Source organism: Amblyomma maculatum, chromosome 5 (genome assembly GCF_055883805.1).
Source record: "Amblyomma maculatum isolate TAMU_Amacu chromosome 5, ASM5588380v1, whole genome shotgun sequence".
In the NCBI taxonomy this organism is placed as follows: domain Eukaryota; kingdom Metazoa; phylum Arthropoda; class Arachnida; order Ixodida; family Ixodidae; genus Amblyomma; species Amblyomma maculatum.
The window spans coordinates 32,948,623-33,092,801 of NC_139348.1; the positions used below are offsets into that span (position 1 = coordinate 32,948,623).

Below are 144,179 nucleotides of genomic sequence, written 5' to 3' on the forward strand. Positions count from 1 at the left end.
TCGGTGAGAGCCAGAAGCCATAAACAGCAAGCTGCACAAGAAAGCAGAATGGAGAGCTTAGCGACCGCATGGTAGCCGCTCTCCCATGCCCACACTCTCTCTTTGACTCTCCTTTGCCTTGGCAAGCTTACTGAGGTCGTGTGTCTTGTCTGTTTTGCGCTACAATATCGCTATATTCATGCACCAACAAGCCCAAAAAGCTACGCTTTTGAACACACATGATGATAAAAAAAGGTACTGAAGAGGGCCGCCGAGCCCTATTCATAAAACGGGGCTCGGCCGTAGCTTCAGTACCGCCTTCAATATACGGACACTGAGCATCTCTTCTAGCAGCTGCGCAAGGAGGCTATAGTTACCCAATCCACTGGACAAATTACGGGTCACAAAGGCTCATATATCATGCATTACTACCTTCATATTCCCTATGAACGAATGATCGTTACTAGACAGTTACCACACAGCCTTATATGCTAATATGCCTTTCCCCCTGCGCTAACCTTTCCCACACGTGAAGTAAGGATTTTTCAATGAAGTTCAATAATTACGCAAGCATTGTCCGTAGTAGCCGTGCATGTACCTTCTTCAGCGAGGAAAATTGAGTTAACGAGTAGTCCTGACTTCCTTTCTTTGCTGTTACCGGCGCTGCTAGTGTTTCTTGGAGAAAAAATCGGAAGTAAAGAACGTAAGGTATATTGGCATTTATAATAGTGTTCACTAAAACAATGCTTTGTAATCGCGATTTACATGAAAACACATAATGCTAAAGTCTCCGAATAGTGGTTCTGATAATGAGTGCCAAGGCGTCGGTGTTATAATTATTCATGCCTTGTCTGAGGAGTAATGAGTGGTGCGAGGTACGATGAGTAAGTGAAGCTCCATGAGTGGATAAAGTATGTATGATGACAATGAAATATACTTAAATAGACATAACGAAATGTAACAACACTAAATTACTTTCACGCTTTAATTATTGTGGCTCATGCAAGGGCTAATTTCTTACAGAGTGTTCCTATATGAGTAACCCAATGCGAGATTCATCTAAGGTTATTACTTATAAATTTATGCCTTCTCAAGAAGTAATCCTCCGACCTGGAGTACGCACATGTTTAAGCCCCCGTCTCGCTAGAGGCGAAAACTATACATTTAGCTTTCTGTGTTAAATAAAAGCTTATAGTGATTCTAAACCACTGGATTGTAGTCTGCAGTACATTATTTTCGATTACCTAAGCTGTATTTAAGGACTTGTGCGTTGTATAAAAGCTGAGTCTTCGGCGTAAAAGACTAGATGTGAGCTCCGTAGGAACCTGAGGTAGTCGCCTATAATTAATGAACACATTTGGGGCCGAGAAAAGGCCCTGCAGCAACACAATTGTAACTATTCTTAGTGTGGACTGATAACCAGAATTTTGTACATATTGAGCACGATTTGTTAGTTACTCAATATGTACCAATTGCGACGACACTCGCATTGTAGCGACTAAGTTCCTGTAACCCCGGTCTTGTGTGCGGCAAGTGTGCAACAACAATGCAAGAACTTTAATGGATTTAGTAACATTAACAGCAGAAGTGGGGTAGCACAATGAATGAAGAATTTGCTTTCTCACATGTTGAGAATCTTAGGTGTGTCAACAAATGTTTTTTTTTTTTTTTTTTTTCAATACGGAAGAGTCCAGACGCGCTTACAGAAGACGGATCGCCGTTTCAAAGCACATTCTCTTAATGCTAGTGAAGGTACTCCTTTTACATTTATAACTGTTTTTCTTTTCTGCATGTCCAGGCCACGAAGACATGATGCACGCCTGTACCAGTGAAAGTCGGCCAGCAGACGAATGAAAGAAGCCCTAATAAGTTGCATGTGCAGGCTACCGAGAAGCGCGGAAGACGGAGATGAACACAATAAAATGAGGAACTAACTTGTGCCTGTTCTTGTTATTCTCCAAGCAGCAGGAGGGAGATAAGGCGTCAAAAGGCTGCCGAAGGGAAATATGGTGCAAGACGGTCAGGTTGAAAACTAGTTGGGAGAGCACAGCGGTGCTCCCTGTTGCGTCGGCTAGGGCCCAGTGTAACCTGGTTACACTCGTCACCACCAAATGAGAAAGGGCTAGGGTGTGTGGGGGGGAGATGATGGCCCATGGCGTGGGACATTCAGAATGCAAGGTGCCGAGGACGGTTTTTGACACCACGGAAATAGTAAATAACCAAGCTTCTTTTGGGACTTCAAACGGCGGAGACAAATCTGGGCCAGTGACTTTAAAATGCTTCTGTTCTTGTTTGCTTCCTTTCAAGCCGCGGTGTACGCTTTCAGTTTCGGGCATTGGGGCACTATAACACCGGCAAAGTGCAAGTACTTACTCTATGCAATACGCATATGATTCATCGTGACCTTACATGCGGGAAGCGAGCTTTTTCTTCGCGACCTCGGTCCGAACGCTCGGGACGGCGAAGTATTGGCGGAACTACTTTTTGAAGATGGGCCAGTTAGTGGTGTGGGGTTCGCCATTTATGAACCGGTTGCTGACGACCTCAAAGGGGTAGAAAGAAGCGCTGAGGAATTTAAAGCACTGTCCTACCGGTTGTAGGCACTGAAGCGTTCATAGATGTCGAGCAAGTAATCCACGTCTTCATCACGATGACCAGCGAACAGAGGTGAGTCGCGTTGTCATGTGGGCACACTGCACAGTCGGAGGGGGCGGTGTAGCCAAGGTAGAGGGTCCGGCCGGTTTGGGGCTGCTCTATGTTGACGTGACAATCTTGACAGGTCCCAAACGGCGACTGGAACGTAGCTCCAGCGAGAGGCAGAGCGCAAGGCAGCAAGGGGATTGAGTTTATCATCCACTACTTGTGAAAGAAGACCGGATTGAGACGGCCAGGTCAAAACGGCAAGAAAAGGTATGCTGTGCCTGTCGTTTATTTGTATGGCGAACTGAGGCGCGTGCCACCAGCGGCGCCGCGGGATGACACAAGTACATCGTAGTATGGATGTACGAAGGGCAGGGGTACATGGAAGAACATGAACAGGCCACCAGGGTAGAGATGCGAAGAGATACCGCGATAATGAAGCATAGGGCATCATGGAGGTACAACAGATATGACGTACTTAAAGGTATTTCGTAAGTAATATTGGTACCAGGGCTTAAATTTGGGAACACGGTTTTGTGCTGAAAGGGAGAAGTCCAATCGGGGATAGAAATGAATCATAGACCTGTGCGAAGATTAGCACTTGCATCCCACGTCAAAACTACAAACGAAGCGGTACAGGCAGATATTGGCTGGGCGTCTTTCGAAGCACGAGAGGCTACGAGCAAAATATTGTACAAAGAACGCCTCAAGAAAATGGACGACAGTAGGTGGGCCGTTAAAATGGTTTAATTCTTAAACCTAAGTGGAACTGCTCACGGCGGAGGAAAAGGACAGTAACCAACAAGTATGTAGTGAGGCAGGACGAAGAAATAACAACATTAAACGACAGGTAAACAACTCACAGGCTAAAAAGTGGAACAATTCACTGGAGAAGAAGCCGACCCTAGATATATATAGAAATGGAAAATTCGCACTACGAAGGAAACCTTCTATGATAACTTAAGAGGCAGCGGCCTTTTTTTTGAAGCTAGATGAGGGTATCCTTAAAGTCGAAGCTAAAGAAGGAAGTTCAATCAAGAAGACGAAACTAGTGCTATGTGCGGTAGATGCTCGGGAACTATTCAACTCCTTATACTGAAGTGTAGCTGTATCCATCCAGATGTCGAAGTGGACATAGTCACTCTAGACGAGTCCCTGGGTTTAGAGGTAACAAAGGAATCGTGAACGAATAGGCGGTAGAGGTAAACAAGAGACGTTTCGAAAATTGGTGGATACATAGCAGGAAGAGGACACATAGAAGCTAAATCGAAATTAAACACGGGTATTTAAAGATAGCCCGGGACTCAAAGGATAAGTGGTTAAAGTTGACAGATTATTTAAGTCAAAAACATTAGAAAGAAATTTTGGTCATGGTTAATGAATATCTCCGCCCCGTTTCAAATGGGACGCTTCTAACATCCATCCACCCACCCACCCACCTATCCAACCCTCCATCCATGTATCCATCCATTTGTCCATCCATCTATCCATCTATCCATCCATCCATCCGTCCGTCTGTCTTCCTTCCTTTCTTTCTTCCTTCCTTCCTTCTATCCATCCATCCATCCATCCTTCCGTCTGTCCATCCGTCTGTCCGTCCGTCCGTCCGTCCGTCCGTCCGTCCGTCCGTCCGTCCATCCATCCATCCATCCATCCATCCATCCATCCATCCATCCATCCATCCATCCATCCATCCATCCATCCATCCATCCATCCATCCATCCATCCATCATCCATCTGTCGTATAGTATGTACAAGTGAATGAGGAAAATCCATGGCAGACTCAGAATATGATAAGTAATGTTTGTGGTAAACGCATAAAAGCGCCTGTGTACTGTGCACGGACAGTACACCTCAAAGCACCCAAGGTAGTCGAAATTATCCGCGGCCATTCACTAGGGCGGCACTATGGGACGTTAAACCCATAAACCGAAACCCAATCCCAGTCCCGTGTGCAGCGGCCGATTGCGGAGGATATGAGTCACGGCGATGCAGAGAGGCACCATATAGGCTCATAGGCTGCGGTGAGTATTTGCAGTCGCGAAGCCTTGTATAGCGCGTCTGAGGAGGCGTTTGCTCAAAGCCTCATCTCATGTCGCAGGGCTTTACCAGAGCATCACAGGCTCCTGGGCGAGCTTGTGAACCAGTTCATTGCCTCTGATTTCAGCAGGGCCAACGACACACCTAACTATTACTATAGCGGGGGAAAGGTTTGAAGACTTCGATTGAGGTCGTCGCCTAGGTATGCGGAAAGCTGTATTGCTTTGAAGGGAGCCATGACATCCGTGGTGTTCCTTTATATTGAGTATGCTTTTGTGGGGGATAGGGATTGCGGTGATGATTGTGCAAAACGATGGTGCTAGCGATAGCAGATGGGCTCTACAGGTCATAGGTGTGCAACTGAGATGAAACGATGCGAGATAGCATGCGCCGCAGCACCGAGTCCTTGTGGTTCGAGACCGCGGCGCCAGTGTACGTCATCGTCTGATTATAGTAAACCGCAGTGAAATATAAAAGCGATCACTTTCCATGAAACCAAGTACATCAAACCCCCATACGCACGTCATTTTTCACATTAGCCTTCCACGTCACTAAGCCGCCTCTTTCAGTTCGCGCAACTGGCGTGGTGCGAGACACAAGGAAATATGTAGACATTTGTCGAATGCTTTGCTAACAACGTGTCTACCGCTGTTCAAAAAATGTGCCTGCGTGGTGTAGAGATAGCGCGCTCACTTACCGATGCAAGAGTTACCACTTTAGTCTAGTTGGCCCTCTCATTACTCGGATACTAGACCGTGTGACCAAATACGTTAAGGTGAATTCCCCAGAGGGGCTTGGCTTCATACACTCTACAGCCTATCCGCATTCAGCGTGACCCTCGTTATTTTCTCGTCAAATGTGAAATGTAGCGTTATTGCGTCAATACCTTCAGCCACCTGAGGATCTTTACGCATGCTGACATCAGTGCACACGAGCTCCGTCTGCGGCTTGCTTCCACGTTTGCAAAAGGGAAGCGAATGTGCTTGTCTCTGCTTGTATGGGAAAATAATTTGAAGGTGCTTGTGATTAAAACGTCACAGGGTCTAGATACAACGCGTTACGGGGAAGCCGACTCGCTGTTTGAATGTGTGAACATTAGAGGCTTCATTCGTGAGAGAGAAGCAAAACTGACCGTAGTCTGAAGCCGCCAAGGAGCGACGAACTAAAAAGAAATGAAACTAAATTAAAAATGCAGACGGCATTGGAGTATGATTTGCGTTGGGAACAGAGCTGGCATCCCACTAAACCGCTTCGGGAGGAAGAAAGGAAAACCTTCACGCGAAGACCCGCCTTAAAAATGAAGGCGGTAATAAAGGTATCTCTTGAAAGCATGACTGCTAATCGTAGGACCCAAGTTTTATCAAGGGCACAGTGGCCGCGTTTCGATAGAGAGGCAAAGCGGCCATGTATTGTGTAATGTCAGTGTAGGTTGAAAAGCCCAGGTGGTAGAAATTATTCGATGCGTTCCACTAACATTTAGTGTACTTTTTTGTTGTGTTACGTCATTGAGCATTTCATTTTTGCTGTTGTGTTTTGTTGCTTATTATTAATTTGTGGCCGTTGTACTTATTTGTAATATTTGTACTTACCTATTTTCTGTATGCTCACCCTGCGAAAATCCCTTCCTGGGATTGCAGTATTAATAAATAAATAAATAACATGTCCCTTACAGCATGATTGCTTTGGCAGGTTAAACAGCATCAACCAAAAACCGCAATCTTTACCCACAGACGTACGCTGGTTGCAATGGGTACCGGGCGACAAGTTGAACGGCCGCTTAATAGAGGCACGCTCGTGTACGTTGAATAGCCGCGCACACTACGCACCAAACTTTGCGTCGCTAGTCACGTGGTTTATCAAAAGCAAAAAGCATATTAAGGAAATCAAACTTTGCAAGAAAGCATGTGTGGCGACGCAAGCAGCGGGAACGAGCTTGCTCACGCTTTACTGACGAATCGACCCATTTGATCACCTGTAACGTTTGGTTGCATAGTATGCGAGTGTGAAGTCGAGGATTTGTTTCGCAGATCTGATATAGTCCAATAACTGGCTGACGTATCATTGGACACTGAATTCTTACCTTATGGCAGAAAGGATGAATGAATGTCGGAAGAAGAAAACACGAGGAGCAGAAGACGGCAGGTTAATTAACTATCAAAAGAAACCGTTTTGCTACTCCACCCCAGGAAAAATGAATCTCAAGAGTGTCATGTTTGTGCTCTATCGATGCAGCAAAGGCGTACGCGGTACTGTTAACTTTGTTTATTAACCAGTTAAGAGAGTGCGACCAGAGTCGGCCGAGGCGAAAGCCGAACTGGCCGGGGGTGGTGGTGGTGACTATGATGAGGGGGAAGGGATACAGGACACGTCTATTGCCGGCCTTACTGAGCGGCGGCACTCTTGGTATCCAGGGGAATGGGTTAGCGACATGTGGAAGGGGGGGGGGGGTGGAGGACGCGCGAGCAAACGTCCGCCTGAGTCCAAGGGGCCGAAGCACGTAACCACAGCGACGAGGTCTACAAAACACCCGCTGCCCCGCGGATAACACATCACAATCGCAACCACGTCCGGCAAGGCCGAGCCCAGTGCAGGGTCGGCCTAGTTGCGAGCTGCATGCTGCTCGACAAGCGTCCTTGTTCGTTGAAAGATCTAAAACGCCGGGAGGACTGCGGAGGAACCGCAGTATGATGTCACGTCGGTGAGACCGGGTGGCAGTTGGGAGTGACCGCTGGGAGGCCGCTGCCTTGGCGGCGGAGCGGCGGGTAGGGCTTAGGAACCATCTGGGGAGATGGCACACCGAGGACCGTGAGCGGGGAGCCCACGTACGGGACACTGTCTCTTGGATAAATCCTGGAGGCAGCGGAAGGAACCGCAGTGGTGCCGCCGCCGAGGCACAGGCGCGGCGGAGGATGCTGGAGGAACCGCCGGGAGGGCGGCGCGTCGAGGCCCGAGAGCACGAGCGAACTGGCCTGCCGAAGAACGGAGGGAACGCACGTCCGCAGATTGGACTTGCATCCCCGAACAAGAGGAGTGTGAGGGAGCCCGCCGTGGGAGGCGTCCTGCTGGGCGCAGATGGAGGCGAGCTCTCGCGGCGACGCGCGGAGTGGGGTGCAAGGGTATGTCCAATAACGCGCACTGCTCTAGTGTCACCCATTAATAACTAGAAGGTAGATGCGCTCTTAACGGTGCGTACACTCCCAGACACCCTTGGAGTGAGGGGGGGTAGCCGTTCCGGTCGCAAAGGACCTGCCCTCGACCTGCGTGGCAAGCTCAGCCGGAATTCAACTACCTTGTAGTGACAGAAGGTGGTGGTCGTTTGGTGCCCAGCGGTCGCCGGTTCAAGCCAGAGTAAGGTTCGGAGTCAGAAGTAACAAACGAAACAAACTTTATACACAGCAAGAGACGATACAGAGGAACACTAAAATTGCACAGACGAGAGGTTCACAGATAAACAAATGCTAAGCATGCAATTACAGAGGTATTCAATAACATAGAGGCTTTTACGACACAGATGAAACACGAGAGAGTTACATAAACAAACACCAAATTGTTCACCGGGCACTGTTGCAGTCCAACGCCTCAAGAGTCACGATGTGGCCGCCATACAAGATGAGCGCCGCTCTCTTGCAGGTCCGTGGGCTTGCCAGCAGCGGGTGATCCCCGGGAGTCCAGCCGAAGTACTAGCGAACACGTCGCAAACGCTGGCTGAATGACTGACTCCACAAGCGGCGCGGTCTCTTTAAATAGGGCGCGCCGTGGCTGTCTGTTAACACGCGCCAACCAAAGCTAGCGCGCACACACTGCCTTCTCCTCCCATCGAGCCGCGCGGCCGCGCGTCGTCATTGGCCACGACCCGTAGAAAATTCTAGAGATCTCTGGCGTATTCTTGTCTGATGAGTCACCGTCAGTCCCGGGCAATGGGAAAGAGGATGACGGCGACGCGTACAAAGTTACGCGCTCTCTCGCGCGGGGAAGGAGGCTTTTTCTCGAACTTTGTGGAATTATCTATGCGGCGCCGCGGAGGCCTCGCGCCGCGTCGGCTTGATAAAATTGTGCGCCGATTTCGTGACATCTAGTCACTGAACGGACGAGGACACAGCACTCCAAATACACTTCCTTCCCCATAAAGGCACCTCCTGTGGTCATTCACTCAGGATGAAAGCCTCTCCCTCCTGAATGACATAGCGCTCCCCACGCGGGTCGGATTCAACGTCCAACACAACACCAGCCGAAACCTCACACTTAGCAAACACATCCGTGACAGCCGATGGATCAATACAAACCACTCACTTGGCAGTGACCATTAGATAATTTCCACAGAGCTCAATATTACCCCACTAAAACGGCGAGGAGATCAGATAGTGAACTGCGACAAATTCCGCCAGATTCGGAGCCTAGCCCCGGACACCATCACAAACCTCTCTGAATGGATTAAAACTGTCAACCGCGTGGCCGCCCATGCTACTTCCACCATTCCAGAGCCTGAGGACACGTCGAGTGCTGATAGCACACACCAGCCTGCAACGGCGTTGGCTATGTCAAAAGCGCAATTGGCTCCTCAAATGACGTATCGCTGATCTCATACGCGAGATTGAAGCGCATGCTTGCGACCTAGCCTATCAACAATGGGGACACGCCTGTGAAAGCATGAGTGGAAAGTTAGGCCTCAACAACACTCAGTCCCTCCTTAAGCATCTCCTGGACCCGGGTCACACCAAGGCTACCCAAAGCAAAAATGTCACACGCATCCTCCCCATCTCAGATGACGCACCTCTCCAACACCTTAATGGTCAATATCTAACCACGACACCGCCCTCACCTCTTCCTACGTATACGGGGAACCCTAACCCAGACCTCGACGCGGATATCTCCCTAGTGGAGGTTCGCGCAGCCATGCACAAACTCCAAACCACCTCAGCCCCCGGCGCTGACAGAGTCACTAATAGGACGCTCCGCAATCTGGACAGCTCGTCTGTAGAGGCTCTTGCAGACCTGTTCAATCAGTGCTGGCGAACGGGAACCCTCCCCTCGCAGTGAACTCATGCCTGCATAACTTTCATCCCCAAGCCAGGCAAGCCTCCTTACGCCTTTCGCTTACGTCTTGCCTCGGGAAGCTCTTTGAGCACGTTAGCCTTGCTCGTCTCCAGGAACACATGGACGATAACCTCCTCTCTCCCAATGGTAGGATTCCCAGCCCACCTCTCCACTCAAGATACGCTCCAGCTCTCAGAAGACACCCTGTACACCCGCAACACGAAGCGGACGCGCGCGGGGCTCGACCTCCACCTGGAAAAGGCATTCGACAATGTACACCATTCGGCAATTTCGGACGCTCTGTTATCCCTACATGCCGGCCATCGTATTCATCAGTACATCGCTGCCTTTCTTTGTGAGCACAAAGCTGAAATCACATTTGGCTTCCTCTGTTCCCCTGTTTTCACCTTTGGAAACCGAGGTACCCCTCAAGGATCTGTGCTCTCTCTGCTTCTGTTTAATATTACTCTCATCCCCATGAAAAGGCTCTGTCAGCTATTCCAGCCCTCTCGCGCTCACTATATGCTGATGACATCACCTTATGGACCTCCACAGGTAATGTGGAAACCATTCAAGAGACGCTGCCAGCTGGCGTAGACGTATGGTTCTCTCATGCTCATAAGGTCGGTCTTGCATGCTCACCTACCAAATCTGAACTTTTGGTCCTTCACCCGAATCGCGGAAGGATAGACAAAGCTCCCCTGCCTAGCATCGAGGTCCCCATTGGTGCCGTCCGCATCACGGACGTGAAGAGAGTTTGCATGATGGGGATAATTCTCCGGAACAATGGCAAGAACACTGCCATGATAACCAAGCTCACTGTTACCGTACAGCAAACAGTCCGCCTGATTAGACGAATCGTTAATAAGCACCATTGCATGTGGGAACACGACCTCGGTCGTCTGATCCAGGCTGAGTCGAGTAGTCGATTCATTACCCTATCTCTTCCTCTCTCGAGTAGAGGAGAACAAGGTCAACTGCCTTATCCGTCAGGCGTACAATACAGCCCTCACTCTTCCCCGCCACACGTCGAATGAGCGCCTTCCTAAAATGGGTATACACAATACCCTCGTCGAACTCACCGAGGCTCATCGATCTGCCCAACTTGATAGGCTCTCATCCACGCTAGCTGGCCGTCACATTCTTGATGTTATTGGCCTACATCCCCTGGATATTACTCCCACACCTTCTCCTTCCCACGCCACACACGAAACTTTCCCACCATTCACCCCCTCCTCAAGAAAATGCACCCCGGACATCACGCGGCTCGTCGTGCTGCTAGGGCTGCTACCCTACACAAACACTATGGCACACAGCCAAAGACCGTCTACGTTGATGCTGCCTGTTACACCTCTTCTTCCGCCTTTGCCTTCGTGGTAGTGTCAAACTCCTCCACCCCTTTTACAGCAGGTACTCTCATCGCTTCCACTTTCGCGGAAGCGGAGGAGGCGGCAGTAGCTTTAGCAACCGCTACTACATCGGCAACCATCATATTCACTGATTCGAAGACAGCGGTACGAAACTTTGCGAAAGGCCGTATCTCCGAACCAGCGTTCCGGCTTCTTAGCCAGTCTCTGGGTTCCGGCTCACACCGGCCACCCACGTAACGAGGCGGCTCATTCTTTAGCTCGAGATTTCGTCAGCCGAGCAGGAGCCGCCGACACCTGGGGAGATGCTCGAGATCGTATGGTCACTTACCATGAGATCACTTTGCTCTACTGTGAACAATGTCTTGTCTATCTCCCTCCACAAAAGCCCCTCACTAAATTGCAGCAGTTAACGTGGCGCCAGCTACTATCCCGCACCTTCCTCTCCCCTACCTACTTAGCCCTTGTTCACCCGGGGCTGTTCACGCCGGTATACACCCCCTGTGGTACTCCCAAAGCGAATTTTGTTCACATTCTTTATTCTTGCTCTGAGCATCTTCCACCTGCCGAATGGTAATTCACAGACCGCGAGCGATGGGAGGCTGCGGTGTCCAGTACTGACCCTGCTGCGTATTGTCAAACCATAGCCCGTAGGCGCACTGGAGCAGACGACGCTCTCAGTGAGCTTAACGGCGATTATTGCTGAAAGGGCTCTCTGTACGCAACCTAAAGGTAACATACACTCACTGTAAATGGCTATTGTTGCTGAAAGATGTCTCTGAACGCGACCTAAAGGTAAAATGCACTCAATGAAGGCAGGAAATAATTATGGTGAAGGTAATTGTTTAGCGTAACCGTTCTCATACCAATTGCTACTGAAATGTGTCAGTGAACGCAACCTAAAGGTAACATACACTCACTGAAGGGAGGAAATAAATACGGTAAAAAAAAAATCTGAAAAAAAAAATTACAACGCAGGAGTCGAACAGATGTTTCAGTGGCATCAGTGCATAAGTGGGTGGTGTCAATACAGTGTGCCATAAAATGTTTTTGTTTGTTTATTGCGTGGTCTTGACACGAGAACAAAATAAAAAAAATCACTCAAATGTTATATACATATGCTATTTACACATGACGCACTAAAATTGACGCATACACAACAAAGGCTCTAGCCTTGAGTGCCACTCGGGAGGTTCTGCTGCAGCTTTCTGGATTGCCAAATACCTGTCCACGCTTTCCCGAAAATAAATTCTGGCAGGCCGTGCATCTTTATCGCAAAGGTAACCCGCCAATCTTCAGCGCCATCAGTGGAGGCCCATGAGCATAATTAAATAAAATGGCACCCCATCCTCACTTTCTACGTATAAATACCGAATGGTTTGCGGGTCTAGCGGAAAATATTTCATTAGCGTTCATTGCAATACGTCCCAAAAAGATAATCCTTCCCAAAATTGTAAAAAAACATGATCTATGGCTTCTGGCTTCCTGCATATTAAACAGTGTGATCCCCAGGGTATGAATAATCCCTTTGTCTCAAAAAATGTTTTCACTGGCAAGGTTCCGGTGTACAATTTAAAAAAGAATGTTTTTGCTCCTAGCGTCACCTGCATTCTTTTTACCCTTTTTAAAGCATTTGCACCTGGGCAGCGTACAAGGCCCTGTTCAAAGGCACAGGGAACATAATGTCACACAATGCACGATACAATTTCTTTCGTTTTACTGTAGACAATAATTACTTGAAAACCGCGCTGAAAGGAACCGAACACTTGCTACGACTTCTCTATAAAAGCCCTTAATCCCTGCGGAAAAATCTTCCGTTGAAACAACGTACTCCGGTAGCAGCCGCCTCTGTCTGACTTGGCATACGGTGCGTAAGAACAGGTCGGTCGTGTCTCTAAAAAAACATAAGACGTCTGACCAGCTGTCGGAAAAACAGGTGGCCCAATCCTAGCCCACCATCTTTTACTCGTCTGAACAAGTTAGTCCGGCTGCAGCGCTCCCATTCAGATGCCCAAACAAATACAGCGAAATACCTGTGCAGTTTCTGAATATTTAACTGCAACACCTGAATAGCATACCGGAGATTACTGATAAAGAATAAATTGCAAACTGTGGCCCTTGCAAAAATAGATAGGTCGGCCCCTCTCCATGTTTCAGCTTTGTCCTTTATCTCTTTAGCCTGCCCTCTCCAGTACTGTTCACTGTCACGGTAAGCCATAAGCGGAACTCCAAAGTACCTATCTAGTGTCGTCGTCCAAGGCGCACTGGCAAACCGTTCAGGCGTAGATGGCCACCTTCCATGTCAAAGTCCGTTTCGACCAGTTAACTCCACTACCGGTGACGCGACTGAATTCGCGCAAACACTTCACAGCTTGGCATATGCCCCCGTCATCATCGGTAGAAACAGCGACGTCGTCTGCATACGCGAACTGATTTACTTCGGCTGCTTGTACATTGAATCCCTGAATGCTATTATTCTTGAGTATTTTCAAACAAAGGGTCTCTATATAGATTCATAATAAAAGAGGGCTGAGGGTACAGCCCTGGCGTACGGAACGCTGTACACTGATGGGGTCCCCTAAATATTTATTAACAATCAATCTCGTCGTGCAGCCCCGGTACGCCAAAGCCACGCCCTCACGGACAACAGAACCGACATTCACATGATCTAAAATAGCAAGCAACAGTTCGTGAGCGACACAGTCAAATGCCTTTGCTAAGTAAGTCTGGAGAAAGGCCACCCGATCATTACTGTCATCAAACTGTTCTAGTACACTGCGCGCTTTATGGATATTGGTGAAAATGGAGCGCCCTTAGATCCCACACTTCTGGTGAGGCCCAACTATACATGTCTCTAATCATGGTCTACAACCATCGCCCTAGAACCTTCATAAAAAGTTTGTACTCCACGTTTGTGAGCGCTATTGGCCGGTATGCAGTAACCAGTCTTAACTTACTTATCTCATTTGTTTTCGGATTGCGCACAGTGTGGGACGACCCATATGACGGAGGAAGAGCCTTTTCTTTGAAGGCTTCGTTAAATATTAAAGTTAGGACAGGGGCTATTTCGTGTTTAAGTGCTTTATAAAAAGAGTGGCAATGTTCGGGGGGGACGGGGAAGGAGGGTGAAAAGCAGTGCAGTTGTGCAGCTTAACTGGGGAGAAAGCTTCTTGTAGGGCGATTAAAGCGTGGAGGTTTGGAGGGAGGGATGTTCTGGAGGTGGAGCTGCGGCGCGTTCCGCTTTCCGCAGAAACCACGGCCGTTCGACAGCCAGAAATTACGGCGGGAATGATGTCGGGCCATCACAAGGCCTAGGTACCCTCCTGCTGCAGGGGGATTGGAGATGAGGAGGGGCGGAGAAGAAATGACATTAGGGTCATCTGGGCAAGTCATCGGTCAAGTCAAGGGTCATCGGGCCTCAATTTTGGCTACGCGTTCGTTAATTTGTTTTATCCATTTTTGCGTGTCGATACGCAGGGTAGCAATTGCGGCCTTGAAGCATTGCTCATGGGCATCAAGAAATGAAGCTTTGTGGCGCATGACGGCCTCCACTTCCGGGGTGGATGCGATGATAATGTTAGCTAGTCCCTTTGTAACGGGTGCGGGCTCGTTGGTGTAGCGCCTCTTTTGTGGAGGGTTGCGGGAAGGGGAGATAGCGTGCGAGGAAGCATTCGAGGAGATGGATATGGAGGCGAGAGTAGGCTGCGGGAGGGTTTGAGTGAAAGGTGGTGGGGGGCATTGATGGGAAGGTTGGGGAGTTGGGAGTGCCCTAACAAACCTGCAGCTGCTGTTTCAGCAGAGCTATCTCCCTTTCCGCGCAACGCCTAGAGCTTAGAGGTCTTCTTTTTCAGGGTCGGGGGTGGGAGGTCGTAAAGGCCGGCTCACCTGGCAAGACGTCGATGGGCTGTCTTGGCTCGGCAGAGGAGGAAAAGAGACGGAGTGGTGGCGGCTGGCGGACTGTGCATCACAGGAAGCAGATCGGCGGCGGGGGCGGGAAAGCCGGGAACCCTTGAGGATGGGCCCGGCAGGAGGAGCTAGGGGGGGGGGGTCTGCTGTTTGGAGGTAGCCGGTGGTGACGACGGGTCGTTCCGGTTGAACCGGAGCCTACAAATGCGCGAACCTGTGATATGGGCCTCCTTGCACAGGATGCAGCAGGTGACGCAAGTGGGGGGCTCGACTGCCTTGCGGGCCTGACCGCAGCGGCGGCAAAGATCAGACTTCGGCTTTGTGCTTACGTCCGCGCGGTGGTAAGGAGCCCAGCAGCTCGTGCAATCCTCGGCGTTCGGACAGAACGGGTGGCAGCGGCAGGTCGTGCAGTGTAACACAATGGTGCTGGGAAGGGTGGTGGTGTCGACGAAGGTAGTGAGAATACATTTCTTGTGCCCCATCTGGCGCGCGTCGGCGATGGCGTAGGGGGTGTTCAGATTCATGGAGTGCAGATCGTGGATGATCTCGTCCAGCGTTTTGGAGTCCACAGCGTTGTATATAATGCCGCGGAGGGTGTTGTCGGGTGCGATGATGTAGGAACGCAGGGGTAAGAGCAGTCTCCAATACGCAGTTCAGAGATCCGGAGATAGAGACCAGCGCGCGGCTCAGATGGGGTGCTGACTGTCAGGGAGTTGTTGTACGGGTTTATCCGCACACGGTCGGCGGTACGTGTGATGGTGTAATCGATGCTGGGCGTGACCTCTGTGTGACGTCACGCCCAAGAGCTGGGCGACCATCTCGCGCCGTCTGCGAGTAGTGGCGGTGCCACCACCGGCGGCCTAACTCCCGCGCTGTCCGCCAGGAGCGCAACAGGTGTTGTGACGTCACGCCGAAGAGCTGGGCGACCATCTCGCGCCGTCTGCGAGTAGTGGCGGTGCCTCCGCCGGCGCTTTAATATCTGCTTCAACGATGCCATCTACCACTAGAGAAGCTCGTCGCAATGAGCGTAAGAGGCAGCAGCGAGCTACAGAGACGGAGGAACAGCGTATCCATGTCCTATCCAGAGTGAATCATTTTATAACCACCACATTCTAACTATAACAAGCATATTCATAAGCACCACCATCAGCCGAACATTAGCTGAGCCTGGGCGTAGCCATGTGTATTGCTTTCGCAATCTACCGGGCTTAACCAAGCTAACTAAGCATCTGCCAATTTTTCAGCACCCGCTTCCACTAGCAGGCTCAGGTGTATAACGTTTTTACATATACTCGCACTCCTGTGCGCTTTTTGCTAAAAAAATGTAAAAACAACTGCTGTTTGCTGGCATGCCCCGGAATGCGCCCCTGCCATCTGCAATGCCACACGTGAACGCGCGCTAAGGAAAGCCACCCGACAGGAGTGATGCTGTAATAATAATAATAATAATAATTGGTTCACAGGAAGGGAAAGGCGCAGTAACTGTCACACTTGATTTGTGGACACCCGAACCGCCCTAAGGGAACCGTCAAACTCTCACTTTGAAGAGAAAGTGTGATAGATACTACGCCTTTGCTTTCATGTAAACCAATTCTAGTTATATGTAGCACTGCAACCAATGCCAGCAAGGGGCTAACAATGGGAGGCAAATTATAGAATAGGAAGGGTAGGCTTTCGCCATTCTCTTCTTAAGAGACATCTAAGAGACCCTCTAATTGTTTTTTTAAGACGAAAGCCTTTAATGGCTCATACTGTCGTGGACAAAGTGTGTCCCGCTTTTGCGGCGGCTGTCGCGTGTCGTTCCTTGGCGCACGTTCCAGTGTGGGATTGCAGATTGCAGGAGCGCTAGACAAGATGTGACTTCTGGAGGAAAGGCGCAGTATGTCCCACTTTCTCCAAGTGTGCGTTTGGATGGTACGCCATCGCTCCTGTCACATGGCGTTCCTTGGCGCGCGTTCAAGTGTGGGACTGGAGATGGCAGGAACGCTAGACAAGATTTGGCTACACCATAACCGCTTCGGACACTGCAGCAACGGCCCGAAGCGACTTGCCCCAAGATGGCGAGCGCAGCGGCGCCGCACGTGCCAAAGGGTGTCATCGCCCTGCACGGCACGGCGGCGTTGGCATCGAGGCGCCCTAGGCAGCCTACCACTTGTTAGACCACAGTGCAGCTAGGGCTATTCCTGGCCCTACAGGGCTGGACGGTAGGAGAACGCCGCTTGCTGCAGGGGCTAGCTAGCCACCGAATTTTTGTTTTATGCCGTCATTGCACCTGCCAGCGGTGGTGGACGACGGCGCTGTTGCGGCGCGCATCTTTCTCTCCCTCTCCTTCTCTTTCTTCTCTATTTTCTCTCTTCTGACCGCACGAGACAGCGGAGATGGCCCCGCCGTAGTGGTGCAGTGGTAAGACGCCCGACTACTGTGCCGGAGTAACCGGGTTCGAATCCGACCTCGGCGGCTGCGTTTAGATGGGGGCGAAACGATGAGGCGTCCGTGTGTTGTGCAATGTCAGCGCACGTTAAATATCCCCAGGTGATCGAAATTACTCCGTAGCCCTCCACTACGGCTCCCCTTTCTCTCTTTCTACTTTCACCTCCCCCTTCCTTCCTTCCCTTACGGCGCAGTTGAGGTGTCCACAGAAAACAAGTGAGACAATTACTGCGCCTTTCCCTTCCTATAAATCAATCAGGCAGCGGAGGTGGCTCAGCTACCGAGCCAGTAGCAGGCCCGTGCATTTTCTTTTCCTTCTTCCTACAGCCACAACAACAACAACAGCGCACTTAGTAGGGGAAGCGCAAAACGCCCGGCGTGGCTACCAGCCACGCTTTGCTAAGAGCCGACTTGATAGCCCATCTTGTTGTTGTTGTTATTATTGTTGTTAGGAATTTTATTTTCCACCGATGTAGGAGGCCCCCTACTCCCCGCTCCCGGCACGCAGGCCTATGGGACGGAGGCCGAGACCTCCGCGACTAAAGACAGGCGAAACGACAGTGTTTCTTCGCGGCTTCAGCCGCCAGACGGATAGCTTGCTGTTGGTTGGCGGGGGACTCGCTCCGCAGTAGCAGTTCCCAGGCTTCTCTACTATTTATGTTTGCCTTGGCGCCAGGAGAATCAAGGCATTGCCAGATTATATGATCCAGAGTACCCCTTTCTCCGAAGGTTTCGCATTTATCGTCCGCCTTTTCCTCCATTTGCGTGTGGAAAAGCCAAACGGGACTTGAATTCCCAACTTGCAGGCGCTGTCAAGCGACGGCCTCTTTGTTAGTTAGCGTTCGGTCCGGTGGTGGCAGGGACCTTCTGCTAAATCTGTAGTGTTCTAAAATTTCCTTATAAGTTTGCAGCCTCTCGTCCATCCCATCGCAATCAGGCGGCTCTACGGGTGCCCGGAAGTAGAGAGCTCGGGCTAGCTTGTGCGCCGCCTCGTTGCCGGGGACGGACTCGTGCGCGGGGGTCCAAATAATTCGAATCCTTCTTTCAAGTTTTCCTTTCTCTAAAATTTTGGCTGCCTCCGTCGAGACCCTCCCTTTTCCAAAGTTCCAGACAGCTGTTTTGCTGTCACTGATAACTATGCTGGCTTCCGTTCCAACGCAAGCGAGCGCTATTGCAACTTCTTCAGCAGTGTCTACATTTCGGCTTCTAACGGACGCGGCGGCGGCGGGTACGCCGCGGCCGTTGACGACCGCCCCCAATTTCCCGCTAGCCGCGTCCACGTAGGCGACCACCCCAGGCTTCATTTTCCTCGCTTTCTTTTCGAGCGTCTCGGCCCTCTTTTGTCTCCTCTCCTTATTGTACGTAGGGTGTATGTTTTTAGGTAGGGGTGGCACTATTATATATTCGCGACACTTTCGTGGAATGTCCACTTTGTGGCTTGTTCCTCTATCTAACTGCAGTCCCACCCAGCCAAGGATGGTTCTGGACATGTACAGGCAACGATGGGGACATAGAAGAAAATCTTCAAAGGCAATCGACATTGTTGAAGAATATGCGGAATGGGCAGGGCTGAAATGTTCACCAAGCAAATCGGAACTTCTGGTAATCCGAGGAACACAACGCAATATCAACGCTGAAGGCATTTTGGTGAAATTAAATGACACACCGATAACCAGAGTAGACAAAATCAGGGTCTTGGGACTAATAATCCAAGACAATGGAAAGAACACAGAAATAATAAATCGACTTAAGTCAACAATTAACATGACAACCAGGTTGATAAGCCGAATAGCCAACAAAAGACGCGGGGTCAAAGAGAAAGATTTGTGCTGAATTGTTCAGGCTTTTGTGACAAGCAGATTAGTGTACACCATCCCGTACCTCAAACTAGGGGTGGCAGAAAAGAACGAAATTGAAACGCTCATAAGGCATGCATATAAAGCAGCACTGGGGCTACCCCACTGCACCCCTACGAAAGACAACAATAACACCATGGAACTATGCGAGGCACATATAATAACACAGCTAAAGAGGCTCGCCACCACATACACGGGATGGAAAATCTTGGGTAAATTAGGACTACAAGATAGAATCCCGGAAAGAAGTGCACAAGTAAAATTGCCGACTGAAGTAAGGAACGCACTTACTATTAAACCGCTACCAAAAAGCATGCACCCTGCTTTTCATGAAGGCCGGAGAAAAGCAAGAGCAAAGGCCCTTGAGGTCAAGTTAGAAGGCTCTGAATACACTGTTTATGTAGACGCGACGGAATACAATGAGGGCAGCTCTTTTGCTATCGTGGGCGTAAACAAATCGAATAAAACATTAACGGCAGGTTCAATAAAACAGAACTACTCAGGGACAGCGGAGGAGGCGGCTATCGCCATGGTGATGGTCAGCACCAAAGCGGTTATCCTAATTATCGACTCCAAATCTGCAATAAACAATTTTGCGAGGGGCATGCCCAGTCGGAAAAAACTACACAACAGTTTCTGATGTTACGACAGAATTTCTGTGCGGTTTTTGACAGGAAACCTGTTTTGACAACAGAACATCGTGTAGTAACATCATAAATTTCTGTAGTTTCAACAGAAAACTGCGACAGAACTATACAACAGAAATATACTACAGAAAATCTACAGAACTACAGAAAAATGTGATGGTTACGACAGAGCTACAGGATATTTTGTCGTAATTTTGACACAGTTCTGTAGTTTTTTTCGACTGGGTGATCTCCAAAGAGACAGCGAATTTTAAGATATAAAGACTGGAACCAAAAAGAGGTGGAATTGATATGGGTGCCGGCACACTCGGGGAACAAAGGAAACGAGTTGGCTCACAGTATAGCTCGAGGTTATGTCAGCCGAGCAGTGAGCCAGGTTGATTCCCCCAATTTCTCGAGAGATGCACTAATATCATTTCATGACTGCACTAATAACTTTAAACTAGAAAGGCGGATATATCCTCCACCAGACTAGAAACTAGACAAAAGGCAGGAAGTAATCTGGCGTCGGCTCCAGACGCGTGCCTTCTTCAGCCCTTCTAAATTAGCGCACATGTGCCCAGCACAATACAATACAAATTGTAAACACTGCGGCGAAATAGCAAGATATGATCACATATTATGAAGCTGCAAAAAAGCGCCGCCACCTGCGGACCTACTACCAGTCCCTTCTTTTGAGCGGTGGGAGGCTATACTGGCCAGCTCACACCCGTTAACGCAAGTTTGGGCTACTGAGTGGGCTCAAAAGGTCGCCGAGAGCAACGGACTTGAGGCCATCTAAGTGTAGCGCCCACAAATCGCTCATTGCTGACAATAAATGTTTTCCAATCCAATCTGCCGTAGTGGTTCTGCTCAACCTTTCTAGTTGCGCCATGCGCACAGCCTCCGCTAGTTCCGTCTAATTGTCGTGAACCCCCACTTCGAAAAGGCGTTCAGTCGAGGTCGAGATGGGTAGTCCCAGAGCCCTCTTCGCGCATCGTCTGATGAGTGCGTCTATTGTCTGCTTTTCGTCTGATCTGATGTTTAGGAATGGTGTGGCGTAACATATGCTGCTATAGTGATGTAAGCCTTCATTAGTTTCAGGAGGCTTCGTTCTTTAAGGTCACGATCCTTGTGTGCGATCCTCCTGAACAGACCCGTGACTTGCGTGGCGTACGCATTCAGTTTCTTTATCGTTGTATCGTTGTACCCATCTGCTTGTAGAAACAGCCCCAGGATCCTAATTTGTTCGACTTTTGGCACTGTTTGGCCGTCTACTGTTATATGCTGATGTTTATCTGGCGTTTGCACCTGAGCGCCTTTGGGTTGTAGATAAGCAGTTCCGATTTTTGTGGAGAGCACGAGAGGTCCCTTTCGGCCGCGTAGGACACCACGGTGTCCGCCGCCGCTTGCAAGCGCTCCTCGATGCTCGCGTCACTCCCCTGGGTAACCCACAGGTTGACGTCGTCCGCGTACATGCTGAATTTCAAGTTTTCCACTTTCCTCAGTTCTGCCGGGAGGTTTCGCATGGCAACATTAAAGAGGAACGGGGACAGCACCGAACCCTGTGGCGTACCCCTGCTTCCTAGCTTGACGATGGAGAATTCAAAGTCCTGAAACTATCTTTACGTTCTACCCGGCAGGAAGTTTTTTACGTAGTCGTACGCTTTCTTTCCGACCCCCAATTCTGGGAGGCCAGAAAGAATTGCCGCGTGTTTTACGTCATCGAACGCCTTTGTCAGGTCTAGACCTCATGGTACACTCGCGCCCCTGGTTTCGCTTTCTATCATCTCGTGTCTCAAGCGGAGCATTACGTCCTGTGTGCACAGGCCGGGCCGCAACCCAACCATTTCGTGCGGCCACATGTCGTTAAGCTCCATGAAACGCGTTAGTCGCGTTTGGACTACAAGCTCCATCAATTTCCCTATATAGGATGTTAGAGAGATTGGTCCTAAGTTCTCTAGTTTCCTTAGGGATTTCCTGTATTACATACAAGGAAGTCCTAATTACACTGTTAATTCTGCAGGTAACTTCGTTACCTGGGAAAAGGCACGTGTTGGCACCTTTTTTGCAGGATTTGGCATGGAGCTATTCCGTCTGCATCCATGATTATATTCCTATTTTCTGCGCATAATTCTTGGCTCCCGGATAGGCTTTGTGCAGAATTTTATAGTATGTGTTACGCATTATCATCCTCGCTGATTACTTCTCAGTTTTAGACTCGCTTGAAACTTCACAAAATCCTTTTTGAGTCGTTTCTTTCGGTTGTTTCATGCACATTGATAGAGGTCAGTTTTTTGTGTGCCCCTGTACGTGCTGGAATTCATTCCAACGGAGTGGCTAATGAAGGTTGGCTCTTATTAGGGAGTTTTAGAATAGGGGAACCCAAGGCTTGGGGCCCCCAAGAAAATAGCGTGCCGTGGCGCAACGTTCGAGCCGACCGGCGAGTTTTAGAATTGGGTTTTACCGACGCAGCGGAGCGGGGCTTGCGTTTGTCGATTGCAGCGCCCAGACGGTAAACCGTGAAAAGCATATAAATATATAAAAACCAACAATGCTATTTTATTAAAACGAAACTGCTGTCATTGTACAAAGCTATCCTAAAAATACCAGTTATATAAACTCTTTTCTTCAGACAAGACGACATCGGCCAATATTTACCAATCCAGGCTGAGCCGGGAAACCTCATTTGAACCTTCCGCGCTTTCCGACGCCTGGTCCCCATGGCAACCAAACGAGGCGAACTCGCTAAGCCTTGCGGCTCGGTAAATCCGGATGCAATCAGAAAATATGGAGCGTTTTATCGCTTAAATTTGGTTGTGCGGGCATCATGAGACTAGCACAAGCTTCGTTGGCCTCTCGTTTGTCGTGAACGAGTGGCTGGCATCATGGAGCGGGAACGACGAAAGTGTGCCGAGGCGAGCGGCCGCCGCCTGGCCGGACGCCGCCATGTTCCCCGGGTCCACGCTATTTCGCCGAGATAGGGTGACCGTCGTCCGCTGACCCAAAAACTCAAAGCACGCTTGGGTTCTGCGCATGCGCACTCGCGCCTCGCTATTACCCTATCCCCCTAACCGATAGGGTCCCCCTATTCTAAAGCTCCCTATTTTATCTCGTCCCTAACTTCAGTCTAGCGATATCCAGGTTTCTGCAGTTCCAGCACATATCAGCCAGGCTACGTGATCCCTTCCTAAATAGCACAGATTATCAGCACTTAGCATGTAATTGGAACGTCCGCTCATGTAGAACAAGTCTTAACGACGCTGTTGCGATTAAGGATTCCTAGTTTAAATTTATACTATGATGATGTAGGGGGACATCAACAAGCTTTTGTGACATATTCGGGGAAGGCGCAACTAAACATCATTTTCTCCAGTCCAGTCAGAAGCTCGCACTTCCGGTCCCTCCTTACTTCCTTTCTATGCTAGCGCCAAGGGATACTCATTAGGTTGGATATGCGGTATTCCCCATGATTACATAACTGCAACTGGTAGGTTATTTGAATTGCTGTTCTAAAATTGTTGGAGATATTGCTTTTTGTCACGCGCCTCGGGACATTAAACACAATAAACTATCTTTTAACCAAAATGTTATGTTTGTTATTTTGCTTTAATTACTGTTCTGTCATTTTTCATTGATAAATGTTTCTAAACACTCGCTTGGCGCTAAAGTTTTGTTTGTAAATCCCTGTAGAAATTTTATTGTATGTGCCACAACACCTTGGTCGACCCCCCAATGCGGGCATGTGCCATGCCTTCAAACGCTAAGAAGAAGAAGAAGAAGAACGATACGGGTGGGCTGGGACAGCAGCAGTTAAGAGCAGTCATGGCTTGGGTCCGGGTCATCGCCGCCATTTGCGTTGTCTTCGCTGGGTGGTACGTGGTGGAGAATAGGCCTGGAACGCTGCCTCGCATTACTTTCTTCGCCCAATTGTTCAGCTTTTCCGCGCCGTCGGGGGCCAAACGGTCCATTGAAAGGATGATATCGTCCGAAAGCGATTCAAAGTCAATGAGGACAAAGGTGAAGTCTTCAGAGCAAGGCAAGACTGCTCACCACAACACCACTCAAGCCCAGGCGATTAAAAGCAAAGGGCTGGATGACAACTTAAGCTCTACCGCCTTGACCAGTAAGCACGTGAAAGTCATTCTGTTCCGCATGATTCGTTTATTTTCAACCGTATATACTATTATTGTCCACTCGAAGAGTAAACTGCGCTGCTTGGTGGTTTGCCTGCAGAAGTAAGCAGTTAATCACTGCGAAAAAAGCAGCACACATTAGCTGCTTTCTTTTTCAGGCAATTGTTTATTTCCAATATGTTCGGCCAGGGTGTTTTCTTTTTGTCCTAATCTAGTGTTCTGACTAATTTACTGCTAGTGGCGAAATACTTCAACCGCAGGAAACGGGGGGGGGGGGGGGGAAGCTGTTGTAATATGTTTGTCACCAAAGTGTTCGCGCCGGGTTTTGTCTCAGTATGATGGTTTTACTCCTTTACAGGTAATGACGAAATAACTCGACTGGGAGGAGGGGGCGAGGGGAGGAGGGCAGACGTGGTCGGTAAGTATTCACAACGGGTTCGATGCTTTCTGAAGAGCACGAAATGTGGTTACCACTTATTCATTTTCCAGCAGACCTGTTCTCGCACGTGAAGAGCCTGTTGGAGTACGCCCGGGGAGCTGCGAATGACATGACATTTCGCCGTTTCAACAAAACCAGTAGTGCAGCCCTGGAGCACATCGCGCATTTCTGGGAGTTGGACTATACTGGGACGTGGCTGGTGGTGCTGACGCCAGCCCTGCTTACTATTGTTATGGTCAAGTAAGCATTGCTCAAACTTTCTTGTATGAATGTATTGCAGGACTTGAATTGTGGAGCCAGAAAAAAAGACCTTACGTAGGATAAGGTCGTGAAATGCTGCGAATTTGATGGCAGTGGATTATGTATGTCATGTGCGATAGAAAATTGCGTTGGATGGTATCTGTAGGTCTGGTGGCACCTGTTAAATGCGTTCAGTCTGGAAGGATGCGGTCGGCATTATGACCTACTGTGGTTCATTGTAAGTCTGCTAACAACTTAGGACACATCGCTAGCGCATATTGATGTTACAAAAATTATGTATTTCTTTAGAATCTACTCAACTGTTCAGATTTTCAAATATATGCGAAATCTATCAACAGAACCTGGAGCATAAATTCTAGATATTTCTATAGAAATTCAACCAAGCCCCGAAAACACGAACTGCCCACAACGCAATTGCCCTCATTTAGTGAATACCGCCCAAGGTAAATTCTTTAATTCCACCGGGCACATTTTCTTCGTTAGTAGCTACCACGCGATGGTGAGTGAGTAAATGTATTGAAATTTCACACATTCACCTTAGTATGGAGAAACTACGTATAAAACGACGCTTCTTCAAATATCAGAGCTTCCTTCTTACCGTCAACTATATTTCAAGACGCTTTCCTCACATACTTAAAAAATCCTAAAATGCTGCCAAGCACTGAACAACAAATAATTAGCACCATGGAAAAGAATAGAGGCAAGGACGGTTTATAACAGGCGTTATTAAAGGCTAACAGACCTTGGAAATCCTCTGCTATAAATCCAGCTCGTGTTTGTTTTCAAGATTTCATTATTTTTCCGGAGGCTCAACTTGTAATATTTTCTTTTTCATAATACCTTGTTTTTTAATTTCTTTACGCGTCGCCTTGGTAACTATTTAGCAAACAGAAGAGGAAGTAAGCATAACTTTTCCACTGACAAATGCGTCTAGGAAAACCAGTGATTTATCAAGTATGCTTGTTATTTCTCATTCAAGATGTCCTATGCCTGCTAGATTATCTTGAGACGTAATACCATTGCCTTTGTTTGTAACGAACATTCAAAAACCATCGTCTTAGAGTAGGATTAAAAAGATGCGTATAGCTCAATTTGTATTTTTTAATCCCCTGATGTGCATCATTTTCAATAAAATATTGATAGGTTCTAAAGATGTCCCTACGTGCGAATTTACGGAAGCCAAATGCGATCCTATATGTCATGTCGAAATTGATTGCAGTGCCTAATAGTAATTTGTAATCAGAGCTCTTGGATCATACTAGTTGCGAAACTTCGCTTCAAAAAGTGACCAGCGTTTTTACGCATTTTTCGGTGTCTATGAATTGTCGCGTCATCTGGAAGTGGTCAATACAAGTTTTTTGCTAAGTCCTCCATTACATTTTGGAAATCAAATTTTGCTCTCTTCTTTTCCATCGTAATTAACTATATGACTGTTATCGTAATAATTTTTGCCGCTGCAAATATTTAACTAATTTTATTTTCCATGGTAGTTGTGCATTTCTCAACAATCAAAATGTTTGGAATTTGGACGCAGTTTTCTTTAATGGCACTTGATATACAAAATGCATTTGACAACGTGAGCAATGACCACATTCTGTCTACCTTTGCCACAACTAACTGCGGGCTACGCATCGCTACGTTGAGGCATTCCTAACCAAACGCACGGCTCATATCATACTCGAGTCCTACACCTCCCTGATCATCTATTTACCCAACCGAGGCACACCGCAGGACCGCAGGGCTCAGTCCTCTCACCCATCCTCTTTAACATCGCCCAAACTCCTCTAGCCCGGATACTAGAAACTGTACCTGACCTTCAGCACGCAATATACGCAGACGACATCACACTATGGACTACTAAGGGTTGCCCTGGCCAAGTTGAGCATACTCTGCAACTCGCTACAGATGCCATCCACACATATACGCAGGCTATAGGTCTTGTGTGTGCACCGCAGAAATCTGAGCTCCTAGTCATCAAGCCTTCCCCACGTGCCCCAACCATCTACGTACTTCTTGACAACGCTCCGATTCCCAAAGTACCACGGCTGCGACTGCTGGGTCTCCACATTCAACAGGACACTAGAGCCACCTACACCATACACCTCCTGCAGCGCCAAATCAACCAGATCACACATCTCATTCGTCGCATTTCAAGCCGCAATCATGGCCTCAAGGAAAAAGACACTTTAAGACTCGTAGACGCCCTTATCGTTAGTCGACTAGCTTACAATCTCCCCTACCATCACATCACCAAAACCAAACTAAAAAAACTTAACGTCCTACACTGCTATGCCGTTAAAGCTGCCCTCCATTTACTTCATCATACCAGTACGATTCGGCTCCTTCAATTAGGCATTCATAACAATTTTGAGGAAATCATGGAAGCCTACCTCTCCAGCCAACAACGTCGACTCCGCACAACATATACAGGCACTCGTCGCTTGCGCTCAATGGGCTACAATACCCCTGATCCCTCACCTCGTACTCATATAGCCATCCCTCCGCATCTGAGGAGCCTCCTCGAGCTCAAACCCCTCCCACGAAATATGGATCCCGAATGCCACAAAGGCCGTCGCGCAGCCCATGCCTCATATTTTTCCAATCGGTACTCTACACGCCAGGACATCATCTACACGGATGCTTCACACAATCCGGGCATTCCTCACATCCGCACTGCTGTATTCACGGATATTCGCCGCTCAACATTCAATGCCGCTTCCATCCACTGCACTAATCAAAACTAATCTATAAACTTGAACTAATTGGTCTTCCTAAATTTGTAGTCACGTGGGTTTCGTCATATCTCACCAACCATGTACAGTTTGTTAACATTGATGGTTATCACTCAAATCCATTACCAGTTACTTCAGGCGTTCCACAAGGAAGTGTACTAGGGCCGTTGCTATTTCTCATTTTATAAATGATATCGTTACTGTCATATCTGAACCAGTCCAAATCAGGCTCTTTGCTGATGATTGCATTTTGTTCAATGAAATAAATAGCCCTAAAGATGAAATTCTCCTCAACTCTAACCTCCAGAAAATTCACACATGGTGCAGTAGTTGGGATATGCAGCTTAACGTCGCAAAATCTGTTTTTATGAACATAACCAACAAAACACTAGTACATTCATTTCCATACACCCTCCCATCGCATCCCCTTGTAGAAGTTACTGAATATAAATACCTTGGTGTTACCATAACTAACAATCTAAGTTGGAACAGTCATATTGCCAATACATGCTCATCCTCCTACAGAAAACTTGGCCTTCTTCGCCACAAACTTAAAAATGTCCCTTCCAAGGTAAAGCAGTTAGCATACTACAGCCTCATTAGACCCAAAGTAGAGTATGTTTGTACAGTCTGGGATCCTTACACCAAGAAGAATAATATTGTGGCATTGGAGGCTATCCAGCGGAAAGCCGTACGCTTCATGTTTTCAAAGTACCGCACATCTGACTCTCCCTCCATTTTAATGAATGAGAACTCCATCCCACAATTGCAAATACGAAGAAAAATTCAGAGACTAAAGTATCTATTTTTGCTAAGAAACAACAAACTTGCTATGAGCCCTGAACCTTACCTTACGCCCCTTACAACACGTCCAACAAGACATCATCATGCACAGTCTGTAACTCCGTATCAAGCCAAAATCAATTCATTTAAGTATTCTTTTTTCCCTCGTACTGTTGAAGAATGGAACAAGCTGCCTTCTGATGTAATAATGTCTATTGAATCTATTGATAAATTGGTGGCGTTTTAACCATAGCCGTGTTTCATATTGGTGTATATTTTCTTGTTAGTGTTGAACATGTCTTATCGTAATTTGCTTGTCACTTGTGTTTAGTATGTTACTTTTGATGAATTCATATTTTATTGCATTGTATTCTTTTCGCCCCTCCTGCTAGGGCCCAGCTATGGCCTGCAGTATTTGGTAAATAAAATAAATAAATAAACTAGCATCGCCGAGATTTTATGCGGACCTACAATGCCTTTTAGACCGCATCCCATCATCAGACGCCGTTTTTCTCATAGGAGACTGGAATGCTAAGGTCGGGAGTGAAGAAATATATTGAATTATAGGCAAGTTCGGTCTTGGCGAGCCAAATGAAGCTGGGCAGAGGCTAGTAGAGTTTTGTCAAGAAAACAACCTGACCACAGCGAATACTCAGTTTCAACAGCACAAGAGGCGCCTGTACACATGGACTTCACCGGACGGTCTGTACAGGAATCAGATCGATTATATTCTTTGCCGGCAGAGATGGAGAAGTGCTATACAAGCAGTAAAAACAAGGCCTGGGGCCGATTGTGGCACCGATCATCAGCTTCTTGTTTCCAAAATTGAGCTTCGATTGAGGAAAACGCAGAAAACTAGAAGGCCTTTCAGGTATGATCTGGATCAAATTTCATCAGAATATGCTGTGGAAGTGAGGAATCGATTTCAAGAATTAGATCTAGAAGACAGAGAGCCCGAAGAGGTGCGGACTGATGTTCGCGATATAATACAAGAAGTTGCTACTAAGGCAGTTCCCAAGCAAACGAAATGCAAGAAAGCAAACTGGTTATCTGAAGAGGCTTTGCAAATAGCTGAGGAAAGGAGAATGGCAAAAGTTATGGGGGAAAGAGAAAGATACAAGGTTCTCAATGCGGATTTTCAGAAAATAGCAAGAAGAGATAAGAATGCTTTCCTGAACATACAGTGCCAAGCAGTTGAGGACAACAGCCAATTAAGGAACACAAGAGCTCTGTATAAGACAATCAAAGATATCAAAGGAAGCTTCTGTGCTAAGCTGGGCGTGATAAAGGACAAACGAGGCAAGGACATCACTGAAGCCTCAGAGATTTTTTTATTTTATTTAATTGGTACCCTCAAGGTAAAACATTACAGAGGGGAGTGGGGATTACAACAAAACATTTGGCACACATAAAAACGTACAGCATGTAATGAAATAGTGAGAAAAACAAACAAACAAATAAGCAGAATATGGTCATACATAAACATCAGTACATTATAGCATATACGTAAAACATTTTTGTGCTAGGCATCATTGCGCAACATTGGACACAGATAACTGGAACAATGGTAACCGCTCAATTGTGGCCACTGACGAAGGAAGGTGGTTCCAGTCCACAGATGTGCGAGGTATAAACGAGTCAGAAAATGCTTCGGTGTTGCATGAAATTAGGCCGACTTTGTGTGCATGATCAAGGCGTGAAGTTATGTATGTGGGTGGTACGAGCAATTCATCATGTAGTATATCGTGATAAAATATTTTGTGAAAGAGGTACAGTCGCGCAAGTCTGCGGCGCGTTGCTAGAAGTGGTAAACCTAGGTTTGATTTCATGGCGGTCACGCTAGCGGTGCGATGAAAGTTCGATAAAATGAAACGTGCTGATTTGTTTTGAACTGATTCTATCTGATTTGTAAGAACTTCAACGCCTGGGTCCCGTATAGCCGATGCATATTCTACTTGCGAACGAATTATGGTTTTGTAAAGCACTAGCTTCGTGTTAGTAGGGGCTGAATGGAAGTTACGCTTGAGATACCCGAGCATGCGATTAGCTTTGTTGACGATGCATTCTATGTGCGTTTTCCAAGAAAGGGTGGAAGTGATGTGAATGCCGAGTTACCTGTATGACTGGACAGATTCTAATTGGTTACCGCCTAGATGGTACGGAGATAAGTTAGTGGGTGCAAGGGACACGCGCATGAATTTACATTTTTTACGTTTAATGTCATATGCCATTTACTGCACCATAGGTTAATATTGTCAATGTCAGCCTGTAAAGCGCGTGTGTCAGTATCAGATGTTATTTCACGGAAAAGAACGCAATCATCAGCAAATAGATGGATGGATGAGGAAACACAGTCGGGAAGGTCATTAATATAGATTAGAAAAAGTAAAGGCCCAAGTACGGTACCTTGAGGAACACCGGAGATAGCTGGATGCAGGGGAGAGTTAACATCGTTTGCGGAGACGAACTGTTGGCGAGAGGTTAGAAAGCACTCGAGCCATTTTAGAACATCAGTATCGAGTCCTATGATGCGTAATTTTAAGAGTAGTAGCTGGTGACATACTTTATCAAATGCTTTAGCAAAATCTAAAAATATACAATCGGCAATGGAGCGGTGCTCGAGGATGACATGTAACTTGTGGGTGAACGAAAGAAGCTGCGTTTCGCATGAGTAGGTCTTGCGAAAGCCATGTTGAGCCTGGTGAAGAAATGAGTTAGATTCCAGAAATGTGATAATTTGAGAGAAGAGAATGTGTTCTAATATTTTACTAGGTACACTGGTGATCGATATAGGCCTGTAGTTATGAGGAGAATGCTTGGATCCAGATTTGTGCACTGGGACCACCTTCCCTATCTTCCAGTCTGACGGTAATTCGCAACTTTCCAATGACTGCTGGAATATTTTAGCTAAAATAATTGATGAATACATTTTGGTACTTTTCAAAAACTTTGTGTTAATGTTATCGATGCCGGCCGCTGAAAATACTTTAAGGTTGTCAATAATTTTAGCAACACCGTCAGAGTGGACCACCACGGGATACATTGGCAAATATTTGTAACCGCGAAAGATAGGAAGCTCAACGACAGAAGAAGTAGAAAAGCAATTTGAAAACACATCATTTAGGACACTCGCGCATGTATTATCAGGTACTGGTTCATCATCAAAGTCTGTTAATGTAATACGCGCAGTTTCCTTGGGGTTAATATACTTCCAAAATTTTTTGGGATTCTGCAGTAGTGTAGTAGGTAGTGTGTTCTCTGCAGAATATTTTTTATCTCTCCTTACAGCGGAAATATATTCATCGTTTGCTTTATGATACAATTCCCAGCGGGTTTGATTAGGAGATTATTTCGCCATACGATAAAAGAGTTTTTTTTTCTGTTTGAAAGTCGTCTTATGTGCGAGTTATACCATGGCGCATCCGGGTTATATGATATGGTTCGAGCAGGAATAAAGGGATTAGTAAGCTCTTTAACCTTGGATTTGAATAAATCCCAGTTTGCCTCAACAAAGCGCTCTTGAAAAGTATCTAAGAATGATGTTAAGAAAGAATGCAAGGGCGTATTCATTTGGTCGAAATCAGCCCGCTTATAGTTGCGCAATAGTTTTGTCGTCTTGTGTTTTTTTTGCACTGGGATAGTGATGCTAAAGTTTAATACAACGTGATCACTCAATTTTGGCAAGTAGGTGAGCTGAGAGCACAGTTCGGGACATGTGCACAAAATCAGGCCTAATATGTTAGCTGTTGTTTGTGTGATCCGGGTGGGTTTAGTAACAATCTGGGTAAAGCTGAATGATGAACACAAATCAAGAAATTCGCGACACGTTCGGGAGGAAGAATGTGCAGTTGAGGTCCACTCGATGCCAGGGTAATTGAAATCACCCAGTAAGAACATGGGGGCAGAGGGATATCGTGATATAATGGTGTTAATACTGTCGTGAAGTTCATTGATAAATGCCGGTGACGCATTGGGGGAGCGGTAGCAAACGCCTATTATAATCTGACTGTGAGCCAGGTTCATAGACACCCAAACGACTTCTATGTTTGTCGTAATATTGAGCGCGAACGATTCCAAATGTTTTTTGATAGCTATGAGAACACCTCCGCCCTGCCTTTCCTCTCTATCAAATCCGTAAAAATGAAATTGGTTAGCTGAGTCGAGGATTTCGCTGTCTCTGATCTTCCCACGCAGCCATGTTTCAGTCAACACAACAATATCAGCGGAGCATGAATCGATAAGAGAGGAAAGTTCTGTGCGCTTTTTGACAATGCTTCTAATGTTAGTGAATACGACCGATGCATGCGTCGATTGTTGCGTGTGGCCACATCCCCTCTGGATTCCCTAATCAGATGATACTTCGGTAGTTAGTGCAGGGCCTGACAGTGTCGAATTAATAATCTGAAGTTGCGGACTGGTAGAGACGACTTCGTAAATGTTGTCAGCAACAGGATCATACATGTAGCATTTGTTGGAAATGAAAAGCTTGTTGTACCTGAGTCGGTAACGCGGGGATGCTGGCTGTAGTTTAGCGAAGCCGGTTAGTTTTTTCCGAGCAAGACGAGTGGCTGGTGAAAAGTCTTCTGTCGCACTAATATTCTTTTCTTTTAGTTTTGAGGCGGACTGAAAAAATTTTTCTTTAGTTTTATAACTAGCGAATTTAACTATGACAGGACGACAGCGCGAGAGTGAATACTGACCTAATCTATGAGCTCGGTCGATATCAGTCGATGACAAATAGGGATCAACACAGGTTGCCAGCAACTTTGTCTTTAGTTTCCGCCCACGTTTATATGCCGTCTGGTATTCCATGCAAGATTATGTTATCACGCCGGCTCCTGTCTTCAAGCTCATCGATACGAGCCTGCAACAACTTTGTTTGCGAAGTTCGTCGATAGAACGGGTCGAGTCCTGTTTATGGCTTTCAAGCGTTTGCAACCTGGGCCCGCTTGCACAAAACAATCTTAAGACTGTCTTAGCTAAGTCCAGACTTAACTGGAGTCTAAAGAATAGGCCACTAGCATGGCCGCTTAAGACTGGAGTCAAGACTGGGCTTCAGTCCTGACCTGAATAAGTCGCTTGTATGATTACGACTCTAGTGCTGTCTTGGTTAAGACACAAGGACGCCAGGTGTCTAAGTAGAGAAATTAGGGAAACACAGGGATGCGATGGCACTGTCCCTGCTGTAAGATGTACACATTCCGTCAATTTTGCGTTGTGTAAAATCCGTGTCATTGCTTTTTGTGGCTTAAGATTGTGTTACGAGGAAAAATGCCCCAAGTGATTGCTGAGGCCGTTCTGAGAAGCCACTCTGGTGAACATGAACCCAAAGCGTTCGACGTTCGGAACACGAGCCGTCTTAAATAAGCTTGGTCTTTCTAAAGACACCATTTAAGTCTGGACTTAGCTCGGATTTTATCGTGCAAGCCGGCCCTGGTTTCCACACCCTGCTGCCTATATTTGCAAGTGAGGCTTCAATGTTGTGTTGCCCAAGCCGCATTTCACCCATGCCCTTTTTTATTACCTCGTTACTAGCCTGAACTGTGGTAGTCTGAAATTGCAGATCGCGAAGTAGGCGTAGAATTTCGAGGTTGTGATCCGTTTGCGTTAATGGTGTTTCAGTGGCGGCTCTGTCGACTGTCTCGTCTTGCTCTGTCGAACGTGTGGGGTTCGACTGTTCATTTTGAGCGGTATGAGAGCGGGTTTCGGGACCGGGAGGACCAGGATTTTCTTCCACATCTCCCGCCCGCAACAAAAGTACACCATTCTGGAAACACTCGTTTACAATGCATACTAAAACCCGTGGGCACGGGAACAGCAGTAAAAAACGATTATCGCTCCTTTTTGCGTACAAGGAAATGCAATTACTCACCTGAAGCACGAAGAAAGGTGGCTTGTCAGCCGATGCGTACGCCATGCTGCACCCGTGCCCACTGGAGTGGCTCCGATGCTGCCGGACATTTATAGCTGGCGCTACTGTTGAGAGATAAAGAAGAGGTGGCAGGAATACACACAAGAACTGTACAAGAAGGACCCGAATGTACAAACCCAACATAAGACGGTTGTGATTACTGATATCGAGCCGGGCATCCTGAAGAGTGAAGTTGAATGGGCCTTAGCCAGCCTTGCTAAGAACAAAGCTAGCGGAATTGATGGCATTCCAGCTGAGTTGCTTCAAAACCTCAACCATGACGCTGTTAACATTCTGCATACATTATGTCAGAAGATTTGGACAACCCTGCAGTGGCCACAGGATTGGAGAAGGTCAGTTTACATCCCTATTCCAAAGAAAGGCAGTGCCAAAGATTGTTCCAACTACCGCACGATCGCGCTTATTTCGCATGCTAGCAAGGTGATGTTGAAAATCCTCCAAGGTAGGCTGCAGCAGTATGTGGATCGAGAGCTTCCGGACTTGCAAGCTGGGTTTCGCAAGGGCAGAGGAACTAGAGACCAAATTGCCAACCTTCGCTGGATCATGGAAAAAGCAAGAGAGTTCCAGAAACCCATCTACTTCTGCTTTATTGAATATGCGAAAGCGTTTGACTGCGTAGATCACAGCAGATTGTGGCAAGCTCTCCAAGAGATGGAAGTTCTAATTCACCTCATCTGTCTCCTCAGGAACCTGTAGGAAGGACAAAAGGCCACAGTCAGAACTGCGCATGGTCTTACTGATTGGTTTCCGATTGAGAAAGGAGTGAGGCAAGGCTGCATACTGTCACCCTGCCTATTTAACCTATATGCAGAGTGCATCATGAGGAAGGCCGGTCTGGACGAGTCTTCAGCTGGAGTGAAGATTGCTGGAAAACGTATCAACAACCTTAGATATGCGGATGATACCACTTTAATGGCAAAAAGTGAAGTGGAACTCAAGAGACTTCTGATGCGCGTACAAGAAGAGAGTGAGAAGTTTGGGCTTAAACTGAACATTAAAAAGACAAAGATCATGGCGTCTTGCCCTATCAAGTCCTGGAGCATCAATGGGCAAGAAGTGGAAGCTGTGACAGATTTTCTCTTCTTGGGCTCCAAGATTACCTCGGAAGGAGACTACAGCCATGAAATTATTATACGCCTGCTACTAGGAAAGAGAGCAATGGTTAGCCTTGACCGCCTAGTAAAGAGCAGAGACATTAGTCTGCCAACCAAGATGCGTATAACTCGTGCTATGGTCTTTCCAGTTGTGATGTATGGATGTGAGAGTTGGACTGTGAAAAAGGCTGACCGCCGAAGAATTGACGCGTTTGAATTGTGGTGCTGGCGAAGACTCTTGAGAGTTCCTTGGGCTGCCAGAAGATCAAATCAGTCGATATTGTCGACCATAAACCCTTACTGCTCATTGGAGGGTCAAATTCTAAAGTTAAAGCTCAGCTACTTTGGCCATCTGATGAGAAGAGAGGAGTCGCTGGAGAAAGATTTGATGTTGGGAAAGGGGGAAAGGTTGAGGGTCACCGGAGAAGGGGTAGGCAGCGAACGCGATGGTTAGATGGCATCCTCGAGGCACTGCAGATGAAGTTATGTGATGTTAGGAAGATAGTGAGGGACCGGAAAGCGTGGCGTGACATGGTCCATAGGGTCACGAAGAGTCGGACACGACTGAACGACTGAACTGAACTGATTCTTTTCGCCCCTCCTGCTAGGGCCCAGTTATGGCCGGCAGTATTTGGTAAATAAAATAAATAAATAAACTAGCATCACCGAGGCAGAATGCTTGGCCATTACACTCGCTATTTCCACATCAGTCAGTTGCAGACTCAGCACACCACAATATGCACAGACTCCGAAACAGCATACAGATATCTACTGCGAGGAACCCTCCCACACTCCATCTGCTGAAATATTATCTACTCTACCTACCCCTCCCGATCCCATCGCCATCACATGGGTTCTTGGGCACGAGGACATCCTCGGAAATGAGCGCGCTCATGCGTTTGCCCGAGAACTAAGCTTCCGGGCGCCTGTGGATGTCCTCCCCAAAGCTTCATTATGCACCCTCATCGAACCTCTTGACTACAAAACAATTGTTCACTACTATCGCCGTTGCCGTGCCACGTACCCGCCACCACATCCCACGCTTTCTCACATCGACAGCACGTATTGGCGACAACTCCAGACACATTCGCTTCCATCTCCTCAATTTGCCCACATCTTTCACCCCACGGACTTCCTACCACACTGCACCACATGCAACGCCACCCCACCTACCCTCTACTATTACTTATGGGAATGCCCACATCCCATCCGCGTTCGTCCCGTCAAACACCCCACCCCCGCCTCCTGGGAGGCTGCCCTTCTAGCCACACACCCTGCAGATCAGTTGCGACTGGTCGAGCGGGCTAAGCTAAAAGGAACAGCCAGAGGGCTCCTGGATTAAGAGGTCCTCCTAGGAGTTTTTACATTTTTTTGAAATTTAAATAAAGGTTTTTCCTCCTCCTCCTCTTTTAATGGCCGCGGGTGCTGCCACCATTCATGAGCACCCGAATTTTGGCCAATCAAAACCGCCGTTTTTTGATACATGGTCCCTATGGGAAGTTTGGCAACAGGTAGTATTGAGGAGCTTTAGTTTGCAATATGTTACTGTCACTATATCTGGTTATTGCGGCTATCCGTGCGATTAAAGTGTGGCTTTGCTTTCAGGTGGTACTGTGGAAACGCGGGCCGAAAGAAAGTCGATAGCATGATTGGGGAACACCAAAAAAGCCAATCTCTGCCATGCATACCAGCCGACCGCGGGCCCTACCTGAGCATCTCGGAATTCTCTCATCCAAGAAACCACGGACTGCGGGCCAGTCAACTGCAAAAGAACGGTATGCCAAACAATGGATATCGTCGTGCTATTGTCACCAGTCAAATAAATAATCTTGAACACAACACTGGGAATGCTAGTGTCTGGCTTTTTTTTTTTACGCAAGCTTGCCATAAGGCATGACATAAAAACCTGTGTAAATGATTCCTTTCTTGCTCTCTCAAGTTCAGTTTCACCAGGGTAGCAAAGTGCTTTGGGCATGCTTCTCCGCAACAGTATGAGTGGCCAGACGTTGTGAGTGGTCCAAACAGTGCCCTTGGCAGCGTTGGCATGTAGTTGACGTCAGTAAGGTCTCAGGTAATATCTGACAGCGCCAAAAGACGTTCCGCGCCGGTTCTGTTCCTGGGCTGACGAATATTGCTTCACAAGGTTCGAATATTGAGTTAAATGTGGGTTCTAAATGTCGCCCCGATAGCTCGAAATAATTTGCCTCATTCAGCTTCACGGGTGTCCTGAAACATCATAAAGTAAAGAACGTCTTTTAGTCACTGCTAATTTGTCACACTTCATTGAGCCATTGAAAACATACGTTGTTCCATTTTCAAATAACCGTGCGCACGTGTCGCGTGTAGTCTATAGTAACTAGACAGAACTCGTCAATGCTGAAAAAAGGGACGTGCTTCACTTTTCCATAAAAATTTCAAAAATATAAAAGAGTGAAATCGGCAAGCAAGACAATTCATTAAAAAAATAATGACTAGGGTCACCGCACCAAATTTTAGAACAGAATATACTTTAGCCATTACGTTATAAATCGTTATCCCGTTTGTTTTTCTCCTCAGGGGAATGTGCTGACCTGCGCAGAATAGAAAGAGCTGCGGCCGTGGTTATCCAACGCTGGATGCGCAGCCAGTTGAGGCGGCGCCATCTAGAGGGTGCATCCAGCGGGAGCCCGATAGAGCCGCCGTTCGATACTAGAGAATATATAGACCGGGACGACGGTGCCATCCTACCGACGGTCCTCGAAGATAACGAACTCAGTACCACTGGCTCACGTTTCCGTATCGACAATGCTTCGTCTTCAGATGGCGCCCTTGTCGCTAACCGAACAGTCACCGACGGAGCTCGGGAAGAAGCCGTTGAGACGCGTGCACCTCTAAGGTGCCGGATAGCTCCCACCTTGTCATCGGCGCAGATTTCCGCGTCTCTCCTTCGATTTTCCGGGCAAGCGGGTAGAGTCACCAGACAGGGTAGTTCTCAGCTCCCGCGATCTAGCACGTAGCATATTATATGTGCTCTTCTAATCTTTCCCCGCGAATAAATTGCCTGAAATAGTGTTTCTGCTATTATTGCTCATATTGATGAAAGTGCTTGTATAGACCAAGCCCAATAAGTACCGTTTTCACGTAACCACAGCTATTGCAGGGCTCATATTTTAGATATTGTGCTTGAAAGTGCTTCCTCTCAATTTAAAATTGTTGTTGTGAATCAGAAAGTTATGTTCATTTTACTTATGAGCGTTTTACTGTTTACCCCTTGCTGTATTGACACGATTGCTATGCAAGTATTCAATATTATTGCTATGCAAGTAACAAATTATGGAATTATAACTGCCGTCCTCGGAAATGCTCCGCCTTTATTTCATAAACGTTTCTAGGGAAATGTATGTGCTCAGTAAAGCTTTGTGCAGGCAAGTAGGCGACACGATATTAATTTTCGATACTCTGTTCTCGTTTTTCGTTTTACTTTGATGTCTTGTCGTTTCTAGGTTTTCCTATTTTTCTGTCCTTTTTTCTATACTGATGGAATGCTTTCTTTTTTTATAGTAGAAATAAACCGCCAATTGGTAGTGCGCGTGCGCTTCATCGGAGTGTGTGTGTGTGTGTGTGTGTGTGTGTGTGTGTGTGTGTGTGTGTGTGTGTGTGTGTGTGTGTGTGTGTGTGTGTGTGTGTGTGTGTGTGTGTGTGTGTGTGTGTGTGTGTGTGTGTGTGTGTGTGTGTGTGTGTGTGTGTGTGTGTGTGTGTGTGTGTGTGTGTGTGTGTGTGTGTGTGTGTGTGTGTGTGTTGTGTGTGTGTGTGTGTGTGTGTTTGTGTGTGTGTGTGTGTGTGTGTGTGTGTGTGTGTGTGTGTGTGTGTGTGTGTGTGTGTGTGTGTGTGTGTGTGTGTGTGTGTGTGTGTGTGTGTGTGTGTGTGTGTGTGTGTGTGTGTGTGTGTGTGTGTGTGTGTGTGTGTGTGTGTGTGTGTGTGTGTGTGTGTGTGTGTGTGTGTGTGTGTGTGTGTGTGTGTGTGTGTGTGTGTGTGTGTGTGTGTGTGTGTGTGTGTGTGTGTGTGTGTGTGTGTGTGTGTGTGTGTGTGTGTGTGTGTGTGTGTGTGTGTGTGTGTGTGTGTGTGTGTGTGTGAGCGCGCGCGCGTGCTCTATAGCTCATGCGGATAACTATCCAGTTCCAGCAGTTCATAGATACAAGTGCGCCTTTTTATGACTCGTTTCTAATACAAAAGACAAGAAAATGACTTCGTTATCAGCTGTGTAGGCTAAAGTTCTTCCGCGTTTTGTACCTATTGATTACTGGCATTGCTGCCGTGCTTGCTCTTGAAGAAGGTAGTATTTGTATTGCAGAAAAGTACTGCTGCAATGCTTAAAGCAAACAACATGGCATCTCTACTGTCGAGAGATCCTGTACGTTGACTTTAAGTGAACAAATCTCACTTGTAGCTCACAAGCAGTGTTGTGTCATTAGCTTTATCTATTCCGCTCAGACTAAGAGCTGAAACTTGTGTAGCTGTGGAAAATATCTCAGCTGGGACATACTGCCATAGAGCACCAAGTGGGGTCTTTTTATAACTTTGCCGTTTTATTTGTTTACGTTGTCAATTCGCTTATGTTATGCGCTAGTTTTGTTTCGTTGACATTGAAGAGCTTGAGGAATGAATGCGCGAAGGAATTGCTGAACATGCGGCTCTCCATACGCTTCACAAAGCATGATGCTGTTTCGGCCATCAAGATAGAATCAACCACCGCCGTAGTTACTGGAAGTCAGTGATTGCTATAAACTACGTCAAAATTTGACATTTGTTGCTAACACAGAGGGCGCAAAAAACGATCAAATGCTTTCTTAACCAAGGTCGCAGCAACGGTAATGCCACATAAAACTTTGTCATAACGTAGATATCCTGTCAAGTTAAATAATTAACTCAAAAAATATAAAGTTGCATAAATTCAGCAGAAATGCTCTCCTGTGTAGAAAGTATTTAGCATTTCTGGTTAATGCAGCACAGAAAGACATACGTACACATCTTATACATGAAGTTATTTTCTCTGGCAGAGTGGGTACTCAAAACTATTGCTTTTCAGTACTGAGAAAGGAGTTTTCTGGTCCCAGACACGTGCTACCCAGTCATCTTATTTTTCCATTGTTAATGCATTATGTGACTCAGCACTACACTTGGTGATGTTTTTATTATATAGAATGTCTCAGTGATTTGTTTTGCCCGCTAGAGGCGACATTGTGACAAACTGGCATGTGTCTGAGAGCCGACAATTGCATATACGTGATGCAGCCTTAACAATGTTCTAAAACATGCAACATAATTAATGTAGCTTCCTTTCTGAGGGTCGTACTGACCGGAAAAATCTGTCCAACAAACATTGTTGGCATCCCATACATTGATGGTACACTTAGGCAACATACTACATACACCGGAGCTCTTGTAATAGAGTAGATAAAAAACTGCAATCAAAATAACCCGCAGCATTACTTAAGTTGTGCAGTTGCCTACACTTTTTGTAGTCCATACTGAATGCTTTTTTTAGTCATTAAGAGAAAACAATCATTTAGCGGAGCAATGAGGTTGAAGGAGTTTTATATATTGTCACGAAGACAGGGATTTATGGGAAACGGCAACAGGGGCAGAGACACACAGTCAAGACAGGGGTTCACGGGAAACGGTAACTCAGAGACACAGGCTCAAGAGGCCACAGTTGTTGTTGTTGTTGTTGTCCAAATAACTTATGGCACATACCCACAGAGGGGGATCGGCCAAGAATTGGGTAGCAAAGGAAATTTTAGAAGTGTACTGGCATAAAAAAAATTGATTTGATTGGTAGAGGAAAGAAATCAAAACGGGGAATAAGTGAAATATAAAATGAAAAGTGGTAACACACACGGGAGACTGACACTGCAATTGTAGAACAAGTGATGTTTAAATATTTAGCAAGGCAAACGATTTGATTCCAGTAAAAAATTTGCTTGGCGGTAAAAACAGACCTGTGACAGTGCCCAAGGATGGTGGCGCCAAATGATAACAATGTCGGGCTGCTTAAACTGAGGCCAAGCTGTTGCAATGGCCTTTCCATCAACTGTCTTCTCAACGGCCATGGATCCCTAGTGCTAGCGTCAAGAAATCGTGCTCAAATTTATTGCTGTCTTAAATAATAAGCGCTTGAATAATGAAATGTCAAAAAATAACCCTTATTGACCCTCGCTGACCCGTACCGAGATGCTGGTAGGATAACTGCGATACAAGCAAGTTTCTCTTCACAGCTGTGTAGCGGCAGTCGCCGGTGCCGTCGCTGCTCATCCGATCTTCTTGTACGTGTACATTAGCTCATCTTCTGAGGCGGTGCCGTGATAAATGATATCTTCATTTCATTGTGAGACAAAGTGATATGCAGAAGGCAGCTCTACGAGTAGCCTGTTTACTACAGCGCTGCTCAATTTCCAAGCGTCGTCGGCTGTGGCGCCGATGCGAAACAAAATATAGGCCTAGGGACGACCAGGGAGTGCGCTCGTCTAGAGCGCTTGGCCGCCACGCTCGCTGCCGGCACCGTTCCGGTAAGCTCGCATCATCCGGCGCTGCAGGTGCTGCAAACATGTCTGCTTTCATGATGCGGTTGAAGCCGGACCATTTTCGGCGTTGCGTTGAACAGCGCACCGCGCAAACTAACTGCAGAGATATATAGGACGGGCAGCTACAGCTGCAGTGCGCCTGCGTTTGTTGTTGCGTCGTTGGGCGATACTCGAAGGTTGTATAAACGCGCTGTAAACTATAATTGCATCATATACAATGCCTATTTCTTTTGTTGCTACTGAGATGAGGTTTAGTGTGTAAAGGGCAGTTGTTAAAGCGGGCCAGCTCTTGCACTTTTCGACTCGCGCAAATGTGCTGAATGTGCTTTCGCTGTTGACGTACTCGACAGCGTCTTTCGTAGCGCCGTTTTTTTTTTTTTGAACTGCTGGTTGCTCAAATGCGTGCGATAACTGTTAGAGGTGTTTTACATCGTTCGAATAATCTACAACATTTTAGAGTGAGCTCTTAAGTCCACTGAACAGCAACACCGCCGGCGCCGGCCTCGCATACCCAAACTTGATGTCATAATGGGTCCAGCCAATTACAGACAACAGTGGCGTTTGCTTGGTGGCCGGTCCCACTGGAGCTCGGTTTCATGTAAAAACAGCCATTTGCGCTCCTTTCTGCCTTTTTTAAAAATGATAGTCTTGTTCAGCGGACTAAAAACTGTAAAATACCGCACATAACTCATTTTTGCGAAATACGTTTCAGCTTCCCTTTAAGGCATGCCTCGACTCTTCAGACCAAGAAAAATATTACGATGACATTAAAATTCAGTTAAATTGTACAGCGCTTCGAAACAGCTACATAGGCATAGAAGGTATGCTGGCCACATTCTTCCAGCTTTATATCTAAAAAAATCAAAAAACAAATTTACACCTTCAGATTCGAAAGTTGCTTAAGAAGTGCACAATGTTCCGCCGGGACCAGGAGCGTGCCTGTAGAGCCTCAGGTGGTGTAGCCATCGTATAAACGTGGAGCAGTAGCACGCGAGATGGAACTTAAAGATTCGAAGCTATAGCAGCACTTTATTTACACATAAAGTTGTTATAATGTGTTGCCTTTAACTCAACCACATCTCAGGGCAACCGTCACTGATTTGATCGACCTTTTCCATCAGCTTCTAGGTTATGAAATTTCTATGCCCATTCATGCCTTTAGGGTAGTGAGAAAACAAATACTTTGTGTCTACTTTTAGGGAGCTTTAGGCAATGCTTCAGTATCTGTCTATTGGACTCCAATAAGCCCATATACTCACCAGCCTAGGAAAAATGAGCTGTTGAGATTTGTCTTTTAGATCGCCTTCATTTTTAGGGCTTTGAAATGGGATGTTTTAGATACACCATACGGAAATGACAATTTGCCCCTCAGGATTAGCCTATCATCCTCATCATTAGTCATCCCGATGTAGCCCTGGTGGTGGAAGCTGCATTTAGCCAATTGGCCAGGGTTTAGAGGAGAAGCGAGGTTAGATCAAATAACTCTATAAAACCTCAGCATTGGCGAAATCAGCAAAATGTACACAAAATGCACACTTACTGCTGCATGTTTATCAACTCTAATTTCACAGGAGTAGTGCACTCGAACAAAGAAGTCTAGTGTACAGGATTATGTAGAGCAGCGAAAGGGAAAAGCAAAAGCTGCCTACTTCGGCGTAATGTTGAAAAATCGTGGCAACATTATGGTACCATGGCATCTCGCCCATAAGCAACTGTAGGACTACGAAAGAAATGTGGGAAATAAATTAGAAAGCTGGATGGCAGCTGCACATTGTTTAGAATACTGCTGTTGACACCACCTGGAACAGAGGGTTCTAAAGGAGCAAGCACACACATTAGCTAAACACTTTGTCGCAGTTTCTAGTTCATCATACTATGCATACAGCCATTATAAAATACAAAACGTGTCTCCAATACAAAAGCTTCCCTCAAGTGGCGGCACAAACAAAGATATAACAGTACAGCTATCTTTTAAGATAGGAATAAAGGGATGCTTGACGGCAGGCAGACGGCTTCAGGGCCTTGCGAAGTACGCCATAACATGTTGCCTGCATATCGGCGCCTACAACAAAGCATTTTTGAATTTTTTAAATAAAACATTTATAGTATACCTGAGGCCTAGAATAACAAATTAGCCTATATATGTGCTGGCAGTATGGACAGAAAACAATGAGTTTCAATTTTTTTCACCCAGAATTAAGTAGCTGTTCTATTCCCGCTCAAACCAGGCTTGTAGGCTGAGCCCAAGCTGCATATGAACAAAGCCATACCACCGCGGGAAAATAAATCTCAAGACGTTACTTTTGACAAGTTCACATAATTGCATTCTATGAACGCCCTAAAAATATAGTCCGACGGGACATACCTTTTACACATATATCGCTCTTTAGTGCGTTCAGCGTTAGATTATGAAAGTATGTTTTACGGGTCAGTGAGACCATCATGCCTTAAACGCCTGGTTCCAGTAAAAAACTTGGAATTCTATTTTACGAATGGCACCTGTAGAATATCCCTCACTAATCACTAGCTTTTATGCACCGACACATGACCCTTCTCTCGCTATCAGAAGCCTAAGTGTTCATACTACTGAAAATAAGACCCTTCAAAGCAACTCTGTTACCCAGCTGTCTTTAAATCTACATCTAGAACAATGTTAAAAAACAATCCCCAATTTTTCAGGCCTTTGCTACTCCGCTTTTGATGATAAATGTCGAGACGGGATTATTGGATGTTTCATGAAATGGTGCCCAATCGTCACAGTACAGCGTCCACGCGAAGTGTGACTTCGCATTTACACACTTCTGAGAAAACAACAAACACCGCAAGTAGGCGTAATAAATGAATGCCTATAGCTTTAAGAGAAATAAAGGGAAATTGCATTGAATAATTTCACGCATATGACTCGAAAAGAACAGTGTACGCCAGAAGTGCAGATCACAACAAAAATGAGGAAAAAAAATCTGCTATTACCGCGTTGGGCATTGATTTTTGGTGCTTAATGTTTCGCGGTGGATATAGCTGCAGAAAAAATATTAAATGGCCAGATAAATGCAGTATAATCCACACTTACTCATTGACCAAACTTAAAGCACTACATTAATGAAACGCGGTTCAATGCTCCTTATGAAACATCAGACACACCATAGAAAAAGCCACAACACAAGTTTGAACCATGTTCTGATAGGTTCAGAGCAGGATCAAAATCGGGAATAGAAAACAGCTGCTACAAGCCCTGCGCGGACCTGGACTACTGAAATAAACAGTTACGATTCCAGTAACTTCGTGCAATTAATATAAAACATCAGTGGTAGAAGGCAGAGGGCAAAGAACTCAACAACACACTTCATTCCGTGAAGCCTAGCTTAGAAGGTTGAAGTCTTAGAAGTATCTAGAGCGCTTTATTGAATTAACCTTATGACACCTTCTCATTGGTCATACACATCCTAGATGCGACCTCTTACATTAGCAAAGTAACACACCTATTCGTTTAAAACGGGGGCACAAGCTCACAATTATTCATATTTTCTATGCTTGCATAAAACGCGCTAAGCTTAGGAAAAATATTTCAGTCAATTTCACGATAATCAAACCACTTTTCTCTCAATCTACCTCTTAACTGAACATCAGCTTCTCAAATTACTTTATGTTTCTAGATTTTTAACAGACGCGAATGTCTAAAATAAAATAAATGAAGTGTAATAAATAATAGTCCCAACAATTGCATAAACTGATGTATGCTGCATAATAACTTCAGTTACGGGTGCTTCACTAACCCCGACGCATCACATCTCAAACTTTACAAAGCCGAAGACAAGCTGTGCCCAACCACTCCAGGACCAAGGCGCGTAAGATAAGGTGGGAGATATCATCGTTGCGGAAATGGACTCTGCGCCTCCGCTGATTCCGCTGATGAGTATTTGTCAAAGCCGTTGTCAGATTGGTGTCCCACAACAGAACAACCTCCCACATCGAAAACATGGCGCGTGAAAGGTTGACCACAAACTTGCTCCTCCTGGTTGTGTTGCGTTGCTCGTGGACATTGCCCACTTCTGATGAGACCACAATGGTCAACTACACTGGGTAAGTCACATTCCACGGGCTGTCAGATTCCATCGGCTCCTAGACATACAATGTGCAGTGACCAGCTCACTCGGCGTGTGCTACCCTTGCCCCAGTACAGTGCCCCAGCCTGGTTGCTTGAGAGAGAGCCGAGCGCCGGATAGAGTACTGACAGGGCACCACGCGTGTTTTATTTATTGTTTTAATTATTTACTGTTTTATTTGTTGTAGATATTAGCAGTGGTAGATTAGACACAGAAGAGTTCCGAACTCTGCCGGTAGTCACAGGCACGCGAACGGTGCTAATTTGCTGTCTTCTGCATTTGTAATTAGTGTACACAATTAACCATAACCTTTTCATGATCTCGCCCCATCTGTACTCCACGTAACTATACTCTCCCAATCAACTTTATTTCTGCCACCTGCAGCTCATGACGAAACACGCAGCAGAATAGATCACAAAACATAGGCCTAGATGAAGACAAGTCCACATGTCAAAACATTGCCTCGACCTGCGAACTGAGGTTTCCCCCTCCCCCCTACCTTAATTCAGTGTTTTCATACGAAGGGCATAGGAGAGACACACATACACATAGACAAGGACAATGCGGCGCGCGCGCGCGCGCGTGTACCACAGGGCCACCGCTTTTTTTTTTGTAGCTGTTGCCGCTGCTGCTGATGCCGAGGCTCAGAGGGAGAGCCAAGACGAACATGAACCACCTTTGCAGGTTGCGAGGTTGTTAGAAAGTAGGTTTGGCCCACCAGGGGCGCAGCGGGGTTTACGGAGCTTCTCCCAAGCGAATACCCCTAGGAAAGCCGAGCGCCAGGCCGAGGGACGCATGTACCCATTTTTACAGTTGGGAGTCTGACGGTGGGTTTCGAACTGACCACCTCCCGCAGCCGCGACGGGCGCTCTAACCACTAGGCCATGGCTGCGGCTGCGCAGCGGTAGCCCACGTTTCGACACTACAACCTTCTAAAAAAAGCACTCTTGATTTGTCGAGCGCTGGTCTTCACATCCGGAAGATCGCGGGAGACATCTGCCCAAGTATGTCCGAGCACGTGCTCATTGAATCCGAGGTTTGTAAATTACGATATGTACTGATTCCGCTAGTAGACATGTGAAAGCATGCCAGTTGCGGGATTTCTAGCGCGCAAGCCGCGTGAAGCAATAAATAACTACTGGGTGCAGTGTGTATCTAAAATGTGCACTCTATGCTTCACATAGCGCGTGAAAAGGATTAAAATCTTGATCATGAGAACAACACCTTTGAAGTTCAAACAAATCTGGAAGGCTAAATTACAGATTGTAAACTACGGACTGTGAAAATGTATAGCACGCCATTCGTTTGCTCTATGTTGAGGGCTTCTTAGGATAATTCATAACATATAGAGAAAATGTCCTTGAGACAAATACTAAGATGCGAAAATTTAGAGAATCTACAAAGGACTAGAGAGCCTACGGCTAACGGGAGACTCAGGACTACATCTAGTTTTTAGACTTAGTTAAATTCGATGGCCTTTTTCTAGCTAGGGCATTTCTTCTCTAACAGTAATCGAGCATTCACTAGAAATCGTTCTTCAAAATTTTACCACTTCTTTGCTCAAACTGCAGACGGCTTGATCCAAAATAATTTTGTAATTCGCGTTGTGTGGTGTATGGCGATGAAACACAAAGCTTGGAATTCGTGAAGAAAAACCGTATAGTCCCCTAGTGAAATCTGCGGATAGTGACAAGCGACTAATATTTATGATCCTTTCCGGCTAGTAAAAGTCACATCTTCAGTCAAAGTAGCTTTTTGTTAGATTTTAGAGATCAGTTGATAAAGGTAAACTTCAACTTGTCCCCAGCAAACCTTTGTAACATTGACACTGAGTATAATCAGCGAATGCAGGCCTCCTGCAGACACTGTCCCGCGTATTTCTCTTCTTGTGTTTATGTGTCTTTCGCTAGTTCAGTATGTTAGACGCACACCAGCAAGCCCAAATTTTCCCCGTGCTAAATTTTAAATTCGTTATCTGTTCTCCTGACCACTGATTTATATGGCAGCACGAAATATAGCCACACTGTCAATTCTAACTCGTTACTTAAACAACCTGCCTCATCTAAGGGTTCAGCACTTTTCAACACAAGAGGAAGTAAAATCCCTGCTTGTCCGCTGCAGGCACCGGTTGGTATCTGTGACTCCCACAACAGAGCACCACGTGGGTATCTTATCGACCTTGGCAGATAGGCTGAAGGTGAGTGGAGAATGGCGCGATCTCGATTTCATATCAGCAAAGGCCGCAAAACATTGAGCTCAATGCGCTGGCCGAGGTACGTCCGCAATGTAAATATTATTATCTCGGCGGCAGCTGTATCGCGGAAATATGTGTTGCGCTCACCGAACAAAACATAAAGCACAAAGTTTAGTGTTGACGAAGCTTAGTTGTACCGGCACGGGCAAAAGTAAACGGAGCACGCTATTTCCTTCTATCATTTCTCACGCGTTGCGTAATGGAAGTTGGAAGTCATGGTATGTGCGAACGGGTAATAGACACCTGTGTTCGTTTCACTTGGGCAAATAATGGTTTGTGCAGATGGCAGGATTGTAATTTAAACGGAAGCCCGTGCTCCGTTTACTTATGTCCACACCTGTACCTTCGGTATGTCGTGCTAATATCGGTGATGACTACCTATCCATGTACTATGGACGGGCTGCCCAAAGCGAGCCATGAATCGCGCTAATAATTATTAATGCGTAAGCATTGTATAGGTATATAGACGGGTTTCGCGTGGGCATGGCCTTGTCGGCGCTGTAAAAGAGGAACTGTTTGTTATATCGAGAAAGAATGATACCATCGATTTGAGTGTGAAGGAATGATGTGCAGGCAACAAAATGGTTTATATGGAATAGTTAGTTAAATAATTACAGCCAGCTACGTTCAGCTGGAGCGTCAAGGAAGTGATGTGCAAGTAACGAAATGGTTTACGTGAAATAGTTTAAATAATTACAGCCATACGTCAAAATTGCCGAGAGCAGTAATGTCGAAGTCCAAAAGGGGTCACATATATGCGACTTCCGGCGGAGTAGGCCTACTTGCGGTGGCAGGAAATTTAAAATATTTGAACGTGAACTAGCGGGAAAGCCCGTCATTTGCTTACACAAATGCGTAGGAATGGTTTGAGGGAATGGTTTGAGGGTAGAGGTAGCCAACCAACCAACCAAGTCTGAAAACATACAGAATCTGCAGCGCAGAAATGCGAAAGCCTTAGCGTTGCTGCTGCACACAGACATCGCGCGAATCTTGTTGAACCCAACCAGCGTTCCAATGAACGCATCAAAGTTCCCCGGCGTTCTATAGTTAGTTTACATGAAAGGAAAGGCGCCGTACCTGTCACTCGCGGAATCCATATAGCACACGGCTTTTATGATGAAAGCCTGAACCAATCGCAAAAGGTTTGCCTCCTTGATCGCATGCTTGTCAGAGATGCCCTTGTGAGTAGCCGGCACGTCTGACTGGTACTCGCTTCAAGTCTCATCCTAGTTTCAGTGGTTTTACCCATTTGCTTGTATGCGTAGCCCTAGCACTCTAATACTGTCTACGGTAGAAATAGTGTTGCCATTCACTCGTAAAACAATATCATAGCTCTTGCAGGGGGGAGTGTTCCTTTTCCCTTTTTGAGATGACAGATGAACAGCCTCTGATTTTTCTGGCAAAAATTTAATCCAATCGGCACGACATATTTCTCTATTATTTCTATGACCCTCTGAAGTGTGGTTCAAATCTGTCCATTACTACCCCTGTTCACCCACAACGTCTAATCGTCCACATATATGGTGTGATGCAGGTTTGTGATTCCATTCAACTGCCCTGGGAACCCAATCATTGCGACATTAAATAGATGCAGCGGATACACAGCTGAGCAGAAAAGAAGAAATCATGTGGGAGTAAATTGCAAAACGGAGTGTTTCCAAACCCTCAGATGTACAGTAGATAGAATCCAGAAGTCTTTAATCTCAAATTTACTCACTGCAATGTCATAGCAGATCTAGTTCACATGGTTCGGACCTGCACAATTTATAACGATCCGATTAGAAATGTAGAATCCTGGGGGGCCTTATTACTCAATTACAAAACAGAATAGAAACGCAAAGTCATCGCTCTCGCCCTAGCCGCCGCCGAGTCCCAAGGAATACCGGCTGAGGGTTAGGGGAAGAAGGGAAGTTTAGGATCAAGCCTTCTTCCTCGTCATTCTTGACGGGTGCCAATAAAAGTTATTTCTCTCTCTCACGCGCGCGCGGACTTGACGAAAGCCTTTTGCAACGTCCTCCCTACCGCCATCCTAGACGCCCTTTCCCCCCTTAATGTGGTTCCCGGGCCTATGGTTACATCACGGCTTTTCTTGCCCGTCGCACGGCTGAGATTTCATTCGGCCGCCTCTCGTCTCCCGTTTTCCCTCGTGGAACTCAAGGTACCCCCAGGGTTCTGTTCTCTCTCTCTCTTTCTCTTCAATATCATCTTTTTTCCTAAGGCAAGTGCTCTAGTTACCATCCCTAACCTCTCCTCTGCTCTCTACGCCGATGATATCGCCCTCAGGGGGACTACTGGCAATCTTGGAGAGATGGATGCCGTCCTCCAGGCGGGCGCGGACGCGGTCGCCAATCATGCTCACGCAGTCGAGCTGGCCTGCTCCCCGTCCAAGTCGGATATCCTGCTCCTCCTGCCTCGAGGCACGATTCCCACCTCATCCCCCACCCTTAACGTCACTATCAACACAAATCCCGCCCTCTCTGTCTCCTGCATCCGTATTCTCAGTCACAGCTTGTTTAGAGGAAGTATTCAGAGACTTGGAATGGGAGCAGTTAGGGATAAGGGTAGATGGAGAATACCTCAGCAATCTGCGATTTGCTGATGAAATTGCCTTACTAAACAACTCGGGGGTTGAACTGCAAATAATGATTGATGACCTAGGCAGGAAAAGTAGAAAGGTAGGCTTGAAAATCAATATGCAGAAGACTAAGCCTCGGGAAGGAACAGCAGTTTACATTAGGTAGCGAAATACTGGAAGTAGTAGGCGAATATGTCTACTTAGGACAGGTAGTAACCGCAGATCCGGACCACGAAAAGGAAATAACAAGAAGAATACGATTGGGATGGAGCGCTTTTGGCAAGCACTCGCAGATTATGACTAGCAGCTTACCGGTATCGCTCAAGAGGAAAGTATACAACAGTTGCATCTTGCCTGTACTCACCTACGGGGCTGAAACGTGGAGGCTAACCAAGAGAGTTCTACTTAAATTGAAGACAACCCAGAGGGCTATGGAACGAAAAATGGTAGGGGTAACATTAAGAGATAGAAAGCGTGCAGAGTGGGTCAGAGAAATAACTCAAGTTACCGACATTCTAGTAGAAATTAAGAAGAAGAAATGGACATGGGCAGGACATGTAGTGCGAAGAGAGGATAACCGATGGTCGCTGAGGGTAACAAACTGGATTCCAAGGAAAGGAAAGCGTAGCAGGGGGCGGCAGAAAGTTAGGTGGGCGGATGAGATTAAGACGTTCGCAGGGCTCAAGTGGATGCAGCTAGCACAGAACCGGGTTAAGTGGAGAAATATGGAAGAGGCCTTCGCTCTGCAGTGGGTATAATCAGGCTGATGATGATGATGATGATGATGATGATGATGATGATGATGATGATGTAAGCACGTCCAGATGATTTCTTGGCTCTTATTTAGTGTCCTATTTTCCGGTGGGTTTCCTGCCTTGTTTAGTCTATAATGCTCAGTAATTTCGTAATAGCTGACTAGGTGTGACCATGGGCAAGCGTATGAGCTCCCTGATTTCTCTGAAGGTGGACTTGGGCTGGTTCACATATTAACCTGATTAATATGTCATCCTGACATCTTTTCAGCACCCTCTCTACCTGTGTCGAGAACCTTCTCTTTAGAAAATTGCATATTACTTTTGTTGAATCACTTTTAATTGTAGTAGCCATTCTCCCTACTATCGCAAGGGCAATGATCACCTTTTCAGCCGTGTCCGCTAAGCTCGTTCTGAACAAGCCGCTTACTTTTAGGTTTTGTTCATCATCTGTACCTACCGCAATCATAGTATGCCTGTCCTCATACCCGACGGCGTCAACATAGGCCACGTCATGTCTTCCTTGATATATATTCTGCAGCGTTTCCGCCCTTTTCTTCCCTCTTTCCTGTTGATGCTCTGGATGCATGTTTCATGGCAGCGGGGAGGGGGATTTTTAGTCGCTTCCCGACTTCCATCGGGACATCCGTCTTCTGGTCTTCTTGGCTTTCATATCAAACGCCTAGCATCAGCAGTATGCTTCTTCCCGTCCAGTTCATTGCCAGTCTTTCGTATTGGAAGATTTGGCTCGCCTCTATCACTTCTGCCAGCGTATTGTGCACCTCCAGATTTATTAGTTCGGTCGTACACGTACTGATGGCAGCAGCGGTGTTTCAGTTTGGTTTACAGGAAAGAAAAGGCGCAGTATTTGTCCCAATTCTCTGCAGACATCTTAACCGAGCCGTAAGGAAAATGAAGGTGGGAGGGAAAAAGCTGAAAGAGGTGCCGTAGTGGAGAGCTTCGGACCACCGCGCATTGGAGGCTGTCGCCTCATCGCACATCAGTGATGCAAAATGCCCCTTAGAGTTTTTATTATTGCGTTGGCTACATATCAATATACAAAGAACAGACTGGCTAAACCGATCCATAAATTGCATGTTTTATGCTCTAAACGAGGTGTGGGGAAGGAAGGATGTAGGACTTATTTTTCTAAAGCTTTCAGCCCACATAAACTGCGCACTAGACCAGCGGAAAGCTTGTACCTATTTGTTCCCCACGTCCCTGAGCACTGACCCCCGTACTTTGCACATGATGTGCGTGCTGAAGCCAGTGGGTTCTATTTTGATATATAATAATACGGCGATATAAAACGACGCAGATCTAGGACCACTTGTTGCATTAGTGTCAAAAGCCATCGAGCATGCTTTTCCCCCAGGCCCCATATATCAATGACAGCATTTCTCTTCTATTAATCATGCAGTTGACCACTCAACTAAGTATGACAAAGCCGGCTAAACTGAATACGCACATAACCTGATTTTAGTTGTCACACCGTAGCCGGCACATGAATATTTGGAAGGTTTCCATAATTCTCCCAAAATTCAACGCTTGCTTCATTATATAGTCTGTATTTAGCATTCTCTGTACCACTAGCGTACCACATTTACAATTTTGTAAACACCGTACCCATCCTCCGAGGCTTACTGACTATGACGGACAATTGAACACCAGGTCCTCCGACCCAGTTTCAATCTTTCAATCGCAGTATTTGCTTTTTGAAGAAGGCAAACTTCAAACATACCCAAGTATTATTCGATGTCAAAGCATGTTAAGAACTCCAAGTGGTAGAAATTAATGTCTAGCCTTCCTTTACAAAATCCCACCTAGCCAATGGCTGTTTTTTTTTTTAATAATAATCACAACGCGTCATACCCTACCACAAAACACAGCTTGTCCTGATCACAACTGCGGTTATGCGCTTGACTGCTCGTTCATTTTTATAAACTATCGCTTTCAAATCCTCTCTAAACCCGTATTCTGCCTAGAAGCCGTTTTAATCAAAGCTCATAATTGCGCTTAATTACTGTCTAACATAAATGCGAAGGTTTACACGGTTTGTGGCATAGTTCCAGATTTTTGTCTCTATTTTCTGCGCAGATAGACATCTGGCAACATGCTACCGGCATAGGTATGCCAGCGCTCCTGCGTCTGAGTCCCGAAGTAGCCGCAGAGTTCCTGGACGCCGCATCGCGATCAAGCCTTCATGTAACAACGACCTGCTCCAACCTGCAAAAGTGAGGGCCGATGTACACCTTCTATGCAGCTGTAAATCCGCAGTCGTGATTCGCTTCTGTGGGTTACCTCGGCAGCGTGTTACGTAGCTGGCCGATTCAATAGCTGAACACCAGAGACTGAAGTTATTTTTTCCTTTCGTTGCTACGCAGATAGATAATGTTAGGCGCTTTTTTCTCTGTTGCTGAGAAAGCTTCAAGGCAATACCATTTCTTGTGAAACGCGGAGTAATTGCTGAAAGGGCCATAATGTTATCTGAAGCTGACAATTAGTGTAAAAGAAAGGAAAGGGGAAATAGAGATGAATGCTGCTACGTGTAAAGCGAGCGACTACGCTTTCACTTTCTGCGAGTCCATTTATTCAGTGAATACTGCTTGGCAGCGACGAGATCGCGCTCCTTGTATCTTCGCGGTTGTTCTACGTTTACTTTTGTGTGGGTGATTTTACCAGGTGCGCGAGAATAATTAGTAATAATTAATGACGCAACTGGCACTAATGAGTAATTATGAATAAGTTGTCATTCCATAGTGATAGTATATATTTATTCGTTATATAGTAATTAGTAATTATTATTTGTCAATAATTAGTAATTGATCATTGATTGGCATATGGCCATATAAGACACGCATTCGCGCATACTGTGCTGGGGCTCTGTGATTGGTCTAGACCTCTATGACGTCATCCCGTCTCGACCAGTCAGAGCCGTCGCAAAAGCGTGACACTTTGCTGACGACCACGATGAGGCAATAAAGGCTTTCGCATTAATGATTGTAATGTAACTCGATGCGGTGCCTCAATTACGTGCAGTCCTTGATACATGGCCAGTGGATAGCTGGCGGCAGTTCCAGCTATCCAGATAGCACAGCTGGTCAGGTTCCGTTGGCTATCCAGTAGCGTGCTGCACAGGTCGGCTATCAACTCGCATGGGCAGAGTTGAGATGTACGTGGTATTGAGTGAAAAATACGGCATATATACATGCGAAAATGTAGAAAATGGGATGTGCGGCACAGAAAAGGAAATGTGTAGGGTAACGTGCTGGATAATGGTGTTAAAGGGTTAGGTGTATTTATTTATTACTTTCAAGGCCTCATCAGGCATTACAGAAGGGAGCGGCCGGAATGAAAAACAGTCAAGTAATGATGCAACAAAATGAGAGCAAAATGTCATACAGCAACCAGAAAGCATAGGCTTACACGAGATACCTGATGTGATATTACGCAACGGAGAATTGTGAAATACGCAGTTTCCAGAGACAATGATAAATAACCATGTGTCAGAAGTAACGTCAACTAATAGTGGAAGGTGGTTCTAATCATCGGCTATTTTTAGCATAAATGAAATGTATGCATTTGTCCAGCAGCATATAATGCGTATATACGTCATCGCAATTAGGTTATTATTGAGGTAACGCAGAAGGCGTAGCATATATTTTTCAATTGGTGCAGATCTGTTATGTTTGAGTAACTAGGGACAGGCCAAGAAGATTAGCTGGTTTTAACATCAGTAAACGATAAATTTGAGAAGAAGTTTGCAGAAACCAATAAATGTCAGTTTATTTAAGATATACAGATAAGAATGGTAATGTTTGTAAACATATAAGACTCAACAAGGACGAGCAAACTTCAATAAAGGAAATCAGCAGCTTAACTTACATTACTTACGAAACGAGAAAGGGCAAGAACCGTGTTCCAGATGTCTGTGAGCAAGTCTTTCGATTTATTTTTTCACTATTCCCACACAGTGCACTATTAGAAAACGCATTAAAGCCAGGCAGCAACAGCGATGCAACTGTACACAAAAACGTCTGGGGCAGTTGCGAAAAAAATCAATGGCGCATTGTGCCCCAGTTTTAGGCTGGTACGCCTTTGTCAGTTATCACCACATCTAGTTCATATTATTGGCACTTGTTGCCCAATCAACTATGATTTGCAACTCAGAACTTTAACATTTTTTTTTATTTTTTGAAACAGGCTCGGTGCGCAAATCAAGTGCTTTTTATTTTTTTTTCATTTCTATAACGGCGTTTACCTGCAGTCTTTAAACCTAATCAATACTGAACTCTGTTTTGCTTTGGTGTGTACGGTTTCATGGAAAATGTTGTTTTTGACGCATGTACTATTAACGACTACTTCTAACATTATGATCGGATTGTTTAGGTCGAACTTATCCACTTTTGTGATGAGCGGACGATTTCGGAATCCCCCGAAGCGAGAAGCCAAAAACTGAAGGACCTACATGCCCGATCTGAGCACTTCACCTTTATTTGTGTCTTTTCATTTTCAGGTTGATTGACAATGAACGCAAATATATCCGTTTCACTGATTACTCGACGACGAAGATACCGCGGTTCGACAGGTACCTTAATTATCAAGCAGTAAGTCCAACATGCGCCCGTCATTTTTATGCACTGCTGCAACCTGTAAGCGAACCATTTGATAGTTTGCAAATGGTGTATTGGTGCGATTTTTGAGCTTTAAAATGTGGCCTTAGGCGACAACAAGGCACTGCTTTTTTTAACCCTGTAAATGTTTAGAATGAAAACGTTGTAAGAAGAGAGCATGTTTTGCCTTTTCACAGTTGCACAATTTCAGCTTTTTTCGCCGAGAAGACGTAGCAGATGTGATATATACCCGAGGACGATTTCTCTATTGGGACGCACTTCGAATGCCCCGGACTTCAGAGCAGTGGGACTATGAAATTTGGATTTGTTATTCTAGTCAGAACCATTAACTTCCATTTCGCTTTTTGAAATATGCATGGACCTAATTCGATATTCCTTATTCTTCAATCGCCACTCAAAATTCAATTACATTTCAGTGTCTATTTATTATTACGTTAGCCGCAGCACCACATGTCAAATTATAGTGCATAAAATAGGCATCAGCAATATCTACAAAAAATCAAAGTAACGATGCACGCTTGATTGTGACTAATATCAGTGATAAATGAAGATAAGACAATCCATCCATGGACAGTACAAGAATAAATTATGAACAAAGTTACTATGCTAAGCATTTAAGACATTTTACTTTGTTCTATTGCTTGCTTGACGCCGAGTTTAGTGCATGCCAGCGCATAGTTATTCTGACTTGATTTATTTAGTTTTTAGATATGTTACTAATTCAATATAATGGCATGAGAGTCACTCAACTGCCTTGCGGCAGCTTTTTTCTGCAATCCCTTTATGTGCGAATTTGCTGTTGGGTACTTTCTAAAGAAGCATTGAGCGACAGAACAGGCCACGTGACATGTCATCATCTTTAGTAATTATGCGCCTGTAAACCGGCCGCTTTTCTCTCTTCCCTTTCTACCGTTGAAGAGCAATTGTGCCTTTTTATCCATTAACAAAAAACTGTAGCTAAATTTTATGAATACATTAAAATTGTTGTCTCTCTTTCAAGCAATTTTCAGTTTACCCACACGTAATGCACAGTTGAAAAGATAAAACAAAAAAACTACATTCTGACCTTTCCATAAATTGCGATGATCAATATCGCACGAAAAAACTCCCGATAAGGTGCGAAACTTTCGTACTGTAAATGAATTTGCGAGTGAGTCAAACTCGCCACAAATGGTTCCCACTCAGTATTCCAAGAAGGCCAACTGCGCACGTCGAAGCTTTGCAGATCACTAAACCTTACCCATCCGTTCCAGTTCCAAGAAGCATTGAAGGAGTACGGGAGAAAGTACGGCCACGTAACGTACACATCGATGGGCAGGTCTTACGAAGGACGAGACCTCATCGGCGTGCACGTGAGTCTAAGAGCTGTTCTTGGATTTTCACCGCTGTTATCTTCTGATAGCCATAAATGTCGTCATACCATGCACATATTTCATTTCTCAATTCAAGTCTTCTTGTCTAATCAAGTATCGTCTTGTTACCGTCGAGCAGCATAGGCCTCATGGCTTCCTTAGATGACTAATTCGTATTTTTTGCCTCCTGGGGAGAAAACAAAATCCCATAAATACATAATCATCTTCAGAAATGTTGCTTGGGAGTTGGTGAAGATAACTTATGTTTAATATTATTTTCTTTGACCATGTTATAATGGTTAACCTTCTTCATTTCCATTATACACTGACCACATGTGTGATTTGACATCATGGTATCAAGCTATCAAATCCTGAATTAAGAATTCATTCATACGTTAAGCATAATTTGCTTCTAGTTTTTAACCGTGCTGCCACTACACCAGCGTAAGGAGAGAAATCGAAACCACATTATTCTGATATGGGATGAGCGCTTTAGGTTTACTTTTTGTCGCATTCTTGCATTTATCTGCATGCTACAGTGATAGTAGCCTACTTAGTCCGAAACGTTGTTCTCGCTTCAAACAGCATGGTGAATGAACCTTATTTTCTAATCTATTTATTCTCTATGCAGTCGCATACTGAAACGAGCGTACTAATAAAGGCCGCTTCCTTTTACGGACCACTATTCTGCATACAAATGCTGCTGATGGCTGAAGCCTTCAGCTAGAGTATCTGTGAAACTTATTCAACAATTCGGGCGATGGTTCTAGGGAAATCAGTGGCGCACCTCTTTCACCAAAGAGGACGCTTTATTTTCATCACTTTTCATAGAATGATTTAAGACTCTCCCACAATACTATTGTTTTCACGAGCGCGGAAGGAGCGGTTGGTGGCATGTGCGGTATGTGTCATCACGATTGAGGACATCACCATTATCATCAAGACCGCTTGCGCTACGCCTACTCTCATAGAGAAACATGCTTATGCAAGCATGTTTCTCTATGCTACTCTCATTATCAAAATGATTATCATTATCAAAATGATCCATTGTTAATAATTCATCATTAAATGGTTTTAGTACACGTGTGAAACATAAGCTACTTACATCTCACTAATTACTGTGTTCTTATGTCATTACGAATTTTTCTCCTTCCGTTTGTGTTTCACTTGTCGTATTATTTGTCCGCGAAAATCTTGTCATACGCTCCTCAGTCTGTCTTATTGCTATAGTATAATTTGTTATGCATAATTTTGGTATCATATTCTTTCATGTACTTGATTAATTGCCATTACTATATTTTGTACATCTGTATTTTTATGCCCTTCCTGTTACGATCCCTGATGGGATTAACAGTATCGAATAAATAAATAAATAAATCTCATCGCCATTGTTCATGCTCTGTCTTCAATGGCTTGCTTCACTTTCATATTTTGGTGCAGCCTGCGGGGTATGGGGATCCGTAATCCTCCTAGCCATGGATCTTCGGCAGCCTGCATCTACTTCGATCGACGGCAGCGGGGTTTTGGCGCGTTTCGCTCGGCTGTTCCCCAGCCTGCCAAACTCCACCTGGCCTCGCCGTTACCCCGCCGCTTCCCCCGCCCCGACCCTAGGACACGACGAAAGACGAACCCAGTCACACTTACCCCTCCAATTCCAGAGGTCGCCGACGCGCACGACGACAAGACACGGCGAGAGGCCGTACCAGCAGACCCCACTAACCCGAAACACAAGCAAGACCCCACTGACCAGAGACGCCGACACAGGAGAGGACATCGTCCCTGCCCATGCCGTTTGATGCGGGCCTGGGCTTCGGCTTTGCCTTTTCAGATGGAAGGGAGGTTGCTCCAAGAGCAGTCCTCCTGTGAGGGTGAAGACCTCAACCAACGATCATTATCGTCATACGGCAACCTCACGGAAGGTCTGTTTCGGGGAGCGGGCTTTGTTCAGACGAACGGGCTCATGCCGGGTGGAGTCGCAGTGCCAGTGCACCACGTCTGCGCCAGCCCGCCGGGTCAAACCCTGACATGAGCGATCTTCTAATATCATACTGCGATCTTTCCAGTTTCTTTTTTCAAAATTATCATGGGGTGTCCCTATTATTTATACTACTCTTTCTTGCCGAGGTGATATTCGCGTTCTAGATGGAGCCACAACTTCCCCTTTTTTTCTTCTCCTTGAGAAGACAGGATACCTTCATGCTGAAGGCTGCTTGGCGTCTCTCGATTCAGATTTGATAAATTATTTTGGCGACAGTAAAGACAAACTGCTTTCGTGCTACGCTACGAAGCCGGTTGGGCGGTTGGGCTACCACACGGTGCGGAATGGGATTCCTGGTAGCTCACACAGTTCTTTCAGGGGTGAGCGCGATCTAGGAGTGAGGTAAGCCCTCGTTGGATCCTGATGACCGGGGGCCCGAAAATGTCCTGGGCCAGGCTTCATACGGTCAACTTCGTAGCGAGAAGCCAATATTTTCTTTCTCTTCTGTCCTAGTTCTTCCAGTCACGCCCGATACCATGCATCTTCAACTTCTTCATTCTGCTTGCCAAGATAGGGATGATCACTCGGTGGTCCAAGGTCGCGTTACCGACAAGGAAGGCGAGGGTAGTGGCGTGGACAGGAATCCTATTGTGTTCACAGGCAAGCTTCATTACTTCACGTAATTTTTAAAGATAATTACTGGGCTCGCTATTAAAGGCCGCAGGTCTTATATGTGCACGCGCTTTTATCTTCGTTTGTTTGTCGATATTTGGCGTCATTCATAGACTAGTTCTCGTAATCTACTTTAAATTCGGGTGCTGACATTTATACCAAACATCCCAATTATTTGCCAGTGAATACCTTGGTTTCTATTATGGACGACCACTTGCAACGTTTTCCGTCATATATCGTAATTGCCACTGATTCTGTACAGCGTGAGAAAAAAGCAGGCGTTGGGATTTATTCTACGAGCTTTGATTCGGCTGTTTCAATCAGGCTACCTGAATATACCCACATTTTCATTGCGGAATTTGTAGCTGCTGTATTAGCCAATCGGGAGAGTTTGTTTGCAGCACTGCAACGTTATTGTCGTGGCGGACGTTCTTTCAGTTTGTACAGTCTTGACTTCTTCGATTGCGTCTACTTTGCGTCGGCAGTTTAATGATCTCGCGCCATCTCATTGCAGTGAAATAAGACTTGTGCAGGTCCCAGGCCATTGTGTCATTTCAATGAAAGAATCCGCGGACGTGCTTTCGTCAGATTCCTTGAATAGCCATATCATTTATTACTTCTCTGCTTCTCTTTATGGTGGCTGAGTGATTCAAACAATTTCTTTGCTTGAAGTCCTCTAATTCACCCTTTCTTTTGACGACTTTCGGCCTTTGATGTATAAATGAAATCCTGGTATCTTTTCCGTCAGCATGAAGTGTGTCTGACAAATATGTGTAGGATTCCTCCCTTAACTTTTATCTTCACAGATTGTGCTGTTCTCTTTCAGCCATGTGTTCATACTGCAATGACGCCGACACCTTTGATCTGTTTTTATTTCGAAAACACTTCCTTCAACAAACTCTTTGCAAACTCTAGGTGTATAGCACCTTGACTTGGCGCTATACACCTAGGCGTCAGCGACAAAATGGTTCTCTCCGCGGTACACAAAATTTTTAGCGCCTTCTGTAGGATTCCCTGCCAGGTGTGCCTATTCCGCTGTTTCTCCCCTTCAGTTGCTAATTGAATCGAAATGAACCGTTTTTTTTTTCGATCCCTAGGGTGCATTTCTTCCATTGTACTATATATATTGTACGGTACGCAGTCTCAGAGACGACGATCTGCGGCAATGAGAAGAATGACGACGCTGAAGCTTTGCTCTGTCTTGCCAGTGTGTTAGTGAGTGAGTGAGTGAGTGAGTGAGTGAGTGAGTGAGTGAGTGAGTGAGTGAGTGAGTGAGTGAGTGAGTGAGTGAGTGAGTGAGTGAGTGAGTGAGTGAGTGAGTGAGTGAGTGAGTGAGTGAGTGAGTGAGTGAGTGAGTGAGTGAGTGAGTGAGTGAGTGAGTGAGTGAGTGAGTGAGCGAACTTTCGTGTCCGACAGGGAAGGGCTCTTTTCTATTCCAGGACCTCCTTGTTGCATCCCCAGGAGTCTTCTCCGCCGACCTCGTCCACTTTTACCCAATGATCGGTTGCCCTCAGTCCAGCGCTCCGCTGGCCGCTGCCGCCCGTTGAGCTCGCTGTATACCAGACCTTGCTGGTCTTCGCAGCGGTCGCTGGACAGCAGTGTCCCATTTCTCCGTACTCGGGTTTCGAATTGTGAGGACCACGTCTATGTTTTTATAGGTCCATGTGATGTGGTATAGTGTGGGTTTTTCGTCGCACCGCGGACATCTGTCTGCGTATATGGTAGGGTGCATTTTGTTTAGTATGTGTATGTTTGGGTATCAATCCGTCTGTAAATGTCTCCAAATGACAGCTTCCTCTCTGTTGAGAGAACTGTGCGGTGGAGGATATTGCATACTTCTGCCTCTATAGTTTAGTAGTATGGCCGAGTATACCTTAGCAGCTGGCAAAAGTTCCTTGGACTCGTCAGATGCTCGGAAAGTAGTGAATGCTCGAGCTATCCTGCCGACCTCTTGGTTCCCTGCCACCCCCATGTGTCCTCGTACCTACATAATTTTGTGTCCTTGTCTTGACCGCCCGGTACTGTAGCCCTCCGCAACCGCTAGAGCAACGGCTACTTCCTCGGCCTCTACTATCGTGCAGTGTCGTATAGAGGCACTGGTCACTTCGCATGGAGAAGAATCGACCGCCGTGGCCACTGCAATTTTGTTGTGTCTTCCTCTCGAGGACGCGTCTGCATGCACGGTCGTGTTTTGAGGAGCGTATGCTTTCTGAATGTATTCGGCCCTTGCTTCCCTTCTGCCTTGGTGGAGGTTGGTGTCTATGTTTCTGGGGTTGGAGCTAGCTTGAGGGACTTGCGAAGTTCGTCGTGGATCATTTCCGTCCTCGCTATTTCTCGCATCTGCTCGCGGTATCCGGGTCTCGGTAAGAGCGCTCTTCCAGTCGTTGTCTGCAGCAGCCTGAGTTTTGTCGAGTCAAGCTGCGCCTCGCGTAGCTCTTCAAAGGTGTTTTGCAATCCAAGCGCCATTAGTTTTTCTGTCGACGCTGTCTTGTACGCTTTGCGTAGCAGGGCATCCGCTTGTTGTATTTCGCTCTTGTTGAGGCACTGGTAGAGTAGGCTGTACATAATTCGGCTCAATACCAGGTTTCTGACTAAATTTAGTGTGTCCTCTTCGCGCATGCCATGCCGCCTGTTGGTGATGAAAGGTGATCATGCGTGTTACCTGTAGCGTTCTTGCTTCGAGCAGGGTAAAAGTGTGAGTACTGCGTTGGTCGGATTGAACCCACATACCCAATATCCTTATTGTTGTCTTTTCAGGATGGGCATTCCTTCTAGGTAGATGTTGATTTTCAAGTCCTCACTGGTTGGGACGTTCCGGTTTCGTTTGCCTCTCCACACTCGAAGCAGTTCCGATTTCTCGGTCGAGCATGCGAGTCCCCTGAAAACGCCCCAAAAACCGCGAAAATAATATAGGCCAAAATAAAGTTTTTCCTTCCTTCTTTCCTACTCCAGGACCTCCGCTCTAGAGGAGAGGCACCTTAGGTGAGGTGGGAATCCGCTTCAGATGCTGTTCAACATCCCTTGGATCTCGGCGGCCTCTTCAGCCATTCGAACCGCTAGCAGCAGGTATTCTGGGGTTGGGCTTTCCAGCAAAGCCTTCCAGGCTTCCCTACTATCAATGTCGCATACGACCACCCTTAAAGGACACTGAAAAGTCATATTCCTGTAGACGTAATGCCCAACTAGCTAGTCGACTGGAGGGGTCACGCAGGCAACAAGCCGACACAGGGAATGAGGGTCAGTAATTACATGGAAGTGGCGGCCGTACAAATAGGGGGCGGAACTTGGTAACAGCAAATGACGGCGAGACATTCAATTTCTGTCACCGTGTAGTTACGTTCTGCTTTCATTAAGTGCGGCTTGCATATGCTATCACATTTTGGGCGCCGTTCTGGAGCTGGCCAAGAACCGCGCCGACGCTCACGCCGCTCGCATCGATGTGAACCTGAGCCTTGGCAGTCGGATCGAAGTGGCATAAAACAGGACCAGATGTGAGCAGAAACCGCAGCTGTCGGAACGATGACTGGCATTCCGGGGACCAACCAAACAGAGCATCTTTTTGCAGGAGGGATGTGAGCGGATAGGCAATTTGGACGAATCCTTGAATGAAACGGCGGAAATAAGAAATTACACCCTAAACGCGCTTTAAATGTTTACGTTTTGAGGTTTAGGAAAGTCACACCGTGCAGTAATCTTTTGGGGGTGGGTCGAATACCCTCCTAGTCTACTAGAAAAATCAACACCAGTGTCTGCCCCTCAACGAAGACGCGTTTTTGAGTTCAAAACTAGTCCGGAGTTTCGAATACAGTCCAGCACAAGACAGCCGCTGATTATGCTCCCGAAACATCTTTCCATAGATGACGACGTCATCAAGGTAGCATATGCATATCTCCCATTTTAAGCCACGTAGAATTGCGTCCATAAATCGTTCGAACGTCGTTAGTACATTGCACAGTTCAAAGGGCCCCACATTAAATTATTTTAAGTCCGCCAGGTGTCACAAAAGATCTGCCAATGGCCAGACCGCAGATCTACTGACGATAAATAAGAGGCGGTTTCAAGACAATATAAGCTATCGTCAATACGTGGAAGAAGGTAAACGTCCTCTTTTGTAACTGCGTTTAACTGTCGATAATCGCCGCAAAATCTCCATGAGTTGTCCTTCTTTACTAAGATGACAGGGGCTGCACAAGGAATGGAGGATTCCCGTATAAACCCCTTTCTTCAACATGGCCTAGACCTGTTCGGTAATTGCTCTGCGCTCGGCTGACGATACTCGGTAGGGCTTCTGTCTGATCGGGAACGTATCACTTTTGTTGATCTTATGTGCCATATGTGTTGTGCAAGCAGATAAATGAAGGGAAAATGAGGGTGCTCGTTATAATACACGAAGGAAAAAAGCCAACGTCGGCGTGGCCTAGGAAAGCATTGGGGATTGTACTTTATGTCTCCTTTTTTTTTTATTTTTACTACGGTAATCACATAAATTAGTAATGTAATGTGTTTAGGGGAAAGATAAACACAAAGTGCAAGGAAAAACAACGTGCCGATGGTGGGAACCGAACTCACAACCTCCGAATATCGCGTCCGGTGCTCTTCCAACTGAGCTACATCGGCCGCTGTCCCCCCTGCTACTTTCTTGGGTACTAATGTTGTCTGTATACGAACCTTGAGAGTGTTCACCAGCGCCACCCTCAATCATAGCGGTGGACGTGGAACGTCCTGTGTTACCGCCAGCATCACGTAGAATGTGATCAAGAGCGAGGGCGAAAGCTGTGCTGAACCCTCTTACGCTACCTATGTCTTCAAGACTGCCAGAACCGAGACCCCCGTAAGCTACAAGCAGATAAATGAAGGTAAAATGAGAGTGCTCGTTCTAATACACGAAGGAAAAAAGCCAACAATCGGCGAGGCCTAGGAAAGCATTGGGGATTCTACTTTGTCTTCTTTTTTTTTATTTTTACTTCGGTAATCACATAAGTTAGTAATGTAATCTGCTTAGGGGAAAGGTAAACACAAAGTAGAAGGAAAACCAACGTGGCGATTGTGGGAACTGAACCCACGGCCTCCGAATATCGCGTCCGGTGCTCTTCCATCTGAGCTACATCAGCTGCTGTCCCCCCTGCTACTTTCTTGGGCATTATGTTGTCTGTATACGAACCTTGAGAGTGTTCACCAGCGCCACCCTCAATCATAGCGGGGGACGTGTTACCGGCAGCGTGTGTCCTGTGTTACCGGCAGCGTCACGTAGAACGTGATCAAGAGCGAGGGCGAAAGCTGTGCAGGAAGAAAAGCTACACGTGACACTTTCTGTATCTCAAATAATGAAATAGTTGTTTCTGAAGTTGCTCTACAACTTTGCAATAAGATGTATGGTCTGAAGTCAATGTTTAGTAAATTACAAAAATTAACATAATTAGCTAAATAAGTAATTGCAAAACAAAAATGCTTGTGGTGCGCAGGCAGCTGGCAGCTGTATGCAGCTGGTTTCCCTAGCCTACTTCAAATATTTTATTTTTTAACCCTTGGTTCCAGTTAGCTGGGACACCCGGTATATATATATATATTAATACTGGATAGCGATGACACTCGGTGGTAAATAGACGCATACGAGGTTGACTCTCACGGACACAGCCACGGAGACGGACAGTCCCTCCCGAACACCGGCTCCATCCTTCTCTTGTTTCCCATCTATCCACACGTTTTCTCCCCGCGCGCTCGCGCCGTGCTTCTTTTTCTTCCATACCGTAACATATTTCCATCAGTTGGGGAGGGGGGGGCGAAGACGGAGGAGAAGAGGGACAGAAAACTCAGTGTCCGACCACACACACACACACACGAAAACAGACTACACAGGCTATGGACGACAATAACACACAAGGCCACACCAATCGGAAACCAATAAAAATCGCAGTCCAAGTCTAAGCGCGTGGAGGCCGCTTAATGCTCAGAATTTTTTCACGTGATACCGTTCCAAGGTAACGGCCGTTCACTCCAGTGTGCAGTGGCCGCGCGAGAGTACTCAGGTTCCAGTTTCAAGCACTGCTCACACCACGGCGCGCAGAAGTTGGTAAGGGGGACGAGCGCGATGTTGACCACCTGGTCGAAGTTGGACTGATTGAGCTTGAAGACGTTCAGCTGGACGATGACACCCATGACCTCAACGTCAACCTCTGTTAATTTGGGCGCCGTTTCCGGCTCGACCTTTGGCTTCTTGGGCTTGTCCTCGTCTTCCTCTTCACCATCCTTTCTCGATAAGGAGTCCTCATTCTCGGTCTCCACTTTCTCGAACTGGTCTTCTTGGTCACCCTCCCCACTACTGCCCTCTGCGGCCTTGGTCTCGTCCTTGATCTATCTCTCGGCGCCATCAGTTTTCGTGGTTTCCTGTAACTCAGACGCCAGCTTGAACTTGTCCACATCCAGAGGCGGTTCTTTGCATCTACTGAGCGCCAGATCTATGTCAGCCCATGAGACCTTCCCTGCAACCACTAGGATGAAAACCAAAACTGATTTACAGGCCTTCAACATGAGCACATCGATTTTTGGACGCTTCACTGTGCAGACGCGCATCTGTACAGCCAAGTGCTGATCTCGGTGAGCTGCTGCAGGCGTTCCACATCTGAAATGGAGGAACCGCCCTCCTGTGCAAGGTGGTCGCCCATACCACACTCTAGCTGTTGCATCTTGAACCATTCCCGCAGCTCCCTCTCAAAGCACGCCAGCCACTCCGAGTGGGCCAGACCACCCTCAACCTTGCCTACAGGTAACAAACACTCCAGCAGCTTCCGCTCCCTTTGCTCATACACGGCCAACAACCTCTCTTGCAGGCTCTGGATTTCCTTCGCGTGCCTGGTCTTCACCGTCTCCAGATCCGTGCTCTTTTTCTTGTCTTGGGTTTCTGCTTTGCATTCGTATGCCTGCATATCCTTTTCCACCTCTCTGTTCTTGACGTGTAGGTCTCTGTTCTTGGCCCATTGCTCGTCCAGCTCATACATCAGCTCCTCCACAGCTGCCGCATGTGCCTGTTCAAGCCGCTTCATGGCCCCCTCGGCCTCCGCCTTCTTGTGTGACAGCTCCCTCACCTCACGACTGTCGGTCTCGACGGCCTCGAACGGGCGGGCACGCAACTATTTAGCCAGGTGGGTCTTCTGCTCACAGCACCACTCCAGAGCGTTCAGCCGACGCCGGTGTTCCACCCGCTCCGCCTCCAGCACCAACTGCTGCACCTTGCTGACTTTTTACCTCGCCCATGGAAGCATTGCGTTGGGCAGCCAGTTTCTATGCCTCCTGGTCGAGCCGCTGCCGCAGTTGCAAGCACGCAGCCTCCAGGGTTTCGGCATGCCCCTGAGCCTTAGCCAGACGAGCCTCCGCCTCCTGCCGCTCGCTTTAGGGTCTCCCTGTAGGAGTGCTCCAGCTCCTCCTCTCGCGAACGTAACCATTCACGCACCGAGGCCAATGTGCTCCGTAGCTCCACCTCCAGCTGGTGCACCTGCCGCTGCAGCTGTGCCGACCGCTCCTCACAAAGTTTCCGCTGGGCCTTGAAGGTCTCCTCCCGTTGCTGCATCTTTCTCAGCTGTTCGTCGAGCTCCTGCCTCGGCGCCTTCACTTTGGCGGCGTGCGAGACGGTGGACTGGCGCTCAGCCTTCAGGTCGCGCTCTCGTTCGGCCAGTTGCCTCCGTAAGTAGGCCTCTTGATCGGCACCCCGCTTGCCCCTTTTGTCAGTCGCCTCGATGGCGAGACTCAAAAGTTCTGGGGATCGAATCTGGGCGCCCGAGACGTACCTGGCGCTGTACCTCGGGAACCCCGATGGCGTCAAGAAACACCTCAGTGCCGATCAAGGCCAGGTCATTCTGAAGCGCTCACGGCAGAGACTGTAACGCTAGCAGCTCGTTATCAGCGGCCAGGTCCTGCAGGCTTTCCCCAGGACCCTGCCGGCGCGCACACAAGAGCTGGTATTGTTGCCTGGGTAGTGGAGATTACCGACAGTCTCTTATGGCGCTTGGCGCTGGGCTGGAGTGAACGCCATCCCACCACTGTTGCCACAATGTTATGGAATAGCGATGACCCTTAGTAAATAGGCGCATACGGGGTTGACTCACTCAGACACAGCCGTGGAGATAGACAGTCACTCCTGAACACCGGCTCCACCCTTCTCTTCTTTTTCATCTGTCCACGCGTGTTCCTCCCCGCGCGCTCGCACCGGGCTTACTTTTCTTCCATACCGTAACAATAAATAAATAAATATATATATATATATATGCATATGCAGCAAAATACCTATTTCTGCTGGATACATGCATGACCAATCGCCTTCGTTAGTATGTGACATTATTTAAGGGCACAAGAACAGCGTTTGCGCTTAGACCCGCTCCCATTATTAAATCGTCTCACTGCTATCACGTATGTGCTGTCTTTACTGACTTGCCGCCCCACAACAATATTTACGCCGTGCCATTTTCTAATTTGCTGACCGTAAAAACTTATATGACACCGGAGTAAACCGAAGGAATCACACTACAATCAACTTTTATATTCGAGATCTTCAGAGGGCCCTTGTTTACGAGGTGCAAGGAAAACTTGTGTTTTCCTAAACAATGTAGTATAGGGCGGATAACGCGATGGGTACTTTTTTCGGTACGTGTTTTCCTAGTAATGCCAGTAATTTTGTGATATTTATTTCCCACGATTATGCAGTTCAGGTAGCGATGAAGTGCTGAGTTTCCCTAGCTCAGCTCTTTTTTGACATAATTTTACTTGTGAGGCGGATGTTTGATATCGTGTGATATTCCTACGGACATGTGGGTGGCGATGCCCTATTTTTGTTGCATATACCATACTTTTATTCATAGACCCGTACCGAGTGCCTTGCCATATTGTAAGATTCCTTTACGCACATGTTTTTATGAATTGTACAGGATTGCAGTTCATATCACAATTTTTCCTCTGAAGTTATTTCTGCACTCACAACGAATAATTAAGACATCTATAGGAAACCAGTACAGTGCTTATTTTAAAATAAATAGAAAAGAATCTACAGGGCTGCGAAGCGATGCAATGAGGGTATGTTGATTGTGGAGGTGTAGTTCTACAGCAACGAATAAACACACATTCAGAATGTTTTCTTACAATTTGTCGAAATCTTCACTGTATGTCTGCCTAAATCCGTACAACCGTAATGAAACAGAGAGTTCCTATTTGACATGCCTGCATGGGTAATCATGAGCGCTACATGCCTTAGCGCTACTCGCCGATTCAACTTTCCTTAGGTGAAGGCCAAGGAGGACCTGCCCATTGTGTTTCTTGAGTGCGGGATTCACGCCAGGGAGTGGATCGCCCACACAGCTTGTCTCTACGTGATTCATCAGGCAAGTGCAGAATGCAGGGCTTCCTGAAGGGATAGTTGGTTCATAGTAGCTTTATTTTCAAAAGCTTCGTTTCGGTATTTAAAGGGCAGGAACCAATATCTACCGTCCCCAAACGGGACCTGCCGTTTGAAACACTTTTTGAAAACTGGACATGCCGTAGCGGTATGCGTGTAAGCATAAAGGAGAGGGGTAGAAGCTGGTAAGCATATCAGGATGTCCGCAACTGCTTATTCAGAAACCGTAACATGATTTCAGCCTCTGCCTGCTACGCAACTTATTCGGACATCATCGGCGCTTGGCTAGGTCCTTAAGACGTTAAAATGTTATGGTCAATGGCTTTCTTCACACATCCAGCACCCATTTTAGAGAAAGCGAGTTCGCAAGCCGACAAGAACACAGCATCATAAGCCGGAAATAGCGGTTTTCATGTTTTCATGCCTATATTTTATAGCTAGGATATGAGATACGCATGGTTGAAGTTCAGACTATTCTGGCCTCTCTACCCCTTGGCAAGGGGCAGAGTTGCGTACTGATTAGACGTTCTGGTATTTTCTCGGCGCCCTGTTCTGAGTTTAGCTATCAGTTTCCTACTATTAATTCAACTGTAGTCTTTCTTGATCCGATGGACGTTGTATTGTACACCTTGGCTGCAGCTAAAATTCAGAGATCATGTCATGTGTGCCTTCAATGGGCAGCGTAATGGGTCAGGCCAGATTAATCAAGGACCAATTCAAGCTAGACAATGTTCCCTCTCTAAAAACTGCTACAAAAATGTATTTTATTAGAAAGCAAGAGAAAGTAGTACGTACGCGACTCCAAGTCATCACAGCAAGGCGACTACTTGAAAATGCTGCTATGACCATCTGTGTATAGATGTTATCTGTTATGAAACGCTTAAGCATGTGGAACCTAATTTTTATAGAGCCGTTATACCACTTAATATTGTAAGCTTGCTTTAAACCCTTTTGTGGTAATTTGTAGATTATCTTCTTTCGTAAGTATTTCAAGAGTACATGACATCACGAAGCTAAAGAAGCGCACTCCCTGACATTGATTATTGCAGGCTAATCCTTGAAGACAGCAGTGAACGTTTCCTTATTTTTAAGAAGCTCTTTCGCTTCGCAGACTATGACTATCGTATATTTTACCTCAAAGCTTTCAATCGTCCCTCTGAACATACTTTGGGTTGATGTGCTCGTTGTGCAGAGAAAGGCTTATCTGCTATCTAATTTCTGTCATTATAGTGTTACTATGAGAGAAACGATGCCTCCTGCGGAGATAGTGCGTTTCCTTTGGTCTTTAGAGAAGCTCAGAGTAGATCAAATGCACCAAGGGTGCCAGTTAAAGTTTACTTCGTGTAACCGCCATCATTTTTCGGTGTTTGCAGGCCTGCTGCATATTTAGATAAAGAGCCGAAGAAATGGCCTCGGGAGAGAGGCAGTACGATAAGCTGTTCTTTCCTCGGTGTCGATCAAAGTTTGATTAAGTGAACAGCTGCTCCCAGCGGTCGCAGTGAACCTGCAGTCTATATGTGCGGTCAGTGCACTCTCTCGTAGAGGAGAATGTTTGCGCGCGTGGACAGCGGCATCAGCCTTCGGTGGAGATCGTGACGGTGTTTCTCGTTTTGCTTGCGAGATCATGCGTCGATGTCAATTCATTTCCACCGTGTTTCACGTCTCCCGTGACAGCGCGGATGCCTTTAACATTGAGCGCGGACCAGTGACCATTAATTGTGCTTGCTGCAGAACAAGGGCGAAGGTTTCTCACTACAGGACCACTAAGCGGCACATTTTAAGTCGTGGTTCAATTGCACAGTAGGAGGTATCGCATGGCTGAGCAGGGAAGAATTTCTGCAGTTCCAAAAGCAGCGTCAAATATTAGTAAAAGAGGTATAGCAATTGCTGTTACAGCAGTGTCAGTTTGGAAAGTTTTTGAGTGCTGGAATGTCCGCATGCCGCCTATGAACGGCGTGACCAGCATGCACAAAGGAGTCTTTTTATCCTTCGCTGGAAAACTCTGCTTCTTGTGAGAAGAGAAAACACAAGAACGGGCCACATGAACAAGAAGGAGGCTGTACAGGGAGTAGTCAAACATGTCTATCAAGATTCAATACTTAGGAGTATTAATCGCTGTACGTTCAATGCATCATCGTTTTCCTAATAAAGTTAGGCCACGTAGGAATAGACAGTTAAAGCAGCCGTTTGGTGCATGAAGTTGAACACGAGAGCGGAAAGACAAGAACAAGTTTAGGACAGACACACGAGCGCTTACTTTCAAAACACTTGAGGGGGAAATCAGGAACCATGTCTTCGAAAACTTCTTTAAAACGTCGGCGCTGTGCGTTCACTCGTAGGTGCAAATTTCGAGGCCGTTGGGACCACAGGCAAGGGTTCCAGTTTAGATTTTCCTTGTTTCAGTACAAACGTAGGCATCAGCAGTTAAAGCGTACGGCTCACTTCTTCGGGAATTGTCACCTCCCCAAACGTACGGACATTGTGCGATGTCTCTTCCTTAGCACTCGGCAGGCCTTATTTGTGAAAAGCGTGCTTCCAGTGGCCCTCACCACAAATTCGATCTGCAAAGCTCCCGCTCTTTCCTGTATTCACTGCACCTGATTGTCATAGTTCTGTTTGGATCCCTTCGACCTACGGCCAGTCATAACAAAAGGATTCTCAAGGTGCTTCCTGAAACTGGTCCCTCCAAGGCAGTCTAGATCGCACATCCGTACCTTTGTGGTGATAGCACTATCGAACAGGTGCCGTACGCTTCACCTGGGGCCTAAATTCGACATGGAAAAAAGAAACTAAAACCGGAGATCTTCGCTATCATCCGAATCGTTTCACAACTTACCGCTACAAGTGAACGCAGAGCGCCTCCGTTTTAAAGAAGTGTTCGAAGACAAGGCTTCCTCTGGCTTCCCTCTCAAGTGTTTGAAAATAAGCACTCATGTCCTAAGCTCTGCTCTTGTCTCTGCGCTTTAGAATCCAATACGGCAAATCAACTCATCCAAAGGCCGCAATTATAGCTGCACTCTGCGACACCACGGACCCTAGCATCCGCGCTTCGCATCGCCATGCTTGGCGTCGCTGTGTCCGAGGAAAAGGCGGCTCTGGTGGTTAATCCGATGTGCAGTGTTTGGACATTTGAGGTCCGTCGGTCAAGGCAACACATTACTTTTGCCCCCACTTCCGTAGACGCCACATTTGGGCGGACCCAACCGGGGGAAACAGGAATAGCCTATTGATGTCTTCTCCTGCATGTTTTGCTTTCCTGTTCTCTTTTCGTTGATATCCTGAGTTGCTTGTGCATCATAAAGCCCAACGTAGCACATCGTAACCCAAGAAAGTTCTGATAACATAGAAGGAATGTTTTTCATGTGGGTGAAATGCTGTACAGCATTAAATTAAAAAATTTCTAATATAATTGAGTAATTTATTAGTTTTCAAGTTACATCTCTTCGTTTTTTGTGTACCGATTGAAATGTTCTCAATAACTGGTTGTCGAGATAATAAGGGAATGAACAAAACCGGCAAAATTCCCCACGTAAGCATAACCTTCCATTCTTTAATAAGTGTTTGTTGAACAAGTGCTCAATGTTTGTTGAATAATCGTTGACTGCGCGCAAGATTTGATTTCAGGGTTTGTTTACTGCTGCACCCTTGTTTTTAACTATAGTTTTTCACGTATATAGTTTTCTCGTTCTTTTACCGCTACTACAGCTGGCGACCGTCTACGACACCGACGAGACAATTCGGAACCTCGTGTATAAGTATGAGTGGCGAATTTACCCAATCGTGAACCCAGACGGCTACGTATTCACGCATACTACGGTAAGCTTACTATTTATTCACTACCGTCGAATTAAATTTTTAAGTTCAAGTTTTTATTGCAGCAAACAAACTATTTGTTCCTTGCAGAACCACTTGAAAATTGCTCATTACAACAGCAAGTACTGTTCAAAAAAATAAAAAATGTATTTCAATATCGAGCAATGCTGCCCACATAAAAAATGGATGCTTTCATAAACTTTTTATTGCTGTTAATATGTTTGTTTACAGACGAAAGTGAGCTTCTCTATTTGGGCAAACACCAAATTAATTTAGGATGTCTTGGTAGAATTAAGATAATCATCAAAAACAAAACCATTTCATTAATTATGGACTTAGCTGTTAGTGATTGTGTTATTGCTACGGTGAATTAAAAGATTGAAAAAACATGCACTGGCCTACCCACTGCTGCTATAGCTGAGCCACCATCGCGGCCTCGGGTGGATATAGGAAAACTGAATTAGATGAGAAAGAAAGAAAGAAAGAAAGAAAGAAAGAAAGAAAGAAAGAAAGAAAGAAAGAAAGAAAGAAAGAAAGAAAGAAAGAAAGAAAGAAAGAAAGAAAGAAAGAAAGAAAGAAAGAAAGAAAGAAAGAAAGAAAGAAAGAAAGAAAATAAGTAAGTAAGTAACGAAGTAAGTAAGCAGGTAATTAAGTAAGTAACTAAATAAGTAAGCAATTAAGCAAGCAAGTAAAAGTGTGGGGTTTTAACGGGATTTTGGCTCTGCTCTCAGAGCCAAATGCGAAGCCGATAGCTCGGGCCCCTTCCGCAGCAGGGAAGAACGACACACCGAGGCACAGCCAGCGGGCCAAGATTTTTATTGGGAGCTCCCTATTCGCGTCTTTCGAGGGAAATAGAGGGCACCAGCAGGCGTGGAATATGGCGGACAACTGGATGATAGCGTCTGTCTCACAGTTGCCACGCATTCATTTTTTAAAGGTTTTTGGCTCAGTGTAGAATACTTACAGGCTTCGTTTTCATTTTGCAGTGCTCAGCGAGTCCACTGACAGCAAAATTGTGCCCCGTTTCTTGATGAAAGCGAAAGTGCTTGAAGGAAGTAATTTAATGCCAAATCAGGCTTCACGGTATATCGCAGCGTGGGTATGATAGTCGAGTGGTAGAAAGGCATTGCAACTTGGTGTCTTAGTTATTGAATATTGCACGTACCCTGTGATGTTTAGCTGTCTTCGGCAGGTACAGAAGCAGAATACGATGATCTGATGATGGTCAGGAGGAGATATATATTTACAGAAGCAAAATAGTATACATAGGCAAAGTTACAGCAACAAGTCACACAGACAACTGTAACTTAAAAGAAAATGAAGACTCTCACACAGAGAAGTCACTTTACAGGCCCTTACTTTCCTACCGAGCGTTTCGGTTAAAGCCTAGGGGGTGTAAATACATGCTAAGCACGGAGCCTCAATCTTGACTGTCGAACATGGTCCGAGGACCGCTTTTTGATACCAGACATCAACAAAGACCCAAGGGCGGTCACCTTAGGTGGTCCGCCCCGAAAATGAAGCAGCCAATCAAATTATTTAAAAACATGCCACAACCCCCGTGGGTTGGGAATAATCTTGGACCCAGGTCCTTAATTACGCCAAATAAAAATACAACATTCAAAACACACATTCTCTCCACTCGCTGGTCCCCAAACCCTCTCACACGGCGCCTGTCTTTGCCTCCCCTCCTCACCGTGTTTGCGACGCGACCTTGCAGCAGGCGCCTTCGTGAAAGAAACGCCGCGGGGGATCTGGAGACTAGGCCACCCCGCCGTCCCGTTCGAGGAAAGGAGGGGGGAACTGTCCCAGAGCAGTGTACAGTCGCCGTTGCTCGCATCCGATGAGCCGCTGCGTGGGGGCTAAGTGCCGCGCCTATTGTCGCCTTCTACAGGGCGTTTAGTGAGCGCTTGGGGCAGGGCAAAACGGCCTCATTATCGGGGTCTCTCTGCCCTGATGTTTCGCGACACAGCGGGAGATCGCTGGGCTGATTGCCTACTTGGGAGGGCCGAGGGTCGCGCCTATTGTCGCCTTCTGCAGGACATTTAGTGAGCGCTTGTGGCAGTGCAAAAAGCTTCATTAACGGCGTCTCCCTGCACCCATGCTTGGCGCCACGGCGGGACATCGCTGGACGAGCCGGCCGTAAAGTGGTTCGCAGAAGCGTGCCGCTGTTGTTCTCGGCTGATAATTGGATGCGTCTGCCGTTCGCTTCTTGGCGACGCCTCGGGGCGAAGGGACAAAACAAACCAAGCCTCGCGCGCGCCCGCGCCCAAGAAGAGGGGAGAAAAGGAGAAAAAAAAACGCTGGCTCCTTGGCCTCGACGCGCGGGGGTTCGGCCGCCAGCTTGACTTCACGCGCGAGTCGCTTTTGAATGCGGCCTTACATACCCGTAGTGCTCATTTGTTTTTATAAATGTATTGCGGCTCATGATGAAGCAGGGTATTTTTTCCGGCCGCATCGGCCGCATTTAAGTAAGGGGAAATGAAATAGTGGCGAACATGGAAGCGTAGTGTGCTGTGTTAGTGAGCATCCACTTATGGTCGAATTTCGCAGCGCTTTCCCCCCTCCATTGTGAGATCCCAACTGCGCCTTTGGCCCATCACGTTCAATCTACAGCTAGTCATGTGATTACCACTACGAAACTCAGGCCGGAGTCCGCAGCACTGACTCCGGTCTAAGCTCAGTCTCGGAAATCAATTTTGTTGCAGAACACAATTTATGATTTACTTGCGCTTCTAGCTGCGAACCTTATGAACGGAAGCGAAGGTAACAAAGCAGAAAACGCAGTACATAATGTTTAAGTACACCAACATGCATGCTGTTTTCGTCAACGTTTAAACTAAGAATGCGCATGTATACGTTGTTAGCGCCGCACACGCCGTTGATGCTCGATCGCTATGTATTCGGCTTCATTTATCATTGCCAACCACTGCAAGTAATGTTGGGAGAAACGCTGGACCTGTGCAACCATCATCTCATCGAGCTAGAGCCCCCTAAATCGCCGGAGCTTTGCTCCGGCGAAAATACTAGGGTACCTGAAGATCATATGTTCAATATATCATATATCCATAGATCATATATCTCTCCACACTGGAAAATGATTTCAGTGGGCCGTTACGCTAAGATCATTCCACAAAAACGATTACAAACTCGTCACTCAGGCCCCGCCCCTATTAATGGGCAGTTCCAACGCTCAAAATCGACCAAGAAGAGTGAGGCTAGCCGATAGGCTTGTGACAAATTTGTAAGTTTTGTGATATGATCACTGCATAACATGGGCCCACTGTTTTATAAGCAACCAGGGCAGCGTCGACCATTTTCACTATCACATATTTAGTCTCTAAGCAGAGGTTGCTTATACACCGCTGTGTTAAAACCCAAAAAACATCACTTGCCCTAAAAATACAAAAGAAAGAGGCATGAATGAATCAGTAAGGTTGATACAAACGCTCACAGCTTGGAACTCTTAAAACACTGCACTCAACTAAAGTCGACGCTTCGCTTACCATTACAGTTATGTGAGTATCCTCTTAGCCTTCGCGACAGATTGTTTGCCGATGAAATAGAAATCTTTTTGTTCGCATTAAGGTTCCTCTCACGCAGTACGCAGCTCTGAGGGTAATCTGGATAATAAGTCAGAAAATTCTCCACAAACACCACACATAACTAGAGAATAGAGCGTCAAAAGCCATCGCCGCTCTCCGCCGCTACACCCGATCATCACTGAGACAGGGACACTTTTTGTAGCATGGCGGCGCGTCAGTCTGAAAAAACGAGATACTGGGACTGAGATGGGGAAGCACGGCCCACCGCACTACGCTAGTCCCCCTCACTCTCGCTCCCTACGCAGTAGCTCCGAAGGATGGAGGCCAGCAGGGACAGGGTGTTCGCCGCTTCGTGGAATCCCCACAGCCTCCCTCCCTCAAAAGTGACCTCCACCTGGGCGCCTTTTCCAACTGGAAGCTTGGCTTACCCCTCAGCAGACCTACACCGCAGGATAGGAGTAGGGCTGCGGGGCTGGTACGCTCTGCTTCTGGTGCCGCGGCCATAGCGAGGGCGGCCATCCCTAACGTCGACCGAGTTGCGGCCCCGTGTGAAGGCAGCCTCGTACTGCTGAAATCCCCGTCACTCCTTTCATAGTGTAAATGGGGTGGCGAAGTCAGCAGGACCACCCCTCAGTCAGGGACAGCCGTATACGCCCCACAGGTCGTAAATCAGGGCAGCAGTCTCCGTCCCTTCATGCACTAGGCGTCTTGCAAAGCTCCGTGTTCAAGAACCACGCCGGCCTGCGTATCTACACTGGCCGGATTCTTTGGCACGAGATCTCTCCCACCATCTCGCTTGGCGGCCGGTAGCGTTGTCATTCTGTGAGTTCACCGAATTCGGATGTTGTGCATCCAGTTACCAAGATCTCCTCACAATAGAACCGCCTGCGCGCGACCTCACACATCTGCCGTTTCTCCGTCGGAAGCTCGCGCTGCATAGTCAGACAACGCCGCTGCTGTGTGCGTAATCTCAGGCTCGGAGCCCTCACCCCTTTTCGGCGATCTCGCTGACAGAGGGTGTTGCAGCGAGACGCACAAAGTAGCTTTGCGTGTGATGTCATATGCACAGCATTTGAGGATCCTTCGGCGATTTCGATGGCTGCGGCTACTACAGAATCACTGTGTATGTGATCTCACGTGCGCGGAATTTTCCCGTTGCCGCGGCGAGTTCCCTAGCTTTGGGTGTTGCAGCGACGCCCGTACACACCTATCTTGGTTTCGCTAGCCTACACGCCGTTCAGCGCGAGCAGTTTCAGTTTCCACAGCCACTTTCTCTGAAATGTACTGTTGGCATAGGTCCGTCGATTCGGCCCGACCTCGGGTCTTTCAGCTTCCAGCCGCGAAAGCATATCAGCGAACTCGAACAGCCCCACTCATCTGGGCCCCCCGACCCTACGCGATCACGCATTCACGTCGCTTAGTGCGTAGTTGCGCTTGAGGACCCTGCCTCCACCCAGAAATCAAGGTCTGTGTACGCTGTCATAGCTAACCACCTGACTTGCAGTGTTCTTACCGCGTCTGCTGTTCGCCTTCGCGTTTTCATTTGCCATATCTCCCACAATCGCTTACCTATAGTCGTCGACATCTGAAGGGACCTTGCGTTCATGGTCTCGCATGCGCCCTTGGAGTAGCTTCATATCACGATCTCGGCGCTCGCCCCATTGCGCGAAACAACAGGATTGCAGCGCTCAGCTGAGGCATTATTGCTTAACACATATTGTAACAAAGCTTAATCATAGTCCAGCAAGAAATATGTAACAGACTCGTAGCAATACCAGCTACACTCGAGTTGACTAACTCCAACCACACTAAAAGTGACTTCACAGCGCAATTTTGGCTGAACTAATGGAGGGGGTGGTGTCTGTGTCTTAAGTAAGAATTACGACCCCCCGACGACAGAAAATGAGCATTTTATACCAACCCCTGACAAGTCTGCTGCACGCAACCTCGGAGGGTATTCATACTCTAACGAGATGTATGTGCTCTGGAGGGTCATTCCTCGCGAAAGGAGACGCGGTAAAACCTCGATATTATTTTTTCTGCGCGAAAAAAAAGTATGTAGGTTAGGGATCTGTGCGGCAACACTGGCAGAAGCATTATATTTACAAAAACAAATTTTATTTCCTCAAGAGTTTTAATGTGGGTCACTTGTCACAATTATAGTTAAAGCATGTTGGCTCGCCCAGGTGCCTGCGGCGATATTTGGAAACGTTAATGTATAGGGTTTTTTTATCTTATTTTTGTTTAGTTTGAGGCGAGCTCAAGGATTTTAAGGTCAAATACGTATCTCTGACCTTAATAAATCTCATAGCTGTGGGTTTATACCGACTGCATGCATTCGGATTTAGACGCAGAAAAAGAGAGACCCTTTAATGAAAAGCAGTGAACTTTGCCTCCGTTTAGATTTCGCTAGCATGCTACTTTGTGTAGGAAAGGGAGTTCGGAAGGGAAAGATCTAAAAAGAATGGTGAGTAAAATAATAGAATTGAAGGGGGAGATAAAATACGGCACTTGAATACGTGTTAAGGTGCTTCATGGAGTAATGGTATAAAATGTAATGATGAGTTGCATGATCCGACAAACGTGTTTATAGAGTTCACAGCTGTAATGATGCATGAGGGAAACATGCAAGGTGAATTTAAAGTTTGCCAAGGAGTCCAATGTCTTTCAAATACGTAAATAAAAAGTTTATTGCGAGTCTCTGTTGCCTTGGGCAGGCTAAGGGACCTAAAACACTGTTCATTGTTAAAGGCAGTGGGGAGAGCTTCTCCATGCTATGTTCATAGCACGCACGCTCATCAACGTGCGCATGGCACTCAAGTAGGATATATTCCACAGTTTCAATCGAGCCACAGTTGTCACAATATGGACTGTTCATTTCACCGAAATGGTAGCGCTAGCTATTTTTATATGCACAGTCCAGGCGAAGTCGATAATAAAGAGTTTCTAGCTGGCGAGAAAATTTCGGAGGGAATCTTGATCTTAAATGTGGGTCAATTGAGTAAAGAAACTGGTAGTGATGTGTCGGCAAGCTCCAAAGTCGATACTTTGTTTCGGAAGCAAATGTTTTGGCAAGTTGGGATGTATCAGATTTCGTGAAGAAGGTCCGAATGTATATTTGAAGTTGGTGGCCTTTAGGAGCCGCTTTATCTGCTTTTTCATTGGCTTTAATGCCACAGTGAGCTGATATCCATGGAAATGTTATGCAGTGGCCTGCGGCAATAGCCAAATGATGTAGATACCCGATGTCAAGGAAAACGGGATGATGATTGGTTTTCTTCAGCAGGTTATTCAGGATTTGCCGAGATGCTCTGGAATCAGTAAATATAACCCATCGTCCGGGAGTTTGGCACAGGATATAGGAAAGAGCTTCTTTGATGCCATGGAGCTGAACTGTCGTAGATGATGTCTTCCGCTGCAGCCGGTAAGACAGGACGCGGTTTGTTGAGGGTACATAAAGGCCACAGTATGAAGTCTGTTGAGCAGGTAAACCGTGGGTGAATATGTGGGTGTACTGCGTATATTCTTCGACTAAATAGGCGAGAGCGGCTTGCAGAAGTGCTGCCTGTGGCCCGCGGCTCTTCGCATTCACGCCAGGAACAAACATATTCACCTTTGGAGATGATAGTGTACATGGAGGAAAGGTAAGTGGTAGTATTTTACGTGGCTGAATAATAATAGGGAGGAGCAGAAACTGTACAGCTTGACCAAAGCCAGAGTTGCAGTGAGGTTGAACGCAAATGTATTGTACTAACCCAGCAAACGCCAATAGGGCACTTTTTAGCCCGGCTTTTGCGGTTCCTCTCGGACAGTGCAAGACGCCTATAGTCCCCAGACGGTACTTCCACCAGGAACTCACCATTTTTTTTGTTAAGTTTAACGCATGACAGACTACTGTTCGTAACCCCTTTTCTTATTATTATCTTTGTGTGGTTTGTCATCCTGGGAGCTCCGTCGGGTCGCTGGTTTGTGCGCTATTATAATTCATCTGTAGTATATTCGCAAAATGTCAAATTCAAGATTTGTGAAATGAGTTCACGCAATCCCCTGTTTTCTCGTTTCTTCACAATAATTTGATTTTTTAGCTATGGAAAGATTACTACAAAAGACAACGTACTGCCTACTACTAACATGCATACCTGTCGCATACCTTTTTCAAATTCCCCGCTGCGTTGCGCTGTTTCACAGATTCACCAAACCCTGTACATATAGAATAAGCAGGAGATGGGTTTTATGTGAGAAACCCGCACTCTCCGCCTCTTTTGGGATAAAGAAAAATCCAGAAACCACGTCATGCAAATAGGATTATCACCCCCGCCCTCAACTAACTGTAGCCTCTAAAAACTGAAATAAGCAAGCTTCTAGAATGACCGAAATTAATATAGAACGCCTTGACACGTTATCAGGGACAAGTGAAAATTAATTCTTTACAGTGCAACTTCTTTTTTCCTGAATCCGTAGGCTATTTCCAACTCGCGGGGTAATGATCGCTTTCGTGTAATTCTTCGAGAAGTGTTTTCTATAGCTTACGGTGCCCTATCTTTGAAAAACGTAACTCATTCTCTTGAAACACCCATGAATAAACTCTTGGGATTTTATCTACGCGCATACCATTATTGCACGACTCATTCTCTCACACTTAAATGATGCAGGGTTCCGTGCCTCAGTTGCTGCGATTTGTCCTCGTTACTGTTAGAAGAACGCATTGTGCAGAAAAAAAACCCGATAATTTTAAGCAATCAAAAATTCATATCAAAATTAAAAATTACAGGATCGCGCTTAGCTTCCCATAAAAGCTTAATGGCGAAAGCTTCTTATCCTTCTTTTGTTCCGCCTCTTCTCTTCTACCTGCGTGTTTTCGTACTTAGCCTAATTTCATTTTTTTTACTTTCTTTTCTTTGGTTTTGTTGTCAGCGGCATCTGAAGACCTCTCTCCTCGACATGCGAGACTGAACACACCTGGCCTTACTAAAGGAATAGGTCCAACTAGCCGAAGGGGGAAATTATGTCGATTTCACAACCAACTGCTGCGCCTGGCGGACGCATCTAGAGCAAACTCGCGGAATCTCGTGGACGCGAGGTTTTCCCCGTGAGCCTAGAAAGGCTCTCGCATTATATACTAAAGATGTCTGCTCTTACCGCACCGCATCGGCACCATTAGAGGTACTGGCGTCTAAACTGAAAACGATTTCCCCGTTAACTTCTTTGACCTGGCTGGCAATCTTCCGGCGTAGATGGTTGAACATGCTAAAAAAATTTCACAGAAATCAAAATTGTAGGCCGCGCACGTTGTGAGCGAGGATATGGTTATGAAACTGATAGTGTTTTTAAAACATGATCAATTGTAGGCCCATCTCCTCAAATGATTATTGGTGGTAGAAGAATCAATATTCCTCATGATTCTCCAACAACGTACGGTCATTCATGCTTTTTTCACGCATTAGTATTTTGAGGCTAACAAATTGAATTTAACCAGAACAGAAAGCAGAATTAGTAAACAGCAAGTTTCAACTGCTCATGTAAAGCGGAGGGGGCCAACCTTTATCGATTATTTTATCTGCAGGATCGATTTTGGAGGAAGACTCGGTCCAAAAGCATCTACAGCAGAAATTGCCGAGGTGCTGACGCCAACAGAAACTTCAACGTTGGCGGATTTTGCAGTGAGTGTCACGGCCCGTGTCTCTGGGCGCCATCTTGAATATCCATGTTTAGCAATACTGGCAATGGGCAAGTTGATTAATTTTTATAATGGAGAGTAGTGCAAATGCACACGGACAGAAAGGACGAGGTGCAGGCCTTTATGACATTTCAGTCGCTATCTCCGGTCCGCAAAAGTTGAGCAAAATGAACTCAGAAGTTCAGAACTGACAGGAAAAGGCTAACCGCACGAAACCTAAACGCAGATGTTCCGTCTATCACTTTTCCTCTTTTTCCCTCTGCTGTTTTGGTATGCGGTACCGATGACATGTGGAACAGTGTATGTGGAGCAAACGGGTCGATGTGCAATATTCGGCTATTAGAGCATCATAATTCGCGCAAATAGCAGCGTGATAATTTATTTCAGCACTGCCGCGCTTGCAGTGAAGAAAAATAAGCAAGGCAGGGAAAAAACGCAAGATTTGTTCTCCTGTGCCAGCTTGTCCGCGAAACTACGGATGCCAATCGTACAAGGAAATGCTCAAATTCTTACATAAGCCAACCTTCTGTCGCTATAGCAGATTTTGAGTATAATTATTGGCCTTTTGTTTAAATTGTTTCCAATAATAGATGCCTCATTTTATCGCACACGATGAGCGGCACGCCTGAGTCGCTTTGGGACGTTAAACCCCGCAAACCAACCGAGTGACACGTCCCGCTCGCTATGTATATTCTACCAAGTGACGCGGCAATCCATGAGCGCATTTTTTGTCTGTCCTTTTTCGTATAAAATTGTTTTTTTTCTCAATAATCTTTAGTTACGAGTAGCCCTTGTCCTCATTATTACTGTTCGTCTTTGTGTTCATTTGCGCAATTCTTAATCTTGAATATTCATGTCTAGTTTTTCTCAGATACAAAGTTTATATGCAGATGTTCCCCGAATTACATTCCTAACTTTACATTGCATGATGGCGTAGAGCGGCTCAAACATAACAAGCGTATTGTATGCCAGCACTGATAACAGCTTGTACAGATAAGAAACGTTACAGTTTTTTTCAGTCATTTAGTCAGAGCATTTCAGTCAGCAGTCAAATGACAGCTCTGTTTCACCGGTTGTCAATTAAAGGGTAGACAGCTGTATATTGTGCCAAAAAATTGAATTTAAATTGATGGCAATGCAATGATTAATGTATATGAGAAAGACCAGTGCGAGATTAGGTAACAGAAAGAGAGGAAAATGGGTCAGCAAGCGAACAAGTCAATGTCTTCTATGTTCCTATTCTAAATCAAGAAGAGCAGATGAACATATGAACAGGACATGCGTTGCAGACACGTGACATCCTAATTCATTTTGGCTAACGGATTGGATTAACAAGGGAAGGCAAGAGTAGCTAGCCTTAAAAGAATATTAGGTGAGCGGATGAGATTATGAAGACTTGCGGGGGTGAAGTGGATGCATCTGGCGCAGTACAGGGTAACTGGAAGATTCTATGAGTGGGTGTTGTCAAGCAAATGATAATGATTGACAATTTTTAACAAATGTTTGCAGTCCATAGTGTTTGATTGCGTACTATGCTGCGTTTGTTGTTATGCATCACCACAACTCTTAATCTCCTCGAGTGGTGATGCATACTGCCCTCATCTGTCACTATTTATATATCCCTTGCATGGCCATGCATCAAGACATAGTATAGCTCAAAATTGATAGCTACAATTATATTCATTACGCCTCCCGTAGATATCAACGCCAGTCCGAATCCTTGCACGGACACCTATTGCGGCGATAACCCATTCTCGGAGCCCGAAGCTCGAGCCATCCGGGCCGCCCTGCAGTCGGTCCAAAGTCGTGTAGGGTTCTACTTCTCAGTGCACTGCTTCGGCCAGCTCTGGATGTTCCCGTACGGTTACAGCAGCGAACGCGTTCCCGAGTACAACGAGCTGGTGAGTCCTGACTTTCGCAAATTACGAGCGCTGCGACGGAGAACAACAACGAGAGAGTAATGACAAGGACAGGCGCTGACTTTGCAATGCTCTGTTGAACAAAACTGCAGCGAAGGTCCCAGCCGACGATCTAACAGCTATGCAGAAAGGCAGGGACACATGGCACGAGAAAAATAAAAAAGTGAATCCCAAAAAGTGACAATATATATATATATATATATATATATATATATATATATATATATATATATATATATATATATATATATATATATATATTTGTATAGATGAAATGGTTTTATTACAGGTGAAACCTCTAAGAAAGAAAGCTGGTCACAAGCGGCTCAGAGCCCAGATCAGTCTGCGCTCGTCTCTTCTTCTTCCTCAAACTCACTTCTCAATAAACAGCTATGCAGCGTAACAAATCCCTTGGGACCAACGATTTTCGTCCTCGAGAACATTAGGCAGATCGACTAAAGCAGCGTGTCAGGCGAGCCACATGATCGACTGGTGTCTTGCGGGATCGGCGGTTATCCGTCGTTACTTTGGCGACGACGTAATTCCCGCCATTCAGTCGGTCCAACACGACGTAGGGGCTATTGCACTTCTACAAACGTTTACATGCGCTTGTGGACAAGCGTTCAAAGTCAGACAAAGTGAGTGCATAAGGACGCAGGTCGTAGTATTCTTTCGCGCGGCTTTGAGAAGCCAGTGTTCGTAAGCCGGCTTCTTCTGGAAAACCTGGAAGATGGTATCGATGAAAACGCGGAGAGTTCTAGAATACAGCATATAGAAGGGAGGTTACCTGCCAACCTTATGATTTGCCGTGTTTAAGCGTACGTCACATATGGTAGCACTGCGTCCTAGTTGCGATGATCAGACGAGACGTATACATATATAGACAACATGGATGTCAGGGTGCGGTTGGTGCGCTCGGCGAAACCGTTGGTCTACGGGTGGTACTGGCGGAGAGTCGGTAGTCTGATCTAAAAAGCCGGAGCATTTCTTCCACGACATCAGCAGTAAATTGCCGTCCACGATCACTTATTATAACACGGGGGGCGCTACGGCTAACAACAGAGTGCAGAAGAAACGACTGAACATCAGCCTTCTTTGATGTAACGAGAGCAGCTACCCCGGCTGCAAAGCTGCCACCCTGGTGCACTAATTGGCCACAACATCCTATTATTAGTACTAGAATATCTCGGCCCCCAGCCTCTAGCGGCTACGAAGCAACTGACCATGGCGATAAGACCTGTGACGCAGTGGAGGGTGCTAAGAATTTCCGGCTCCGCTGGATCCTTGGAAACTGACCCTGGCAATGTTCAATGCTATAACCCTAGCTAGTGAAGTTAGTTTATTACTTCTATTATAGAACTAGAAGGCATGAAATGGGATATCATATGGCTTTGTGAGGTTAGGAGGCAGAATGAGGCATATATACTGTACGGAAGGACGGGCATGTACCTGTGTTATCGAGGTTTACCCGAGAGGCGAAAACTAGGAGTAGGTTTCTTTGTCAATAATTAATTAGCTGGTAATATAGAGGAATTTTATAGCAATAATGAGAGTGTGGCAGGCATCGTAATTAGGCTTACGTGGTATAAACTGGAGGTTGTACAAGCCAACGCGGTTACATGTAGTCATGATGACCAGGCAGAAAGCCGCCACGAAGATGAAGAAACGGTAAGGCGGAAAGGTGAGACGCAGTATGCTGTACTAATTGACCACTTCAATGCCAAGGTAAGGAAAAAACAGGCTGGAGGCCAGGCAGTGGGTGACTATGACACTGGCTCTAGGAGCAGGGGGGGGGGGGTTACTAGTTGAGCTTGCAGGGCGCATTAACTTAAGAATCATGAATACCTTCTTCAGCAAACAGACGAACAGGAAGAGTACATAAAAAAAGTCCTAACGGGGATTTTAAAAATAAAATCGACTTCATGCTGTGTTCTAAACGCGCCAATATGCAGGTTGTAGAGGTAATCGGGAAAGTCCGATGCAGTGACCACAGGATGGTAAGTTCGCGAGTAAGTCTAAGTCTGAAGAGGTAACGAAACAGGTTAGTAAGAAAGAAGTCCATCAACGAATTAGCGGTGAGGTGGAGGGCAGAAGAGTTCAGGATCTCGCTACAGAATAGATATTCAGCACTAACCGAGGATGACGACATTAGCCTAGAAGCAATGAACAATAATTTCAGAGATATCATTACTGAGTGCGCCGTAGAAGTAGGCGGTAGCATGGTTAGAGAGGATACCGGTAAGGTGTCTAAGGAGACGAAATATTTGATTAAGAAAAGCCAACATATGGAAGCTTCCAACCCAACACACCAGATAGAACGTGCAGAGATATCAAAGCCAATCAAGCGTAAAGGGCCGATATATAAGGAAGAATAACATGAAGGAAATTGAGCATGCTGTAAAGACCAGAGGAAGCTATGAAGGGGTCATACCACAATCATTCAATATATTACAGTTTCTGAACAGTTTGGCAGACAATACTTATTATTCGACTTCCGAAATTTGGGCGCTATAGATTCATTCCTAATTTTGAAACAAGTGGCAGAAGTTGACACCGCGAAGCGCCACCTACCGACAGCGGTCGCATGGTTGAAATGCTTGGTGACGTCACAGAGCGACAACAGCCACCGCGTCGTCTGCTGCTGTGCCGGCGCCGATAAGCTGCCGATACAGTGTACTGTGTTCGCGCTTGCCTTGCTAAAAGACCGGCATGACTGCCAATAAGCGTACTCATCACGTTTCTGAGAACAGAACACAGACTGCAGTGAAGCGCGATTTAGTTCTTTCCCAGGCATCCACCTTCGGCGCGACAGCCACTACCGCCGACATCGTCCAATGGCACCACTATCCTCCCTAGCATAAACACCACCAAGCCAGCAACTCTGGTCATGCCTCCGGTCGTGCCAGAAAAGAATGCTAAAATTTGTTTTTCTCGTAATAATAGGCCTTCGTAAAAGGAAGTTCTAAAATGGATGCTGCTTGTGCAATGCCGGTGTTGTGCTACAACCGGTGTCACAGCCGGTGCGGTGCCCGTGTTCTTGTACACTAGCTCCGTTCCTAAGACACTGCCGAAAACAATAATTTGCTTTAGTACGAAACAAGAAGAATATGATTGGGATGGAGCGCATTTGGCAAGCACTCGCAGATTATGACTAGCAGCTTACCGGTATCGCTCAAGAGGAAAGTATACAACGGTTGCATCTTGCCTGTACTCACCTATGGGGCTGAAACGTGGAGGCTAACCAAGAGAGTTCTACTTAAGTTGAGGACAACCCAGAGGGCTATGAAACGAAACATGGTAGGGGTAACATTAAAAGATAGAAAGCATGCAGAGTGGGTCAGAGAAATAACTCAAGTTACCGACATTCTAGTGGAAATTAAGAAGAAGAAATGGACATGGGCAGGACACGTAGTGCGAAGAGAGGATAACCGATGGTCGCTGAGGGTAACAAACTGGATTCCAAGGGAAGGAAAGCGTAGCAGGGGGCGGCAGAAAGTTAGGTGGGCGGATGAGATTAAGAAGTTCGCAGGGGTCAAGTGGATGCAGCTAGCACAGAACCGGGTTAAGTGGAGAAATATGGGAGAGGCCTTCGCCCTGCAGTGGGTATAATCAGGCTGATGATGATGATGATGATGATGATGATGATGATGATGATGATGATGATGATTATGATGATGATGAGTGGGGTTCAGAATAGAAAGGTTTCAAGACCGAGTGGCCCACTTACTAAAGCGCCTCGCTGATTTATTACAAAGTGCCTTCCGCTGTGTCTTCAATGCAAGTAATTTAGGCCTATAGCGACGATTATGGAGAAGCAGGCCGCCAGAGCGCCGTCGTCCTTCGCGCTCGCGGGCGGAGCCGCTGCTGTACAAATACAAATACAAATAATTTTATTTAGCATCAACACTGATTACACAGTACTCGTCATGCTGCAGTGCACTAGAAAAAGCCTGCGATAGCTTGACAAAGGCTAGCACCCCGCTTACAGTGCAATACAGCAGCGGACAAAAACGCAACAAAACAAGAAAAAGCCATTATAAACATACCGACGGCTTTATATATTACAAAGTACATTTAGATGATAGGACTGATATTGGGTGGTACAGAACTGCACGTGTTAACAATATTTTGATTTGAGGACATATACTGTTGTATAGATTAGAGAGGAATTAAGAACTTGTGGTAGCATGTACATCTACATTTGGCGGCCATAGTTGGCACAGGTATGGGAATCTTCCAAACCTGACTGCTTCGTGTGCCATACGTTTTTTCAACTAGAGTCAGCGTCGCGTTTCAAGGAAAGGATCGCTATTTATGCGATAAGTATGATAACGTTTTAACAGAATTGCGTAGAACAGGCTCGGTAATGTTTTTTTTTTAAGCTTGCGGAATCCAGCGCTGTAAGCCTCACGGACTTATCGCCTACTGTCATGATGCGGCTATAGGGCCAGTCGTGTGCCTGAAAACTACCACCGTAAATGATACTGCTAAGACGGGACGGGCGGGGTGTTGGGTGCCTCAATGTAGTGCGCCGCGCCCTATACACTACGCTGCTGCAGTGCCGGGCGGGTCCCCGAAGATTGTACAAAGACGCCGTCGGACGGCACTACATACATTGCGCATTTTATGTATAGCTTTTGAGATGTGTTTCAGTGTACAATGTGTACACTGTTTGAGCGGGTCAGCTCGTGCACCTGAATCCCGCCCACAGAAGCCGCTATTTCCTAGGCTAAAAGAGCTAACCGAAATCGACGAAAAGCTCAGTTTGCGGTAACCTCGGTACATGGCATGACTGCTGTTTCCAGACGACGCGGCGTCAGCTATATGTCTATGCCATCACCGACTGCGCTTGTTGCCAGATCAGTAAGCAGTCGACAAAGAAACCAAAATACATGTTTTAAAATATGTGCAGCTCCGATACAGCTGAAACTTCGAGATTTAGTTGTTTGGCACATTAGAAATAAGCTGCAATGAACAGTTTATATTCCAAATTTAGTGTCATGACCCCTTTAAAACGAGAGAAATTGGGCATAGGCAAAAGTCATATGTGTGCGCTAAGGCACAAGGCGGGCAATGTCATCACAAATATGGACAAGATAGAGCCTAGGAGTTCTATACTGATCTGTACAGTAGTCGAAGTAGTCAGGACAATAACGAGTTTGGCAGTAGGAAAAAGCGGTCAGACGTTCCGCTAGTGACGAAGGAGCTTTAGAAACTATGCAAAAAGGGGTAAAGCAGCTGGAGAGGATCATATAACTGCAGATTTGCCAGCTGCCAACCGACTGCCTGCTGGCATCACTGAGTGTTACACTGAAAATTTATTTCGGGCTTTTTTATCGGATGTGTGACGTGGTTCCCAGTTCCCTTGCGTGTGTTTCCTTCATTACTTTGCTTTTGAGTGTTTTCATCACTTTGTACGTTGCGCAGTGGCCCCCTTTAGATGCATGTTTCTCATTCTGCATTATCACTTGTGTCGTGTTATTTTCTTCATTTTTATGTATTTTATTGTACCACTGGCGTTCCCAGCAAGATTATTCGTCATCTCCCCCCCCTGCAATAATGCCTTCGGGCACTGCAGGAACCTGTACTAAATAAATAAATGAAGGATGGGGGGGGGGGGGTGATATTGCGCTAGGAAAACTGGCCACTTTGTGTACGCAGTGCCTGGTGTCATCGATGGTACCGGAGCCATGGAAAAAAGCAAATATTATCTTAATTCATAAGAAAGGGCCTTCTAAAGATTTGTAGAATTGAAGACAGCTTTCTATCTGTTACGTGTAAGGTATTTACTAAGGTAATCGCTAATAAAATCAGGACAACCTTAGTCAAGCAAAAGATCGAGCAGGTTTTCGATAAGGGATACTCCACTATCGATCATATTCATACCGCCAACCAGATCGTAGAAAGATGATCTGAAAAAAACCAGCCCTTATACATATATCATTCATTAATTGCGAAAAAGCATTTGACTCGGTCGAAACCTCGGCGGTGATGCAGGCATTGCTAAATCAGGGTATAAAAAGCCGTATGTGAAAGCACAGACGCTATATATAGAGGCCGCACAGCCGGAAACTAACACGATTCCTGTAAAGAAAGGTAATAGCCATCCCCAGTACTATTCACAGCTTGCTCTATTCAGAGACTTGCAATGGGAGCAGTTAGGGATAAGGGTAGATGGAGAATATCTCAGTAATCTACGATTCCCTGATGACTTTGTCTTGCTAAGTAACTCAGGGGATGAACTGAAAAAGCAAATAATGACCTAGACAAGAAAATCAGAAAGGTAGGCATGAAAATCAATATGCAGAAGACTAAGGTAATGTTCAATAGCCAAGGGAGGAACACCAGTTTACGTTAGGTAGTGAAGCCCTGGAAGTAGTAGGCGAATATGTCTACTTAGGACAGGTAGTAACCGCAGATCCGGACTATGAAAAGGAAATAACAAGAATAAGATTGGGATGGAGCGCATTTGGCAAGCACTCGCAGATTATGACTACCTGCTTACCGGTATTGCTCAAGAGCAAATTATACAACAGTTGCCTTTTACCTGTACTCACCTAGGGGCTAGGGGCTGAAAAGAGTTCTACTTAAGTTGAGGACAACTCAGAGAACTATGGAACGAACTATATTAGGGGTAATATTAGGAGATAGAAAGCGTGCAGAGTGAGCGAGAAATAGCTCAGGTGGCTGACAGTCTAGTGGACATCAAGAAAAAAAATGGGCATAGGCAAGACATGTAGTGCGAAGGGAGGATAACCGACGGTCCCTTGGGGATACGAACTGGATTCCAACAGAAAGAAAGCGTAGCTGGGGGGGGGGGGGCAGAAAATTAGGTGAGCGGATGTGGTTAGAAGTTCGCAAAGGGTCAAGAGATGCAGCTGGCACACGACCGGGATAATTGGAGGAATATGGGAGAGGCTTGCGTCCTGCAGTGGGTATAATCCGGCTGATGATGATGATCACTATAACGACCTTCTGCTGAAACGGTCTGATACCATTCTTGTCGACGAGGAAGCCAAGAACGAGTTTGTCAGTCTCCAAAATGGCACTTCTTTGAGTTAAAAATACGTCCCGCTTTGCTGGGTCATTTAAGAACAGCATGGAGCCTCTCATTGTGTTCTTGAAAGGTCTTGCCGAAAATCATGACATCATACAGGCAACACATCCATAGTCCCCGTTTTAGGCAACGAAGGATAGTGTTCATAAATCACTCGAACATCGCGGGAGCATTGCATAATCAAAATGGCATCACATTAAATTAGTACAAACCATGCGGTACTACGAAAGCAGTATCCTCATGGTCGGCTGGATGCCAATAGCCAGATCGCAAATCAAGGGAGAAGAAAATAAAGCGGAATGCAGACAATCGATTGCGTCATCAGTTAGTGATAACGGCTATACGTCTTTTTTAGAGCATTTAAACGAAGGTCGTCTACGCAGAATTTATTGTTTTCGCACTAGGATCACAGATGTGGCTAACGGATTGGAAGATTCTCGAACCATTCCTTTCTGCAGCTTTTCGTCCATCTGTTTCATTTTCATTCATTTCATTTTATTTCTTCAAAGACCTCTTTTTTGGGGGTATTACATAAGGGGTGGGGTTAACATAAGTGTATAAACTATTTCCATGATGACAAGTGTGATGTGAATTTGCCTAGGAAGGTGGATGGGCAGGTGATAGCTGCAATTTCGTGGGGAAGGTCGTTCCATTGACTTGCTGTTACGAGGAAGAATGACTGAACAAGTAGCCGTACGAGCACGTTGGCGTGAAACTTTAAACGGATGACCGATGCGATGAGACGTGCGTGATGGAGGCGCGCAGATGTACGGATCCTGTTTCCGATCGGAAAAGTAAAATTTGTGTAAGCACAGGCTAGAAATGTGAAGACGGACGGAGAGGCTTGGTAATTGTGATTGCTGTTTGACAGATGAGACGGCTGATATCGTATGAATAGGAGCGATGAATAAAACGGGCAGCTCTGTTTTGTACGGCTTCTATAGATTCAATGAGGTAAGCTTGCGGGGGATTTTCGACCGGAATAATGATTTGTAGGCAAATAACTTTACATCTTGAGGAGCGTGGTGAAGGTGAAAGCCTAGATTTTTATTCGCAGTTGAGATTAGATTTGTTGCATGCTCGCGCCCTGACAGATCCCTGCTGATAGTAATGCCTAGATATGTATACTGTAAGGCAGCACTTGCACGAACGTCTGTTCTTTTCTCGAACCAGCTGGCCACAGCGCGCGACGCTCCGACCAGCAGTCAGCGATGATGATGATGAATCTATACAGATGAAAGAGGTGAAAGTTCACGCACTGCGCTCACACAAATCCGCCCGACAAGAGAGCGACCACCCTGGTCGCTGATTACAGGGATGAGGAACGACGGGCATAAGGCTTCATGCTCGAGACGTGGACGATCTCTTCGGAGCGACGACGTCGATCTGCGACGGTGTGCGAGGGAATAACGCGATAGTTCACCGGAGATGTTTGTTGCAGTACTATATAAGGGCCAATGTAACGATGGAGGAACATCTCACACAGGCTAGGAACGCGGACTAGTGTGCACAGGAGAACTTCATCACCGGGATAAAAGGAGGGATGGCGTTGATCATACAGGGATTTGCATTCTTGTTGGGCATCTTCAGTGTTCAAACGGGCAGGTTGGCGACACTGGGCCATAATAGTGGCAAACTCGTCGCCCAGAGATTCAGACGTAGAGGAGGGACCACAGAAGAAAGTATTGTCCAATACTGTAGATGGTTGACGACCATAAACTGAAAAGAAAGGGGTATAACCAGTAGTTCTTTATAGCCCGAAAGGTAAAACGTTGTCCCAGTTCCGGTGATCAGGAGCGATATACATGGATATCATGTCGGACAAAGTGCGATGAAACCGCTCGATGAGTCCGTTGGTCTGAGGGTGGTAGCTAGAAGTCTTATGGACGGTGTTGGCTGCGAGCAATACTTCCTAGAGGACTTGAGCAAGAAATGTATTTCCACGGTCGCTAATGAGAATACGGGGAACTCCATGACGCAAAACTATCGCACGCAGGACAAAATCGGCGACTTCAGAGGCGGCACCGGTGCGAAGAGGAGCGGTTTCAGCGTATCGCGTTAGGTCGATGGCACTGACAACAAAACGGTTGCCGTCTGATGTCAAAGGGAGAGGATCAAACAAGTCAATGGCGACCGTGTCAAAAGGCACAGAATGGCAAGGTAAAGGTTGCAGTAGGCCAATAGGAGGCTGGCAAGACGGACATGATGAAATGTATTTGCCGACGCTGGCAGAAAGCCCAGGCCAGAAGTAGCGGCTTTTGGTACGGTCGTAAGTTTTAAAGTGGCCTAAATGTCCTGCAGCGGGGTCTTCGTGGTAAGCCCCCATAAATTTAAAACGAAGGGAGCGAGGTGCAACGGGTACCCAGCGTTCACCCGTAGGGTGATAAACGTCGCTGTAAATTGTTCCATAGTGGAATCGGAACCGACGAAGCTGACTGCTCAAGCGACTGTTTGGGACAACTGATTCTCCACGGAGGCGAGCGATGATTGTGCTGCAGTACGGGTCAGTCAGCTGCAGGGAAGAGAAATCAGCGTTGATCTCGAGTGGAGCTGTAGCGATGGGTGCACCATTCAGGTAGTCAGCAGAAGGCTGACTCGGATGGCAGGTGGGAGAGGAGGCCGTAGGTGGAGCCGCGTCAGTAGGAATCAACGGGCAGCGAGAGAGGGCGTCAGCGTCCAGGTGTTTTCGCCTAGATTTATAGGTGATGGTGAAGGTGTACTCTTGGAGACGTAGTACCCAGCGACCCAGTCGACCCGATAAGTTCTTCTGCGATGACAGCCAACAGAGTGCGTGATGGTCTGTGACAATGGTGAAGTGGCGGCCATACAAATAAGGTCGAAATTTTTGAATCGACCAAACAACAGCGAGGAACTCTTGCTCGGTAATAGTATAGCTACGCTCAGCTGCAGTAAGCGTACGACTGGCATATGCGACGACTTGCTCTTCAGACACTGCGTTGCGTTGCAAGAGAGCCGCGCCAATACCGTGGCCACTGGCGTCTGTGTGAGGTATGGTGGGCGCGTCAGCGTCAAAATGGCGAAGCACAGGAGTGGAAGTGAGTGCCTGCTTGAGAGCTTTGAAGGCGTCTTCACATTCAGTAGACCAGGTGTAAAACACTTGGGAAGAGAAGAGCTTGTGTAACGGGGCCGCAATTGTTGAAAAGTTCCGAATAAAACGGCGGAAGTAGGAGGCTAAGCCAAGGAAGCCGCGAAGATCTTTCTGACGTTGGGGCCGAGGACAATTAACGACAGCCGCAATTTTTTCGGGATAAGGCTGGATTCCTGCCTTACTGACGACATGGCCGAGTACTTTGATGGTCTTACTAGCAAAGTGGCATTTCTTGGTATTCAGCTGAAGCCCCGCCTGGGCAAGGGACGTGAGGACTTCAGTGAGACACTGTAAGTGCTGAGCGAAATTGGACGAGAAGACAATGATGTCGTCGAGATGATATAGGCATGTTTTCCATTTCATGCCACGAAGCACGGTATCAATCATGCGCTCAAAGGTGGCCGGCGCATTGCAGAGTCCGAAAGCTATCACGTTAAATTCGTAGAGACCATCGAGTGTAGAAAAAGCAGTATTGTCCTTGCCTGTGCATAGGAATTTGCCAGCATTTCGAGTGAAAGTCGAGACTGGAGAAATACTCAGCGCCTTGGAGACAGTCTAATGCGTCATCAATACGAGGCAAAGGGTAAACATCCTTGCGCGTGATCTTGTTAAGTACCCGGTAATCCACGCAGAAGCGGACTGAGACATCTTTTTTTCGAACGAGAACCACAGGTGAGAACCAAGATCTTGTCGATGGCCGGATGACATTTCGAGCAAGCATGTCAGCAGCTTGCTCCTCAATGACTTTGCGTTCTGCTGCCGAAACGCAATACGGCCGTCGTCGAACAATAGCAGAGCCGTCCGTCTCTATGCGATGAAAGGTGACGGAGGTCTACCCTAACGCTGAGGCACACACATCAAAACATTCTCGGTGCCACAAGAGGATGTCTACCAGAGCTGTGGACTGCTCGGATGTGAGGTCAGGGCTGATGGCGGCTGCGAGCACAGAGGATGTCGGAAATGCAGGCTTGGCAGCAGGCGGTGGTGCACTGGAAAGTGTGTTGAGGGGAACGGGATTGCCGTCAAAACTAAAACCCAACTGTGGCACCTCTGGGCAGTAAGAAGGGCTGGAGAGTTGTTTTCAGGGCCGCAACCACCGCTCAACCACGGGTGAAGGAGGTGAGGCACGAGGCAAGAGCTAGGCAGTCGGAGGTCCACCGAGGAGCGGGCGTAACGAAGGCCTCGCCATCAAGAGGGTAGTCCAATGCCAATATGATCAACTGCTCGCGTCCTGGGGCAAAACGAAATCAACTGCTGCGAACACGTGTGGTGGTCAACAATCAGGAGTCGGTAATATATCGGGGTCCGCATGATGAATAAGGCGCTCACGGCAAGAGATGAGGGCGGACGCGAAAGATAAGAAATCCCACCCCAAGATCATGAGATGAACGCAGGTGGGGAGGACAATAAATTCAATATGATGCCGCTGGTTATCAATGAGGACACGTGCTGTGCACTGGCCGGCGGGTTTTTTAAGAGTTCCATTAGCGAAACGGCGGACCGATGTATGGCGTTAGTCTTCGCGCAAATAACAACACAGAGAGAAATGCATAACGGAGTAAGCGGCGCCGGTGTCGATGAGGGCCTCAACGTACAATCCTTCAAAATCACTACTAAAATATTCGACGGTCGCCCAGGAGTAATTGTAGATTTCGAACTCGAAGCAGCTTTCCCTCCAAAAACTGCTTCGGTTAGTTTTCCGCTCTAGGTTCGAGGGGTTGCGAGGCAGGACGAAGCGGTGATGTGCGGCGAAAAGGCGAAGGGGATCGGCGTCGGGAAGGACGCGAGGGGCGTGAAACGTCGGTGGGATCCGGAGGAGAGAAAGAACACCGGTAAAAGTCTGAGTAGGGCAGCGTATAATCGTCAGGCTGGCGCACGCGGGCACTTTCAAAGGGAGCATAACCCCGTTGCTCGTCTTGCTGGCGGCGGCGACAGACACGGGCCATGTGGCCACGTATCCCACAATAGTAGCACACAGGGCGGGAGGGGCGCCAGGCTGGAACAGGACGGTGCACTGTAGGATATGGTGCCATGGCATCGACGTGACCGCACACCGGTGTCGAACAAGTCGGGGAAGGCGAAGCGGGTTGGCGTGAAGTAATCTCGGCATAGGTTGGCAAGGGAGATTGGGAGGTTATGGGAGGCGGCGAGAGTGGTTGGGAGGTAATGGGAGGTGAAGCAGGTGCTACAGTGCAGTTGAAATTCGTCAGTTCATCTTTGATGATGCTGCGCAAATTCACGGTTGCTGGCGAAAGAGTTGGAGATACAGCAGTGGGGTTGGTGAGGCCGTAGAGCTTCTCTCAGATCGTGGTGCGTATTAGGGACTGCAACTTTCCATCTATGAGGGAGCCGCCATCACTGGGGTCTTGCATGAGGCGGCACGACTGTAGTTGGTCCAGACGTTGGCATTTAGATGTGATGTCAGACACGGACGACGGATCTTGAACCACAAAGGCATTGAAAGCAGCAGTGTTGATGCCCTTAATTAAGTGGCGAACACGCTCAGGTTCAGGCATAGCGGCGTTGACGCGGCGACGAAGAGCTAGAACGTCCTCGATATACGACGTATAGGACTCGAAGGGCTTCTGGAGACGAGCTTCGAGTTTTTTCTTTGCCTGCTTTGAGCGACCAGCCGGGGTGCCGAAAATTTTCTTTAGCTGGTCCGTGAATATAGGCCAGTCGGCGATGTCATCCTCATAATTGAGGAACCAGGATTTGGCGACGTCGGCCAAGTAAAAGGCGACGTTGAGCAGTTTGTGAGCGAATTGTAATATTATAGAAGTCGAAGGCAGGAATTGCAAGGTAGTTTTGCGATTGCGTCATAGGTCACTTCATCACGACCCGGAGACGTCCGTCTGTTTAATTCTGCGATAGCTGAGGATAGCTCTTCAAATGTGAAAGGTAGGTCCATCGCTGGCACTGCCGCCTGGGGGATGTCTGACAGACCATCTGTTGAATGTGCGGAAGGCCCTGACCCCGTTGATAGTAGTCTGCAGTATTCTTCTGAGACTTCTTTAATAGATTTTCGTTCATGCAGAGCTATTGCTGTGAAAGGATGAAGCTGTTGGAGGGGCGAGCGCATACCGCAAACTATTCGCCAACTTTTGGCTACTGGTTGGAGCACTTCCAGCGTAAAGCAAAAGTCGCGCCATCTCTGCCGACTAAGCTTATCCAGGTATCGCCGAATGTGACGTTGTGTCCGACGGCAGGCGCGAAGGTCTTCAAGGTTTTTTGTGCGCAAAGCTCTCCTTTCAGCTCGCCTGCAATTAGCGCAGAGCCTTTGAAATGTCTGATCATGTGAGGGTAAGCTATCCTTTTTAGCTGTGATTCGTGTGCTTCCTCTCAGGCAATAAGCCATTGTCGATATTAGTTCTTCATTTAAATTTTCAGCAGTAATTCTGCTTTCAGTGTCTTCGTATGCATCCTAGTCTGTAGATTTTATGTGAAATTTCTTTGGTGCCTTCTGCGCGCAGACAGCTGATATGAGGACTGGGTAATGGTCACTTCCCCGTGTTTCCAGGTCGGTGCGGCAGCCAAAGTTTTGAGCAGCTGAACTTGTTACAAACGTCACGTCAATGCTGCTGGCAGTCGTCAGGCCTCGGAGATAGGTTATGCTGCCATCATTTAGCGGTTCAATTGAATGCTTTGCGAGAATTAAGTTCTGAAAACTTGGCACCTCGGGCACATGTGTGCGAGCTTCCCCAAATTTCGTTGTAAGCATTGAAGTCTCCGCAAATAATATGTGGAGTGGGCGTCCTTGTTATCAAATTTTCAAGCCTCGAAGAATTGAATGGTCTTCCTGGCTCAAGATATACTCCAATAAGAGTGTACTCTTGTCTCCCAATTACTGTTACGGCGCACACATATTCGCTATCATTTTGAGTTGGAACTTCAACCAAGGAGGCTGGGATATCTTAGCGAAAGCCTATCAACAATCTGCTGACGTCATCTGGTCGTTGTGAATGATGAAAATAGTATCCATTTAATCTGACCGTTTCCCCCACGAGCGACTCAGAGATGACTATGAAAGGGAAGTGGTACGCTCGAACAAGGTGCCGAAAATCAGAGAGCTTCGAGAGTAAACCACAAGCGTTCTACTGGAATATGGTGCATGTGCGAAAGATGTTGTGGATGGTCAACTGTGATGAAGCTCTTCCTGTCGAGGCCATGATTACAGGTGTTTGGTATTACGCCCCTGCGAAGCGTTAGAGGCCGACAACCACGGTTCTATTGCTAAGACAACTTCTACTTCTGGGAGTCTCGAGACGATGGGTTAGCGCGGACAAGAGCCTTAATGGCGGAAAACGGCATAGTGATCAGCAGGCATGTGATTTCTTGTTCGGTGCATCCGCTTTGCTACTTTTTGCTGATCTTCTTGTTACGTTTCACTGCCTTAGGCTGAGAAGTAGAGGGCTTGCTTGTTGTGTCTTGTGCTGAATGTCGCTGCTGCTTTGATGAAGAAGAACAGCCCACGGACTTCTCACGCTTCTTTTTGGCTGCAGCCGCGTATGTGTCATCAGATGTTTCTTCACGTTGTGGTGGCTGATTTTAAAATAGATCTATCGTATCCGTAAAAACGACGTCGGGGTTAGGTGGTGAATCATGACGCTTGGGCGGTTTCCCTTGTGCTTGCTCCACTGTGCGTGCAAGTGTAGCCGCTTTCTTTTTAACACACCCTCCGTGTGAAGCAGGGTGTGGGCCGTCGCAGTTCGCGCATTTAAGTTGCGCTCTCGAGGTGCACTCTTTGTGAGAATTGCAGCCCGCACACAATGTTTCGATATGAGGCCATACCTCTAGCATTTGTAGCATTGACAAAGGAGGCCCTTACAGTGCATCCGTTCAATTTTTATCGAACACTTAATATATTGCCATTGTCGCTACAACTTAATTTTAGGTTGGCATCAATTACCTTTAAAATGCGTAATAATCATGTTCTTAGTGGTTTTCAGTCCTCCAAGCTCTTTAACAATAATAACACCAGATTTGCTGAACATCATATTCTACTATTATCCAAAATCAGGACTAAATATGGCAAACAAACTGCATACTTTTCAGCCATATCTGTGGGGAATTCACTGCCTTCCGAAATCAAATCACGGCGTACTCTTCATTCATTTCATCATTCATTAAAGACTTATTTATTTTCTACCTTGTTTTGTTCCTCCGACTAAAGATGTTTCTCTGGATCATAAATTTATGTGTTTACATTATTTCATTCCTTTTTCAGCAAATTGCATTCTCTGATTTCAGCAATTAATGCACTTTTGTTTCCAGTTCTTGATTATTTAGAATTTTTTATTCTGTTTGTATTACATTATATTATATATTATTGTTAGTATTATAAATTGTTCTCTGCATGCCTGTATCACCATCATCATTATCATCAGCCTGATTATACCCACTGCAGGGCGAAGGCCTCTCCCCTATTTCTCCACTTCACCCGGTTCTGTGCTAGCTGCATCCACTTGACCCCTGCGAACTTCTTAATCTGATCCACCCACCTAACTTTCTGCCGCCCCCTGCTACGCTTTCCTTCCCTTGGAATCCAGTTTGTTACCCTCAGCGACCATCGGTTATCCTCTCTTCGCACTACATGTCCTGCCCATGTCCATTTCTTCTTAATTTCTACTAGAATGTCGGTAACTTGAGCTATTTCTCTGACCCACTCTGCACGCTTTCTATCTCTTAATGTTTCCCCTGCCATTTTTCGTTCCATAGCCCTCTGGGTTGTCCTCAACTTAAGTAGAACTCTCTTGGTTAGCCTCCACGTTTCAGCCCCATGCCTGTATATTCTTTTCTTATAACTGCCTAGTAAGTTACCCGCGAATTTTATTCCTTTTGTCATAGGAGGTCCCCCGGACAGTTATTACTTCGGGACCTACTTCTGTAATACTGATAACCATGTACATGTATCTAACAACGAAAATAAATGTGATGATGATGAGATGTGATTGTATCGCTGGTCCGACATACTCAGTTACAGGGTAACTGCAGAACCCAAGCGTCACTCTTTTAAACAGTGGTGCATCTTTTGAGAATTCTGAAATAACAGAGCGACGGCGTACCTCTTTGAACTTGCCACCGTCCTCAGGAATGTAACTTGTAAGCCTTCTTGCTGAAAGGACATCTTAGAGACGTAGATACTCCTGCAGATCTTCATTTGAGTAGATTACAGGTATCTCCTGAATTTTGCCGAAGCTAGCTGTGTAAGAGTATGGTACCCGGGCCTCTACAGCCACTCCAGCTAGCTTAGTTACTTAGAGCTAGCGATTGGCTGCCGGTAATGTCTATAGTGTAACCATCAAGCTCACGTCCTTGTTAAGAATATGACTAAAAACTTTCTTGAGCCGATGCTACAACTTCCGAAGCCACAATGTTAGGATTCGCTTTCCATAGAATGCCTCCTACCTCGGTGGGTCTGATGACAACCGGAACACCAGTAGCTCTCTTTTATTTGTAGAAGACAACCGTGAAGTATGCCTGGTTGATGTCATCTGTATGGTCACCCAAAGGTGCATCACTGTCTTGCTCTCCGCGTGGTCTCTTGTTCGCAGGGCCGCGATCTGCTGCCGCCACTGCAAGGGCCGCTTGACTAGCCGATGGCTTTGCTGCCATCAATGCAGCATAGAGGTCTGCTGATGGTGGTGCTTCGTGTCGGCGTAGACACGGCGCAGAGCGCCTAGAAGGTCGCTTTACGTGCTTCCGCCGGTGGTCAGGGACCCCCAGGTCGTCGCACGTTCAGGACACAAACCACAAGAACACTGAATACTATAAAACTTCAAAAACAACGCGACCCGTCTTAGAGAGCCCGTCAGCTAATCATAGTCTCGTTAATGTTGACACCAATGTTGGAATGGCGCCAACGTTAATGTTAACGCCAATGTTGGCGCCATTCCATGATAGCTAGAGTCACTATCGTGGGGGAAAGCCGGCCTTAAAGGGGACGATGGGAGATCGTTCCCCACAGGCTGTAACATATCGGTGGCCGGTGACTCTGGTAGATAACAACATGATTCCTTAAAGGCCGAGGCGGGGCGACGAACGTGCGACGAGGCGCATCACGAGGCACTAATTATCCGGATGGGATGGAAGTTATGGAAGCTGCTGAAAGTAAGGAAGCGACGACGATTGCTGGGTCCGCTCAATACCGTATAGTTATAAGGTGGTCTGTTGTTATTTGGGGCAGTGCGTGGCATACGCTGCTCCCATTACGGCGTGAACTTCGATGTCTGGTGGCGAGGTAAATCAAAATTTTTGCGCTGCCTCAGAGCATCCAACTCCTCGCGTACAATCTTCCTGACCATAGAAGCGATGTCGTCAGCCTCTCGAATGTCGATACTGGCAACAGTTGTTACATTGGAAAGACGGCCGAAGTTGGCCGCTTTCTGGCGTGTTTTTAGCGTCTCAAATGCACGGCCCTGCTTGATGACACCTGCAGCCGAAACAAGGATGTCTCGCGAAATAAGGAATTTCTGCACGTCCTCAACAATTCCCTTCATAAGGTGCTCTTCCTTGGCTTCAACCATCTGTCGGTTGACAATGCGAAAAAGTTTCAATACCTCTTCAGTGTATCGTGTGCATATCTCACCGGGCAGCTGGGCTCTCAAGAAAATTTAATGCTCATCGCGTTCCTTCTTCGCGCGAGTACCTCCAAAGCACTTAGTACTTTCTTCGACAAACCGGTTCCAGGTCGTGAGAATTTCTTCCTGGTTGTCAAACCAATTCAAAGCCGTGCCCAGCAAGGAAGAAAACAACTTTGTACGGGCGGGCGCTAGAGTTCCATAGGTTGTACTTGCGGCATCTTTCGTAATGTCGGAGCCATTCTTCAACGTCACCTTCGGGCTCACCGTGGAACGTGAGCCTCTCGCTGAGACCATTTCTTCTTCGGGTCACTGTTCCTGAATCTGCGTCGCTTGGGGGGTAGCCGTTGGAAGGAACTCTTGAGGCGATAAAAAGGCATACCTGCTATAGGGCGGCTGCGACGGGGTACTGGCGAATCCATGGCGTTTTCACCCAGCACCTCTACCAAGTATAGCGGATGAAATGGTTTTAATAGAGATAAAAGCTCGACGAATTAAAGCTGGCCGAAAGCGGCTCAGAGCCCAGATCGTCTCTCCTCTTTTTTTCAAACTTCTCACTAAGACACTACGCGGCGTAACAATATGCTGGTTTGAAAAACAACAGACTGAAATCTAAGGTTCAATTCATACTTAGCGGCCTTTCAGAAACATGGCTGCAAATTACAAAATATTTCTATGTGACCTCAGTTCTCTGGGTGTGCAAGGGAGCTGCGCTTACATGCTCAAAACAGCTGCAACGCGGTTATTGCTACGACACTGTGGCCTCACAGAAAGAGAGATTAGGTTCAAAGAACAAGCAAGCAGCATTTTAAAAGTGCAACGAAGTGCAATAGCGACTTCGTGCCAATACGAAACAGTTGCATTGGGGCATCTGATAAGCACCTCTTTTTAACATGGGCGCTCATCTGGAGACATAACTTGCGAGTACGCTTTTGCAGGCTAGTTGGTGCCTAAGCATTCTGTTATTTTGCTCAAAAAATACGACACAAAGAAACGAGGTAAACAGGACAAGCGCTTACTAACAACTCAGGTTTTTATTGACGGAACATTTGCTTAAATACAGCAGCTGCTCTTATCAACAAGGAGAAGAAAATAAGGGACTTCGCATACATATGAGGTCAGCATAGGTCACATCATCGCACGAGTGAATGCATGCTTCGAATTTTTAATTCTGCGCAAGATAACTGAATTCTTTTTTTGAGAGTAAAATTGAAGGATTGCTGACACACGAGTTACCCGATTTTTCTATCTCATTAGCCTCAATTATCTCTCTTCCAAGTTGAGTCTTGCACCGGCGCACTACTGACGTTTTTTCGAGCGCGGGAGTGCAGTTGCGGCAATTCCGAATATGGTCAATCATTTTGCTACCCGAATTGTTCCTGACATCTCTAGCGTGCTCCCTCAGCCTATCATTAAGGCACCTCCCAGACTGGCCAATGTGTTGTGTACTCGATACCGCTTGCCTGTGGTAAGCAGTGTATCGGCAAGTCTGGGAGGTGCCTTAATGATAGGCTGAGGGAGCACGCTAGAGATGTCAGGAACAATTCGGGTAGCCGGCGCTCGACTACTGTTCCCAAGGACGCGGGATCGAATCCCGGCCTCGGCGGCAGCTTTTCGATGGAGGCGAAAGGCAAGGCGCCCGTGTGCTGTGCGATGTCAGTGCACGTTAAAGAACCCCAGGTGGTCGAAATTACCGGAGTCCTCCACTACGGCGTCTCTCATAGCCTGAGTTGCTTTGGGTCGTTAAACCCCACAAACAAACAATTCGGGTAGCAAAATGATTGACCATATTCGGAATTGCCGCAACTGCACTCCCGCGCTCGAAAAAACGTCAGTAGTGCGCCGGTGCAAGACTCAACTTGGAAGAGAGATAATTGAGGCTAATGAGATAGAAAAATTGGGTAACTCGTGTGTCAGCAATCCTTCAATTTTACTCTCAAAAAAAGAATTCAGTTATCTTGCGCAGAATTAAAAATTCGAAGCATGCATTCACTCGTGCGATGATGTGACCTATTCTGACCTGATATGTATGCGAAGTCCCTTATTTTCTTCTCCTTGTTGATAAGAGCAGCTGCTGTATTTAAGCAAATGTTCCGTCAATAAAAACCTGAGTTGTTAGTAAGCGCTTGTCCTGTTTACCTCGTTTCTTTGTGTCGTGTTTTTTGCGCAAAATAACAGAATGCATCTGGAGACACTACTCCATCTTCGCACGTCTTTGAATCTGACCCCTAGACACTGTGCGAGCTAACATAGTCGAAGGAAATGGAATAACATAAACAAAGACTAAAGAAATGGGCACAAACAATAGGTATTCCATCACTGACGCCTGTAACGAAAATGTTTTATGCTAGCTTCCCTAACGTCGAAGCCTTCGGCGATATTGGATTGGATTGGTAAAACGTTTATTCAGGGCCTGCAGTAGAACGCGCGCTCCGGACGGGGCCTACGTCGTCCTCTGGGCACCGGCCGTGCGGCCTGGGTACCCGCTCGCCGTGGCCGGCTCGCTGGTTTCCTGCCGGGCCAGCTCCTTGATGACCTGCTGGACGGCTTAGAGTTGCTCCTCTTGATTGTCGCTCCCTGCGGCTGCTTCCAGTCGCGGCGGGATCCTCCCAGACTTAGCTTCTTCCTGGTACTTGTTGCAATTCCACAGAATGTGTGCGAAGCCGGCAGTCTCCGTTCGGCAGACTCTGCATTTGTCTGTCGGGTGCGTCTCGGGGTACATTCTATGCATCAGCAACGGACTGGGGAGTGAGCCCGTCTGTAGCTGTCTGAATAAAACGGCTTGCTCTCGACTGAGCCCCGAGCAAGGGGGTGGAAGAGTTGTGCGAGCTAGGCGGAACACCTTGGTTATTTCGTTGTAGTCCGTCATTCGGTCTTTGGTGCTGAACCACAGCGGCCAGTCGACCGAGGCGCGGTCCGTTAGCGCGCGCGCCTCGGCGTGTGCCGTCTCGTTGTGGTTGGCGTTGCGGTCTGACGCCTCGCCCGTGTGCGCCGGGAACCACTTGATTCTCACTTGTCTGCTGTCATCGTCGTTTTTGGTTGCCTGCAGTATGCGCACAGCTTCTTTCGCTATCCTGCCTTTGGCGTAATTTCTCACCGCCTGCCTCGAGTCGCATAGCACTGTGCGGCGATAAAAAAATGGCGCTTCTCATCTCTAACCTCGATTACTATACGCACTAACTAGCAAGAAAAAATGACAGTGGATTATTATGACTTAACCTTGAAAGATGAGCTAAAGTAATTTTATAATCCAAGTGTTCTCCACAAACTCGCGAACGGTGCACAGTCACTGATGCATCGTAGCCAAACAACGTTCCGCGTTTCGCTGACGATAGGCTCGCGTTTTAGACAGACTAGTCTGCCGCTCTTCTGCTATTTCAGTCTCTAGCCGTCGACGCTTGGCGTTGCCATTAGCGACTTGGTAAACCACACGTTCTTCCGCCGTTTCGCTTCCTTTAGCTTCCGTATGTTCGCATTTCTTCTGCACTCCCTTGCAAATCGCGATATCGCTTGCATTCTTTTTCCGGACATGTAGACTAACGATGTTGCTTTCGTCTGGCTCTGTTCACGTTTTTTTTCGCAAAGTGCATCCTTTCAGCGGGCAACTGTTGGGACGCAGCCCAGCTCACTGTTCATCGCGCTCCAAACTGAAAATTCAACAGAATCACCAACCCAGTATATATCGTGTACCAGATGACTATTACAGGGTATCTGCCGATTACCGGTCGTCAAACACACCTGTATACTAACGTTTCTCCAAGGTTAAAGCAAAAGTCAAAACTAAAGATTAATGTCGTGTGATCAAGTGGGCAGTTCAGATGGAGTAAGGCGCCCTGATGGGCTAGTTAGCTCATTTACAGCGAACGAGTAAACCTGCGCGAAAGACTGAAAGGAGCACGCAGGTACAAACAAGGCACTTATGTGTTCCCTTCAGTCCCGTGTGTTTTGCGCAGTTTTACTATTTCGTTAGATGTGTAGTGGACTGATGGCGCACCTCTGGCTTACAGTGACTTCACTTGGTCTACCTTAATTGAAGCCTGGCGGATCCTTCACAGAGAGATGGGGTTGTCACACCTCGTGTGTAAAAGCAAAGCAGGTCGCGACGGTGCCCAAACAAGCCCCGTCCTCATTTGATCACTCCCATGAGGTAGCCCGTTCGAAGTCAACGGGCAGGGGCGGTTGGCAAAGTGCGCTAAGATGCACCGCAGATAAAATCCGAGCGCTCGCGAGAAGCAGTTAAAAATACATACTATACGAACCCCGCAAGTTTTTAAATTTAATATTAATGTACACCTTCAAAGACCACTTGTACGAAATTGTTTCATAAGGTAATGGCCATATACACATTTTCGGGACCTCTAACTTAAACAATAATTGAAAATGCTTGCACGAAACAGCAAAATGCATAAAGATTTCTCATAATTTCCGATACTTGGATTTTTTTTTTTAACATGATAGTCGTATCCCGCTTGTCACCTTGTGATATTGCTAAGCGCATGCCTTCAAGAAGCTCGCACTTTTTTTTATCAGTAACTTCTGCAAGTGTCCCTTCGTGCATGCCGTTTCATGACAGGCTGGCCAGAAGAGCAGCGATGGGTGAAATTGGTTCTACCTTATCACATAATTTACATTGGCGACTCCTGTAGGATTTTTTTCAAGCATAATTAATGACAAAGCGTTTCTTGGCTTATGAATGGCATGGATAGAACCCTTCATCACTGCGTGTCGGCAAGAGCTGGCACTTATTAGTCAATCTTATCACCGCCAAGAATCCAACCAAAATCTGAACAGATCAGCTTTCTTGGCCCTTTTTCTTTATTGCACACTTCTGTCACCGCAGCCGACCACGCCTTGTGTAAAGCTGCATACATTCTCACACTGTGCAGTAAACACCGTCGTCATAAAGAAGTTTCATCTGCCCGCTCCTTCATTCAACCTAAGTAAATATGCCATACACATACGCCATCTGGTCGTGTGCGGCGTTCATGCATGCACAAATCTTTATTCACATGGATGACCTTAAGCCTAAAGACAAAGTGGGTAGGTTAGGCGAGGGTGCGTCGACCTCTGCCAAGCCTTTTTCTGGCTTTTTGTCGGCGCACCTAACATCTTCACGGTGTTCAATAAATTGAATTGAATTGAATTGAAATGCAGCCGCTTTCCGTTATCGTAGTGTCTGGCGAATCCCGTAGGTGGCATTGTAATACTTGCAATGCTTCCCTATCGCCGCACTTAAGGAGGCTGAAGTGCACCCCAGGAATTCTTTAAAATTGTGTTAGCAGTTTCTTGGCGCCCCCTACAAAATAACTTGAGCGTGTTGATCGACCTGTCGCAGCACCTTGGATGTACTCACGTAGAAAATAAAACGCTGTTGGTCTTGAGCGGCCTTGGCGTGCTATTTCATTTCTGCTTTGTTCTTTCAAGACCTGTAACAAATGGTACGCGGAAAAGCAAAAATGTGCTTTACACTTTTACGCTTCTCATGTCTAAGAAGGCAGTGCGCTTAAACTTATAATTATTGGCATTTCAAGCTCACAAAGAATTTCGATGTCTTCTCTTTCAGCTGAACATTTCGCTAAACGCGAAGGAAGCCATCAAAAGGGCGCACGGAACCGTCTACACGGTGGGACCCATTTCGACGACTATATGTAAGTGAACCACACAACGTCTGGAAACCAGTCTTTTTAGTAGAGGCTGGCCTGGCCGTCCATGACGATATCTAAAATCATGGATTATTTTTAACCATTTTTGCCTGTCGCATACATTTGCCCAATTACTATAATTATTTTTTTTTGATGTCAAAGCCGGTAGATGGTAAAGCTATACTGTTCGCCTTGTGACAGGGTGCAGCGACAATAACAGGCGAGGAGAGGAAAATCTTAATAGAGCAATCGGTATACGTGAAATGGTGCCTGAATGATTCTTTATTTTCAGACACTATTACAATCGCATTTCGGTTGCAATGCCACTGTGTTACTGTGGTTTGATTTCGTTTACGGGGTTTAATGTCCCAAGGTGACTCAGGCTATCAGAGATGTCGTGGCTCAGAAACTTTAGACCACCCGGGGTCCTTTAGCGTACAATGACATCGCACAGCTTACGGGCGTTTCACCTCCATCGAAAAGCAGCGCCCACTGCCGGTATTCGATCCCGCATCCTTGGGCACAGTAGCCGAGCGTCGTAACCACTGCGCTACCCCGATGGGTATTTTATTCTAAGCATAGTGTTAATACATCGAGTGCTTCAGCAAAATACATGTTCGGCGTGTACGAAGACGAACTCCGAGAAAGTTTCACCCAGTTGTATCTTAATACACATGAATACAATAATTAACACTGGAAAGACTGTCATGCTGAACTACGTTATACTTGAAAAATGAGGCTTGCCTTTATTCTTGTATTATTGTTTACATTTTATCCCTATAGCACCGAACATCAGTCAGCGGTGGACTGATCAGATTGCTTCGAGCTCCTCCGCTGCAGAAAATGAGTAACTGATTACAATTACAATTATTCTTACTGAAATGTATCTCATTACATTGGTCAATAGGAAAGTAACTATAATTAATAAGTAATTAAGAATAAGTAACTAATACTTACAGAACAGTAATCGATTCATATCGCGCTAGTTATCTCGGAGCATTTTTGCCAACACACAAATATGCTCAAACTGCTATAAACAAGTGCGGCTTGCTTTATTTCTTTCACACATTGTTAATTTCCAACAGGAGTCTTTCAAAGATGCCGTCGCCAATTTTGCCGCGCCTCCTCATGAAGACATTAGCTTCTACACTGAACACTTTCTCAGTGCAGGCGCTTGCGTCCCTTCATCTTTAATATTTTCCCTTTAAAGCCATATTTTAATTCCAATTTAATATTTTTAATATTTAGTATTTTCTTACTTATTATTTAATTTATAATTTTAAATTTATATTCGTTATTCCGGTTAAATTGCTAAAATAAATACCAAGAAGTAATGATTGAAGTCAAGGAAAAATCAGCTTTTTATTACCACGATATCCTTCACGACTTTATTGCAAGAAGCATCCTTGGATCTAGCGAGCTACGCCTGGAGCAAAGACCACTGTGAAAGTGTCTCTAACTTTGGAAAGTGTTGCGACAGCGCCGCAAATGCATGGCAGCGGAGGGACCGGCTTTTCAATTAGGCAGCCGTGGTATCGCAGGGCGCAATTACACACATGTGCGCGCTACAATGGCACAACCTAACAACCACGTACGCATGGGTGCGCATGACCATGCCAGCGGGAATAGTGCTTTTTGCGGGCGAGTAGTGTCGAGTTTTAAAATGAATGTGCCCCGTGAAGCGTGACGTAGCTTATGCATATCAACTCTAAAACAAAATAATTCTCTGGCCCATAGACTCAAGGTGGGAAAACAAACTCATTGCTTGCATTTGAGTTCCTGACGCAAATACACGAAAAAAAATGAAAGATGGCTTAGCTCTGCTATGCCTGGAAATACGTAGTGAAAAGCAGTGACTATCTCGGGATCAGAAGAAGTTAACTTCTGCAGTCTTCTGCACCGTTCGCCAGCAGCTAAACTCTCCTTGGCATCTATGTCGAGCGCGTTCAAGTTCACCGGCTTTCTGTTATTAGTTTACAGGAAAGGAAAGGTGCAGCATCTGTCACTTGCGGAAGGCAAGAAGCACTGCCCGGCGGCGTTGGAGCGCACTCGTTCCCGCTTGGTTTTCATCAGTTCAGTTCAGTTCAGTCGTTCAGTCGTGTCCGACTCTTCGTGATCCTATGAACCACATCACGCCACGCTTTCCGGTCTCTCACTATCTTCCTAACATCACATAACGTCATCTGCAGCGACTCGAGGATGCCATCTAACCATCGCGTTTGCTGCCTACCCCTTCTCCGGTGACCCTCAACCTTTCCCAACATCAAATCTTACTCCAGCGACTCCTTTCTTCTCATCAGAGGGCCAAAGTAGCTGAGCTTTAACTTTAGAATTTGACCCTCCAATGAGCAATCAGGGTTTATGGTCGACAAAGCGACTGATTTGATCTTCTGGCCGTCCAAGGAACTCTCAAGAGTCTCCGCCAGCACACGAATTCAAACGCGTCAGTTCTTCGGCGGTCAGCCTTCTTCACAGTCCAACTCTCGCATCCATACATCACAACTGGAAAGACCATAGCACGAGTTATACGGATCTTGGTCGGCAGTTTAAGGTCTCTGCTATTTACTAGGTAAGGTCTCTGCTATTTACTAGGCGGTCAAGGTCAGCCATGGCTCTCTTTCCCAGAAGCAGGCGTCTCCTAATTGCAGGGCTGCAGTCTCCTTTAGGGGTAATCTTGGAGCCAAAGAAGAGAAAATTTGTCACAGCTTCCACTTCTTGTCCTTTGATGCTCCAGGACTTGCTAGGGCAAAACGCCATGATCTTTGTTATTACAATGTTCAGTTTAAGCCCAAACTTCTCACTCTCTTCTTGGACGCGCATCAGAAGTCTCTTGAGTTCCACTTCACTTTCTGCCATCAAAGTGGTATCATCCGCGTATCTAAGGGTTTTGATACGTTTTCCAGCAATCTTCACTCCAGCTGAAGACTCGTCCAGACCGGCCTTCCTCATGATGCACTCAGCATATAAATTAAATAGGCAGGGCGACAGTATACAGCCTTGTCTCACTCCTTTTTCATAGCATACGGCAGATGGGTGACGTCACTTTCTTGACGTCACCCTGATTGAGTGACTTAACAATTTATTAGTCTATTTCTATATATGTTCTGTGGTGCGGCGTTCGAGGAAGCACCAAATGAAAGGCGCCGCATGGACACAGGGATGGAACGCCCGAAGGGGTCAGATCCGTATATGCATGAATCTCCCGGTGACGTCACCACCATTCATGACGTCCCGCCCAGATGTGACTTCATTACCACTTCCGGCTGTTATACATGACCGGATGTGACGTCATGATGATATCACGGCCGATGACGTCACCATGTGACGGCTAAGGGCATCTCGAAACGTCTAACCATTACTATTGGTTAGTGATAGTTAACCATGACTTGCACTTTCTGATTTCTATAGTTAACGTCTGATTAGTACTATTTAAACACCCCTTAACTAGTAAGTGATGGTTAGTGATAGTGACATCATCATCATCATCATCATCAGCCTGACTATGCCCACTGCCGGGCGAAGGCCTCTCCCATATTTCTCCAATTAACCCGGTTCTGTGCTAGCTGCATCCACTTGACCCCTGCGAACTTCTTAACCTCATCCGCCCACCTAACTTTCTGCCGCCCCCTGCTACGCTTTCCTTCCCTTGGAATCCAGTTGTTACCCTCAGCGACCATCGGTTATCCTCTCTTCGCACTACATGTCTTGCTCATGTCCATTTCTTCTTCTTAATTTCTACTAGAATGTCGGTAACTTGAGTTATTTCTCTGAGCCACTCTGCACGCTTTCTATCTCTTAATGTTACCCCTACCATTTTTTGTTCCATAGCCCTTTGAGTTGTCCTCAACTTAAGTAGAACCCTCTTGGTTAGCCTCCACGTTTCAGCCCCATAGGTGAGTACAGGTAAGATGCAACTGTTGTATACTTCCCTCTTGAGCGATACCGGTAAGCTGCTAGTCATAATCTGCGAATGCTTACCAAATGCGCTCCTTCCCAATCTTATTCGTCTTATTATTTCCTTTTCATGATAGTTATGTATGATAGTTAAGATGACCTCCAAATGCATGGGTTCCTATGGGCATCTGCAACGCTCGCGGAGCTTGGCGAGGGGGCTGCGCAGCTGGCCTTGGCTGTGACGTCACTTGGTCGCGGTATACAGCATACGGCATCCGGAATACGCGAAGCTTGACTCTGACCCTCGTAGTGAAACGTTTGGCCTCAAAAAACAAAAAAAAATCTCACGCGTCATCCTCCAGATACTTTTAATTCTGCACGCAGATAAACGCACGAGCGAGTAAGTGAGTAAAAAACACCCCATCCTCCACACCTTCCGCCTGTCGATAGTCCAGCAAAGTTGTCCTTTCTTTTGACCTTCATAATAGCACGTAGGGATGGGTCGCTCCGGAGCGAGCCGGATCTTCGGGGCCGCTCCTTTCAAAGAGCGGATGAGTCATTTGGCTCCGCAAAGTCGGAGCCGGACCCGCTGGAGCCGTCGGATCCGGAGTGGTCGGAGCCGGAGCGGCCGGAGCGGTCGAAGCCATCGGAGCGGTCGGAGCCGTCGGATCTTTCGGAGAGCTGGTTGCTGGTTCGTTCAGTAAACCTTTCCGTCACAGGCGGGTACGACTTCCGCGCCATCTATTAGCGGTGGGAAAAAGCAACATCCTGCCCTTTCTCGCAAGTTTCGCAATAATGTCATCGCCCTCGGCTATCTTTTGAGCGGAGTGCGCCATTTTTTTGGAAAGCGAGTGAGGTGATTCTTTTCCTTTTGTTCTATGGATAGAGATCTGCTAGAGATGGCTGCAATGGCGGTTCTTTTGAAGAGCCGATCTCTCTCGTTCAGTGCGCCTTGTCTGTCGGAGCCGGGTGACATTTTTCAAAACGCAAAGCGAAAAAGCTACTGTACCGCCCTTCCTTGTCAGTGTCACAACCAACCTATTGCCTTCGGATATTTCTTCGGGTACCGCGGGCGCACTGCTACTGGTGCCCGCACATTTTTACTTTTGTCTTGCAGTTTTGTGGTTTCGTTCCATGCCGACGAGTGGGGACTGGAACTCTACTCGTCCGCTGTGTAAAGTGGTCCGCGGAGATCCCTTTGGCTCTGTATGCGTAATATTGTGTGACGCCAGATGCCACTGAAGGCGGGCGTAAAGAAGCCTTAATTGTCAAAAAATGGCGCCGTTTATTGTCATACTGCTATTCCAACGATGTCCCACGAGACTCATCGGTCGTGCATTGTTCGCTCGTACAACAACACCATTTGAAGGCAAATTCCTTCGTGTCTCATAAGACAATCGAACGCGCAGTTTACTCTTTTGATGAAATAGCGCGTATGATGAGGACGAAGATAGAAGGGGGCACAGATAGCACTGACTACAACTATTATACATCTGATCGGAACAGAAGTGAAAGAAGTCAGTGGGAGGTAAGAAGAGGGAAATAATGACCATATGCCCGTCACGCTCGTCGCACAACTGCCGTTCGCGCCAAACACAAAGGACCATCGCACCGGCAGAAACACGATAGTTGCCGTTCTGCCATCCAATATCTTCTTATTGACAGCGCGCGAACAAGGCGAGGCGTCGAGAAGCCAGCATACCGAAGCACAGTGAAAAACAAAAGAGAGAGAGAAAATGCCAGTCAGCGTTTGTCCTCTAGGGTTTTTGTCGGGACGAATGTAACAGACTGTTATTCATTAATTCTGGAGAAATAATACTATAAGAACGCGTAAAAAGAAAAATGGGGCCCACGTGTCCGTCACGGCATTAAAGGCGAAAGGTAAAGCTAGATTTTTGCTATGGCCTCTTTATCTATCATTCAGGCGCCGTCCTATTTACCCATTTACACTTTTCCCAACAACAAAACAATTACATTAACTTGTCCCTCAGTGCATTCAACAAATCAGTTTTTATGCCTCGTGTTGTATCTATGAGTTGGCTCCGTCGCGGGGTTACTGACGGGGCTAAATATTGACAGCGTGAGCGGAGAAGGATACTGGCATCTCAAAACGTTGCTCTATCATTTTTAGGTTATGTAACAACGTCTGTATGAAGGGCGCTGTCAGGGGCCGGGTGTCAGGGGATCGAGGCCAAGGTTGTCGTATTCCAAGCGTGCTCAGTACGCGTTGTTTTTTAGTGTCCGGAGCGGAGTCATGCTTCGGAGAGGAGAAAAGCAGAGCGAAGTGGTCCGAATTCCGAGAATATGCGCGGCAATAGTCTTCATAACGTTGTTGAGCCATGGCAGTCAAACATTGCATGCAATCGCATCTCAAGAAGGCCGCATTGCAGAAATTGGGTAGAGGCTGCTGCCCCTCATGCCACAGAATTACCGATGCTTCACAAATGTGTCATTGGCACGTTAGTGTGGGGTTGCCTTTAATTACATCTGCCAATACACAGCTCTCTTGGGGCCAGCTGCGCTTGCTCAATAATCCCCCTTGATTTAACTAATTTCGACCCTAGTATTAACGCAACTCATGAAACCTATATTGTGGGTGAAGAAGCTGATAGATTTTATTATAGAATTAAAAGGAATTCTGCTTTTTTTCTAAATGCCCAAATGTTAACGTGGATGTATGTGGGCAGAGTTGGGTGGTCGAATAGGATGTTATTATTAAAACCAATTGGTCTCAATACTTAGCAAAGGAATCTATGTGGTTAATTAGAACGTGACTTATACAACATGACAACGCCCATGCATGTATTTCATCGCTCTGTAAAGCGTACCTAAAGGAAACTTAGCAAATGCATCGTCGTCATCGATGTTACTAGCTTTTTGGGGTTAAAAATAAGTAACAAGTATGGACGGATTGGACATCTTCCTCTTTTTGGCGCATGCTGAGATCAAACTGTGCATAATTCTGCAACAAAATTGCCGCTTTGGTTTTTACGCTGTACCTTTTTCAACATACAACTTGATGTGCTTCTGGCGTAACAGCGAATGCATTTATTTAAATATATAGTGGATGTTTAAACGGGCCGTTCCAGATCCAGTTTCCGGGAGCAGCGTGGACTGGGCCTACGAGCGCGCGGGTGTCAAGAAGGCGTTCGCGCTCGAGCTACGACCATCGTTCTCTCGGACGACAGGAAACCTGGGCTTCGTGCTTCCCGCTGAAGAAATTCTTCCTACCGTGCAGGAGACCTGGGAAGGCATAAAGAAGGCCGTCGTATAGACCTCTCTAATCGTACAGATGTATCTCTGCTTCTTGCTTCAAGCCTGTTCCGGCTACTGCCTCTGCAACACGTGCACTTCCTCATCAACGGTTACCGTAGAACAGGCATCGAAATGCAGCATAAGTTGAACTAACAGCAAGCTGTGCCTCATAGCAATACGTACTAGCTTTGTTCGTCGCAGTGGCAAGAAAGTTTCCACTTTGTCTTTCCAGTTGTGATGTATGGATGCGAGAGTTGGACTGTGAAAAAGGCTGACCGCCGAAGAATTGACGCGTTTGAATTGTGGTGCTGGCGAAGACTCTTAAGAGTTCCTTGGACTGCCAGAAGATCAAATCAGTCGATATTGTTGACCATAAACCCTGACTGCTCATTGGAGGGTCAAATTCTAAAGTTAAAGCTCAGCTACTTTGGTCATCTGATGAGACGAGAGGAGTCGCTGGAGAAAGATTTGATGTTGGGAAAGGTTGAGGGTCGCCGGAGAAGGGGTAGGCAGCGAACGCGATAGTTAGATGGCATTCTCGAGGCATTGCAGATGAAGCTATGTGATGTTAAGAAGATAGTGAGAGACCGGAAAGCGTGGCGTGACATGGTCCATAGGGTCACGAAGAGTCGGACACGACTGAACGCCTGAACTGAACTAGGGCATGACCATTGTCAGAACCGATGCTTGGCAGAGTTGGTGTGACATTTCAAGATGAGCAGCGCGACTTAAGTGAAGAAAACTAGAAGATACACACGGATAACACACACATGACCAGCGCACGTCTGTGTGTCTTCCTTCCTTCCTCTTCTAAGTCGCATTGTGCCAGTCAGTTTTGATGCGTTAGCACTAGTATGCAACGGAGTCAATAGCTGTCCGTCATCGGCGTCTTTATTAAGTCCCTTGACAAACGGAGGCGAGTGGGGGGGAGGTTGCAAAGAATTTCCTTCTCTACATGGTTCAAATAAAGCAGATGCAGAGAGAGGAATTCCCTTCGCTAATTTGGCAGAAAGGGGGAAGAAGCAGGACCGGAGGGCTCTATGAATTGAAAAGAAATAAAAATGCAATGATAATTTGGACTATGGTCACAATTAGAAAATACAGGTGTAGGAAGGGCAAATAAATCATAATTTAAAATAGAATCTGCTCGATCGCCCTTAATTGCTTTTTGCGACACATCGGAAGTGTGTCAAGACAAAGGATATTAGAAATCTTGCTACCTATGGCATCCTCAAAGAGCTTCTTTGCACTTTTTTATCCTCTGGGGAAAAGCTTCAGCTTTATTCGTCGATTATGATTTATTTGAATGCTATGGCAGTGGCATCCCTAGGGTCCGCAGCCCCCGGGGCGGTAACTAATGGCTTACTTCGACAGGAGAATTCGTTCAGAGCATCCCGCGACCTGGTGAAGCAAAGGCATTTTTCACTTTTTTTAAGACCTCAACACAACCAAGGCACCCCACGACCGATACTTTTCAAAAGTGCATAAAAGGGCATAATTATACACTTATTTCTGAACCAGGATGGAATGCGGTGTTTTCTTTTTCTGAAGAAAGGTGCACTTGTGAAGGAAGAAATGAGAAACTGCTTTTCAACAGACGAATTTGCGGATCACGGCCATAAAGGTAAATGGCATATAGTATAAGCGACGTTAACTGTAAACTTTGAGCATAAAGACACTTGCACAGATTACAAATAAAAAAGGTGAATTGGCAAATGGCACCAGTATTTTAGCGTTGTGGGTAATTCATTGCGTCTTGCGTAGCGGAAACAGCGAAAACTCTTAGAACTGGTAAATATGTCCGTGTTGTCTTTCATGTTCCTTTCGCTGGTTCTACGAACTCAGCGTACGGACATTTAAAGTTTTGAACCCGTACACAAAAACTGCACTTACATCTCCAGAATTGACAAAGAACGAACGAATAGTGAACCAAATATATATATATATATATATATATATATATATATATATATATATATATATATATATATATATATATATATATATATATATATATATACCATGTGACCACGAGTGCAGGCTTATGCATAGGAACGCGAATGGAGACCTAAACAGGCTAACGGCCAAAGGAGAACTTGAACACGAAGAAAAGAGCTATCGCGAAACAAGCAGTCAATCGACGCCTTCAACAGCCACAACGCTAAACACAAAGCTTGTTGTCTGCTTTGAAGTGAACGTAAGCGATGGGCTCGTACTTTCTTGAGACGCTCCATTTTTTTTTCAAATAAACTTCCATTTTCCATCCTTTTTGCCATTCGCTCACAAATTTGTCCCAGGGTCACTTCTGAAAACTTTGCTCCCTTCAGGCGCTCGACGTAGAACTTTAAGGGGGCCTCCATTCATTACCACCAAGATTTGCGAGGTCTGACTTGAGACGTGTAGAGGCCACTGCCTGTTTTACGATGCTTGAGTGTCCGGAGTAGAAACTGACCAGTGATTTAGCCGACCGGGGAGTATTCCCAGCCGGCATGTCCTGTTAAAACATAATCTTGATGTCCAAGAACTGTACACATTTTGTTAGGTGGCTCCAATGAGAACTTAAGTCCATACAAGAACTCCTCAAAATAACTTCTTCAATGACCGTGACACTAAGGTCCTGCGTGCGCGGAAGACAATAAAACTATCAACGTACCTTATCACCATTATGATCTTGTCATGCAACTTTGGTTGGTATTTTTGTATGCTCGTACTACCAAGTGAAATATCACTAAGTACCGGGGCAACCCTGAGCCTATTCAGATGCCCGATCGCTAGAAAACATTCTTACCGTACCACTGAATTGAGCTAGAATTCAGGTAGAGTGATAAGACTCCCAAGAATGTCTCCGCAGAAATGCCGCACCTCTAAATGAATGTCACCTCGTCATTATCAAGGGTGATGCAAAGCTTAACGCTTTTCATTAATGGAAATCATGGAAGGGTATGGAGCGAGTCCTCAACGTCAAGGCTGAAGGCAGAGCAACGTCCAAGGAACTAATCGGACAGGAACTTTACGACTTTACGACGTACATCGAGTTAGGTACCCTAAATGGGTCAATCAATGTAAGAGGAGACAAATGCTCTTGCAAGTAGCCAGAGACAACGTGCTGCCAGGAGTCTCTTTCGGACGCTATTGCCCTGCAGGGTATAGGCCTTATGGGTCTTTGCTGAAAACAATACACTCAACTGCAGGCCCTTAGCATTCTTTACACTTGAGCACAATCCATCTAGGTTATGCCACCGGAGGAGCGCCTGAGCCCGCCGTTTTGTCGTGGACGGCTTCACCTTGAAATTTTTCTGACTCGGTTCTTGTGCGTTTTCTTGAATATGTTTTCATCAAGATCGACGAAGTGTCCCTCTTTATCAGAAACAATCGGGCAGAGGCCTTCTTTGACTGCACTAATGGCTTAACATCATTCCTGCAGGGCGGTGTACTGTGCACATTTGCAACGACTGCTGAGCGTTCAGCTACACAACTAGCCTTTTTTCTAGAGCAGCATGACTGGAAACCTGCCTCGATAGCACCAGCAGGTCAGCATGGCCAGCGTTGGCTTCAAAGCAAAACAATAGGTCCTTTCTCCAAAGTGCGAATCTCGCACTCAGTGATGTCCTTCCTTCCAAGAACCAGCATGTTTTCGCTTACCTGTCGGTATTTCTCCGTCCTGCCTTCCTGCATGCCTGCTGGTTAGTTTTATGGTCCCTCTATTACTTTGAGTCAATGCCCTTTCGGTAAACTATTTAAATATTTTAGCTGCCCATCTATTGTCGTCATTTTCGTGAAGCGTTCTTCATAGAATTCTTTCCTCTGGGCCTCTTATGCCTCGAAAGATGCCCAGCCCATGCCTCCATGTCCTGCTTCGTTTGTAGTTTGCCTTGGGCTCCAAGTGCTAACCTTCCCGCGGATCTGATTTATTTGCTAACCCCGACCGCACTTCTGCCCTTATGCATAAAAAACGGCGTTCCCGAAGGTAAGCCTTGTTGCCATTAATCGTTTCAAAATACCTTTAAGTACTTCATGTCTGTTGTACCCCCATGATGCCTCGTGCTTCATTCTCGCGGTATCCCTTTGCTCTGGTGGCCTGTTCATGTTTTTCTGCGTATACCTTTCCTTCGTTTATCCATACCTCGAAGTACTTATATTCTGTCAATTACGGTCTTGGTCTAGGCTAGTTGGTTCATAACTTTCAATAAATTAACACAGTGCGAAGAAACCGGGCACAGGAAGAAGACAACACACAAGACAGAACGGGCGCTGACTACCAACTTTATTGCACGTTGTGGGGCCCCACAGCCTCTTTTAGCGTCTCAAACCGCGCGCGCTTTTTTCTGTTTGTGTTGGTATCCGCCCGGGCAGCGCGAGTACGCATGAGCGAGCTGCCCGGAGCGGGGGCGGCATGTTATCGGCGCGAGACAGAGGGTAGATAAGCGCGTCGGAAGCATGGCTCGAGGCCTTTTCGCCGGGAGGCAGGCGACAGAAGGGCGTCGTGGCAGCGTCCCATGCCGGCGGGATGTACACGGACGACGGAGCGGAGTCCTGCGAGGCAAAGACGGAAGCGGCGCCTACAAGAAAGCCTTAGGAGTGTTAGCGTGAGTGCAGCCACGCGAGTAGCAATGCTTTTGTACCGTCATCAACGTTTTGGCCCTATTACTCACCCTATCCGCGCCGCAGTGTGTTTTGTGTTGTCGCGGTGAAGCCCTGACCCATGTTCCGTTTTATTCTGCATAGTCCATTGTCGCGAACTTCGACGGCATGTTTCCAGCGCAGTTTTGACCAATGCTGTTTCTTTTCTATTTTATACTTTTCTGTCGATCCGGAATAAACCGGTGTTTTTAAGAAAGACTTGGTTTTCACTCGTCGGCCGAGACCATCGCTCGCGAACCGGTATTCTAGAAGGCGGAGCCTTCAACGTACAACCGAAGCACGTTTTATAGCTGCTACAATGGACCACGTGGGTACAATCACCAACTGCAAAGTTAGAGTGAATACTTTCGGAACACGTTTTGTATATCAACCTAGACATTAACATGATGACGGGTACACTGAAATCATGAGATACAATCAAAACAAAAATCTGAAAAAACGTTTCCAAGAGAAGCTGCAATCATACGTACTCCCCGAGGGGCATAAAATAAAATAATTTTTTGTACCGTATATATTCTGTTAGCATTTCTAATAAAAAATCAGTGTGAGTAAGCGCTCGTGTGTGTATCCCTCATTTTGTCCTTGTCTTCTTTGCGCTATGTTTCCTAAAATGCATAAAATAACATCAGAAAAGGCTGAGGCTGATAACACTTTATTCACAATACGTGGGAGGAATAGGGGAAGTCAGCTAGCGTGCCGCAGGCCGTGGAGACTTTTGGCAACGCCGGCCCATTCGACGGCCTTGAACTGAATGCCAGAGTCATCGCTGCATCTTAGCTTGTCCCAAGCTTCTTTAGAGGGATCAGGAAAGAGTTCTGAGGGAAGCTTATGGGCTTTGCACGCCCAGATCATATGCTCGAAGTTGTTTTTCTCCCCGCAAAACCGGCAGAAGGGATTCATATCCTTATTTATGAATTTTGATATGTAGTTTGGATTGGGGAGGGTCCCCGTCTGTAGCTGTCTCCTTCCATATTACTTGTTGTTGTCTGGCGAAAACACACAGTGTGAAGAAAACCGCATGTGCCCCTAAAATCAGGACTAGGGACGTAACGACAAGGTAGACGCTGGACATTATCGGTGCAGCTCATTTACGACGAGGACGAGAGGAAACACAGACACAGCGCTGTGTCTCCTCTCGTCTTCGTCGTAAATGCGTCCTCATCGATAATAGCAACGTAATGAACAACAAAAAAAGTAATAAGACACGGATGACAACAGTCATGAATATGCTGTGAAATTGAGAATGCAAAAAGGGGCGTATAATAAGTCTAAACAGCAGCTTCAGGCAAAAGGCCAGTCAACTGCTTAAAAAATGAAAGCATCGTCTTCAGGCAAAAGACCAGTCAATTATGAAAAACAACCAAAACAGTAACCAACGCCAGACAATTAACACGGCTAAACAGTTAAAGCAATTAACAAATGAATAAAAGATAGACGGGTGACAGAAAACACGCGCGACCAAACCATGCTTCAAAAGCATCACAAAAAATCTACACAAACAGAAACAAACGACAAAGAGAAGCACACGCTAACAAAAATGACCATACGCGTACAAAATACCTAGCTGAAGTTAAAACGGAAAATCCTAGCACTCTAAAAGAAGGTCATTTCTTTCTCCTGAAGAGAAATTTAAGGGGTGGTGATGCACGCGTATGCAGCCGTTTCAATGTAAAAATCTTCAATTACTTCTCTTTCTATTCTCCTTTTTGCTGTTGTGAAAAATTTTGTGTCGGATACTAAAGGCCGACATTGATTGTCGGGTAGATTACAATGCTATGCCATGTGGCTCTAAGTCCTATTTTTTACGTTCAGGGCGGGCTCTATAGCTCTTTCGTTAAGATATCGTTCCGTCTGTCCAATGTAGACTGGTCTCATACATCACTCCAGATTTTGTTAATTTGCCACTGAAATAAAAGGAAGTACGTCGCGTCATATATTGCAAACGGCCAGGATGGATTGAAAGGCATTTCTCCCTCAATAAATTTGAGGGTCTCTTAGATGTCTCTTAAGACATCTAAGAGACCCTCATGGTATTTGTTGCAGGGCTGCACATAACTATAATTGGTTTACAGGAAAGAAACTGCGTAGTATATGTTACGCTACCTCCGGAAAGTGTGTTTCCACGGTACACCATCGCTCCTGTCGCGTGGCGTTCCTTGGCGCGCGTTCAAGTGTGGGTTTGCAGATGGCAAGGCCGCTATCATAGCCTCCTTTAGTATAAAGGAGGCTATGCCGCTATACAAGAACACATCTCGCGGAATATGACAGATCTTGCGAACAAATCTCGCGCACAACTCTCGAGCACAGCTCTCGCCCACGAAAGTTCATTCGATGAGCCTAGAAAAGATTTCGCCTTAAAATGCAAGAGGCCAGGAGCACCCCCACCTGGTGCCGAGAGATAAAAACAGCAAGCTAGGAGTAGCTATGCTCGTTTATTCTTGTTAATACAGCGTGGAGCATAGGCACCAGGCACCAATCAAAGGCTGGTTCTGTATTCAATAACAGACACTTCCTGAAAAGATGCAGAATAAAAGCTCCTATCATTCCGCGCATAATGGTATTTTCCATCACTGTTCTTCACAAGATCTCAAAAAGTGCACATCAATACTCCTATAAATATGGTTTATGTTTGGGGTAGCCTCAATGATTACTTGTCATACGATGGCGACGAAACAAATGTAATTGTTGTCGTGTTGGACTTATCGTGGCTTACTCATTCGTTGTCACATTTCGCATTTTCGCAGGTCGCAGTCGCTACGAATCTTCTGGTAAAGTTAAGGGTCGGCCATCATGAACGGATGAAAGTACCATAAAGATCCGTAACAAGTGCAATTTGTGACAAATTGTTTTCTTAGATTCATGTAAAAAACAATCAAGACCCGGCCGCCCTGCTGCAAAGACTTTGTAGTCGTCCGTTGTCCGTCCACCCGAGAATTCCTTTAGTGCTTGCCGTTAACCAAACGTTAGCATTTAAAGTTCAAGAATTTCCGTTTCCTTTCTTTTGTATTCGATTCGAGCTTCGCCATTTGGGCTTGTACAAGTTATAGAAATACGTAATCGACTACAATATCAATTATTGCGTATGAAACGTAATTGATTACGTCAAATACGCTACAGAAAAATAACTGACAATTACAGAACACCTAGAAACTGACTATAACTGTGCTACGCCTCATCAAACTTGCTTGTCATAAAACAAACTAGCTAAAACTGTAGTAAATTAGTGCGGCTTTATTTTGGCTTTCTATATATATATTTTTTTTTACATAAGGAGAGTTTTCAACATGACTTGTTTTTCAAAGTGGTCGTCACCGAGTTTGCAAACGTTTCATTTTGAAGGAATCATTCGCTACACTGAACACGCCTCTACAGGTAAGCCCTAAATGGTAGGGAGTGCTATATTGTATCAACACCTTGCACGGTCTCTCGTAAATGTGCGGTATTTCAGTGCTTACATGGCAGTATCTACATCCTCTATGACCGGCCGCGATTTCATTCCTTGAAATCTGTGTTGGGTGGTATCTCAATGAAAGAACAGTAAGTAACGCCAAGGTACTCAACATAATGGACAGTCCAAGAATAATCCTTCCAGAAGTCATGTGCAGTGTCGGGATCATATCGCAAAGGTTGCAGGCTGTAAATTTGAGCGTGCTGAAGAGTTCGCTGGGATAGATTCATAAGTGAACACAAAGCGAGATAACTGCTGGCACGCGAGACGCGATCGTCACTTGCAGTAGCAGTATAACATTTAGGCAACCAGCCACCTCTGAGTAAACCAAAACACGTAGGCATCTTTTAGAAGAATTCCCTAAAAAGGGAAAAGGCTCATAGCATGATCAAGGAAAAAAATTATCATCGAACTCATCAGTTTTCTTCACATATGTATATTTGTTTAGGTGCGAGCTTAACACAAAAGACTACAAACATTTTTTATCCAGTTATGTACGGCTAGGCGTTTATATTGCTCAGGTTGTTTAAGCGGCCTTTAGAATATCAGATGTCGCCATGTTCAGACTATATTGCATAGCTGGCAGACAACATAGTGATATTAGACTAGTGTTCGATCTAATCAATGTCTGTCTATGAGTGCAGTGAAATATTTAGGGCAAAATCTGGGAAGTAGGCTCTGACAATATTTTGGTCATTTATAACTTAAAAGCGTTAATTGTGGAGCCAGTTGGTGATCAGTCTTAAATTTCATTTTGTTTAGCGCAAAAGGACAGGAGACACAGTAAGAAAATGCGTACAACACGAGCGCACAATATTTGCACGATATTTCTTTATTTATTCTCAGATTCTACCCTCTAACATTGTAGCTGTTTGCTGTCTGCTTTCATAAATGCATCCACTGATTTTTTGTGGCACTCTCGCTTTCTCGCAGGGAGCCTAACGCAAACTGCAGGAGCAAAATTTTCCAGCGCGCCGAAAGCTTACAGATTTTCTAGGAATATATTCTTAGAATTATCTCGCAATACTCCAGGTGCCTCACAATCATTTGAAAGCGCACTACATTGGTTCTTATAGCAGTCTTAGATGCTAGTGCGGAGCGCAACACGAACTTGAGACTAAAAATCTTGCAATGTATCTCAAGCATGGAATATTTCTCTTATTGTGTTGATACAAGTATCTTGCAAATATTGCCCTTTACCCCCCAACCATTTACACAAGCGCACCCTAATGTTTTATTAAAGCAGTTTGCACCTCTCAGCGTAAGCACAGGAAGTAGTTAAAGCCAAATTTGGCTATTCATAAAAAGCCTAGATCATCCCCACTAGCATGTCCAGTACCCAAGCTCCTTTTTTTTTTTATTTGTGAAATATTGGCTATTCTATGCTTACCACTTTTTTCTCTAGTATAATATGCCGTGTGACAAAAGAAATGCTGACATTTTTTGCGTAATGTCTCCTCAGGTTGTTCTAGTCAATACGCATACGTGAGCTGCCAGTGCTGTTCATTTTCCTATAGCTTTTCTTATACAGTTTAGGGTAAGCGTTTCTTGCATTACGTAATTGAGATGGCAAGTAGTATTAGCGGCGTTTTTGTGTTCGCTGCTTCCTAGGCTGTAATTGGTCCATGTTGAGTTTCACTTATTTATTCTTCCAGTTCATTTTGTGTGCATTCACATTTTATGTTGTATCCTAAAGGGGTTGGGAAATCAAGTTTCGTGGCCATAAAAAAGCATGTTGAGAGCTTCCTCTATTTGTCAGGTCCCCCTTGGCCAAATTCTGGACACGATTCAGCTCCAAAAAGGGGTTAAATACTTTCTCTCCATCGAGACTTATTATTAGCACCATAAATTGAAGCTCTGATAAGTATCAGTGAATGCTACTGACGTCACATCTTAGGAACATGGCGTAATATTAACGGCGCAGCGAGGCGTGACATCTCCCAGCGCTAAACAAACAAGCGCCATCGCTTGTTTGCAGGAACCGGCGTTCGAGCGAAACTTTCTCACCAATGAAACAACGACCTCATAGCTTTTCTTTGTACTTTATTCTAAAAAAAATTAAGTGAAACGAAACTAATATCATATGTCAAAGCTTCCACATTCAGAGGAAGAGGGAAAAACAAAAATGCAGCATTTTGGCATACTCAAGTGTGTCACTTGAATATTATCGCTAACCTCCTCAACTAAGCCTAATTTGGGAAAACAAAGCTAAATAATAATAAACAGAAATATTGTTTTGTAACTCCCTTAGTGTTTTTCTAGTTATAAGCAGCCATCTACCAATTCTAAGGGTTAGCACAAATTTAGAGTGTTTTGAAGGGCACCATGCTCTGCGGTATTTTCTTTTGTTTACCATGCCACGGGAAAAAAAAGAAAGAGGAAAAACTTTGTTTTTAATTTTCTGTACTTTTTTTCTGAGCACTCCCATCTCTAGGTGTGGGTAAAAGTAAGAACGTCTTTGCAAGTTTATTTATTGGTTTTAAGTTCCGATATTGCGACACGAAATTCTACTCCCTGAATTAATTACGAATACCCCTGGCAAATGTTTACCGCGCTAAAAGCAAGACTTAAGCATTAAGGTAAAAGGGAGCAAAGAAATATTTGTGAGAAAGATTCAAAAACGTAATGGAGGTAACTGCTCAGTCTGGTACTATTTCTTCACTGCTAAGTGGTCATGCTGCCAAGCTAAACATGATGTTTGTTACTTTGTTAACCTCTCAGACTCGTTCTGTGGAATCAATGTTGCTGAACAGTGTATCCTTAGTGTGAAGCAGGCATATCAGACACCGCAGGGAAACCCAGAATGTGTACTGAGCAAAATCAGAAAGCAAAAATGGGCATCTTCAAGAAACTAGCGAAGCAACTCCTTCCTCTTCTAAATGCGATGCGCATAGGTTTACTAAGGCATTACAAAACCATCACCACCAGAATACCTAAGCCTTGGATGAACAGTCGACCCATGAATCTATAACTAATTTTTACCAAGTGCAGCTGTGGGCAATTATTTCGTGTAAAATTTGTGATCACACCCTCCTGCCAGCTGTCTGCTGCCTCCTGCTACGCTTGCCTTCCCTTAGAGTACTTACATGAAGACTCCCCTAAAAAGAATCGGTAATTGTGTCGTGCCCTGCTGGCCACGCTCATTTCTCCTTTTTGAGTTAGGCTGCAATAGCATTGCTTCCCTTGCTGCTGTAGTCACGTTTCGTTAAACCCTAAAAGCGATAAGGAAACCCTTTGACTTTATAGATGGTTATAGACAAATCACACTTTTTAATGTTCATTGTAGAATTTTCGCACCTTACTCAGATCAGCTAAAGCTTGCAATCTCTACGTTAAATGCTTATCATCAATCATAGGACCTGAGTGGCCCAGCAACACAGTAATATACGTGGGGCACATGCAATCTTTTTAGACTGAACTGACGCTCATGTGCACTCAGCACTGCGGCAAACTAACCTGACAAAACCATTTCATCGAGTGCGCCATATATTCATATTCCTCTTTTAAATTTAACCTTGGTTCGTTCCACTGACCGGGTTCTTTTTTCCCTTCGATATCTTTAAAACTTCGTCTATATAAGCAAGCGAGAGAAAACAGTCATTTATTGCTCTTTGGAAGTCTCCACGACTTTTACCTGACGTTAATCAATGCGAAATTTGCAGTCACCGTGTCTCTTTGGAATGTGTCATATCGGATTCCTTGAGGTACTTTCTGTTATCCAAACTTGAATACGCCTTTCGTGTACAGCTTGCTAGGTCAGTATGTGCTTGTCATTCTTGTTTTGCGGGTAAGTCAAGACAGCGAAGTGCTTTCCCGAGCTGACGGCACTTAGTAACTCGGTCTCAATTGGCTAACGAAGTTTTTATCGTGCTAGATGTTGCAGGCTAGAGAGAATCAATACCTTAAAGAGACCTTAAACACTTTTAGTACAGTTGAATGAAACTGCATATCGATTTTTCATCGATATCATGGAAGAAGAAGAAGCCGACGGGAGCGGACGCACTTCGATTGGGCTCGGCTAACAAGAAAGTAAATTGTGTGGCAAATCCAACAAATCCTGGAAAGTTTGTTTCGAGGACCTTCCTGAAGTTATCCGAAATTCACCGAGGCCTTTCTCAAACCCGTGAGTGGTTTATTGGACATCGAGGCCTTTCTCAAACCCGTGAGTGTTTTATTAAAGCATTCCTGAACAGAACCACCACAAAAGTTCCCATATCTGCAATTTCTTCAGGCGAGAAAACATTTAGCAACCCGGTAGACATTGCTGAAGCGTTTAGTGACTCATTTGATTTACCATCAGGTGATTCTAACATTGCTACAAGTAATACATTACAACGATCTCCCCATAGCATTTTCCTTTTTCCTGTGTCACCTGACGAGATCTGCAAAATAATACACAATCTGAAGGACACCAGTCCAGGTCTGGATAATATACATTCTTCTCACATAAAGATGATTGCTCATCTCATTTGCGATGTCCTCGCTCACATTATTAACCTGGTGTTCATATCCGAAATTTTTCCTACTGCGTTGAAAAAGACTAAGCTCATTCCTATCTTCAAAAAGGGCGATAAGCATAACATTTCTAATTACCGCCTTATAGCTATTCTGTCATTTTTCAGTAAAATCATCGAAAAAGCCATTGTTGTCCGACTAAATAGCTATTTATCTAAATTTGACATTCTCTCGCCTAACCAATTTGGTTTTAGATTAGGATTCTCTACTGAATTATCTGTGATCGCTCTCACTGATCAAATTAAATCCATCATTGATGCGGGTAACATCGCTGGTGCATTATTCATCGATCTCTCCAAAGCATTTCATTCCCTTAACCCTACTATTCTATTCAATAAGCTTGACGCTATCGGAATAACTGGTCCTGCCCTTACTCTAATCAAAAGCTATTTATTCGAAAGAAAACAAGCGGTATTCATATGAGAGACATATTCAAAATACAAGACCACAAACATTGGAGTTCCGCAAGGTTCACTTCTTGGTCCTCTCTTATTTTTATTGTACATTAATGACCTCCCTGTGCGCCTTAATAATTCTGTTTTCTTTATGCAGATGACACCACCATCTTAACCTCGGGTTCACACATAAACATGGTGGTTGAAAAACTGAATGCTGATGCAGACAATGTATTAAGCTGGTGCCGGGATAATATGCTGTCCATTAATGCATCCAAATCTAGTTTTATAGTTTTCAGCTCATCTCATAAAATTATCTGCGAAACCCCGTCTGTTAACATCGGCTCTAACTCTATCTTTGCTTCTGATCATGTGTCATTTTTAGATGTGGAACTTGATAAACATCTAAAATTTCGGACTCATATCACATCTATTTCTCGTAAAATGGCTTATGGCATTAGAGTGATAATTAAAGTTCGGCCGTATTTTGATATTCGCACACTCATTTCTCTATATTACTTGTTCATCCACACTCACATTCAGTACTGCATTTCATCTTGGGGAACCCTTCGCACTTATCTTCCCTGCAAATTATCCAAAATCAAGCTATACGCATTATTACTTGTAGTCACCGCTCTTCGTTTGCTCCAATCACACAATATTCTTTCTGTGAAGAAAATAATCGACTACAGTTTATGTATGTACAAATCTGTTAGAGAGCTTCTTCCATTCTCACTAACCATCAATGATCAAATTCCGCGTCGTACGGACACACGTTTCGCCAACAACAACAACTTCTTGCTGCCTAAACCAAACACTAATTATGGGAAACAATCAGTCCGATTCTCTGCTACCACTCTTTGGAATTCATTACCTACAACTATCAAACAATCATTAACTATTTTTGCCTTTAAATCCGCTCTTCGTCAGTTTTTGTTATCACACTTATCGTAATCTTCAAGGTAATCTGTTCCAGTGTTATCCTTTATATCTTTTTATGAATTGTTTCCTATGTTTTCTTTATGTGATTAGGTGTTTATTCTTTGTTATTACATCAATAGTGCCTGTAACAATTCATGTTTCATTCGCCCCAACCCACTGATGCGAAATATTGTATAATTTCTGCAACTGCTCAATATGTATTCCTTTTCAATAATCATTATAGGAGGTCCCGTTCCGCAGTCCTTGACTTTGGGACCTCCTTCTGTATTCATGTTTTGTTAACCTTTGAAATACAATAAACTTAAAACTTCAAACTTCAAAAAAAAGGGCTTTTGAAGCTCCTCGGCGGCGGGCATGCTAGGCGATGCGAGGCCTAGTAATGCCGACCCAGAGCGCATGGATACCTTAGACGAAGGCGAAGCGGGATCTAGTGGTCGTGTTCAACAACCGCTAACCCAGCTCACCTAGCTAAACACCAGGGAATGGAATTAGACGTCCAAATTCAAACTTCTAAGGACGTGGAAGAGGGTCTTGCCTGGACGCCGGATGGCCTTTACTCCAACTGGCACGTAAACATATGCAAGAAGAATCGTCAAAGGTTAGCAAGAGGCGAACAAGTCGTGATCGCAGGAAAGATCTATGCTCCCCCGACGCACTTGCTGCAGACCGTCGTGAAACAGAAGAAAACGATAGCATCGCCAGTACAGCCGGCTATGGATCAAACAACGTCTCAGAAGAGGAGGAAATTACCACCCCTTCCTAAAACTGACTATAAGGTGATAATAAGACCCAAGAAAGGCATGGAATTCAGAAAATTCGTTCCTACCCAGTTCTCAAGAGTCATCGTGGCTGCCTGCAACAACCCGGCATTGTGCGACTTCTCCAAATTTATAGTGAGACCCCGCACAGGATTGAACGTCATCATAGTCAGCACTCCTTACGACGAGTCTGCGGACGCCATACGGCACATCAAGATTCTGACCTTGGAAAACAAGGCTTACGAGGTCAACGTCTACCTGGCGGCGCCTGAGGACGTCATCAGAGGAGTTATTCATGGAGTGGATCCAAACACACCATCAGAGGAGCTTCTATCAAATATCCGACTACGCACACAAGGGGTCGAGATCGTTCAAGCACGAATGTTGGGAAAGTCTCGCACGGCAGTGCTAACATTCATAGGCCCCATTCTCCCCCGCTACGTCATCTATTACGGGGGAGAGACGGCATGTTACCCATATCGACCAACCCAACAGATCTGCCAAGACTGTCTCAAGGCAGGCCACAGAGCGGATGTCTGCCCAACACCCAACGCTAATGTATGTCGGAACTGCGGTCTTCATGAACCAGAGGAAAACCACACCTGCGAAGCCAAGTGCGTGGCCTGCCAGGGAAACCACCCAACGGGAGACAAGGCCTGCAAGCAGCGCCTCAGGGCACATATCGAACGTTACAACAACAAAGCTAAACAAAGCAATAACGATCAGCAACAGAAGCCCCCCAAGCAGCACGTCAGCCGGAGAGATCAGCAGATCAAGCCGATGGAGCGCCGCTGGTTTTCATCGGAGGAGGAGGAACAGCAGCTGGCAGAGAAACAGAGACCCCAGTCCCGAACGAGATCCAAGGGACGGGACTTGTCAGTATGCTATTCCCAATAGAAGACACAACAGATTAGGCCCAACCAGCAGGGACCACCAGAAGCGATAGGGGCGACGCCAGACAAGCTAGAGCACGACAGCAAAAGGGTAAGCTGGGCTCAGGTTGCCTCTCCCACTGCTCTAAACGGGTATGGTCCATGCCAGGATTGCACTAGGCTCGAAGAGCAAAATAGACAACTGAAAATAAAACTATCAGAACAACAGAAACGCCTTAATAAGGTGGAACAACAACTACAACTCCTACAAATGGGTCAGAAGCAAACTGCCTCCCAACCCTCATCAATAGTATCGATACAGCCACAACCGGTACAAAATGCTGTAAACACCTCCGCATCTCAACCTCAACAGGCGAGTGTACTCCAAACGTAACGGCAGAAACCGCTTACACAAACTCTCGGACTTCAGACTCAAGAAAACGCACCAAGCATTCTTACTCAAATGCAACAAATGATTAATCAAATGCAGCAGACCATGACACAACTAACCAAACAACTCCAAGACCAACAAATTGCCACGCAAACTCAATTTGCTGCAGTTCAAGAAGAATTCAATTCGAAAATCCAAATAATAACTCAGGGGGTGCGAAAACGCACGGGAATCCCTGATGACCCTCGACTAAAAGCCCACCGAAGGTCCGCTGGCATGACAGATCTCAGCGACTGCGAGTCAGTGGCGAGTAACGCTGATGGCTGCCTCCCCTAACCGGCAACCAAACCACCTAGAGCTCTGGCAGCGGAACTGTCGCTCCTTCAAGAGGAAACGCAGCTCCCTGCAGATGTTTATTCAAAATCAACTGATACCTCCGGACGTCATCTGTCTCCAAGAAACAGGATGCACAACATACCTCAAAGGATACCTCACATACACCCATGACACGGCACCTAAAATAGCTATACTAGTGGCCCCCACACTAACCGTCATACCGCACGACCTTCCCTTCAGTGAAATTAATCAAGTTCTCATCGAGGTCATCTCTCAAAAAAGAAGAAAGCAGAGTGTGTTTGTCCTAAACCTTTACAGTCCTCCAAGCAACACACAGGAAGATTTCAAGCCACTTTTACTGGAATGCACACGCATAGCGGGAACGAACCCCCTTATTATTATGGGGGACCTAAACGCTGTACATACGGCATGGGGCTACCACAAGGACACCCGAAGGGAACCAAGTTGTTGGAAGCGGCTGAGCAGCTGGATCTCTGTCTTATGACGGACACCATGTCCACCACCAGAATAGGAAACAGTGTAAGCAGAGACACCTGCCCAGACCTAGCTTTCACCAAAAACATAAGACATTGCACCTGGACCAATCTAGAAGAAACACTCGGCAGCGATCACAAAATCCTTAGCTTATCCCTAATGACAACCCGTATGAAAAGGAACATTGGCTCTACTAAAATAACAGACTGGGATAAGTTCAGACAAATTAGACCGCCACACGACGGCATCACAACAATTGAAGATTGGGTTCAATGCAAAAACGACCAAGACCATCAACACAGCGACAAAAACCCCAGAAGTAGACAGACATCTCCTACATTTATGGGAAGCCCGTAAAAGTCTATTAAAACGGTGGAAAATGCAAAAATTAAATAGACAACTTAAAATGAAGATAGCACAGGTTACGGCTGAAGCACAAGAGTATGCTACAAAGCTCGCCAAGCAAAACTGGGCAGATTTCTGCAATTCGCTGAAAGGTACCCTAAGCACGGCTAAAGCATGGTCAATATTAAGAAGCATGATAGACACCTCAAAAACCAAAACGGCCACAAGAAGAACCCTCCACACCATAGCCCATAAATACCCGGGCACAGATGCAGAGTTGATCACCGCCATGCACAAGAAATACACAGGAGACCCTACTCCGGCTTGCCAAACTTCATATGGGGGTCAACCAAACCCCTCCCTTGACTCCCCCATAACACTGGCGGAGGTCTACTCAGCCGCCCGTACATTTACAAGAAACACTGCCCCTGGAGGAGACAAAGTCACCTACGCCATGATTAGGAACTTAAGCACCGAACATCTGCAAGACCTAACGAAGTACATCAACGAAGAACTGTGGGAGAAGGGACAGGTCCCCATCAGCTTGGAGACACGCGGATATCATCACCATACCAAAGGCTGGAAAGCCACCGGCTGTGGAGAGTCTCCGTCCTATCTCCCTCACTTCTTGCCTGAGAAAACTCTATGAAAAAGTAGTCCACCTAAGGCTCCAAAATTACATCGACGATAACAACATCTTTCCTTCCTGCATGCTGGGCTTCCGCAAGGGACTCTGCACGCAAGATGTTTTCCTCGGGATTAGGGAAGAAGTCATCAACACCATACCCCGAAAAGGGGAAAATTTCATTCTGGCACTAGATCTCAAAGGAGCATTCGACAACATTGGCCACCAAACCATATTGCACGAATTAAACAATATCAACTGCGGGGAGAAAATCTTCAAATACGTGAAGGCTTTCCTCTTAGATCGCACAGCCACCATAGGAATTGGAGAGATCCGATCACCAAAAGTACCCATGCCGAACAAAGGTACACCGCAGGGTTCTATAATCTCTTCAATGCTATTTAACATAGCAATGATAAATTTAGCAAAAATACTGTTGACCCGCAATGATATTGGCTTCACTTTATACGCGGACGACATCACCATCTGGGCTACTCAGGTATCCTTGGCGCAAAAAGAAGAAGCTCTGCAAGCCGCTATAGACCTAGTCGAGGAATTTGCCGGGGAGAGCGGTATTCAATGCTCCCCAGAAAAATCCGAACTTATCAGGCTACACAGAAGAAATTACAAGTCCCCAGGAGAAATTCAGCTCTCTCTAGGAGACCAGATAATTCAAGAGAAGGACAAGATCAGAGTTTTGGGGCTGTGGTTGCAAAGGAATTTGAGAGTGGATTATACAATCAAAACACTCAAAACCACAGTCAACCAAATTTCCAGAATGATTAGAAGGGTGACCTGGAACCGGAAAGGGATGAGGGAGGAGGACACCCTCCGCCTTGTACAAGCCCTAGTCGTTAGCAGGATTACCTACGGGCTCCCATATCACGAAATTAGATTCACTGATAAAAGGGCCATTGACACTATCATAAGAGGAGCCTATAAAACGGCCCTAAACCTTCCGCCAACATCAACGAAACGTCTTTGGGCACTCGGAGTGCACAACAGCTTCGAGGAGCTCAAGGAGGCGGTTCTAGAGAGTCAGAAACAACGCCTAACAACAACGCAGGCGGGTAGAGAAATCCTGTCAAAACTAGGGCTATGACAGGCACTAAGAACTTCTGAGATCAAATCACAAATTCCGACATCCACAAGAAACAACATCTATGTGAACCCGATACCCAAGCACATGCACCATGAGTTACAGAAGGGTCGAAGGAAAGCCAGAGTCAGATCATTGAAAAAACAATTGTCTAAAGACGCGGAAGTTGTCTACGTGGACATAGGCGCTTACGGCGAACCTGGCAAGTTCACAATAGCTGCAGTTGACCACAAGAAGAGGCCAATTATTCAGGCTTCGATCTATGCCAAGGATCCTGCGGAAGCGGAATCACTGGCAATAGCCGTCGCCATAAAAACACAAGACAACCAAAAGAAGTCATCGCACGTAGTGACGGACTCCCAATCAGCCTGCAGGGACTACCTGGCCGGAAAACCTCACAAAAGAGCGTGTGCAAAATTACGTTAAATCTCCCAGACGCACACAATTACATGGACACCTGGACACGAAGGCCTAGAAGGAAATGAGGTAGCGAATGATCTAGCCCGAGCTCTCACAAACCGGGCGGATCCCCATCCCTACCTCACCCCTCTCCTGGACCATACGGCGACAGGCTGGAACACCTACGGTTAGAAAGGAGAATTTTCTCACCACCACACAAACAACTTCCTTCCTCGGATGCTATAGACTGGAGAAAAATACGAACAAACACATTCCCTAATCTTCAAATTTTAAATAAGATAAGCCCAACAAAATACACGAGTTACTGTCCTTAGTGCGGTGCAAGCCCCACACTCTATCACATCTCTTGGGAATGCCAGGACAAACCTGACCCAACGTTAATAGTGCCATGCCCAACACACCAGCGACAACCTGGACCAGCAAGCCAGGATTATCCAGCTAGTCCGCAAGTCAGCTGCTGCCAGCGGAGCCCTAGACTAGGGGAACCGACCACCCAGCTCCTGCGAATTTTTACTGATTATTATGCTCATTAAAAGTTTTTTCTCTCTATCTCATCGTCTTGTCAAGGCACGCTAGCATAACGACCTTCTCGATTCGACAAATTCGCTCATATGCACTTTTCTATAAAATGCTTTGCTCTGAATGAACGCTTCAAGTCTGAATTTTGCTGCTGCGTTTCTTTTTTTTTTTTTGTAGTGCCTTTCTTGCGACCAGTTCAAACACAAAGGCTTCCTTTAAAGCTGCCTAAAGTACATTTAGACATGCACTGAATCTTAAAATGCATTCACAGCTTTTGCTTTGCGTACCACCGGACACTCAATTTCAGGTATAACGTTGGCAAGTGACGCAAGTGGAGGGATCACATCCTGTTGTTTCATCTTCGAAGTAGCAAGAAGGGACAAGGAGATGACGATGAAGTGCCGTGTTGCTGCTCGCTGCTATGCCTGTTGAGGCTGTTGTAAATATACTGTAAATACATCGAGTTTCCACGTAACAATATCAAGATAAAAACCACTTCCCTGCAAACGGGTTCGAACTGTCAGATAGCCGGAAGGCTTAGAATCGACCGTTAGTAAAGGCAGGACGCCAAGATACCTCTTTCTGCAAAAGAAGTTAACTGATTGTGTATCGAGTCAAGGGAATCTATTATTGCGCGTAGTGTCGTTCGGGTAAATTGGAAAGATTTCAGTCAGAATGCCTTCTTTAGTGATTCCGATTTATATCTTTTTGTGGTATCGGCGAGATAAATATTTAGAGACGACTAATTAATTTGACCTTTGGCCTAATCAGTGACCATTCGAAAGTAAATATTCAAATGGATACCTTCAAAGGAGGTTTCAGCTGAAAGCCTCTTAGGGTAAAGAGGTTGCATTTACGATCTCAGAAATCAGCTCAGCTGTTCCTGAACTGCTGCCTAATATGTTCTGAATATTACTCCTAAAGGTAAGCTTAGAACTTCACGAATATTGAAGGCAATAAAATTTGCATTAGAGTATATAATAAAATATTGCTATCCTTTCCGTTTTTAAAGAAGCATGATGCGCAAAATGCTTTTCGGGTGTCTAACTTCCTTGAATATCCTATCGAATGCAGTTGCTGTATCTGACAAAGTTATGCTCTCAGGCCTTGAGGCTTCAAATGGTTCTTCCGTTGTACGCATCGTTATTCTGCCGCTGTGGATTACATCAAATGTTTTCTCCTTTATCAAGGTCTTGTCTGTTTCAGTAAAGGTCATCAAAGGTACTTGATCCGAAATTCGGAGAAAGTTTTGTAGCTAACGCCCTTGAAATCGCAAGCAAAACTAGAGTTAGCTCCAGCAGAAAAAAAATAGTGTTTGCACTATGGCACTGGAACCACACTGCCGACGCTCAGAAAAGCCTTTTGGTGGTGGCGGAAGATTTTCACGTACAGTTGTTTATACCTTCCAACACGCCGGAAGAGACACTTAGAGAACTGAAACCATATACCTCTGCTAAGTAAACATGGTTAGTAAAAAAGGTTGTAACGTTTCTGTGAACACATTCGATCGCTGCCACATTAGAAAGATGGTGTTTGCTTCTGAGCTCTTCGCAGAAGAGCACTTTAGCACACTCGGTCGCGAGCAAAAAAATGGAACTGGCATTTATAGTCCCTACTGCTGTTTATTCAAAGACATAAGAGAAACCCGAGCTCTCTAGCCTAAATAGTGAAGCATCCGATATTCGTCCTGAAGACATAGCTCTTCTAGATGCGTACAGAGCAAGGAACGTCTCAGTAGTTGTCCGCCCTGCAAGAGCACCTCGGTTGGCTATTATAAACAAGAGCGCTATGTTATGCCGCTACCGTATCCAGCCCTTTTTAACTACACGTCCACGTTCTTCGTTGGAAACCAGCACGCACCGGCGCAGCTGTGCTTCTTCAGTTTACGCGGAACAGCTGTCCGCGTATCCTTAATCGACTCCTGGACATCATTCGTTCGGCTTGCGCTTGTCCTCACCTTCATCGGCGCTTTCATCGCACTCATCCTTTGGGGCCGCAGCAGGCTTGAGCTCTCGAGAAATTGGTCTTTAAGGTCCCGCGTATTCCTGTTTATGATAAGCATATTCGTTGGCCGTAGTCCACACTACGCAGCAGGATACGAGGCTCTGAACCACGCTCTTCTGCTCACTTCTTTGGCGATGGGCATGCTTTTTCTAGGCAACTACATCCAGACAACTTTCATCGCAATCCAGAGCGTTCCTGCATTTAGCAGCGGAGTCCGCGACTTAGCTGCGCTGAGAACCCAAGTTAGTGAACGCAAAGTTGTGCCTCACTGTGTTCTCAAAGGGCCCCTTAGCGGCGGCTTGCAAGCAAGGACATTGTGTGGCAGGAAAAGAGTTGATTATTGAAGCCATTTCCAACTGCGGGTTGAAATGTGGCTTCTACAAATTGCCTTCGGAGTGCTACAAAACATCGCGCAACGAAACATACGTGACGATCTCGATCTGCACCGAAGACGAGATAGCAGCCGCGTCCATGATGTACCTGGTGGCCGGGGACCGCAGTGTCCTAGTTGCTCGCATTGCGCTCATCCACAAGACCAGCCATGAGAGGTGAGATTGGAACTTACGGCTTGCGTTTCCCCGCGATTAGCCCACATAGTCATAGCTAGCGCATCAGTTATAGAGAGGAAAACGTTTCTAATCGCGCATTAAGCGGCATCAAAGCACAAGATTTGCAAGAAACATTTCGGCCATTTTTTTTGCAGAAATTCTCAGTAGCTAAGCTATGTCAGTAATTGTGTCTGAGTAATGTCCCACTATGAGTTACAAGAAAATATACAGAAAGTAGCGCATACATCCTTTGTTTCTGAAGCGCCCGCCTTCACTCTTGCTATGACAAAAAAACATTAAGCGAAACGCTTTCTGCCATTAGACATGGCACCAATACTTGGTGCCATGGTCAAACTTGATAGAGGTGTTTCAGTCCTCGTTCTGATCCTCGTTAATGTTCTCACGGTGGAACTTTTAAACAGCACGCTACGTTCTTCGGCTACCATGCGAAAAGCTCCGAGCCAACCATCGATGCCCATTTCTGCCGCCGTCCACTATTCAGGGGCACAACTCCAGCGGGGCCATTCTTCATTCAGCGGTATCGGCCACCACGACATTGACAATCACCTGGCCTCCTTCGAACACGTCAGCACTTACAGTCGATTAGATTATTCTGGTAAACCGAGCAACGTCGTCTTATATCTCACGGAAGTCGCAAATCTACGGTGTCCGACCTCCTGACGTGGTCCATCGTCAAGAAGAGCTTCGAGGACGGTTTCGGCCGTCCTGCTGTGCGTAAACGCCGTGAAGAGCAACGTCTGTGTGCACGGGCTTAGCTTCCGGCCGAAACATTCACCAGCTACATTCAGGGAGTGGTTGACCTCTGCCAAGCGTGTCGATCCTTCAATGCCCCATACCGAAACATTCAACCATATTCTCAAATGCATCTCTGATGATGCGTTCCAATGCTCCTGGCCAGAAACCCTACTCCCGTGTCCGACGTCGTACCAGAGCTTGGATGGGCTACGGAAGCAACGCGCTCCTACACGGCAGTCTGGCGCAATTGCCGAGGGCACTGCCGGATTGGCACTAGGCCGACGGTCCGCGAAGCAGTCACAATTTATGCAGAGCATCCACGACTTCATCCACGCAGTTGCATGCAAGCTGTCCCTCCTACATCCCGTTCAACCGACCGTCAGTCCTTCGGACATCACGTTGTTTATCGTGCCGGCTATCCTACAAGTCATTGAAGAGAAAGTCGCTGAAGTCCTACCACCTAATGTTCCGCACCATTCTGTGCAACCACCACTGACTTACGCCGATGTAACCGCTGAACGTGGCGCCCGCTTCCCACTCTGTCTGCTAGTCACGTGGTATTATTTGTATTTCGCGGGCTTTCTTTTGAGCCAAGAAACAAAGATGCACGTGAGACTTTCTTTATCGCAATTATTGAAAGGGGGGTGTCTGAAGGTGCTCTACAACTTTCCAATTCACATTCTTAGTCTGAGATGAATATTTAATGAATTAGAAAAATTAACATAATCAGCTAATTAGGTAATTGCAAAACAAAAAATTTCTTGTAGTGCGCAAGGAGGCTGACAGCTGTATGCAACTGACCTACCTCAAATATATTATTTTGTAACCCTTGGTTCAAGTTAGCTGGGACACCCGGTATATTGTTACGCCCTTAGCGTCGCGACTGAGAAGTTCTAGTCAGTTCAGTACGCTAGGTATACACGGCTAGCGGGAACAACACAAGTGCCACAAGACAAAGGTCGAACGGGCACGCACACTTCCTCTTCCTTCTTTCTTCATCCGTGCTCTGTTTGAGAATAAGTCCGTAACACTTCCCCTGTCGCAGGCGAAGCCCTCTGGGCGAGTCAATCGTCAGCACGAGGATGACCGGGATTCAGACGCGCGACGTGGGAAAGCTCAGTTCGTGAAGAACGTCGGCCACTTTTGGTAAGGCGCGCAATCCGATAGGTGAGGTCACTAACTGCCTGGAGGATAACATAGGGACCGATATAGTGCGCGAGCAGTTTCTGACTTAAGCCACGATTCCTTAGTGGACGCCAAAGCCAAACCATATCTCCAGGGAGGTAGGTGACGTGGCGATGGTGGTCGTCGTAGCGGAATTACGAGCGCTTTTGTGAGGCGAGAGTTCTCAGGCGGGCTATCCGGCGGGCTTCTTCAGCCCGGCAGAGGATCTCAGCAATCTCAGGTTCGTCTTCTGTGGAGAACGGGAGGATGGTGTCGAGGATGTGTCGAGGAGACCGGGCATAGAGGAGAAAGAATGGACTGTAACTTGTTTCCTGTTGGGCGGTATTGTATGCGTATGTTATAAATGGTAGCACAGTGTCCCAGTCCTTGTGATCGGCGGCGACCTACATTGAAGGCATGTTGGTGAGTGTCCGGTTGGTTCGCTCGGTCAACCCATTTGTTTGCGGATGATACGGGGTAGACTGTCGGAAATGCGTTTGACACAAACGAAGGAGTTCTTCGACAACATCAGCGGTGAACTGACGCCCTCGGTCGCTGATCAACACTCGGGGAGGCCCATGGCGCAGTATAACAAAGTGCAGCAGGAAGAGGGAGACTTGGTGTGCAGTAGCCGATGGAAGGGCTGCCGTCTCACAGTAACGAGTGTGGTAATCAGTGCAGACGACGATCCAGCGGTTGCAAGAATGAAACTTGGGAAAGAGTCCCAAGATGTCTACCCCGACTTTCTAAAAAAAGGATCTTGGAGGCGTCACCAGATGAAGAAGACCAGGAAGAATGCCGGCGGGGCGTTTGTGACTCGCACACTGAGCACAGCTAGCCACATACTTCTCAGTGGTTTCACGCATCCGGGGCCAGTAGAAACGTTCTTGGATGCGATAGAGCGTCCGCGCATATCCCAGGTGTCCCGAAGTGGGGTCGTCGTGCATAACGCGCAAAACAGAGGAGCGTAGGCTGACAGGCACCACCAGAAGGTAGCGGAGACCAGTGGGAGAATAGTCCTTTTTGTAGAAAAGACCACTCCGTATACAATAGGAACTGGAAGCTGTAGGTTCCCTTGCAGCGGAAAAGAATGGTTGGAGATTCTCATCATTCCTCTGCTAAGTGCGGAACGTACGGGTATCGGGGAATGGAGGTAAAACCGCAGCGATGTAATGATCAAAATTGTCGGCGTCACATTCCGTTGTGGGAAGCGGTAAACGTGAGAGACAGTCCGCGTCAGCGTGCCGGCGTCCACTCTTGTACGAAACTGTATAATCAAACTCTTGTAAACGGATTGCCCAGCGTGCAAGACGGCCAGATGGGTCACGGAGGTTTATCAGCCAGCACAGGGAATGATGATCAGTGACCACTGTGAAGGGCCGCCCGTATAGATAACAGCGAAACCGCTGAAAGGCGAAAGGAAATGATGATCAGTGACCACTGTGAAGGACCGCCCGTATAGATAACAGCGAAACCGCTGAACGGCGAAAACTACCGCGAGGCATTCCTGCTCAGTGATTGTATAATTGCGTTCAGGTTTGCTTAAGGAACGACTGGCGTAAGCAATAACATGTTCCTTGTCGCCGTAACGCTGAATCAGCACAGCACCAATGCCAACACCACTGGCGTCCGTCTGCAGTTCCGTTCGAGCAGAAGGGTTGAAATGCCGGAGAATCGGATGTGATGTTAGTAAAAACTTGAGCTGGCAAAAAGAAGAGTCACACTCTGATGTCCACTCGAAGGGAGCGTCTTTGTGGAGAAGGCACGTAAGCGGGTTAGCAATGTCAGCAAAACGGGGAATGAATCGGCGGAAATATAAGCTAAGTCCTAGGAAACTTCGGAGTTCCTTCACGTTTTGAGGTGTTGGAAACGATGCAACGGCCGCGGTCTTTTGGGGGTCAGGTCTGACGCCTTCACGATCGACGAGGTGTCCTAGTACCAAAATCTGCCGCTCACCGAAGCGACACTTCTTCGAATTATGTACTAGACCGGCGTTTTTGAAGCAGTCAAGCACGAGAGCGAGGCGTTCGTTGTGCTCATCGAATGTCCTGCCAAAAATGACGACATCATCGAGGTAGCACATACATATTTGCCATTTTAGTCCCCGTAGGATAGCGTCCATAAATCTCTCGAAAGTTGCAGGAGCATTGCAGAGCCCGAAAGGCATTACATTAAATTCAAACAGGCCATCGGATGTGATAAATGCCGTTTTTGCCTTGTCGTCAGGGTGCATAGGGATCTGCCAATATCCCGATCGCAGATCGACGGATGAAAAATATGATGCCGAGAACAGACAATCTATGGCGTCATCGATCCGCGGAAGGGGATACACATCCTTCTTTGTTGCAGCATTCAGACGGCGATAGTCGACGCAAAAGCGCCATGTACCATCTTTCTTCTTCCCCAGAATTACAGGGGCGGCCCAGGGACTGCATGACTCTTGAATAACACCCTTTTCCAGCATATCCCGAACCTGCTCACTGATGACCTGGCGTTCTGTTGGTGACACTCTGTACGGCTTCTGTCGAATTGGGTGTGAGTAGCACGTGTCAATGCGATGCCGGATGCGTGTCACGGGAATGCACCGTGAGCCGCTAGGCTCCGAAAAATCAAAGATGGAAGAATACTTAACCAGTAAGGCCTCCAAAGCGTCACGCTGGTCCCTGGTTAGAGAGCGGCTGATCATCCGATGTAGTTGCGAGTCAGGGACTGGAGCGGCAGCACTTTCGCCAGGTGCATCAGTAACCAAAGCCACCGACGGGGCGTCGTCTTGGCTACATGTCGCAATCTTCATATTAACAGGCAAAACTACTGGTTGCGAAGAACAATTAATGGCCCACAGCCGTGAGCAGCCCTTGACCACCGATAGTAGGCAATGAGGAACCAGAATGTATTTCTTTGCACAGTTAGAATGAAGCGGTGCCACTATAGCATCGAAGGTGTCGGAAGCACGGCTGGGGCACAAAACTGGGACGCACACCATAGACAAGCCTGGCACATTGGTATCCTCGGTTACACAGAACACATCCCCACGCACGTGTGGCTTCTCTAAGAGTCCAGAAGGAAGGGAACCATCAACGCAGAGTTCCCCAGAGCGGCAGTCGATCGTAGCGCCACACATTCTCAAAAAGTCAATACCTAGAATTATGTCATGCGTGCATCGCGAAAGCACTGCAAACTCCGCTGCGAATACCGTTCCACCCAGGGACACCGAAGCACTGCACATTCCCAGGGGACACAACACCTCACCACCCGCGCCATGAAAATTCACATTTCTGTCCCAAACAAACATAACTTTGCGTCCTAACCGCTTCTTAAACGAAAAACTTATTATCGAAATGGTTGCCCCGGTATCCACTAAAGCCATTGTCGCCACACCATCCACAAGCACATAGACCGTGTTCTTTAACATAACAACAGATGGAGGAATTTCTTCAGGCAGCGCACAGTCTCCAGCGACCTGACCTCCAGAGGCCGCGCTGACTAGTTTTCCGGCAAAGGCGATGCTGACCGCCGTCGTGGCCGTGGTGACGGAAAGCGGCGCGCAAAAGAGGCAGGCGGTGGTGAGACACTTCGTTCGGAAGCAGGAGAGTGGCTGCGCGGTCCATTGGTCTGGGGATATTCATAAGAAGATGGGGGCCATTGCCAATTAGAGTCGTAGAAACGGTTACGTGGCGGAGCATTTTGGACGGGCCAATCGTAACGGGTGAGTGGGCGGCTGCGGCAGTATCGAGCTATGTGCCCCTCAATGCCGCAGCGTCGGCACACGGGGGCTGTGCGACGAAAAACTTGTTCCCTGGAGGGCTCCGATGAGACAGGGTGCATTGGGTAGCGAAACTCATCTTCAGGTCTTCGGGTTGGACGCCGGAAATAGCGAGCAGGTGGTGGTTGAGTATCGTACTCATAGTGCTGATCATAGTGCGACAAGAAGTTAGTCGGCCGCGAGTCGTAGCGAGGCGGGTGACCAGGGCTATCGAAGCTTGGCGTCGGGCAGTTAAAGCAAGCGTCCGCGTGTGCCTTATTGATAGAATTCACAACGGGCATCGAAGGGAGCAAGGAGGGAGGCCCTCGAGAGCCGACACCGTCAGAGGTCAAATATGATGGAGACCGTACAGGGGGCTCAAACCACTGCAGTTCCTCGCGAACTACTTGCCGGATCGTCGACGACAAGTCCATGAAGTTGTCTGCAATTCTCGCCACATATGGAACGTTGGCGAGCCGGCCAAATTTTGGCGTTATGCGACGAGTCTTCAATGTCTCGAATGTGCGAGCATGCCTAATTACACCACAGACGGCGTTCAGGTCACCTTTGGCAATTAGAAAATTATAAACATCATCTGCGATGCCCTTCAGAAGATGTCCTACTTTATCTTCCTCGGTCATATTAGCGCTTGCAGGTTTGCATAGCTTTAGGACCTCCTCTATGTAAGTCGTGCATGTTTTCCCAGGTAGCTGAGCTCTGTGCGTAAGCGTGTGTTCAGCTCACTTCCTTCGTGCAAGACAGTCGCCGAAGCACTGCCGCAATTCAGTAACGAAACGGTCCCAGGTGGTAAGAGAGTCTTCGTGGTTTTCGAACCAAACAAGAGCGGTATGGGTTAGGAAGAAAACCACGTTTGCGAGCTTAGCGGCGGCGTCCCATCGATTGTAGCGGCTCACCCGTTGGTAGTGGGTGAACCACTCGTCAACGTCCTCACCTGCCGCTCCTGCGAAAGTCCGAGGCGAAAGTCCGCTGCGCCCGCAGGCCGGTCTTCAGCCTGGATCACCACGTCACCACGGGCTGCTTGCTGGTCATCGGCCGATTGCATGGCGCTGGTTTGTGGTTTGAGGCCCGCAAGGCGACGACTCCGGCGAGGCTCCAGCTGTGTCGGTGCTGTGTGTAGGGCTAGGGATCGTTACCCGGT

General features: G+C 46.4%; 2 protein-coding genes and 2 pseudogenes across 3 annotated transcripts in view; 3 read left to right on the top strand and 1 right to left on the bottom strand.

Moving 5' to 3' along the window:
• The window catches only part of LOC146187979 (ixochymostatin-like), a 20,896-nt pseudogene extending 18,983 nt beyond the window's left edge, over positions 1–1,913 (top strand). The window contains exon 4 of the transcript XR_014707170.1: positions 1,778–1,913. The product of XR_014707170.1 is annotated as an ixochymostatin-like (transcript). The remainder of the gene's footprint in view (positions 1–1,777) is intronic.
• A 21,700-nt stretch (positions 1,914–23,613) lies between these two features.
• On the top strand, positions 23,614–38,537 carry LOC146187980 (uncharacterized). Its single transcript, XM_084604969.1, has 5 exons — positions 23,614–23,671; positions 24,373–24,432; positions 24,504–24,693; positions 36,861–37,030; positions 37,812–38,537. Exons 1-5 carry the CDS (start codon positions 23,614–23,616, stop codon positions 38,249–38,251), a joined length of 918 nt encoding a protein of 305 aa, XP_084461095.1. The 3' UTR covers positions 38,252–38,537.
• A 7,254-nt stretch (positions 38,538–45,791) lies between these two features.
• On the top strand, positions 45,792–115,024 carry LOC146187981 (zinc carboxypeptidase-like). Its single transcript, XM_084604970.1, has 11 exons — positions 45,792–45,895; positions 48,040–48,115; positions 53,597–53,733; positions 56,016–56,106; positions 57,387–57,485; positions 69,402–69,500; positions 73,220–73,330; positions 82,436–82,532; positions 84,248–84,450; positions 107,778–107,862; positions 114,840–115,024. The coding sequence occupies exons 1-11, from the start codon at positions 45,792–45,794 to the stop codon at positions 115,022–115,024; spliced, it is 1,287 nt and encodes a 428-aa protein (XP_084461096.1).
• On the bottom strand, positions 66,687–68,355 carry LOC146187982 (uncharacterized; annotated as a pseudogene).
• Positions 115,025–144,179: the final 29,155 nt, after the last annotated feature.

Coding starts and splice junctions, on each gene's coding strand:
- LOC146187980 (XM_084604969.1), top strand. CDS start 23,614: ATGCGGGCATGTGCCATGCCTTCAAACGCTAAGAAGAAGAAGAAGAAG. Junction 23,672..24,372: donor GAAGAAGAAGAACGATACGG/GTGGGCTGGGAC, acceptor ACTCCTTTACAG/GTAATGACGAAATAACTCGA. Junction 24,433..24,503: donor GAGGAGGGCAGACGTGGTCG/GTAAGTATTCAC, acceptor TTCATTTTCCAG/CAGACCTGTTCTCGCACGTG.
- LOC146187981 (XM_084604970.1), top strand. CDS start 45,792: ATGGCGCGTGAAAGGTTGACCACAAACTTGCTCCTCCTGGTTGTGTTG. Junction 82,533..84,247: donor CAACGTTGGCGGATTTTGCA/GTGAGTGTCACG, acceptor CGCCTCCCGTAG/ATATCAACGCCAGTCCGAAT. Junction 84,451..107,777: donor TTCCCGAGTACAACGAGCTG/GTGAGTCCTGAC, acceptor CTTCTCTTTCAG/CTGAACATTTCGCTAAACGC.